Source organism: Staurois parvus, unplaced genomic scaffold (assembly GCF_062004578.1).
Source record: "Staurois parvus isolate SC_StPar_1 unplaced genomic scaffold, SC_StPar_1.0 ptg000668l, whole genome shotgun sequence".
Classification (NCBI taxonomy): Eukaryota; Metazoa; Chordata; class Amphibia; order Anura; family Ranidae; genus Staurois; species Staurois parvus.
Window position 1 is genome coordinate 1,257,496 of NW_028318464.1, and position 144,179 is coordinate 1,401,674.

General features: G+C 42.7%; 1 protein-coding gene across 1 annotated transcript; it reads right to left on the reverse strand.

Moving 5' to 3' along the window:
• Positions 1 to 8,830: 8,830 nt before the first annotated feature.
• Positions 8,831 to 87,478, reverse strand: CYSLTR1 (cysteinyl leukotriene receptor 1). The gene is made up of 3 exons (XM_089651895.1): positions 87,385 to 87,478; positions 24,333 to 24,438; positions 8,831 to 12,073 (listed from the first exon to the last, which is right to left on the reverse strand). The coding sequence occupies exons 2-3, from the start codon at positions 24,381 to 24,383 to the stop codon at positions 11,114 to 11,116; spliced, it is 1,011 nt and encodes a 336-aa protein (XP_089508021.1). The 5' UTR covers positions 24,384 to 24,438; positions 87,385 to 87,478; the 3' UTR covers positions 8,831 to 11,113.
• Between the last annotated feature and the right edge of the window lie 56,701 nt (positions 87,479 to 144,179).

Genomic DNA, 144,179 nt, shown 5'->3' on the forward strand with positions numbered 1-144,179 from the left:
CCCAGCTCCCCCCATGTTGAATGAGTATGGGGTACATAGTACCCTTACTCATTCACCAAAAAAACTAAACTAAACTAAACCAATTCTAAAATCAAATAACAAAACAAAATTAGACATAGAGATGTCTGGTGGAAACTGGGAAGTGTTCAGCTGTTCTTTGACACTGCGAGTACTGACCTGAGCTCAAGATTCTGGTAACTGTGTGCTGTTTTCAGTGATAAGTGCCAATAGTAACCTCTCCCTGAGATGGCTCTTATATGGTCTCTGTTCTGGCCATTCCCCTTTGTCCCTGGCATAAAGACTGTTCAGAGATGCCTAGCCTAGTGTCCTCTTACTAATCAGTGTTTTTGGAGCAGGGGCGGACTGACCATTTGGAAACTCGGGCACTGCCCGAGGGCCCGGGGTCAGTAGGGGGTCCCATGAGATGCCCCTGGTAACTTTTTCATAGGCTTTTTTGAGTTTGGGCAAGGACACAGGGGCTCCATGATCCCCTATTGCCTGGGGGCCCCATGAGTTGTCAGTCTGCCCATTTTGGAGTATCCCATGCCACCCTGCCCTAATCCCTCTTCTGTTACAAGTTCTTCAATAATAAATTTTAAAAAAAGACAGCCGCTAGACTCTTTACCGGAGCCAGAACGAATGGATTTGTGCTTGGATGACTGGTGGCCTCTGCGCTGTTTGGGGAAGAACCAGTTAATTTCAGCAAGCCTTGTGGGGGTAGCGGTACATATATATTTGCAGAAATAGGAATGAAAGGCTTGATATGCTGAAATATTCCCACCCATGGACTTTAAAACTCCTTTGAAAAGAGTTGCTGCTGGGAAGGAATGGACAAAGTAAAAGCAATACAGTAAACCCATGTGACATATGACACATATATAACTATGTGGCATTGTAACATTATTGTTTTAGAGTACAATTTCACTTTTCTAACAAGAATGCAAATTCTCCCTTCCTAGCCCCTTAACTAATCTAATCCAAACAACATTTCCCAGTGCCCACTTACCTTCTTATGGTGGAAATCCACAGTGTTTATATCCTAGGTGCAAAAAATCTGACACTGTTCATGCCAACGGACAGAGCCATTCTTCTTCAATATAGATGCTATGAATATGGCTCTATTCAAGTTTATAAGGAGTTTAAATGCAAGCATGACCAGCTCCAGAGGAGATTTATGCACCCAGATGACCACTGCCACCATGGAGAAGTACTGTAAGTACCCTTTGGAGGGATGGAGTTGTGGGTTAGATTGGCTTAGATGGCAATAGAAGGAGGAGATAGGGATTTTTGTTTGAAAAATGTAGTTATCCTGAGGGTCAAGAACATCATAAACATTACACAAGCAAGTGCAAGACAAAAAACACCCACCATTGTTATTTTTTTTATATACAATTTTATTCTTTAAATATCAAGCATACACTTTATATACAATAAATTAGACATTTCATACAATGACCTCAATGACAAACAACAATCTATAAAAAGGATTTAACATAAACCATCTTTATGTACATAGATATTAATTTACATTTCACAAATGAGTACAAGCTACAAGTGCAATTAATATATGCAAAGTTCCTGCATTGGTCTATCAATGGCCATGTGATCTTGTTGAAGCAATACTTGTATGACCAAATTCTAATACATTCTACATTGATACAGTCATGGCCAAAAATATTGGCACCCCTGCATTTCGGTCAGATAATGCACCACTTCGACCAGAAAATTGTTGCAATTACAAATGTTTAGGCATTCTCATATTTATTTCTTTTGTTTGTATTTGTATGACACAAACAAGTGGAGAAACAAAAAGCCAAACCTGATACATTCCACGCGAAACCCCGAAAATGGACTGGACAAAATTATTGGCACCTTCTCAAAACTGTATTAATTTAATTCCAAGTTTGTCATGCTCCTGTAATTTGTAATTAAACTCACCTGTATCAATTAACAGGTGCTGACAATATAGAAATCACACTGGCAACCAGTTAAAATGGTGAAAAATTGACTCAACCTTTCTGTTGTGTCTCTCCTTGTGCTGCATCGAGAAGCGAAAGAGCAGCAAAGAATTGTCTGAGTATTTGAGAACAAAAATTGTGGAAAAGCATGGACAATCTCAAGGTGACAAGTCCATCTCCAGAGATCTTAATGTTCCTGTGTTCACTGTGTGCAAAATTGTCAAGAAGTTAACAGCCCATGGCACTGTAGCTAATCTCTCTAGACGTGGATGAAAGAGAAAAATTGACCAAAGATTGCAACAAAGGATTGTTTGAATGGTGGCTAAAGAACCTCGATCAACATCCACACAAATTCAAGCTGAACTTCAGGCACAGGGTACAACTGTGTCAACTAGCACTATACATCGCCATCTGAATGAAAAGGGACACTATGGTAGGAGACCTAGGAGGACCCCACCGCTGACACAGAAACATAAGAAAGCCAGATTGGATTTGGATTTGCCAAAACTTACTTGAGGAAGCCAAAATCCTTTTGGGAGAATGTGCTGTGGATAGGAGAAAAAGTTAAAACTTTTTGGTAAAACCCATCTGTTTTCAGAAAAAGCAATGAGGCCTTTAATGAAAATAATTCAGTCCCTACAGTCAACAATGGTGGAGGTTCACTAATGTTTTAGGGTTGCTTTGCTGCTTCAGGCACTGGATGTCTTGACCGTGTGCATAGCATTATGAAATCTGAAGACTACCAAAGAATTCTGGGGTGCAGTGTAGGGTCCAGTGTCAGAAAGTTGCATCTCCATCAGAGGTCATGGGTCTTACAGCAGGACAATGAACCAAAGCACATGTTAAAAAGCACCCAGAAATGGTTTCAGACAAAGCTCTGAAGAGTACTGAACTGGCCCGCAATGAGTCCAGATCTCAATCCCATAGAGCACTTGTGGAGAGATCTCAAAGCAAGCAGTTGAGAAAAGGAACCCTTCCAATCTGAGAGACCTGGAGCAGTTGGTGAAAGAAGAGTGGTCCAAAATTCCAGTAGAGGTGTAAGAAACACATTGATGGTTACAGGAAGCAAATGATTTTATTATTATTATTATACAGGATTTATATAGTGCCAACAGTTTGCGCAGCACTTTACAATATAAGGGAGACAGTACAATTACAATACATTTCAGTACAGAAGGAATATGAGGGCCCTGCTCGTGGAGCTTACAATCTAAAGGAAGGGGGAGATGATACAAAAGGTGATAGCTACGTGGGATGATCTGGTGGAGGTGATTCAAGTACAGTTCTTAGGTGGAGGTGATTTCAGTTATTTTTTCCAAGGGGTGTGCTACCAAATATTAAATTGAGGGTGCCAATCATTTTGTCCAGTCCATTTTTGGAGTTTTGCATAGAATGTGTCAGATTTGGCTTTTTGTTTCTCTGTTTTTTTTGTGTCATACCAATACAAAAGAAATAAACATGAGAATGCCAAAACATTTGTGATTGCAACAATTTTCTGGGTGAAGTAGTGCATTATCTAACAGAAATGCAGGGATGCCAATATTTTTGGCCATGACTGTATCTGCAGAGAGGATGACACATGCAGCTTACTAGCTGTGTGCATCAAGCTATTTGTGTTGTGCTGATGCTAGTGAGCCCATATCAGTGCTGTACTGGACTAAAAATGAAAAGTTGCCATGACATTTACTGGCCATTACACAAGATAAGACTTTTCCTAAAGTACAAAACAATGCACATTGATCTGCCAGAAATGCAGTGAACTCAAAACTTCCTGTTTGTCTCTGCTGCACTAAAATCTTAGGCAGTGTTGTCAGTCTAGTTATGTTCTGCTGGACTACAGAATACCCTCCTTTATATTACAATGATGAGGAGAGAGGGAGGTGTTCTGTATCCAGCAGAAGACAAGTGAGCAGAGTTGACAACACTGCTTGAGAGTTCAGTGCAGCAAGGGCCCTGTGTTGTCAGCTCTATCAGGTACTTTGAAGCTCACTGGATTTCAAGCAGATCGAGAGGTATGTTAGAAGACACATACTTAATATGTTTTTCTTAAAATCTGCTAAGACATAAACATTAAAGGAAAATGTCAAAAGCAACATATATGGGCTGCCATGCTGATTTTTCCAAAATACTGGTGCAAACCTTTTGATCTGCTTATTTCCTCTAGGTCAACAATTCAAAGTTTTGAGACCAGGGGATCAGCATGATAAAAGGATCTCAACAGTGGCAGTTCATGTATTCGCTTGTGATGTTTTCTACAAGCAGTCTTCAAAAAGTTTCCGCACTTTTTTAAACTCTGTTTATTAAGATGTTAAAAAAACAATGTAATGGCTCTTATTATACTAAACTGCAAGGTCAGCCAGTTTGCCAGACAGATTAGTCACATAACTCTCTTAGATACAACCAATTACTACTCCTCCCATCCTCACTGTTTCCAATGAAAATATAAAAGTGTGGAAAATGTTTGAAGTGATTGTTATATGTTTTATAAACTGATGATCATTCCCTTTTTTTTTCCATTTAAGAATTTAACCACTTGTTCTCCAGAGGATTTACCCCTCTTCCTGACCAGGCCATTTTTTGCGTTACTGCGCTGTGTTACTTTAACTGACAATTGCGCGGTCATGCAATGTTGTCCATAAATGAGATTTATGTCCTTTTTTTCTCACAAATAGAGCTTTCTTTTGGTGGTATTTGATCACCCGTGCATTTTTAATTTTTTGTGCTATGAACAAAAAAAGGACGACAATTTAAAACAAAAAAACAGTATTTTTGACTTTTAGCTATTAAACACGTTCAATAAAAAAATTTTAAAAAATCAAATTTAGTCATAATCCCAATATGTGTAAATTAATTGGTTTACGTGAAAGTTATAGCGTCTACAAATGGTGATATAGATACTGGAGGTTTTTTTTTAAATTTTTGTTTTACTAGCAATGGCGGTGATCAGCGACTTATTGCGGGACTGTGGCTAGCATTCGGACACTGGGGGGGAACTGACTAACTGCCACTGACATCCCCAGTGACACTAATACAGCGATCAGTGCTAATAAAAAGCACTGACACTGTACTAATGGCACTGGGCAGGAAGGGGTTAACATGTGGGGTGATAAAAGAGTTAACTGTGTGCTGTGTGAGTTTTACATAGTGTGCTGTGTTTTTTACTGTGTAGACAAGCTGCTTTGTTTTGCTCTGCTGTGCAGAGCAATACAAAGCAGCCTGTTCATGCTGACAGGGAGAGATCTGTGTTGTTTACATATAGACCTCTCCCCTGTCAGCTCTGCCAACGATCACCGAGTCCAGGCCGGGACCCGGTGATTGACATGCCGAGGAGCCATTAGTGCCGCGGGTAGGGAGCGTGCATGCCCCCTACCCAGAAATACAAAATCATGTATATTGACATGATTTTGTGCATCCCTGCTGCCCTGTAGCATTACTTCTGCTATAGAGCAGCCAGGAAGCGGCATTGGGTAAATGAAATATTAATTTATATTTAGTTAAATCCCATTTCATGCCATCTCTATGTTCCCATGCAATGGGGCTGCCCCCGCACTGTAAGAGTTAAATGCTTGTTTATTTCTAGGGGGCCTCAAAAAGCACTTTGTTGACACTAGCTCTGGTCTTGAAGTGTGATCCACATTCAGATGGCTCTTCAGAAAGCATTTGACAGGCAGTAAGGTGGCAATACAACGCCTCCTCACCTCCTGCTTTAACCTCTTAAACTCCACACTAGTGTGCATTGAAGACAAGCCCCACTCACTTGTAGCTCCCTCAAAAGTGACACGGGTTATAATTCCTGCCAGAGCCTCAAAGCAAAGCATCATGGGAGCAGCATGTGTACACCTCAGGCCGGTGCTTCTGCAGCTAAAAGGGGAGCAGTTGGCCTCCCAACCTCAGGGTTTTACAGCCCCTAAATTGCTTGTATGAATAAGCCCTTACTCTCCCAGCAGCCAGCCATACCTTCTCTGCCCCTATGTTCAGGCAGTGGAATGTCCCTCAGCATCCTCACTTCCAATGCAGGGGTATGGGCCCTGCATTGGACTTGATGTCAAAGGACATCAGAGAAGCATTGGGTAGAAGAGGTTTCAAAGACTGATCTTACAACCCAGTGGATCCTGCAGGAGTAGAGAATCAGGTAAGCAAAAGTGCTTTTTTCAGTGCCTTAGACATAAACAAGCATTACCCTTGCTGTGTGGGGGCAGCCCCACAGCAAAGGAGCTTTCGTGTTTTCCCTGGAGATCAGTTTTAAAGGTCTGCATATGTGTATGGAAAATAACTCATAACCTGGTCAGAAATGTAGCCTAGTGCACAAAGCCCACTTACCCAACCTTAGCCAATCACAAAAGCTTATTTTAAACCCATCAAACAAGAAATGCTTACACATTTTATACATCTATTGCATTGTGGTTTCAAGGTATCCTGACCTTACATTATATAGTAAATTTCAGTAAACCACTGTACAATACAATTTTAGGTTTTAAATGTGATACCATTCATTTCTATGGAAGGAGCATTTTCATGAAAAATGCATCAAGAATGTAGCAAGCAAAGGTTTTATAACACAAATCGAGGTATGAAATGGCTTTTATTGTGCTAGTATGGCACCTCAAAGGGTCCATAAACCTAAAATAAAAAAGCTTTTATAATGTGGTTTCTAAGAACATTCACAAATATTGATCAACATATTCACATGTGCAGAAAAAGTAAGATTTTTGACATGTCTATCTATTTTAAAATTAACTTATATAGTATAACCCAGAGCTGTTTTAAGTCTAGGCCACTCTCTGAAATGGGTTCTGCTGAGACAAACTGGTTCTTAAAGTAGGAACTTCCATAAATACAATTGTACGTTTCTTTTTGGGAGAGACAGAGGGGACTCCCCTTCTACAGTGAGAGGTCACCGCAGCATCCCAGAGACTGATGTGAGGGCTATTCACCCATTGCTGATACTGTTAGCAGGGACTGAGCCACTGACAGCAGGACACCAAACAAACCCAATCCATACCGCATCCATACTGTACTATATACTGCCCCTAATCCTGGATATGTGCATTTTAGTTTTGTTCCAAATCGAAATTCAGACAAATTTTCCATTATTCGGAATTTTGGATGTATCCAAATTCCGAATTACAATAGTAACAAATTTAAACGAATCTGAAATAAGGAAACAAAATTTGGCCAAATTTCAAATTGATTTAATTCGAAAACACATTCGAAAACAAATTCAAAACCATTTTGAATTTGAAAACAAGAATAGAATAAAATAGAACAGAAAAGAAATACAAAAGAATAGAAGAAAAAAATAGAAAATAAAAGAATAGAACAGAATAGAGTAGAAAATAATAGAGTAAAACAGAACAAAATAGAAAAGAAAATTAAGGAATAGAAAATAATAGAATCCATTAGAATAGAATAGAAAAACAAAGAATAGAACAGAAAAGAATAGAAACAATTATAATAGAATAGAAAAGATTAGAATAGAATAGAAAATCAAAGAATTGAATAGAAAATAATAGAGTAAAACTGAACAAAATAGAACAGACACTAAAGGAATGGAATAGAATCAATTAGAATAGAAAAGATTAGAATAGAGAATCAAGGAATATAATAGAAGAGTATAGAAAAACAACAGAATAGCATAAAATAGAAAGAATATAACTGCCTTCTGAAATTCGAATTTTGAATACAATGACATTTAATTCAAACAGAATACATTAGAATAGAAAAGATTAGAATAGATTAGAAAAGACTAAAATACTTTACAAAAAATTATTGTGAGCTGCACTATGGTGACGTGAGTAGTGATCAACAAAGGCACTTTGAAAATTTTGGTTAAATCTCCAATATGGTCATGCAGCTCTTCATATAGCCCATATACCATCAAAAGGCATGGATTGTGAATTATGGATTGTACCATTAGAATTAATTTTGACTCCGTTAATTGTTTTCGAATCCGTTAGAAATGTTTTCTAATTGGTTGGAATTATTTTCAAATTCGAATAAACAAATTCTGAATGAATTAAACGAATTTAACTGATCGAACGAAAGAAATTAGTAAAATAACGAATTGAAACGAAACAAAACACATTTTTTCATTTTGCACGTCTACTTATTCAAAACCTAGACTGCACCTATGCCAACCTTATACTGCACTATACCAAACCTTTACTGCAAATGAACCAAATCTACTTTGCACCTGTTCCAAGACTATATTGTACCTATACTGCATGCAGGTTAACTTGAACTGTTGTGCACTGATGCTCCTAAAGGACCCCAAAGATAGCTGGCAGAAGAACATCTAAAAGGACTGCCCCTCCCATAATAATTATTGCACAAGCTCCTCTTGTTCCCCTGCCCCCTTCCCTAGCATCCTCATTTTCTTTTGGACAATCAGGAGCGGACTGACAACTCATGGGGCCCCCGGGCAATAGGGGATCATGGGGCCCCTGTGTCTTTGCCCAAACTCATAAAAGCCTATGAAAAAGGTACCAAGGGCATCTCATGGGGCCCCCTACTGACCCCGGGCCCTCGGGCAGTGCCCGAGTTTCCAAATGGTCAGTCCGCCCCTGTGGACAATGCATACCCAGTCAGTCTAGGACTAGCTTCACTGCCATAAATGCTCTCTGACAGGATAGTTCCAGCACTCAGTAGATTCACTTTACTATTGCTCACTGCTGCACTTGATGTGGCCTTGCCCCTGTTTATGCTGATCTGGACTTCAAGGGGTTTATTTACTAAAGCTGGAGAGTCCAAAGTCAGACTCTCTTCTGCATAGAAACCAATCAGCTTCTAACCTCAGCTTGTTCAATGAAGCTTTGGCAATGAAACCTGGAAGCTGATTGGTTTCTATGCAGAAGTGAGTCTGATTTTGCACTCTCCAGCTTTAGTAAATAAACCCCCAAGTGTCATCTTATGCCTAGTCCCTACTGTTAATCACTTTGTATGCTAAATTGTGTTATTACCATTGTTAATCCATTTTATGCTTGCTTAGTTACCAATCATATAGGGTGAAAATATATTACGTTTCCCTTTGCTACCTGGTTTGGTTTTGGTTTTATTTGATATAGCACTACTATTGGATACATGATTTTGTCTTGTATGTCTAGGCAATCACTATGGGAGAGGAGGCTGTTCATTTTTTAATGTCTTAGATCATTTTTTCTCAACCTATTTTTACTACAGAGAAAAGGCTGTCTTAGATAATGATTTCATGAGCTCCAGAAGTATCTGCACTGATGATTTAAAGTAATTTCTCAGTAGCTGTAAATATTCACTAACAGCAGCATGTAGAAGTCCACTGTTGTATTGAGCTACATTATCTACAGTGGATAGCTCTTTCAAGCTTTAAGTAGACTAAAGTAACTGAAAGACTTTCAGAGGTTTTACAAATGTAAAAAGTCTTCCACTAAGTACTTTATCCAAAACAAAAACCATTAAAGATATCAATTCACACACAAAATATTGATTTTTGCATTTTATGGTTTACCTAGAGGTCTCTTCTGAAGTTGCAGTTACTAAAATAATTGTATAAAATAAGCAAAGACATTTACCTCCTCACTGCCTGCACGGTCAAACCTCTGTAGCCAAGAGAATCTGAAAAATCTAAACTTTATGAATGGGTACTTGGTTCCCTGCTGCACTTGGGTGGTTTTACCCTTTGACCTATACATTACCAGTATGCCCTGCATTAGTGTAGAGGCCAGTGGGAGGAATCAAATCATACAGCATTGGACCAAGTAATTGACACTACTGGAAGTGTCAGATTGTTCAGCTAGAGGTTTTTCCTCACTACTTGGGTGGCACTGGCAGTGGGAGTAAGTATTTCATGTTTTCTTTACTAGGAACGTAGGCTTATTTTAGCAATAGTGCCATTTCAAGACACCTTTAGGAGCTGTAATTACAAAAAACGTGGGATTTTGATGAAAGATTCTCTTTTATGTGGGACTAATAATAGAATCCTGTGAACATAGACTTTTCCCCATTCTTGGGCCAGGTCATTGCATTGCTTCAAGAAATTAAATTTTGAAAGTGGTTATCCAGTACTGTACTTTACTTGATTACACAGAAAACGTCTAACCATAGACATTTAAAGGATAAATCCACCTTTGAAACATGTTACATTTTCCACGCATTTTTATGGTGGAACGTGTAACATGTTCCCATATCCGCACCCGCCACCCCCTCCCTTTGACAGATAGTACGGGGAGAGGTTTCCCTGTACTATCTGTCAGATTTGAAAGCAGTGTGGCCGTACGGGGCTCCACCCACACGGCCACGTCACTCATTCACAGAGTTCTGTGAATGAGTACCTACAAGTCCCGACAGCCTTAGCGGCTTGTAGTTTTCCAAGAACTAACACAGTGCTGTGGATTGCCTTGGTAGTTCATTGAAGCTTCCTGTCAGTATATCTACTTGCCCGTACATACCATACGACAAGCAGATTTTCTGATAGGTCTGCAGGAGACCTGCATGTCATCAGCGATCTACTGATCACTGGTGCAATGCTTTCCAGGCTCCTTTGGACAAAAATAATAAAAGCACATTTTTTTTACCTGCATTTATCATTTTTGTCCAAAAGGTGAACTTATCCTTTAAAGTTGACCTCCAATCAGCTAAATACACCTATATAGCACATATATATAGGAGCTGTTTATTCTGCCAAAGCATCTATTTTTCTGTCCATGCACTCCTTAAATTGACACAGCTCCACCACACCATACAGCCCTGCTTGCCAGGTTTTACTTTTCTGAAATTAAGGAACACTTATAGGTTTTGTACTTCCCTCACCCTGTGATTATACAATGAATGGACAGGTAACACTGATGAGCTTGTCTGTCACTTTTTTCTCTCCTCTTAACACATGAGAACTGCACCACTACTTGTGCTCCTCCTCCTTGTGCTTCTTCTATCTCAGAGTCCAAACTCAAATGTACAGAGATTGCAGGCTGGTACTAAGTAAAACTCAGGTACTTATACTGCTTGAATTTGAAAAATCTCATTGCATATGAATGAATAACTAGCTTCAGTAATGTGCATATTTTATATCTACATTATTTGGAGTTCAGCTTTAAAATGTAATCCCAACCTTGCCTGCATTATAGTCATGCCATTCTAGGACAGGTAGCACTGTAGATTTGCCATGCCCCTTCTTTGTTCCTTTATTCTCCTCGAGGCACACTGCTAACAGACTGCTTCCTCATGGTAGAAAGTCTTCTACGAAAATTTTCCCCTGCAAAGAAATACAGCAATGGATCAAAGCAACAATTGGAGGCAGCAAGGGCCAAGCAAATGATAACCTTCTTCTGGTGCGCTGTCATTCTAGCAGAACCATTTTTAACAGTGTGAAGGTGAAGAGTCCGCTGGATGTGATAAGGCATAAAGCTTATAAAGAAGACAATCAGAACTATGATGATCATTCGAATGGCCTTCTTCCTGGACGACTTCTGTTTGTTCAAGGAATTCTTCATCAAGGTCCTAATGATCATAGTATAACAAACCAAAATGATGATAAATGGAACGATGAAGCCAAAAGTGAGTGAGATATAGTTGAGGATGAGCACTTTTTCCACCGAAGTATTATTTTGGGAAAGCTCAAAACATTTTGTTACATTTGTATTTGAGTCAAACTCTGATCCATTCATTAAAAAAGGAGAGGTTATTAATGTGACAAATAGCCATATTCCAACACAAACCCACTTGGCTCTGGTTACTGAGATAAATCGAAGATTTTTCACAGGGTAGACTATAGCCAGAAAACGAGTGAAGCTCATAGCTGTCAGGATGAAGATACTGCAATACAAGTTGACGTAGAAGGAGTAGGAGCTAATACGACAGAAAAAGTCTCCAAAAATCCAGTTGCCTCGTTTGATATAGTAGACTACTCGGAAGGGAAGAGTGCAGATGAAAAGCAAATCAGAGATAGCAAGGTTGAGCATGTAAATGTGAAAAGCTGTTCTCTGTTTGTAGGTCTTTATCAGGACGAATAGTGCAAAACAGTTCCCTACTAGGCCAAAAACCGTAAACATTGAGTATGCAGTGGAGTAAACCTGGTTACGGAATTCATCAATATTTTCTTTTGTGTCCCACATGATTTCATTTGAAGCAGTAGTAGTTAAATTCTGGGAAAACAAAGAGCTACATTAGTGAAAAAACAGCTTTGCTTAATAAATTTCATAATATCACAGTTATATAAATTATATTTGTTTTACAAATCCATTTTTTTCAAGGTGGAAGCTGTCCTGGTTATTAAAGTGATACTAAAGGCAATGTAAAAGAAATAAAAAAAAAAAAGCAAACATGCCATACTTACCTGCTCTATGCAGGATTTTTGCACAGAGTAGCTCTGATCCTTCTCTTCTCGGGTCCCCCACCGGCACTCCTGGCCCCTCCCTCCTGCCGAGTACCCCCAGAGCAAGGCTCTTGCAGGATTGCTCTTGAGCCACTGCTCTGCATGTCCATTCAAATACAGAACTGTGGCTTTACCCCGCCACCCTCTCTCTCTCCTCATTGGCACACTGGCTGTGAATGACAGCAGTGGGAGCCAAGTCCCACTGCTGTCTCAGCCAATGAGGAGGGTGAGTCCATGGAGAGCCGAGGATTTTGTGCACATCACTGGATTGCGATAAGTCTCAGTTAAGTATTGGGGGGGAGGGGGGGGGGTTGCTGCACACAAAGTTTTTTACCTTCATGCATAGAATGCATGAAGCTAAAAAAACCTTGACCCTTAACAACCACTTTAAGGTTTCAGCTGTGATCAAAGAATACTTGTTTTTTTTGCTCTGGAACATTGGGTGAACTGTGATGCGTATATTAGCCAAAGGAAACTGTTGTTGAAAGTCTGTCATATGAATTTGTTTTAATTAGTTGGCCCATGGGATTCTGGTTCTATCATTGCACTATTAATCAATCTAAAGCCTTTATCTATATTAAATTATTTGGAACTCTTTCCAATACAAATTATACATAACAAAAACTTTAAACTTTTACATCTCAATTTGGATGGAGAAGGATGATAGCCTCTGCCATTTTTTTTTCATTTATTTATTGTTTTTGCTGCTGTCTATGTACCTTAGGGAAATTTTCCCTTAATTCCTGGCAGGACAGGGTGTGATACCATGGACAAACAATATACTTTCCTTTAACACATAATATTAATGGAAATGCTAATACTAATATAAAAAGTCTGCAGATGTAAAGAGCCAGTTGTACATCATCAGGGTATGAGAGAGTTATATTTGTGTTTTTATGTAGTTTTACTATATAAATAAATGGTACACTATTTTAATCATAAGAACACCCTGGCATTGATACATTTATGTTACATTGTTATTATATTGTGATATTGTAAAGCAGCCTTTTTCAACCAAGGTGCTCAGGCACCCTGGGGTGCCTTGAAGTTTCTTTAGGGGTGCCTTGGCACAATGCCTACAAATTGCACAAAAGTTGTATACAAGCCAGTAGGTGGATCAAGCCTGCCTTTTAGTTACACAAAGCCATAGGTTTTCATTGTGCACAATTACAACCTTCTAGCCAGAGATATCCTAGCAACCATGATGCCAAAATGTGATATGGAGGATGTAGGTCACCTGTGCGGCATTCTTGTTTGACCTTGCTCCTCTCTGTCAGTAATAGGGTCAAATTAGCTAGGTGATAGGAGAGAAACTGAGGGAGAAGAAAAATTGGAATACTATTCAGTATCTGTGTGCAAAAGTGTTTATGCTTTGGAAGAATAAATCCCCTCTATCATTGGATGGCTTACATGTGTGGATATTGCTGCGTTAGGTAAAAGTATTAGAATAGTTTTTTACATTTTAGAATGAGGTGCCTTGAGACCGTCCATAATTTTAACGGGTGCCTCTAGATTGTACATAACTTCAACGGGTGCCTTGACTGAAAACAATTTGAGAAACATTGTTGTAAAGAGTGAAACCTTTGAATGTTGAAGCCTCTTCAATGCTTTTAATGCTAGCTGGCTGATATTAGCCAGTTTTTTAGAGGTTGAATGAAGCACTAAATGGATGGATGACTGCAGTCGTTGGCTGATGAGATGTTCCTTATAGAAATTATGTGAGAAGTGTATCTTTATATCACTTTTGTGAGTACAATATATTTATTTTAACCAATTAAAGATTTTCTGAGGATGTTACACTATGCCAGTGTTCTCTCTGTTTCATTTACAGTAAGCTTGGATTTGTTGAATCAAAAGTAATCACAATCTATACTTCTAGGCTTCACTGTGTAGATTTACTTTTTTCTTCTTGTTTAAAGATCTAGATATTAAATATGGAATATTACATTTTTAGTAGAGTACAGAAGGGTTAGAACTTCAGACAAGGTTTTTATTGCTTTGACAATGGCAATACCCATCACCCTTTTCTTGCATGGGAATCCTGATAGCATCACACAGCAGGTACAGAACTAGAAGATTCTGCATCTTGAAACAAGCAAAAAACAGGTATAGGAATACAAGCCCTAGCATTCACCAGGTGGCTTTGTGTTGCTTAGGAGTTGAGTAGACTTCAGATGTTGTCCCAAGCATAGCTGCTTCTATAAATCTGCAGACAGGGCCCTATAGCTTAGGCTCATATCTGCCCCTTACAGGCAAAAGTCTGCTTGTCCTAGTATTCTGTAGCAAAGACTTTTTTCCTTTTTTATCACTGAAGCAAACTTGTATTCAGACTTATTTCCTAAGTGCAGGTCTGTTATATCATGGCTGGTGCTGGGGTGTCTGCCTATATGCTTAGGTACAGGTTAGAAAAGAAACTTTTCCAGACTCCCTGTGAGGGCACAGGGATTTATAGTTCAGTGGGGCAGATTAGTTAACTGATTTACATGTAACATGTTATATGGAGGTTATCGATTTATCTTTATGCCCAGCTAATCTATTTTACATGTACAAAATACAGTTGTATCTCAACTGGTAGTACCCAGTTTCTCTTAAACCAGCTGGGTTCCTTCTTGAGAAAAGGCAGAAACACAAAAAAACCCCCCAAAATCAATTATATCTGACATGTCACCCCTCTTTTTCTGCTATCAGCACTCCTGTCAATGTTTCTAGATGTTATAGTTGCTCATACCTCTCATTGCTCCTGGGTTCTTATGTCATATCTTTGTTGATCCTGTGTTGCGCATTACAAAAGTAAATCTGGTTTCCCATACTGCAGCTTATCCAGTACTCCCCAAGCAGACAATTCTGATGGAATTAGTTGCTCATAAGACTAATGTAGTACCCTCCTAATCAGCTCGGGGGAGCTAGACTCTAATTGTTAGATAGAAAGGCTGAGTAGCAGTCTGGGTGTGATAGCTAGCAGAGTCAAATTACGATCACAGCTGAGAAGCTCTGCAGACTAGCTCTCTGGGATTTCCCCCTGCTCTAGAACTTTGGAGAAAGACCTAGCAGCAGTTGGAAGAGGTGAGGAGTGGCTGTTCTGTACTCTTAGAGGACCTTGCCAATCCCCAACAGGAGGCTTGGAAAGGGGCCAGGACAGCCGTTAAGAGTAACTGAGCCTGCTCAGCAGCAGAAGAGGAGGAGGAGAGTTGAAGAGAGTGAGGTTGGAAGATTAGGCTGTGAAGCTGGAAAGCAGGATCCTGGAAGAGGGGCCCAGATGGGAGAGGGGCTCACCTCCAAGCAGGAGGACCTTGGAGAAAGGAAAGCCTGAGACTTCACTGGCCCCCTGAGAGAGGACCACCTGTGTGGCAAAGAAGGAGCGGCCCAGTTATAAGGCCTGGTAGCAGCCACCAACCCAGCAACAACACAGGAGAAGGACTAAGTGGGTAGACCTGCACCCCCTGGGCCAGATAGAGGAAGAAGCACTCTGGTGGGAAACCATAATAGCAACTACTCGTGACTGTCTTACTTTGCAGGGACAGGCACTGGATCCCCTGTTTAGGGATTCACCCAGAACAGCTGGATAAAGGAATATCTAGGGTCTGGGGTGGTACAACCAGAGATGCTGGCTAATTCTCCAAGATGAGGATTTTGCTGAATCTTGTATATATTTCCAGGAAGCTGGCCTTGGTTTCACAGTTCCATTGGGCATCTCGTACACCCCTAACCCCTTCCCAGTTCAAATCCCCTAATAAAACTTCAAAACAAAGCTCAAGGACTGGTTACTGTCTCCCGGATGCAAGTTGATGTGGAAATGTGTGTTGCTTAGCTGTACAGGACTATAGGGGGACCCAAATCTATAGCGACTCCTAAGGGGCTAGTGCTACACTAAGATGAATTGAAAAAAGCACCTTTCCCCTTTTGTAATATTTAAATCCAAAAGGCAAGATTTATTAAAAACTGCACTCACAATGTTAAACCTGTCTTTCTAGCATATTACATAAAAGTGTTATTGCAAAGCTCCATCCTGTGTGGGACTTCCTCCTATATTGAAGCCAATGTGTAGTCAGCAGAGGCACCCATTAAATAAAAAGGTGCTTGCAGGTGGGTTCTTCAGGAAGGTTGGCATTGATTGATCCTAAAAGCATGTTAAAACATCACCAATGTGTTTTGTGGCTCTTTAGTGACCACTTTGTCTGGAAAAGGTGTACAGAACACTTTAGTGTGTGGGATCTGTAGCTCTCTTGGGGCCTTATACTTTTTACCATTGTTCACTGGATCTGATTGCAACTTAGTGCAGTGCAAGAATTTACGGAAAATCCCGAAAAGCATGGAGTGTGACCATCCACATTCGGCATGGAGACCAATCTACATGTGTTTTAAATAGGTTGTTGGAGCTTAGTATAGATATCCAGCAACATTATGAATGTGAGTAAATGCTTACTGCATGTTTTGTCATACTTTTCAAATACAATAACTGAATACTACTTTTTATTCCTCTTTTTCTTCTTGCTTCTGCTCATCTGGAGCACCACTGACTCATTCCTCCTATAATGCCAGGACTGCTGGCTTGCACTAATTATAAAGGAATACTATGGACATAAAAACAACGCGCTCGGCTGCGGATGATGACGTCAGGTTGCAGCTGAAGTTTTGGAAAGATGGCGGCCACGGCACCAGGCCTTAATGTGATGCTCATGTATTGGCCTATACTACGGTTATCCGTGTAAGGAAGAGTGATCTGTACTGGAGGAGGCTATCAGTTATGGTCAGTGGAACCAGAGTGGCCTGGAGAGTTATTACCTGTAGGACCCAGGGAGATCCAAAAGGCGTTTTGACCCTTTTGGGTCGCATCAAGGAGGTGAGGGGGCATGCCCGCCATCTAAGGATTTATGCTCACCATTTGCACCAGCACTGAAGCATTTTTTGAAGATAAAGGCACTACTACACATTTATTGCAATTGCTACAATTTGCTGCATATCTTTCTGGACACTTTTTGATATTGTCTTATGTGTATTTATTGTATGTGGGTATTTTACACCAGTGACTTTATTTGATATATATCCCAATTTTTGGATTCACTTTATATACCACCTAGGGTTTTGGGAGTTTGGTCCCATTTGGGACTGGTTGTTGTCACTTTATAAGGGCCCCTGGATAGGACCAGCTTAATTATTTGCACTTTATGATATTGTGTTTTATCACATTTTCAGACACTTGTTTTAAGATCCAGAAGGATCTATCACATATTTTAGGATATCTGTCTATTAATGTAATTTTTTTGTATTATTTATTGTGTATTTGTACATTTAGCTTTAGCGCTACACCATTTTCTGTATATTTTTTGCCACTTGTCCACATATAGGTAGAGGATTGGGTGTTAGCAGCATATTGTAATTTAGGTTTCCATAGTAGCGCAGGGGGTTCCTTGTCAACACTTGTAACAAGAACTTATCATAAATCAACTGACTACAATGCTTTAGAGCTGAGATTTACCTTCACAAGAGATAGATTTCCAACATTCCAAAAGTACAGTATTACAGACTGAAGTACAATTGCACTGAGCTAGAGGTCTTTCATGAACAGGGGAGAGAAATGGTCAGGAAACTTTATGAAAAAGGTTAAAAAAAGGAAACGATTCAGTAGGTATATAAATTGTCTAAAGATATTAATCCCATTATTACAGATTTTGGTAAGAGAATTGAGGGAATAAATCCATTAAAAAAAAAACTGGCACATTTTAAGCTCTGGATTGAAGTGTGGCTTCCTATAGCAATGGTGCAGGCCTGCTGTACTGGCATTATAGGAGGAAGTCCCACTCAGGATGGAGTGTTTCAATAACACTTTTATGTGATATGTAGGAAAGGTAATTTTAATACTGATGGGAATGCTGAGAGCAGGAATAGTGCAGCATAATTGGTAATCTATGAGTTTTTTGTTTACAGACATTAAAGGAGAATTGTAATATCGCTCACCATCTAAAAGGGGGCTGCAATGAATTATTATGAAATACTTTTCATGAATGTAGTACATTGGTGCACATACAGGCAGGGGCAGGTGCTAAACTATTTTTTGCCCTAGGCAAGACAAGCTACTTGCACCCCCTCTCCTCTCTGGTAGGCATATTATGAATTTCCTTCTCTCCTCTCCTCTAGGTATATTATAAGTATCTCTCTCTCCTCCTCCCTGTGGCAAGTTCTTCTCCCTCTAAGTGCAGAGTTATACACAGGAGGATGCAGCCCAACTTCTCCAGGGATGAGGGGTGGATGCCACCAGCCGGGTACCTGCACTGTCAGTGCTCGCCATCCTCCTCTCCACTCCCCTCCAGTAAAGAGGCTGGGCAGATCGGCAATGCTCCTGATGAGTGTCCTGGGACTGGGGGCCAGGGAGCTCCAGGGGGCTGTGTGTTCCCTGGAGCTCTGTGTATAGCTGGCTGCTACAGGATCTGGACCATGCTCTCTTCTGTTCCCCACTTCTCTAAGCTGGTCTACCTGCTGAATGGGGGCAAGGTCAGGAGAGTCGCGGCCAGAAGGGGGCTCCAATCACATAAGGGTAGGGCGCACTGACAGGAGGTGAAAACACGATTGGGGACTGGAAAACAGACCAGGGATGGGGCGGTTCTGTGCCCAGGGTGGGATTGTTCACTAGCAGCATGATCTCCATCCTACTGAGACTAGCTGTTTGTGCAGCAGTGCATTGACCGCAGTGGGAAGCCAGTGCAGTGTTAGGAAGCCAGCAGAGAGTGGGAAAACAATGGCCATGGCTGCGAGCCCTAGGCAGCTGCCTAGTTTGCCTAGTGGTAGTGCCGACCCTGCATACTGGGGAGTCTTTGGAGTGGAGTGACCACTGCAATACAATTGTATTTTATGTTGGAGTGATGTAGTTTACACTTTTAGGAGATACAATTAAGCAATCTTCTGGAGACAATTGAAGCTGCAATACTTTTTTTTTTATTATAAACATATACAGTATATCCACATTACTGAAAAGACTATACATTCCCTTTAAGAAATGCAATGTGGTAAATGATCGACTTTGTGATTCTATGTGAACATGTTTACCAATTCTTATAATTTCATTAGATATTATTCAGCTAGATATGCTTGGCCACAGATACTTATTATATTTAGTTTGGCACAGGATACATTTATGACTTTATTTTATATATAGCAATATTTCCTTTGTACAATCAGCTTTGGATCTGGTAACTAAGGTGACAAAATCACACCCTAAAAGTGCCATTTAAGTAAATGTTTGGTGTAGTCTGTTTTTATTCCAGGTCAGTGAAGTGATGGCATAAGGAGAACGTGCCTTTACAACTGGAAATGGGGATGAAATGGTAAGGGGACCTCCTTCAGTAAATCTTTACAGGACAAATCAACTAAACAGCTGTTTTAGTGATGTTACTGGCAGTACTGTCTAAATCATATGATTGAATGGAGAGACAAAGTTTTGCTGAAAAGATTGCATAAACTTGGAGAATTGGTTATAGTATGTACAATTTTTAAAGAAAACATGAGTGAGCAGGCAAAATAAATTTATTTTATTTCTTATGGGATTCATATTTAAGTATAGGTCATAACAGATTGGCACAATCATAAAACAAAACATGGCAACAAGTAAAAAAAATATAGTGGCCCCCTGTTCAAAAGTCTGCATACACTTAGTTCTTAATGCCGTGTATTGTGCACAATTAACTACCTGCTGACCGCAGATAGCCGAATGACGGCTTCACTGCGGCCGGCCAGTTCTGAGTGGACGTCATATGACGTCCCCCCAGAACGCGCTCTCCTGCGCGCCCCAGGGGGCGCGCACTCGGCGATCTCCGTGATCGCTGTGTCCTACGGACACAGCTGATCACGTGATGTGGTAAAAGGCCAATCACAGCGGCCTTTTACCACCTGATCAGCGGTGTCCAATGCCACGCTGATCAGAGGGAAATGCAAGTGCCGGTTCTCGGCTGCACTTTCCTCACGCTGTCAGATCGTGAGGAAAGTACTGCCGAGAACCGGCAGTTGTCAGAGCGGGGATCAGCACCGATCATCAGAGCACTGATGATCAGTGCCCTGATGATCGGTGCCCAGCAGTGCCACCCGCAAGTTCCGCCCACCTGTGCCCAGCAGTGCACCCACTAGCTCCGCCCACCTGTGCCCAGCAGATCATCCACCTGTGCCCAGCAGTGCACCCACCTGTGCCACTCTGCAGTGCCACCTACCTGTGCCACTCTGCAGTGCCACCTACCTGTGCCCAGAAGTGCTACCCACCTGTGCCCAGCAGTGCCACCCACCTGTGCCCACCCACCTGTGCCCACCAGTGCCACCCACCTGTGCCACCTACCTGTGCCCACCCACCAGTGCTGCCCACCAGTGCCACCCACCAGTGCAGCCCAGCAGCGCTGCCAGTCAGTGCCACCAGTCAGTGCCCAGGGGTTGTGCCAGTCAGTGCCGCCAGTCAGTGCCGTCTATCAGTACCCATCATCAGTGTCACCTATCAGTGCCGCCTATCAGTGCTGCATATTAGTGCCGCCTATCCGTGACACCTCATTAGTGCTGTCTATCAGTGCCACCTCATTAGTACTGCCTATCAGTGCCCTTTAGTGCTGCCTATCAGTGCCCATCAGTGCTGCCTCATCAACGCACATCAGTGAAGGAGAAAAAATGCCTGTTTGAAAAATTTTATAATAGAAACAAAGAAACTTTTTTTTTTTCACATTTTTTGCACTTTTTTTATTTATAGCGCAAAAAGTAAAGCGCCTAGTGGCGATTAAATACCACCAAAAGAACGCTCTATTTGTGAGAAAAAAATGATCAAAATTTCATATGGGTACAATGTTGCATGACTGTGCAATTGTCAATCAAAGTGCGGCAGCGCTGAAAGCTGAAAATTGGCCTGGTAAAAAAGGGGGTATAAGTGCCTGGTAGGCAAGTGGTTAAAGAGTGCACTCTTTTCTAATAGTTGTCTATGAGGCCCCAAATTCTTACAGGTGGTATAGCTGCCTATTCGTCTTGAGCTAATGCCTCCAGGCCATACAAAGTCTTTGGTCATCTTGCATGAACCATGTGTTTGAGATCTCCCCAGAGCAGCCCCTATTAGGGTTAGTAGACTGTGATGGCCAGAACCTTCATCTTTTTCTGCTGTAACCACTGGAGGGTCAACTTGGCCATGTGCTTGTAGGGATAATATATACATACATATATATATATATATATATATATATATATATATATATATATATATATTTATTTATTTATTTTTTTCTAAACAGAAAATTGGATTGCTGCACACAAAACATTTTTATTGTTGAAAAATCACCATACAAAAGGGTGATCAAAAAAAATGGACAAAGCCATAACATCATAGTGTTATCAACAAATAGTTTCGGGCTATTATGTTAATGCTCATCTATATTACTGCCATATATATATATATATATATATATATATATATATATATATATATATATATAAAATATACTGTATATAGATAGATATTGAAACACATACTGTTCATTCTTGGAGAAGCCAGTGACCTGACCACTGTACACATCAAAAGAACTCTTTGCAATGTTAATTTTTTGCAAGGCCACCTTGGTATTTGGGGAATAGCCTGTTTATCTAATTAGACATTTCAAAGGTTACATGTTTAAGGATGATAAAGAATGTGACTTCACTATACAAGAAGTATTTATTGATGGTAATTAGACTGGAGGGGGTATTATATGGTGAAAAGGATGACTTGACTACCTAGTGACGTGAATTGTTATCTATAGTATTGACAAGTGAATTCTTTTCATATAAGATCAAAAGTGTTTTGTCAGAAGTTATTTTGGCTGGGAGAGGAGCTTCTTCCTTTCATTAATATGGAAGCACAGGTATAGAACATAACTCACATTATTGCATGCATGGAAACTACCTAGGTGCATATTATAGATTGGACATATGCTGGACAGTGTAGTGTCTCCATGCTTGATATGAAGTATCTTAAATGGGACTCTGAGGGCTGTTATTCATTGTAATATTTACAAGTATTCAGCTGGATTTCTGTCATCTGTTGCAAATATCTTTATCCGAATAAATGCATCACTCTGGAAAAGAACGGTTGAACTAGTTGCTACCTTACCTTGGCTTAGTATCAACAGATTCCTGAATTTTCCACTTCCTTATAAGTGATTGAACAGTACTGACTGGTGTATTCTAGACTTTGGATATCTTTTTATATCTTTTACAATCTTTATAAAGTTCCATTACCTTGTTACACAGGTCTTTTGACAGTTCTTTTCTGTTCCCCGTGGGTCCGTATCTAGCCTGCTCAGTGCATCAGTATGAGAGCTAACAAACTCATTTACTATTTATACACAGACACGAATTGTAATTTTAAAAAGCCACAGGTGTGGGAAATTACCTTGAATTGCCATTTTAACCTGTGTCACATTGTGTATCTGTATCAAGGCAAAACATTCCAGGGTATGTCAACCTTTGATCATGGCCATTTGGGTGATTTCTGTTATCATTATGATTTAAAAAAGGAGCCAAACAACTATGTGATAATAAATGGCTTCATGTGATCACTATACTTTAAAAAAAAGACAGTTTTTTGGCATGATCAGTCATATTTTCAATATCAATGCCAAAAATTCATGATTTCTCGCCAGTGTATGGAAATGTTTGAGCACAACTGTACAAATCCTTTAGCAGGTAAAACAGCTCCAGTAATTGTAGGGATATGTTCCCCATCAGCCTTGCTGTGTTTTATTATTATTTATTACAGGTACTTATATAGCGCCTTCAATTTACGCAGCGCTTTACATATATATTGTACAGTCACATCAGTCTCTAACCATCAAGGGGTGTACAATCTAAGGTCCCTAACTCACATTCATACATACACATACTAGGGAAAATTTACACAGGATCCAATGAACCTACCAGCATGTCTTTGGAGTGTTGGAGGAAACCGAATTACCCGGAGGAAACCCACGCAGGTACAGGGAGAACATGCAAACTCCAGGCAGGTGGTGCCATGGCTGGGATTCGAACCAACGACCTAGTACTGCCAGGCAGAAGTGCTAACCATTTAGCCATTGTGCTGCCCCACAGTTTTGGTTTACTTTTCTTGTACAGTATTGCACCCAGGGGGTGATCTGTATCAAATCATCTCCCAATCACTCTCTTCAGGAGGCTCCAGATTCTTATGTTAGGGGTAGATACAGAGCGTCCCATCTGTTTTGTCTGCTAGTCAACCCTTGGTGAGCTGCTCATCAGTTGGTTGGATTAGGTTTTGACAAAACAGGAAGGCAATGTTTTAGACAAGTCATTTTTTTTCCTCCTCCCTTAGGAGAACAGAGATGTCCTTGCCAAGGGGGCTTATCCTGATGAGAATGTGTCTGGTATGAAGCCCCAGGGCTGGAGCCCAAGTGTAGAGAGTATCACCATGTTGACCTAAGGATTTTCAGCTAGAGTCATTGCTGGAACAGAGATACTGTATACCCAAACTTCTTGCTTGTGGCTGTTGCTCTCTAATAGTTCTATGTGATGCTTCTGGATGCTAAGACACAACAATCTCTAGCCAAGAAGTTATAGGAGCCTCATGTGAGTTTCTGTTATTCCACCTCCATTGTCATCAAATTTTACCAAGTTCACATTATGTTTTACAAACTCTTTTCAAGTTTTGACATCTTCGTTCCAGGCTAAGTAAGCATGATCTATCCTGAGAACTAGGAATGTCCTGTGGAGAAGTCCCTCTTCTATTCAAAACCCCTATAGATGAATGCAGAAGAATGTAAGAACATAAGAACATAAGAACTGTAAACTCCCATTTCATAGTGACTTAGATCTAATGGCTGTGAGATAGGGGGTCAAATTACATGATACCCCTTCCCAGAATATTGTTACATTTCTATAGATTACATCTGGGTTTTTTTTGTCTGTTTTCTTTGAGTTCAGTTTTACAGTGTACCTACCCTTCCTTCCTAAAGCGTTCATAAGAAGTACCCAAAGGTGTCTACTGGTGTCATTGTAGTATTATGTTAATGAGTGTATATAATATTTACCTGGTTAGTCAGCTGCATCATATGATTAGGGGGTAGAGATCTGTCAAACATTAGGTCTTCTGGTTCTGTCACCAGTGTAATCCACTTCTGGTCACTAAATGGATTCCTAAAAATCAAAAACACACTTTTTTAGCTTTTCTTAAATGGATCAATACAAAACATATATTATACATTATATTATTTTACAAAAATATCATTTTCAATATCCATGTGAAATTAAACTAAATCAGTTAGGTGCAGATCTTCTGCATGGGAAAATACAGAACTGGAGGCATGTTTAAACCCCATTGTACTGGCATAGAGAGTCCAAGAAACCTGAAATCTCTCTCCAATATAAGAATATTTTTAGGCTGTGGAGTTTCTGAAATGTTTAGTTTGTGCCTGGAAACAAATTGTTTTAGCAATGTTTATTGCAAGAAAACATTATCTTGCAAAATAGCATTTATAAAATATACAGTGCCTTTATACAACTATGTTTGTTGTTCACTTAACCTTCAGCTGTGGAAAAATAATGGAAAAAAAATGTGTTATATTCCACCAAAAAATAGGAAGGTAAAAGTCAGTAATTCTAATATTTATCAAACTAAAAGTATCTACAGATCCCCCCTTGGAAACATTCAAACAGTCCAGTCAGTTATGAGAGAAAATGGAGAGAGAGGTGTTTAGCTGGAATTTTTGCCAAGTACCAACCTCCTCTTTTCATAGACACAATCACTTGTTACTTCACTAAAGGAAATATGTGGGGTCTCCCTATGTACTGTAAATACGAGTAAACAATGACCTGAAGTGTGGAAGCTGTACCCAAAAAAGTAAGCAGAAGAGAAAAAATATAAAAAATTTTTGTTGGATCATGTGATATACTGTGAACATGGTGAGCTCTTAAGGGCAACTCAGTATACCCAGCTTGGACACCATTTTGTTGAACCATGTGAGATGTTGTGGATATGTGATTGGTTGGCACTCTTGACCGCTCTCAAGACTTTTATTGGATTTTCTGTAAACCCTATCTGGGTACTTGTTGAAGGCTCTTACATACTGAACTGGTATATCTGTAACCTCGGTCCAGCTTACCTCCAGGTGTTGGTCTCTTCACGGGCTGGAAGGCCTCATTTGGGCTCGCCCTTTATTTGAATATTGCCATACATTTTGGTTGCATCTTGGTTTATTAGATCCAGCTAGGCTCAAGTGACTGTTCCAATTTCAAATTGAAATCAAAGGCCCTTAAGAATCGGCCTTTCCACAAGTGATGAGTGATCTCTGAGTACTCTACAATCTAAGTTCTCTTGCTACAAGACAAGCAGTAGCATTTGAGTCTGTTTACATATGTAATTTATGTTATATTTGTATGACTTTTTTTAATGTACAAAAATAAAGATTTTTCATTTTAAATTATTTCTTTATCACTAACCTTTAGAAGTATATTTATAGTAAAGTCCCATTTTTTTTTTTTTTTTTAAGTCCGCAAACGTGCAACTATAACGAAAAAACCCGTAAGTGTTCACAAAAAAAGTGCAAGTGCAAAACACCACACGAAAAAGTGCACTTAGGGGTGTGCTGTGTCCTACCCCTAAAGGGGCTTGGGCCGCTTACCCTGATCCCCCGGGGCACGAAGCTCCTGACGGGGACAAGGTTCCCAATTGGTCCTCCTGGCCAAAAGGCCTGGTGGACCACCGTTCCCTATGCCCAGCCGAAGCCGGTCTCGTAAGTAGATTGCACGGAGGAGTAGAGTTTGTCATTGGAATTAACTGTGAGGGACTTTTAAACCTAGGCCTGTGTATGGCCTTCAATTGAAGCTGCTTCTGCTCCGCCACTCTGCCATTGGACTCTTGATAGTCGTCGACTATCAAGAGTCCAATGGCAGAGTGGCGGAGCAGAAGCAGCTTCAATTGAAGGCCATACACAGGCCTAGGTTTAAAAGTCCCTCACAGTTAATTCCAATAACGAACTCTACTCCTCCGTGCAATCTACTTACGAGACCCTGGGCAGGTCTGGGTCCAATTTGTGGTAGAGACTGGTTTTGTTCAGCCATGCTTGAGCGAGTAATAACAGGTCTGTGCTGCCCTTTGGTGTCTGGCTTAATGCGCACAACACTGAACGTCCCAGCGTTTGTCAACGATTTGCCGTTAAGTGATGCAAACCCGCTGAACCACGTTCATGAGGAGCCGGTACAGGGGGCCATGAATCAGTATGGACCTGGCAGCAGCGTGAGCAGACGACAGAGGCACATGGCGCAGGGTGGCGGTGGATGCAGCAGTATTCGGAAGCCAAACACAGGCCTCGGTTAAAAAGCGGAAGCCGTCAGCAGCGTGAGCAGACGACAGAGGCACATGGCGCAGGGTGGCGGTGGAGGCAGCAGCAATGGAAGGCCATCCAGCACCCTATCACAAAATGGAACCCACCAACAGTGTAAGGAGACCTGAAAGTGGCACATGGCAGAGTCTGGCGATGAAGTCAGCAGCAATGGGAGGCCGTACAGGGACCCATGACACACTCTGGACCTGGCAGCAGCAAGAGGAGGCGGTACAGGGGCCCATGGCAGAGTGGCGAAGCGTAAGCAGCTTAATTGAAGGCCATACAGAGGCCTATGTTAAAAATAATAACATGTTTGGGGCATGATTCATGGCGGATTTAGTCAGTTGTGTCAGGAACTGGTGGTTTGAAATCCAGACTAATCCACGCCTGATTCATTTTCACAAACGTGAGTCTCTCCACACTTTGGGTGGACAGTCGTGTCCTCCGCGGAGTTACAATACCTCCTGCCGCACTAAACACGCGCTCCGATGCCACGCTACTGGCCGGGCATGACAGCCTTTCAAGGGCAAATTCAGCTAGTTGGGGCCAAAGGTCAAGTTTCGTTGCCCAGTAGTCAAGGGGATTGTCTACCTCGGTTGGCAGGGTGCTGTCCAAGTAGGCCCGAGCCTGTTGTTTGAGGTCCTGCTCCAGGTCCACCTGATGCTGCTGCGGCTGGTTAGTAGTTTCCTCACTGCGCTGGTGAAGAAAGCTACTCATCATCGACTGCAGACTGAGGCAGCCGCTGCTGGTGGAGCTGCCACTGCTCCTACCACCCCACCCCTCCCCTGCTGCCATGGCAGCGGAACGCGAGCGCACAGGGCCCACAGTGTCTGAGGATGGACGTTGGCGCAGAAAGGCAGAGACCAACTGACTACATAGGTGGTTTTTATAGTACTTTATTTTGGCCTCCCTCTCAGCAGGTGTGAAAAAGGCCACCATTTTTGAACGGTAGCGAGGGTCCAACAAGGTGGACAGCCAAAAGTCATCCCTCTGTCTGATGGTTATTATTCGGCTGTCGCTACGCAAGCAACCGAGCATGCTATGGGCCATTTGTGCCAAGGAATGCGAGGGACTCCCTGCCTCCATCTCCACAGCATACTGCCACGGTGCGTCTGGGTCCTCTGTCTCCTCCTCCTCCTCTACCAGATGCTCCTGCTCCTCCACTCCTGTCCGCTGAGTGGAAAAACCACCCATTTCACTCAATAATTCCTGAGCACCAATTTCCTCCTCTACCTCCTCCTCTTCTTCCTGTCCTGCCCCCACAGGGGTCATGTGGCGTTGAGATCTGTGCGCCACGTCTACCGCACCCTGACCAGCCATTGTTAACAGCATTTGTTCCAGGACGTGCAACAGAGGAATGACGTCGTTCATCCCATAGTCCTGCCGACTCACGAATAGCATGGCCTCCTCAAAGGGCCTGAGCAAGCGGCAGGTGTCACACATGAGCTGCCAATGGCTGACATCTAAGTTACACAGGGGAGTACCTTTATCCGCTTGTAACATCAGGAAATCGGTGATGGCCTTTCGCTGTTCGTAAAGGCGGTCTAACATATGTAGGGTTGAATTCCACCTTGTTGCAACGTCACAGATCAGGCGATGCTGTGGAATTCCGTTCTGCCGCTGCAACTCAAGGAGGGTGTGCTTTGCGGTGTAGGAATGGCTGAAATGCATGCAAAGTTTACGTGACATTTTAAGGATGTCTTGCAGTGGGATGGTGGATTTTAGGAACCGCTTGACAACCAGATTGAACACGTGAGCCATGCATGGCGCATGGCACAACCTTCCTTGACGCAGAGCAGACACCATGTTCTTTCCATTGTCGGTCAACATGGTTCCGATTTTCAGTTTGCGCGGAGACAGCCATCTGTCGATTTCTCTGTTCATTACACTCAGAAGTTCCTCCCCTGTGTGACTACGTTCGCCAAGGCATACCAGGTGCAGCACAGCGTGACACCGTTGCGCCCTGCACATGTGATATGCCGGTCGGGTAATGGGACTTGGCACGGGGGTGGCGGCTGAGGACACGGCGGAAGAAGAGGTGGTAGAGGCGGACATCTTTGCTGGACCAAGGACGTGCAAACGTGGAGGCAAAAGCGGCGTGACCTGTCCAAGTTGCTGGTGCGGCTGTGCCGGCACCACGTTCACCCAGTGGGCCGTAAATGACATGTACTGTCCCTGACCGTAGTTACAGCTCCACACGTCGGCGCTGCCGTGCACTTTGGCAGAGACCGACATGCTCAAAGACTGGCCCACCATCTCTTCTACATGTGAATGCAGGGCTGGCACTGCCTTTTTGGCGAAGAAATGCCGGCTTGGCACTCTCCACCGTGGCTCGGCACAAGCCATCATTTCTCGGAAAGGTGCTGAGTCCACCACTTGGAAAGGGAGGGACTGCAGCACCAGCAACTTGGACAGGAAGATGTTCAGCTTCTGCACCGTCGGGTGCGTGCTCGCAAACTGTTGTCTCTTGGAAACGGATTCCAAGAAAGACTGCTGACAGAATCCGTGAAGAGGAGTAGCAGGAGAAGGAGCATCTGAACGAGCGGAAGATGCCAACGAGCCTCAGCAGAGGTGTTGGAGCCTTGACTGGCTGATAGAGGGCGATTGACGTCGGGTGACGGAGCAAGTAATGGAGCGGGTGATGGAGCGGGGGCTGGGGCAGGCAGAACCGCCGTATCTTTATCACGGTTTTCCCAGGCCACCGAATGGCGACGCTGCATATGCTGACGCAACGCTGTAGTCCCAACATGGGCCCCCTTGCCACGCTTGACTTTCTGGCCACATAGTCGACATACGGCTACGTTTACTTCCTCGGGCGGCTTGACGAAAAATTGCCACACCGCCGAGTAGGAAACTTTGCCCCCGCTACTCCTCACTGGCTGACTGCTACTTCCTCCGTGCACACCGGCACCACTACTGGCCGTGGTGGTAGGCTGCAGTGGAGCTAGTGCTGTACTCCGTGGCCGTTTGGCTCCACTGACACTGCTACGACCCTGCTGCCTCCTGGGCAACCCACCGACTGTTTTGCTCGCTGGCAAGCTGGCACCCTCTTCTCCTGATGATGCGGAAGCAATAGCCTGATGACGACGAGGCTGCCAAGTGCGATCAGCCTCATCATCATCATCAATTAGGGTCTCCGCGTCACTACTAGCCCCCTCGGCTGCGTGTGGGTCAGGAGACAGACCTGTCTCTAGACCGTCTACCGAGCCACTCTCCTCGCCAGTACTTCTTCGCCTGGCTGCTGAAGAGGCGGATGTCTCCCCCCGTTCCTGACCGCCCTCTGTTAGCTCTTCCTCACTGTACAGTGGGGCTGAGCCCACAGCATGCGATACTTCGCTTGGTGAGGGAACACCAAAGGACAGGGGCAGGTAGAGGACACGTGATTTCAGTGGGCTTGCTCCCGGGCCATGCCAACTAACGGTTGTGTCTGACGTACCCACCGACCGTTGGCTGTAGGTGTCAGAGGTGACCTGGGAAGAGGAAGACGACCGAGTCAACCAATCGATGACGGCAGGGTTGTCGGTGGAGACACGACCGCTGGATGACACCGGGAGCACTGGCCTCTGGCTGCGACTAGTGCTGCCTTGACCCCTTCCTCTGCTGCCACGTCTGCTCACTCCTGAAACATTGCCTCCTTTGCCACTCCTCTGCGTGTTGTCTGACATACTCTTTAATTCAATAAGCACCCCAAACATAAAACAGGATTTAACTCTTTGAACGTACAATAGTGGTTGTGAAGCAGAAAGTAACGATTCTGTGTCCCTGAGTAACGATTCTGTGTCCCTGAGTAACGATTCTGTGTCCCTGAGTAACGATTCTGTGTCCCTCAGTAATGATTCTGTGTCCCTGAGTAACAATTCTGTGTCCCTGAGTAACAATTCTGTGTCCCTGAGTAACGATTCTGTGTCCCTCAGTAACGATTCTGTGTCCCTGAGTAACAATTCTGTGTCCCTGAGTAACAATTCTGTGTCCCTGAGTAACGATTCTGTGTCCCTGAGTAACAATTCTGTGTCCCTGAGTAACAATTCTGTGTCCCTGAGTAACAATTCTGTGTCCCTGAGTAACAATTCTGTGTCTGTCCCTGAGTAACAATTCTGTGTCTGTCCCTGAGTAACAATTCTGTGTCCCTGAGTAACAATTCTGTGTCCCTGAGTAACGATTCTGTGTCCCTGAGTAACGATTCTGTGTCCCTGAGTAACAATTCTGTGTCCCTGAGTAACAATTCTGTGTCCCTGAGTAAGAATTCTGTGTCCCTGAGTAACGATTCTGTGTCCCTGAGTAACAATTCTGTGTCTGTCCCTGAGTAACGATTCTGTGTCCCTGAGTAACGATTCTGTGTCCCTGAGTAACAATTCTGTGTCCCTGAGTAACGATTCTGTGTCCCTGAGTAACGATTCTGTGTCCCTGAGTAACAATTCTGTATCCCTCAGTAACGATTCTGTGTCCCTCCTTAACAATTCTGTGTCCCTGAGTAACAATTCTGTGTCCCTGAGTAACAATTCTGTGTCCCTGAGTAACAATTCTGTGTCCCTGAGTAACAATTCTGTGTCCCTCAGTAACGATTCTGTGTCCCTGAGTAACGATTCTGTGTCCCTGAGTAACAATTCTGTGTCCCTGAGTAACGATTCTGTGTCCCTGAGTAACGATTCTGTGTCCCTGAGTAACGATTCTGTGTCCCTCAGCAACAATTCTGTGTCCCTGAGTAACAATTCTGTGTCCCTGAGTAACGATTCTGTGTCCCTGAGTAATGATTCTGTGTCCCTGAGTAACGATTCTGTGTCTGTCCCTGAGTAACGATTCTGTGTCCCTGAGTAACGATTCTGTGTCCCTAAGTAACAATTTTGTGTCCCTGAGTAACAATTCTGTGTCCCTGAGTAACGATTCTGTGTCCCTGAGTAACGATTCTGTGGCCCTAAAGTCTCTGTGGCCCTAACTCTGTCCCTAATACAGACAGGTCTGTCTCTCTTGAATGACCGGAGGCTAATGGAGAATTCTAAGATGGCCGCGATTTATAGCTCCACCATTACACAGTGCTGGCTGGCTGGCTGCTGATTGGCTAATGCGATCACATGTCATGAATGAATGCATTATGGGTCAGCGCGCCTTGTCTGCGCGCCTTCCCAGAGATCCCCGCTCCGTCGCCACACATGTCGCCGCCATTTTTGGGAAAATTCGATTCGTGCATCCGAAGTTTGCTAATTTTCGGATTCGGCGCGAATCGAATTTTTCCTAATCTTCGAAACGAATTCCACTTCGTCATGTTCGATTCGCTCATCTCTAGTCACAGTATTTGCATAATAACTCTATAACATCTCCCTTTTTTACATTCAATTCAAACCTTATAAACAATTAAACTAAAACAGATCCTGAACAGTCTTGAACATGGCATACTGTGTTACTGGTAGATACACTACAGATTGAGTCTATCTGGTGGTCTTGAAACTCGACCACTACGCAAGACCACAGGGATTTTGCCTGGGGAAATCCGTTCAGCTCCAGAAGGTGTTGATAAGGAGCTACCCTCTTTCCTGGCTGGTGTGTTTGGCAAAGAAGAACTTGACGGGATATGTGGCTGCATTTTGTCATCCTCATTGTATCCCGATATGACAGCAGAGTTCTCTCTGCTTTGAGTATATGGTCCAGTAGGACTCGGGGCATTGAGCACCTCAGGAGGATCACGTGCAGGATGCTCATAGGCTTGTGTGGTGAATCGTTCTGCCTTTCGCTGGTCCACTCGATTGCGGCGGTAAAGACTGCCTTCTACATCCACAAGATATGATCAAGGAGCAACTCTCTGCACACAGGAACCTAGTCTCCAGCGACCGGTCCTGTCACCTGGAAGCGGCTTCATACGGATTGGCTCTCCAATCCTTAGTTCAGGTAAGTCTTTAGCAGACACATCGTATGACAGCTTGGCAATCTGTTTCCTCCGCTGCAGTTTCGCGGGGACACCTGTAACCACACAAGGATCAAGTAATATGTTTGCCACAGGCAATGAAGTCTTCAGTCTCCTAGACATCAAGCGCTGTGCAGGACTACTGTCCATGCCTTCACTTCAGATGGGGTGTTTGTCAGGGCAGGAGCTGAGGAACGGACAGGCAGGCCTAACAATGTAACGCACTGGCTGACGACAACCACCACCCACAGACCGAAGTCCCTCAGGGCGCGGAGTCTAAGTCCCAGGCTGCCCTTCACCAGGGCCCCTGATGGTGGGGATGGACTTGACGCAGCCAGGAACCAGGTCGCGGCCCCCAAGACACCTCAGCTGCGGTAATGGCCGCCGCCAATGGCGTGTAGCTGGTGGAAGAGACAAAAGAGTAGTCAGACAAGCCGGGGTCAACAACAACAGGACAGAACAGTACAGGACAGCAGACGAGAATCACAGGTCACGAGCCGGGTTCAGCAACAGAGGGTCAGATCAAAGGAGAATACAAAGAATAGTCAAGACAAGCCGAATCAGATACCAGGAGAGTCACGAGAGTCAGAACAGAGTAACAGCAACACAAAGACACAAGACACAAGTGCAAAGAGCATGTGCGGGCCACAGGCTTATATGTCATCAGCCACACCCCTCTGGAGGATGGACCACAGAAACCTGAAGGCATAAAAGGGCTCCCATCATGCACAGCAGAATCCAAGATGGACACCAGCACATGAAGTAACATAACCACAGGGAAAAGGTAGGACCTTGACAGTACCTCCCCCCTCAAGGGCCCCTCCCCCTCCGCGGCTCAACAAAAGGTTTCTGAGGAAAGCGGGTATGAAAAGCGCGGAGGAGGGCAGGAGCATGGACATCCGCGGAAGGAACCCAGGAACGCTCCTCGGGACCATAACCGCGCCAATGAACCAGGAACTGTAATTGACCGCGCACCAATCGAGAGTCCAGGATCCGGCTCACCTCATACTCCTCATGACCGTCAACCCGGACAGGACGGGGCCGAGGAAGAGAGGTAGTGAAGCGATTGCAGATCAGAGGTTTCAACAGGGAAACATGAAAGATATTGGAGATCCGCATCCCAGACGGAAGGGCAAGTGCATAGGCCACCGGATTCACTTTGCGGAGAATGCGGAAAGGACCGACAAAACGGGGAGCCAGTTTGGGTGTGGGCACCCGAAGATTGAGGTTGCGAGTAGACAACCACACCCGATCGCCGACCTGGTATGAAGGAGCGGGCAACCGTCTGCGATCAGCCTGGAACTTCTGGCGCTGAGCTGAGTCCCTCAAGGCCCTCTGGATCTGCCCCCAAGAAGAACGCAGGGCAGCAAGATGGTTCTCCACAGCCGGAATGTCCTGTGGTGAGAACCTCTCAGGTAATACCGCGGGTTGAAACCCATAGTTGGCCATGAAGGGAGACATCCCGGTGGAGGAGTTGACCGCCGAGTTCCTGGCAAACTCTGCCCACGGCAGGAGATCGGCCCAATCATCCTGATGGTCTGAAATATAACACCGAAGGAATTGTTCTAAGGCCTGATTGGAACGCTCCGCAGCCCCATTGGACTGCGGGTGGTAGGCTGATGAAAAGGAGAGACTAATACCCAACTGGGAGCAGAAGGCACGCCAGAATCTGGACACGAACTGACTCCCGCGGTCTGAGACAATCACCTTAGGTAACCCATGCAGGCGAAAAATCTCCCTGGAAAAGACCGTGGCCAGTTCCTGCGCTGTGGGTAATTTCCTGAGTGGAATGCAATGGCACATCTTGGAAAACCGATCGACGATCATGAGGATGACCGTATGACCCCGAGACACCGGGAGGTCTACAATAAAGTCCATCCCTAGATGTGACCAAGGACGCTCCCCATTGGGAATGGGTTGCAGAAGACCCAAAGGGAGATGCCGTGGAGACTTATTCTGGGCACAGATCGAACATGCCGCTACATAAGAGGCAATGTCGGCACGGAGGGTTGGCCACCAGAATAAGCGAGAGACGACCCAACACAGCTGGTTCTTCCCTGGATGCCCGGCAGTTTTGGCGTTATGGTAGGTACGCAGCAGGCGGGTGCGCAATCCCTCGGGTACGAAACATCTACCCTCCGGCCTCCCGGGAGGAGCATCAGTTTGAGCCGCCAAAATCTGCTCCCCAAGGGGAGAGGTCAGACTGGTGCGAATGGCAGCCAGGATCTGATCTGGAGGTATAAGTGAGATTGGCTCAGAGTCCTCCCTGGACAACTCAGAGTATTGCCGTGATAACGCATCAGCCCTGACATTCTTGGAACCAGGCAAATATGAAACCACATAGTTGAAGCGTGACAAGAACAGAGCCCATCTGGCCTGGCGGGGTGTCAATCTCTTGGCCTCCGAAAGATAAGTCAGGTTCTTGTGATCTGTAAGAATGAGGACCGGAACCGCGGAACCCTCGAGCAGGTGCCTCCATTCCTTGAGAGCCAGAATGATGACCAACAACTCCCGATCTCCAATCTGGTAGTTGCACTCAGCCGAGGAAAGCTTCCTGGAGTAGAACCCGCAGGGAAGTAGGGGTCCATCGGGTGACCGACGCTGAGACAGGAGAGCCCCTACTCCCGTCTCGGAAGCATCAACTTCGAGGACGAAGGGCAACCCAGGATTGGGATGCGAAAGAATCGGAGCCGAAGCAAAGGCAGCTTTCAGAGCCTCGAAAGCTCTGATGGCCTCGGATGGCCACTCGTGAGGGTTACTCCCCTTCTTGGTTAGGTCAGAGAGAGGCTTTGCCAATGTGGAGAAGTTCCTGATGAACTTCCGATAGTAGTTGGCAAAACCCAGAAAGCGCTGAATGGGCCGAAGACCATTGGGACGAGGCCACTGCAGAACTGCCGCAACCTTCTGAGGGTCCATGGAAAATCCCTCCGCGGAAATTATGTAGCCCAAAAAGGCAACCTGGGATCGATGGAACTCGCACTTCTCGAGTTTACAAAAGAGTCCGTTCTCACGCAATCGTTGCAGCACCTGCTTAACATCCTGGATATGGGACTCCATGGAGGTAGAGTAAACCAAGATGTCATCCAGGTAAACCACTACGCATTGCTGCAACAAATCACGAAGGACATCGTTTATGAATTCCTGAAAGACTGCGGGCGCGTTACACAATCCGAAAGGCATCACCAGGTATTCGTAGTGCCCAGTTCTGGTGTTAAACGCGGTCTTCCACTCATCCCCCTGTCTGATCCGTACGAGGTTGTACGCCGCCCTAAGGTCGAGTTTGGTAAAGACCGTTGCTCCCTTAAGGCGGTCGAATAACTCAGAAATCAAAGGAATTGGATATGCATTTTTAATGGTAATCCGATTGAGACCCCTATAATCGATGCAGGGCCTCAATTCCCCACCTTTCTTCTTTACGAAAAAAAAACCCCGCTCCTGCTGGGGAAGTAGACTTACGAATGTGCCCCCGGGAAAGCGCATCCACCACGTACTCCTCCATGGCCTTATTCTCCGCAACCGAGAGAGGGTACACCCTGCCACGTGGAGGAGTGGCCCCGGGTTGCAGGGATATGGCGCAGTCGTAAGGACGATGCGGTGGTAAGGTACCAGCGCGTACCTTATCGAACACGTCCCGGTATTCCCCATAGTCGGTGGGCAACGCAGAGTCCGAGGAGGCACACAATACCTTAACCGGCCCCCGGATGCACCCGGCCCCACACTGTGGAGACCATGAGAGAATCTCGGCTGTTTGCCAATTGAAGGTTGGATTGTGCCTCTGGAGCCAGGGATACCCCAAAACCACCGAATAGTGTGGGGAAGAAATCACCTGAAAACAGGCCAACTCCCTGTGAACAGCCCCAATGGCTACCTCTATTGGCAGGGTCTCGTGGGTAACCTGCGGCGGCTGCAGGGGCCTGCCATCTATTGCTTCGAGAACCAATGGGGCAGCACGAGCCTGCAGGGGAATGGAGTGCTGCGCAGCAAACGAGCTGTCCAAGAACAACCCACCGGCCCCAGAGTCTACCAACGCCTGGGCCGTCACCGAGCCCCCTGTCCAAGAAAGGACCACGGTGATCAGTGGCTTATCCTTGCGGAATGCCGGGGACGAGGAAACTCCACCCAAGATCTGTCCCCGACATGATCTCAGGTGCGAGCGTTTCCCGGACGGACCGGACAAGACTGCCGAAAGTGCCCACCGAGGCCACAGTACAGGCAGCGACCCTCCCGACGCCGAGCGGCCCGCTCCCCCTCGGAAAGGCGAGCAAACCCCAGCTGCATGGGTTCCCCACCAGACAAGCTATCCCCAGGAGGCGTGGGAGGAGAGGGAGGAACGGGTGGGACAGAAAACGCAGGTGCCAGTCGATTGGAAGGCCTCCGCAGGCGTTCCTTGAGTGAAGGCCTCTCCCTGAGCCTGGTGTCAATCAGGATCAGGAAAGAGATGAGCTCCTCCAACACCACAGGCAGTTCCTTAGCTGCAATCTCGTCCTTCAATGAGTCAGAAAGACCATGGGAAAACGCAGCCACCAGAGCCTCATTGTTCCAACCGACCTCTGCCGCCAGGGTACGAAACTCTATAGCGTACTCGGCCACGGTCCGTGAACCCTGATGCATGGTCATGAGCAGCTTGGCCGCCGAGGCGGAACGAGCCGGTACGTCGAATACCCTACGGAAGGCATCGACAAAACCAGAAAAATCTTGAATCACCGGGTCGTTCCTCTCCCATAAGGGATTTGACCAGGCCAAGGCCTTGTCTGAGAGTAGTGAGATGAGGAACCCCACCTTTGACCTCTCAGACGGAAAGGCGTGGGGTATTAATTCAAAATAAATACCCACCTGGTTGAGGAACCCACGACACTGACTCGGCTCACCCCCAAAGCGCTGTGGAAGAGGGGCTGAACCGGTCATACCTCTGGACACCGCGGGTACCGCATCAGCCGCGGCGGTAGGCACAGCAAGCGGAACAGCAGCGGAAGCGACCACCGGAGCGACAACCGGCCTAATAACACCAGGAGTAAGGTGCGCGGTGCGTGCAAGCAGAGTTTGCAACGCCTGAGCGAACTGATCCAACAGGTGATCCTGTTGATCGAGTCTGGCGACTAGCATTGGGAGCGAAGGCGTGCCTGCACCGTCAGGGTTCATGGCACTTGTGTAATGTCAGGGCAGGAGCTGAGGAACGGACAGGCAGGCCTAACAATGTAACGCACTGGCTGACGACAACCACCACCCACAGACCGAAGTCCCTCAGGGCGCGGAGTCTAAGTCCCAGGCTGCCCTTCACCAGGGCCCCTGATGGTGGGGATGGACTTGACGCAGCCAGGAACCAGGTCGCGGCCCCCAAGACACCTCAGCTGCGGTAATGGCCGCCGCCAATGGCGTGTAGCTGGTGGAAGAGACAAAAGAGTAGTCAGACAAGCCGGGGTCAACAACAACAGGACAGAACAGTACAGGACAGCAGACGAGAATCACAGGTCACGAGCCGGGTTCAGCAACAGAGGGTCAGATCAAAGGAGAATACAAAGAATAGTCAAGACAAGCCGAATCAGATACCAGGAGAGTCACGAGAGTCAGAACAGAGTAACAGCAACACAAAGACACAAGACACAAGTGCAAAGAGCATGTGCGGGCCACAGGCTTATATGTCATCAGCCACACCCCTCTGGAGGATGGACCACAGAAACCTGAAGGCATAAAAGGGCTCCCATCATGCACAGCAGAATCCAAGATGGACACCAGCACATGAAGTAACATAACCACAGGGAAAAGGTAGGACCTTGACAGTGTTCCTCCAATGTAGAATGGCCTTCCATGGATCAGTACCATCAAACTTGGCCTTCTTACAAAGATTCTTCACTATCTTGACAGCCGATTCCGCTTTTCCATTTGCTTGCGGGTGCCTCGGGGATGAGGTAACATGCTCTAATCCCCAATCTTTAGAGAACCGTCTGAATTGCTCACATGCAAATTGAGGTCCATTATCCGAGATTACTCTATCCGGCTGGCCATAACGTGCAAACTGTACTTTACAACGCTTGATGGTAGTATCAGCAGACAGGTCAGGAAGTAGCTCAATCTCCCAAAAGTCAGAATAGTGATCAACAATTAGTAGAAAATCCTGGCCAGCATAATTCAGCAAGTCCATGCTTACAATTTGCCAAGGCCGGGTGGGCAGCACATGCGACATCATAGGTTCTTTCTGTTGTGCCTGCGCATATTCATTGCATGCCGAGCAACAGCTAACAAAGTCTCTAATCTCATTCTGCATGTTGGGCCAGTATAGGGTATCACGTGCTTGCCTATAGCATGCTTCTCCGCCAATGTGACTGGCATGAATACGAGTCAGCATCTCTGATCTTAAAGATTTAGGAATGATGACCCTTGGCCCCTTGTACAGTATACCATCCTGAATGGCGATTTCATCTCTGAAAGTCCAATATTCTCTCACAAGTAATGGCACTTCCAACTTGGAATCAGGCCAACCATTCAGAACAACATATTTAAGAGCCTGCAAACTCTCATCAGTTTCAGTGTGCTGTTTTATCTGAAGCAATTGTTGGTCCGTGACGTTTAAATAGTCTGAATGATTAATCTGTGACAGGACCTCCAGGTCCCATTGAACATTGCAAACTGTGTGTTGTGCATACTCAGGTGTACCACCTGCTGCTGTAGCTCTGCTAAGAGTGTCACTAATGTACATTTCAGGACCAGGTTTATAGACAACATTTAGGCAATAGTTTTGTAACGTGAGCAACATGCTCTGTAGACGTTTGGGGGCACACAAAAGTGGTTTCTTGAAAATAGAAATCAGAGGTTTATGGTCAGTTTCTGCCGTGATCTCGTCGCGCCCATAGAGGTAGTAATGAAAGCGCTGGCAGGCAAACACTATACTCAGACACTCCTTTTCTATTTGTGCGTAGTTTTGTTCCGTAAGAGTCAGTGCCCTTGAAGCAAAAGCGATAGGCTGGCCAGCTTGCAATAGGCAACACCCAAGTCCAGTTTTGCTTGCATCACTTTGAATAGTTACAGGTTTTGTAACGTCATAGTACTTCAGGACAGGTGTGTCCGTGACCAAGCGTTTGATGTCCTGCACTGCATTATCATGCTTAGGAAGCCAATGCCAAACAGCGTCCTTGTCCAGAAGCCTTGTCAATGGCTCGCAGACCTCTGAGAGGTGTGGTAGGAATTTTGCTAGGTAGGTAACAAATCCAATGAAGCGTTGCAGGGATTTCACATTTGCTGGCTGCGGCATATCCTGTATGGCTCTGATTTTTTCTGGGTCAGCCTTCAAACAGGTTCAAACCAGGTTCTCCAGGTTAGAATGTGTCCATGAAAGCGGACCTCTTTGACCTTGAATTGCAGTTTTTTCATGCCAAGTCTCAATTTTACCTGCCTACAACGATTCATCAGTTCCAGCAGTTTGCCATCATGATCTTGCTCTGCTTCCTCATCTGTGTCCCCACAGCCAACCACAAGGATGTCATCAGCTATTGGTTCAATACCACAGAGTCCAGCCAATAGTTCATGTTGTTTACGTTGATACACCTCTGGTGCAACTGATACTCCAAAAGGCAGTTTGAGCCATCTTTTCCTGCCCCACGGAGTCCAGAAGGTTGTCATGTAACTACTTGCATCATCCAACTTACACTGTAAAAATGCATCCCGGGCATCAACAAGTGTGAACAGACGTGCCTTTGGCAGCTTGTACAAAACATCCTCGAGAGTTGGCATGATGTAGTGAGATCGTCTCAGTGCCATATTTAAGAATTTGGGATCTATGCATATTCGTAGCTTATTTGGCTTCCTTACAATCACCATGTTACTTATCCAGTCAGTTGGGTCACTCACTGGTGCCAAGTGTCCATTGGCCTCATACTGGTCAAGCTGTGCCTTAACTGCTTGTTTTAATGCCACCGGCACATTGCGTGGTTCACATTGGACTGGAGGGACACTCACATCAAGGTCGAAATGAACTTCTCCTGGTACAGATTCCACTGGCCCAGTAAACACATCACTAAATTCCTTTAGCAGCAGTTGTTTTGTCAAGGGCCCCTTGGATAGATTGTCCATCACATTAAGCTCTGCAGGGACGGAGAAACGTATCAGCCCTAGACGCTCACAGGTTGAGCCAGACAACAGTGGCTTTTGGCAGGCTTCCACAATTTCAAACTCCAGCTTGTGTGTTAGTCCACGTATGGCACATTCTGTCTTGAAGAGCCCTAGAGATTTCATAATCGCACCTGAGTATAACTTTAACCTGGTGTCACTTGGCAGTAGACGTGCTTCTGGTGCTAACACCATTTTGTCTCTTAAGCACATTACATCACAAGTTGCTCCTGAATCGAGCTGGCAGGATTGGGGCTTATTATTTAAATGTAAAGTGACAAACCATTTCTTTCCTCTGGATTGCACAGTGCCGATCAATTCACTGCTGTATATAACTTCCGTGGTGTGTGTCTCTTCCTCATATGTGGATGTGTTCTCCACATTGTGTAATTTGCCTATTGATGGCCATCGTTTACTTGACAAACAAACGTTAGCAAAATGGTTTGTTCTTCCACAAGACTTACAAGACTTCCCATAAGCTGGACACTGCTCTTTAATTCTTTGATGCACAGTCCCACAGTATTTGCAAGCTGTAGGGTTGGCAGTATTTGTGCTCATCAGGCGGCGTTGCTGAGGTTTGTTTATGTTGCGATGCTGCATTGCAATGTTTATGCTGTCGGTCTGCTGTCTGTCCTGTTCCATAACTTTCAGACGTCTGTCAGTGAGCTCTGCTGTACGGCACGTCTCAATGGCTGTGTTTAGAGTTAACTCATGTTCTCTTAGGAGGCGCCTGCGTGTGCTCTCGCTAGCTATACCAAGAACAAATTTGTCCCTTATCAATTCGTCTCTGAGTGTGCCATATTCACAAGTTGCTGCCTTTTCTCTCAAGCGTGTAACAAAGTTATCAAAAGATTCTCCCTCTTCTTGTTTGCAGCATCCAAACACATACCTTTCATAAATGACATTTTTAGCAGGTTTGAAATAACTTCCAGTTCATTTAGAATGGCTGTAACATTGTCCTGCTGATCTGCTGTGAGGGTCAGATTGTGTTTATACACATGCCTGCATTCACTGCCCATGACTCTTCTCAGGGTTGCTGCCTGCACTACTGCAGATTTCTCATTCAAGCCTGTAGCCAGAGAATAATCTTCAAATTCAGCTCTGAAACATTCCCAATTGCTGCTCCAATCCCCACTCATTGTCATCCCCTCTAGGGGAGGTATGCAGTTCATGGCAACCATAATGTCAGTAAGCCTCTGAGCTATCAAATATCAGAAAGTCCACAGTCTCAGGCTGTAGTTCACAAACCTGTGTTTCCCAAAGCTGCTGTGCTCCAAACAACAGGCTCAGTCCTGATTCAAGTCACTTCTGACACCATGTTTCATGTACAGGAATGCAGACAACACAAGATGCTGGTGTGAGGAATCATGTTGTACAACAGAACTACATCCAGGTCAGCATAGAACAGGAAACAGGAAGTAGAAGGCAATGCAATATTACCATATGCAAGTAGGGTCACAGTATTTGCATAATAACTCTATAACAAGTTTCTGCCATCTTGGAATATGCAGACTACATGTTTTTATATTCCTGCATACTGTAGACATATTTTTAATCTTATAAACAAATATTTGTTGAATTAATTACACTATGGGCTTAATTTTTTCCATCACATTGCCTGGAGTAAATTAAGCTGCCATTCGGAGGTAGAAGGAAGGTTCAGAATAAGAGCTTGTGGTAAATAAGATCACATGCAGTTTTGCCCTATAATATAGAGAGGGCATTTGTTTTGGTAAGAGTCCATCCATGTTTTCAGCACTGCGGTGATTTTGGATTGGTGTCCTGACATTGCCATTTTTAAAGAGAAATTACAGGAAAAAGATAAACTTTGCAGGGTACTGCTTAGGCAAAATTAACATGTTTGAGTCCAGGTCCACTTTTGGGTTTAAAATCCAAAAATAAATCCCAAACTTTCTCATTTTTAGCAGACAATGGTTAAAACGTGTCAGGTGTTACTTCTAATCAAATGTAGAACTAAGTGCCTTGTGATTGGGACAGGGCTGTAACATGGGGTCTGGAATAGAGTCTATAACCCTGTGTAAATGAGAGAGTCTGTTTAAATACAGTATATAAATGATTCCATTTTCTAACACTTTAATGACTTAACCACTTCCTGTCCGGACACTTTTACCCCCTTCCTGACCAGGGCAATTTTCAGCTTTTAGCGCTATCACACTTTGAATGACAATTGCGCGGTCATGCAACACTGTACACAAATGAATTTTTTACCATTTTTTTGAGACAGATAAAGCTTTATTTTGGTGGTATTTATTCACCACTGGGATTTGTATTTTTTTTGCTATGTAAATGAAATGTCCAAAAATTTTGAAAAAAAGTGTTTTTTTTATAAAATTTTGCAAATAAATAATATTTCATCATAAATCTTAGCCAAAATTTATTCCATTATCTTTTTAGTAAAAAAAAAAATCCAAATTAGTTTATAAGCAAAAATTATAATTTTTAAACATTTTGTTTTACATTTTTATTTTATTTTATTTTATTTTTTTTTTTACATACGGTCACCCTAGCAGTACAGTGTCACCATGGTGACACTGTACTACTTGTGGGGGGTGATGAAGATTTTTTATTTTTTTTTTACACTGATTGCTTTTACACCCATATAGGATGTAAAAGCAATCATTTCTCTTTCTCTCTGTGTGCATTCTTGCACTCATTGAGAAGTACTGAGTGAGCTGTGATTGGTCACAGCTTGTCACATGGTACAAGGCTTTTGTGAATAGCCTTGTACCATGTGACCTCTGTGATCATTCACAGATTTCACACGTAGTAAGCAATGATGTCACAAGTGACATCTTGCTTACTACTTTGCATGTGATCACTGATTGGCCAATCAGTGATCACATGATCGGGACCTCGTACAGAGGTCCCGTCCGACGATCGGTGTTTCACTGTGTCCGGAGGATACAGCAGGCACCGGATCGCGGTGCTGCGCGCTCCCAGGGAGCGCGCACAAGCAAGGTGCGGGGAGGCCGTTTATAGACGGCCAACCGACCCTGCAGTGCCACCGTCCGGCCGTTTATATACAACGGCCGGACGGGAAGTGGTTAAAGAATATGTAAACCCAACATGTCATATTCCTGATATGTGCCTGCTGTACCAAGTACTTGTATGACAAAGTATCCTGTTCTTTGTGTTGCTTCCTTTGTGTGAAAAACCTTGTGTGCTTGCCAGTCCATCTTTCCTATTAAAAAGTAACCACATTCAGTAGGAGAGCATAGCATGGCCAGTTCTCTAGATGTGCTGGGAGATAATCCTGATCTCTTCCAATGATCAGACTTGTCCTGACACACACTCCTGAACAGCTATTCACTGGGAAGGTAGTATACTTCTGTTTCTCCTCCAACAGCTCTCTAAGTTCCTTCTGCAGCTGAGAACAGAGGGAATGTGATCACATAAAAAAATTGGGAAAAAAGCTTTTTATAAGGTTATAAATTTATATTTTTATATATCTATACACAACTGTTTTGCCTTTCAATCCTATTTTAAATGAATTGGGTTGTTTTTCAAGGTAAGGATTTACAGTCACTTTAAATTACACGTCATAGATATGCAGCTACAGGCTGCTAGCGTGAATTCTTATTTTATCTATTATATTTTAAATTTAGGAATGATGCAGGGCTGTAGGATTCTAAGGTCACAGAAGGAAGGCAGAACAAAAACTAGTGCATCCTCAGGGATGAAACACATTCATCTGGGTAGGGAAGTCCCTTTGATGTTTTTTAAATTTGTCCCTTCTCTTCACCCCACCTCTTCCCATTTAGGTGATACACAATGTGTAAAATTCAGTAATACAGATACCCGGCAGCTGCTAATGTCATCTGCTGCCTGGGAAGGAAAAAGGTGGGGAAATGTCCTCTAGAGTTTAGAAACAGGATGTCTGCTAATTCCAGCGTTTTACCAGGAAACTATTATATTGTATTTTGTTTCATTGCGAACATGCATTCTACCAGGCTACCCATTTTAATGTGCTTGTCACACGCAAAGTAAGGTACACTATAGGCACATTTTTCAACTAGCACATTTCATTTGGCAGTTATGTGTGAGAGATTTACTGTATAAAGCTCACATTCTTAGTTTAGGAGCAGTTGTGCTTTATTTTCTGCAGCCCTTGAACTCTCCTTAACCCCTTCACGCCTAAGGGTAAAACAAATCTAAATGCCTAAGCACAATTCTGCAACGTTGACGTGTTAGTAAAACCGTACATATCGTCACAACTACTTTGTACATCCAGGTGGATTATACCTTGTTTTTTTCAGGACAAATTGGGCTTTCATTTGGTGGTAAATGGTCATGGATAGCTCCTAATTTTTTTTTATTATTAAAGGAAAACTGGGCCAAAATAGTAAAAAAAATCATTTTTTTAAATTTAACTGTGTGTTTCTTGTTACGACCATAACCTACCACCAAAGAACAACTCAAAATACATTCTCCAGTTCTTGACGATCGCAGCGATACCATATATGTGTATGTTATTTGTTGTTTGTACCCGTAGTACAGTCCAGAAACAACAGTGCGCATTTTGTTTTTGTCTTTTTTTTTTATATAAAACACACTGTCACTGACATTGACATTAACACTAACTGACACTGATACCAATTTTTTTTTTAAATCCTGACCTTTGACCCTGACCTTTGCCCTTGACCCTGACCTTTGACCCTGACCTTTGACCCTGACCTTGACCCAAACACTAACCCTGGTACTGAACTAGATCAAACCTTGATCTAGGTATTTTTCTTTATTTTTTCTTTTATTTTTTAATATTTATTTATCTTTTTTTTTTTTTTACAAACTTTTTTTTCTCTCTCTGTGTCAGGAGTTCGAGAGATACAATGTATCTCTCTTCTCCATTCATAGAGAGAGAGAAAATAAGGGGGCCGGGCTGCACAGTGATTGATCACTGTGATAGCCAATCAGAGGCTATCACAGCGATCACGTGACCCGGAATCGGGAGTCCCGGGTCCCGATCGTTAGAACGGGACCCGGGGCTTTCAGTGACACCGCGGTCTTGGTGCTGGGAGCGCGCCGAGCGGCGCGCTCCCAGCACAAAGACAGGTACGCAAATATGCGGCCCCACGGAAAAAAGCCCAGGTCCGTGAGGCCGCATATTTGTGTTACGTCGGCGTCAAGGGGTTAATGTTTTCCTATGTGTCCATGTCATTTACAGGAAGTTGAGGTTACAGGCATTTTTTTGAAAGCACATAAATCACGTTCAGGAGCAGAGTTTACAGGCGTTTCAAATGCCAAACACTTGTAACCACGTGTAAATGCTTGTAAATGCGTTTTTTGGGCTGGTCCATATTCAGATGCTGTCCGGTGCCTTTTTTCTAACATCATAAATGCATGCATGCACACCGTTTTCCATGTATTCAAATGGACCTGGTACACCAGTGCAGTCAGTTCCAGGTTTTGCTTGCTAGGAAAAAAATGGTATAGCGTGCTGCATTATGCTCATGATAGGATCCATAGTGAATACAACCAGAAAAGACAGGTAATCCCAAAACATACTGCTCTCTCTGCTTCCGCTCTATTTCTCACAAAATGTCTGAAATAGTTAATTATTTACTATTTTTCAGTGCATTCTGGGCATTTGGGAGGGTCTCTTGAGGTTATCTTTTAAAAACGCTTCTAAAAGCAAACACACATAAACGTGGCTAAACGCACATATACGCGGTAGGTAAACGCAGGTAAACTGACGTTTTTAACCTACGTTTTCTAGCAGTCAGTTTCCAGCGGTCATAAAAGCCCTGTGTACATGAGCCCTTTATGTAAACTTTAACATGTCAGTTCAAAAATAATCTAGAATATTTTTAAATCATTTCATATTTTTTCATTAAAAAATACCCGGTGATCTTGCCATGAATGTCCCCGTACAGGCACATTTAATAGAATGACAGTGGTCTGACTATCTCCCAGTTGTGCTCTTGTGCTGTCACTCTGTCACACGAGCTATTGAGGCAAACTATGCTTGGCTGTGGCAACACACATTGTACATGCATGCACCACTCGTCACCATCAGAAATCTCACCCTAGATAGGTCATGCATGTAGAGAGCAAGTGGCTGCAAAACAAAAGGAAGCGATCAACAGCATCAAGATACGGCAAAGGATCAACAACAAGTGAAAGCAAGTTTTACATGAAAAAAAAAAAACTATTTAGGATACAGAGTGCTTAAGCAAATTAACCACTTGCCCTCCAGAGGATTTTCCCCCCTTCCTGACCAGGGAATTTTTTGCATTACAACGCTTATTTTAACTGACAATTGCATGGTCATGCAACACTACACCCAAATGAAATTTACATCCTTTTTTCCCATGAATAGAGCTTTCTTTCAGTGGTATTAGATTGCCTGTGAGTTTTTTATTTTTTGCGCTGTAAAAAAAAAGGCCGACAATTTTGAGAAAAAAAAAACAGTATTTTTGACTTTTTGCTATTAAACATGTCTAGTAATAAAATGTAAAAAATCAAATTTTGTCATAAATTTAGGCCAAAAGGTATTCTGCTATATGTCTTTGCTAAAAAAAAATCCCAATACGTGTAAATTATTTGGTTTACGTGAAAGTTACTGCGCTTACAAATGGCAGTATATATACTGGGATTTAAAAAAATAATATTTTACTAGTAATGGCAGCGATCAGCGACTTATAGTAGGACTGCGGTGGGCATTCTGACACTGCGGGGAACTGACTTGGTGTCACTGATCCCCAGTGACATCAATACAGTGATCAGTGCTAATAAAAAGCCTGGCACTACTTGTCAGGCTCTACCCTACGGGATCTCTAGTGGTCCACGGCGCGGGGTTTCCCAGGGCGCGGAGTCTAAGTCCCAGTCTGCCTTTTCACCAGGGCCCCTGATGGTGGGGATGGACTTGGTGCAAGACTGAAACCAGGTCGCGTTCCTGGGCACCCCCGGCGGTGGCAGAGGGGTCCCGCTGGGGGTATGTGCCCGGGTTGAGCCTGCTGTGAAGGGGATGACAGATCCCGATCCGAGCGGGATGGATGGGATGACAGATCCCGATCCGAGCGGGATGGATGGGCAACTGTCAGGAGTGGACGAGGTCAGACTAGCCGGGTCGGAATTGTGCGGGCAGCGTGGTACAGGGGGAGTAAGCGGAGAATAGTCGAGGTCACAAGCCAGGTTCAACAGGTAGCGGGCAACGAGGTACCGAGGGTCAGGCAGAAGGATGGTCAGGGACGAGCCGGGGTCAGAGCAGGAGAAGGTAAGCATAGGTCAGAACAGGCAGAGTTTGGCAACTAGGAAGCGTACTTACAGGACTGGAACAAGACCTTGCGGCAACTTGGAGATGCACAGGCAGCTTTAAATAGGGCGCCCTGCTCTCCCATTGGTGCGGCCGCGATCGCTACTGTGCATGCGCGGCCGCCGCGATCGCCGAGGATTCTGCGCTCGCCGGCTGGGACGGATCGGCGGTCTGCGCATGCGCGCGCCGCCGAGGACCCGGGATCCCTGACATTGCCCCCCCCCTACGGGCAACCTCCGGATGCCCAACCGACCCCTACTCAACGGCTGGTTCCGAAAAAATTCCCGCACAAGCCTTGGGGCGTGCACATTTTGGGCCGGCTCCCATGAATTCTCCTCCGCCCCATATCCTTTCCATTTAACCAGAAACTGAGTTTGGCCTCCCCTCTTCCTGCAATCTAAGATAGCTTCAACTTCAAATTCCTCCTCCCCATCCACGTCTACTGCCTCCGGTGGCTTAGACCTTCGATCCGGGAAGGGGTCTGGAGTTGCCGGTTTCAACAGGGACACATGGAAGACCGGATGAACCTTCATAGATTCGGGCAGTGCCAGCTCGTATGCCACCTCGTTGACCTTACGTTTGACCCGGAAAGGCCCCAAGAACTTGGGAGCCAATTTCTTTGAAGGGCAGGACATTTTTAAATTTGCGGTGGACAACCAAACCTGGTCCTCTGGCCGCAAACTCAATTCCCCTCTTCTCTTCCTATCAAACGCCCTCTTGTTGTCATCCTGGGCCTTTGCCATTGCTTCCTGCAACACCTTGCTATTGGTTGACAGAAAGGTCAACATATCCTGCGTGGCTGGGACTGCGACCTCTGGGATTAGATCTGGCAGGAATACAGGGTGGAACCCATAGTTTGCGAAAAACGGGGACTGTCTAGTAGCAGAGTGACTCGCATTATTATATGCGAATTCCGCAAGCGGCAGGAGAGTAACCCAGTCATCTTGGAGGAAGGTGGTATAGCACCTGAGGTACTGCTCTAGGGTCTGGTTTGTACGCTCTGTCTGGCCATTGGTCTGTGGGTGATAAGCAGAAGAGAACGATAACTTAATCCCCAGGGTTTCACATAGAGCTTTCCAGAACCTGGACGTAAACTGAACCCCTCTGTCAGATACAATGTCCCTGGGAATTCCGTGGAGTCTTACTACTTCCTTAATAAACACACGTGCTGTTTCAAGGGCCGTAGGTGTGTCCTTTAAGGGTACAAAATGGGCCATCTTGGACAGGCGGTCCACAATCACGAAGATTGCTGTGTGGTCCTGAGAGGGTGGAAGTTCCACGATAAAATCAATGGAAATCATGGTCCATGGCCTGTCGGGTATGGGTAATGGGCGCAAGAGACCCCAAGCTTTGTTCCTGGTGGGTTTATTTCTCTGACAAACGGGACAAGTCTTTATGTAGGTTTCGCACTCTCTGGCCATATTAGGCCACCAGAAAGTACGCTGCAGCAGTTCCAAGGTCTTACGTACCCCAAAGTGCCCGGCCAGCGGGTGATCGTGGCAGTATCCTAATACCAAGGTACGGGCCTCCTCAGGGACCACAATCAGATCCTCCTTCCAGAAAAGTCCTTCCCTATTTAATAAGGGGACACCGGGTGGGCCTTGCATCCCTACGGACGCGGTCTGCAGTTGCGAATGGAGCTCTGATTGGAGGGCTAGGAAATTCCCTGGGGTCAGGATAGTGTCTGGCCTGGGATTCTCCTCGGGATCCCCAAACATGCGGGAGAGTGCGTCTGGTTTTGTGTTCTTAGACCCTGGCCGATAGGTTATGTGGAAAAAGAACCGTGAAAAGAACAGCGCCCACCTGGCTTGACGTGGCCTCAAACGTTTAGCTGTCCTCAGATATTCTAAGTTTTTATGATCCGTAAAAATCAATATTGGGTGTACCGCTCCCTCTAACAAGTATCTCCATTCCTCTAGTGCCACCTTGATTGCCAAGAGCTCCCGATCCCCGATATCATAATTCCTTTCCGCAGGAGTTAGTTTCCTGGAGAAGAAAGCCACCGGGTGCATGAGCTCTTTGATGCCCTTCCTCTGGGACAGGATCGCCCCGACCGCATTCTCGGATGCGTCCACCTCCAAGACATATGGCAAGGACGAATCAGGGTGGCTCAAAATAGGAGCTGCCGTAAACAACTCCTTTAAGGCTTCGAAAGCCCTCTGTGCCTCAGGTGTCCATTGGAAGCGAACCCCCTGCCTGGTCAGCTGGGTGATCGGGGACACTAGGCCTGAAAAGTTCTTAATGAACTTTCTGTAGAAGTTAGCAAAGCCGATGAAACGTTGGACCGCTTTCTTGTCGGTGGGCGCTGGCCAATCTAAAATGGCCGAAACCTTTTGGGGATCCATGGCTATTCCCGTGGGAGAGATGGTTAGACCCAGAAACGAAATACTACTTTGTTCAAAGCAGCATTTGTCTGCCTTGGCATATAAGCTGTGTTGGCGGAGCCGTTCCAACACGTGCCTCACGTGACCTCTATGGTCCTCCAAGGTTGGGGAAAAAACAAGGATATCGTCTAGGTATACGATGACGAAGATATCTAGGTAGTCCCTGAACACATCGTTTATGAAATGCTGGAAGGTGGCAGGGGCGTTGCATAGGCCGAAGGGCATAACCAAATATTCATAGTGCCCGAATCTGGTACGGAATGCTGTCTTCCACTCGTCCCCCTCTCTGATACGGACTAAATTATAGGCACCTCTCAAGTCTAGTTTAGTGAAGACAGATGCAGACTTCAGCCTCTGAAAAAGTTCGGGGACCAGTGGTAGCGGGTAACGGTTCTTTACTGTGACCTTATTCAAGTCCCGGTAATCTACGCAGGGCCGGAGGGACTTGTCCTTTTTCTCCACAAAGAAAATGCCCGCCCCGGCTGGCGACGTGGAGGGTCTAATAAACCCCTTATGGAGGTTTTCATCTATATATTCCTTTAGCACCCCTAACTCCCGTTCGGACAAGGGGAATATCCGCCCAAATGGGATCTCCGACCCTGGGAGGAGATCAATTGGGCAGTCATAAGCTCGGTGCGGGGGGAGAGAGTCCGCCCCCCGCTTGCTAAACACATCCAGAAAATTATGGTAGACTGAAGGAATGACTCGCGCCAGCTCCGCATCTGTCTCTAGACACAACACGGTCGGCGGTATCGGGGAGATCTTAGGGAGGCAGTGCTGCTGGCACTATGTGGAGAGGAACTGGATAGAACCCGCTTTCCAGTCCACCTGGGGATTATGGGCACGTAACCACGGGAGCCCCAAAATAATGGGAAATAATGGGGATGCTATGGCGTCCAACCGAAGGAGTTCCTCGTGATGGGTCGATACGGTAGTACGGATAGGTGGGGTCTCGTGGTCCACCACCCCTGACTTAATGCGTGACCCATCTGCTAGAAAAATATTCAATCCCACCTCCTTGGTTTGTAGAGGAATTTGTTGCTGAACTGCAAAGTCTAAATCTATGAAGCAACTACACGCCCCAGAATCCACAATAGCCGTGGTCACTACTGTTCTCCCTGGTACCGCTAGGTAACTAGTGTTGCCCACACTGTTAGAAGATACCGTAGAGAAAATAGCGGAGCACTTACCCCTCTTGGCTGGACAGGTACATACCATATGGCCTGCTCCCCCACAGTAGAGGCAGAGATGGTAGGTAAGACGCCTCTGGCGTTCCTCGGGTGTTAGTGTCGGCCGGATTCTTCCCGATGGACCGGTTTCGGGGGTATCCATAGCATCCTGATTCTGGCTTGCCGGCTGGAACAGGGTTGAAGCCTGAGGAGGTGTTCCCGTTGGGCCTCGTCCTTGGTTGCCCCTTTCCTGCCTGCGCTCCCGCAACCGGCGGTCAATTTGTATAGTCAAAGCTGTTAAGGCCTCCAAAGTGCTAGGTATGTCTATTCGGGCCAATTCGTCCTTCAGGGATTCAGCTAACCCTACGCGGAACTGGTGGTGCAGAGCCGCCTCGTTCCATTGGCAGTCACTACGCCAACGCCTGAAGTCGGCGGCATATTCCTCCACTGTCCGGTGACCCTGCCTGAGCGTATATAGGGCCCTCTCGGCCGTTGCGGTGCGCAGGGGGTCGTCATACAAGAGGGCCATAGCCTCAAAAAATACCGTTACCGACTTTAACAGGGGGTCTCGATTCTCTCGGAGCCGGTGGGCCCAGTCCTGGGGTCCTCCCTGTAGTAGGGAAATAATGAACCCTACCTTCACCGATTCGGAGGAAAAGGTCCGGGGCTGGAGGTCAAAGTATAACTGACAGGAGTTACGAAAGGCCCTGAATCTCCCTTGGTTTCCAGAAAAACGTTCCGGTGTGGGGACACGGGGTTCTGGTGCGGGTTCCCCAGGCCCCCTGGTAGAGGTAGCTAAAGTCTGCATGCGACTCTCCAATTCCGTATAACCCTCCTGTAGGCCCCTAATTCCCAGTGTAAGGGTCTCCATCCGTTGGCAGATGTCGTCCAGAGGGGAAGTTCCCCTTCCAGGCTCAGTCATGGCCGCAAGGTACTGTCAGGCTCTACCCAACGGGATCTCTAGTGGTCCACGGCGCGGGGTTTCCCAGGGCGCGGAGTCTAAGTCCCAGTCTGCCTTTTCACCAGGGCCCCTGATGGTGGGGATGGACTTGGTGCAAGACTGAAACCAGGTCGCGTTCCTGGGCACCCCCGGCGGCGGCAGAGGGGTCCCGCTGGGGGTATGTGCCCGGGTTGAGCCTGCTGTGAAGGGGATGACAGATCCCGATCCGAGCGGGATGGATGGGATGACAGATCCCGATCCGAGCGGGATGGATGGGCAACTGTCAGGAGTGGACGAGGTCAGACTAGCCGGGTCGGAATTGTGCGGGCAGCGTGGTACAGGGGGAGTAAGCGGAGAATAGTCGAGGTCACAAGCCAGGTTCAACAGGTAGCGGGCAACGAGGTACCGAGGGTCAGGCAGAAGGATGGTCAGGGACGAGCCGGGGTCAGAGCAGGAGAAGGTAAGCATAGGTCAGAACAGGCAGAGTTTGGCAACTAGGAAGCGTACTTACAGGACTGGAACAAGACCTTGCGGCAACTTGGAGATGCACAGGCAGCTTTAAATAGGGCGCCCTGCTCTCCCATTGGTGCGGCCGCGATCGCTACTGCGCATGCGCGGCCGCCGCGATCGCCGAGGATTCTGCGCTCGCCGGCTGGGACGGATCGGCGGTCTGCACATGCGCGCGCCGCCGAGGACCCGGGATCCCTGACACTACTAATGGCACTGGGCAGGAAGGGGTTAACATGTGGGGCGACCAAAGGGTTAACTGTGTGCTGTTTTACTGTTGGCTGTGTTAGTGCTTTCAACTGTAAGCACACTGCTTTGTATGGCTCTGCTATGCACAGCCATACAAAGCAGTATGCAGGAGCTGACAGGGGAGAGAACTGTATTGTTTACATACAGTTTTCTCCCTTAGTCAGTAATGCTCCAAAAAGGCAGATACTCGTCAAAATTGCCTATTATATTTTTACATTTCTTAAATACGTCATCAGTGTACCACTACTTAATTACCACACGCATTTAATTACTTATTTCTTTCTGTGAACTAAGTTTAATGCCTTTTCATGCGGCATTTACCGAGTGGTTTGCGGTAAATACAAAACAGTATAGTGAATTGACAGTTTCAGGATCACATGCAATATTTAGGCAAAATGTGTCTGGACACCTGGATACCACATTTGTTTTTGTGAATGGAGCCCAGTCTCATGCCATGCTTTACCTGTTATAAGGCACCTCTGACATGCCTCTAAAACTGGAACACACTCGCCGAAAATCTGCCACAATTCATCAAGAACCCACTGACTTTTGGTGATTGTGCACAGCTGACTGTCCTAACTTAAAGTAAATTGATACTAAGAATGTACACACTACAATAAGCAGTAAACCTTCACTTTCTCAATCAGCATTGACTATTTTTAACCCATGCTGGTATTAGTAAACAGATTGGAAAATATATTATATTTACTTATACACTTTTTTCTTTTTTACATTTCTACAGTTACTTCCTGGTTTCCAGGCCTAGGGAAATGATGTCATACATCCCAGGAGTCTTCAACAGGGAAGGAGGGGTTTTCTCAGCTAAGCACACCCTCCTGTCTGCATGCCGGAGATAAGGGCAGATGGACTCCAGGAAGTAAATTCTACAAGAATCATCTTCCCTTATTCAAGATGGCCAGAAATGCTAGAGGGTGTTTTTTAAAGTAACTCCTCAGCAAAATAAAGCATGGAGACATAGATGGATGGCGAGTTTGCTTTGAATATTAAAAATGAATTCAATAGCACTTTTGGTGCTCAGATGCAGTGTAGTTCTGCTTTAAACCCAGATTTGAACAGGACTACAAACAGCCATTTTTAAATCTAGAAAATATTACAGTGCTGATTAAAGCCACTTTGTTATCAGGACCCACATCTGGCTGCTTTTCTTAGAAAAAAAAATTTACATTTTAGTATAGTTATTTTACTTATAAAAACTCCCAAAAATATTCTAGTGAGCACAAGTCAGTTCAAAGTTAAATTGTAAGTACACAAAGAACTTAAAGTAGATGTAACCTCTAACGTAATAATATTGAGTTCGTAAAAGCATTATGGAGTTGATTTACTATAACTGGATAGTGCAGAATCTGGTGCAGCTGTGCATGGTAGCCAATCAGCTCCTAACTTCAGCTTGTTCAATTAATCTTTGACCAAAAAAAATGGAAGCTGATTGGTTCCTATGCACAGCTGCACCAAATTTTGCACTCTCCAGTTTTAGTAAATCAACCCTTTTATCAAAAAATTGTCAGTCTGTTTAGTCAAATTTACCTTTTTTTCATCCTTTGTTGCTATTATTGCTGATTTTTTGCAGCCACTTTTAATCTGCATGTACTCCAGTGATAGCTTACTTGTTTTGATGGTATCAGCAGTGGTCCATGCCTGCGTAATGCGTATTGCAATGACCACTTGTGGGTGGCAATGAAGGATCACAAATGTGATAGAGGGTAAAAGCATTGTTATATATAACAACTATATTATTATACAGGGTTTATATAGCGCCAACAGTCTACGCAGTGCATTCCAGCGTCAGTGCAATTACAATGCAAATTAATACAGGAGGATTCAGAGGGCTCTGCTCCTTAGAGCTTACAATCTAAGATATAATCAATAATAATCAATCTACAAGATATATAAAAGAACGTGCCTAAACAGACACCTTCAGAGAGGATCAGTATTATGTCAATAAAAATATTGACTTGAATAAGTTAAAGATTATATGAGATTCTAGTGAGTAAGTTTACCTATACTGTTCTTTTGGAGTTCACAATAGCTGTCATCTTTAGTTTATTTCATTTTATTTAGCGTACAGCTTGAAAGTATAGAAACATATACTGTATACATTAGACTTATCTGATACATATACTTACCACACACTGTAATCCTTCAGCATCTACAATCATTATTTTCTTTTTATGCACATAGTAGGAGTTAATTGAACCCTTGTGCCTTCTTAAATATGTCAGAACCTTGGCTGCTCAGTTTCTATAAACACTTGAGTTTCAGACCAGCAATAAATATTCATATATTAGTAAAAGTGTAGATAGCTGCCCTGTGGAACTGGATTTCTATGTCTACTTCAAAATGATTTCAATTCTGTTATTGAAACACCAAGTGCAGACATATGAATCACTCTGTGCAGTACATTCTCTTGTATCCAATATAAAAGTATCTGATAAGCTGCACAATTATGACTTTATTTGGTGGCCACTTTTACCTACACAGGCCTCACTTCATTATAAAAGAGAAATATTTAGGGTAGTTTCTACTCACATTTTTTACAATAAACATTACATTTTGTCAACAGCCAAAACAACACTCAGCTAAATAAATTCCTGGTGCAAATAAAACAAAATGTGTTTAAAGAAGTATGACCAAGGCTAGCCGCACCAGATTCTGAAAGGATCCTGACAATATTGTCAGGATGCACCCCACTGCATGATTGACAGCTGGCTCTGCCTTTCAGCTGAGAGCCTGAGCCAGCCGTGCCCAACCTCTCCCTTACTGCCACTCCAGTGAGCGCTGAAGGAGCAGAGCAGGCAGTAGGGACTGATGGACACTGCTAGCCTCTCAGAGCAGACTGAGAAATGAGCAATCAGCGGTTATGTGATTGCTCAGTTCTTGGTCTTGCAACCCAAGTGGGACAGATGCAGCATCTGTGTGAAGAACTGATCAGTCACATGACCGCTGATTGCTCATTCTTCAGTCTGCTCTGAGAGGATAGCGGTGTCAGTCATGGAGATGAGCATGTATTGTTTTTTTAAAGCCTATATTTGCTCCTTTAATGCCTTACATTTCCTTTTCTTTCCAAGGGCTCATGTACACTGCAGCTGCTAAACTGACGTTCAGGAGCTGTTCAGCGGTTTTTTCAGCAGCCCCTGAACTCTCCCTAATGTTTCCTATGTATCCATGTACACATAGTCGTTTACAGGCAGTTGAGTTTACAGTCGTTTTTTTTTAACGCACCAAAGTTGCGTTCAGGAGTAGATTTTACCAAACGCTTGTAAACACAGTTAACCTTGTTTATAAGCTTTTGCATTTAGAACTGTTCTATATCCAGATGCTGTCCAGAGACTTTTTTCATCATCAGAAATGCATTGAAAGTGTTTTCCATGTATTCAAGTGGACCCAGTACACCAGCGCAATCAGTTGCAGGTTTCGTGTGAAGGAAAAAATGGTATAACATGCCGCATTATGCTCATGATGGGATCCATAGTGAATACAACCAGAAAAGACAGGTAATCTCAACACATACTGCTCTCTCTATTTCTCTCAAAATGGCTGAAATAGTTAATTATTTACAATTTTTCAGTGCATTCTGGGCATTTGGGAGGGTCTCCTGAGGTTATCTTTTAAAAACGCTTCTGAACGCAAACGTGAATAAATGCGGTAGGTAAATGCGGCTAAACTGATGTTTTTTAACCTACGTTTTCCAGCAGTCAGTTTCCATCATTTAGAAGAGTTTTCCAAATTCCCCGTGTACATGAGCCCTAAAGCATCCGGAGTAGAAAAGCTTGTCTCCGGTTAGCAGCTGCAGTCTGGGATTTTTACTTTCCATTTGGCAGCAGCAATTTCCTTGCAGAAGTCTGACATCCCATGTTGAGTCATACTTCTAGCTTTGCAATCAATCAAAGCTCATTCTGCTTCTGAATGGAGATCCCTGACTCTATATCAGCAAGGGATGTGGTAGACCTCTGCAAAACATCACTGCTTCCCCATAGAACAGGGGTCCCACTCTGCAGCATGCTGCCAGGGGAGAGGCTTTTCTAGTTACAGGTTTCTTCGCAGGCTGTGGCTGACTCTGCACACCTTTTGTTTTCATGTACTTAGAATATATTTACCTAATTTAAACTGCAAGTTCAATTGAGCTTTACATTTAAGTAGACGTAAATCCAAACTCAATCACATTTAGTTTGTTATAGCACTGTATAGCATGTCATATGCAATTACCATTTTTAAAAGGAATACTTCTTTTCACTTTTTTCATGCTTTCTTGCATTATATCTCCTGCAGTCTTTGTAGCTCCATCCCGCTTTCATGCGTTCCTGAAATAAGTGCAAGCCATTTTTCAGGGCTTGTTTACATAGGTATGGTCCACTGTTGTCACCATCAGTAATGTGTGCTGAAACAGCCACTTGTTGGTTGCATCAGATGGTTGTGTGACAGGGTCATTACTTAGGTGCACACATAGGAGACAGTCATTTCCCCATAATGGAGGTGCCTAAACAAGGCATGGTAGGATCACCTGATTTTAATGAAACACACAGATTAACTCCTTGGCATCGGTGCCTCCCAACCCTTTTAAGGGGTTTCAGATGCTGGGAGGTGGGGGTGGGGTTTATGATCATGTGACCATCGTGATTGGCTGTCACAGTGGTCACATGATCAGAAAGCTCCCGATCGCAAGCAGAGACAGGGAACCATTAACCCCCCGGTAACTGTGCCAGGAGCATGCATGGTGCACGCTGTCAGCTCAGTTCTTTTTTTCTTTGGGCACGCATATATGCAGCCTCTTAGCATGAAGGCCCACCCACCGAGAATCTGCATATATGCATAGGGCTGATGGGAAGGAGGTAAAGTGGTTGTAAACCCTTCCAAATACCCAGTTAAGTACCTGGCCTCAGGGGATCGAGATGAAACAAATCCTCCTACATACGTTGCTCCTGTGTATCTGCAGCCCTCTCTTCTCTACATCCATTCAAAATGCTGAATTTATAAAACTTGTAGTGCTGTAAAAAAAAAAAAAAGAAGGGTACAGAGAGCTGAAGTTATACTCTGCAGAGCTCAGTGAGAAGAGGTCTGAGAGCTGATTGGAGGGAAGGGGCACACCCCCTCCATATAGCTCACAGGAACAGAGCTGAGGCTGTCAATGTGGTGGAGCACTGTCCCCATCACCATTTTTCTCTTGCTGCCCAACACTGTAGCTGGCAAGAGAAAGGCAGCTTTGCATGGTAGGATCTTTCTCTGGCTCCCAGGACTTCCCCGAAAAAAAGGACCAGCATGAGGAATGCAAAGGTAGGTGATAGTTCTTACTTAAATAGAACTTTTTAATTTTGTATAGAAAAGGGAGGGTTATAACCCCTTTCAGTTTTTCTTGCCAGCTGTGTCGCATAGCCAAAACAGGAAGTGAAAAGGAAATCCCTGCAAATTAAGGAAATCCTTTGGGTGCCCCCCAGGTCATCAGAGCTAGTGTTACCATTGGAAGATTTCTCCTCTATTACTTTTCTGGGGACAACCTAAAACTTTAGATTTTCTTTTAATTTCTCTTTTAATGATAATGGTAAACAGAACAAACAGACAGGATCAATCTCCCTAATGGGGGCACAGACAGTCACAAAAAACAAGTAGGTGTTCTAATTCCTCTCCACTCTGTCTAAAAAAAAAAACACTAGTTGTACTTTAATAAAACCTCTGTGTGCTGTAGTAACACCATATTGTAAGCAGCTCAGGAAAATATTAAAAAAGTAGTCAAATCACATACTCAAATCTTGGTAAAAAAAAAAAAAAGCTTCATAAAGTCAACTGGCTGGGCAACCTTTGCTCAAGCAAATGTGTGTTCAGTACTGTATCCCAAATGTTTGTTTACTGTTGTGTCTAACCCCCCTAAAAAGAAAAAAAACTGAAAATCTACAACCTAAAGTGACTTTTTGCTAAAGTAGAAAAAAAAAATCAACTACAATTGTCCTATAAAAGAAGATGTTTAATACCTTTCTGCTGAGCAGCACATTCAATCTTCCTTTAAAGAGCTACAGGCACTGCTGGCTCAGAACTGAATCCTTTTACAGTAGGTTTGTTCAGTCATGTTTAATGAGATGCTGTTTTGATCCTCGCAAAGCACCCCCTTAAATGAAAGTACACATACACACATTACTTGGGAGTGGAATTTCCTCATGGAGGTCTGAATATTGAATGCAGTTTTCAGCCTGAACCTGGAAATTGACTGAAAAGTGTTGAAGCATGGATGTGACATTACAGATAACACCATGCTTTTCTACATCCAGTGCCCATGGCAGTAAGCCATCAAAGACAAGAACCAAGTGATGGCAGCACCCGTTAGACTAGCAAAGCATGTATCTAACTGTAATCTAGCGCTTGAATAGCACCTTTAATAGAAGCAGATACTTAGGAGCTCATGTCTAAAAGGGACCTCACCACTACAGGGAACAATGAAGTGCATCACGTAGAAGTAATACTAGCACAAGGGTTCAAATTCGGACAATCAATTGCTACTACAAATAACAGCATATGTAGTGATTGCTAGTGGTTATTTGCTAGGAAATCACGGGCCTGAGTGCCCAGTCTTAAACATAAAAAAAGGTGCAACAAACAAGGGTATTGCTGTGTTACAGAAAGGATTCAGAAAAATCCAAAGAACAATACTGTAACTTCTAACTACCTGAGATAGGACCTTTTTCTTGCTTTTTTAATAAAAGTTACTCCTGCCACACACCTGGTTATACCAACCCTAACCTAACACCCCTTCAGTATTACACAAAATTGTTGTTGTCTGTAAACACATAAAAACACAAGGCTTCTGCTCTCAATTAGCAGAGAAATCTGTGGTAACAATTATGGATGACATTGCTGCCCTTGGCTGCTGGATGAGAATTAGTTTGTGGTGGCAGGGTCAGGATTCAGTTGTTTTGTTTTGCTACTTGGAGTACCTGATTTAAAGGACAAGATGTTTGAGGATATTTTTTTCTAACTAAACTCTTTTGCTTTTGGTTTGCTCTTGGATCAGAATCTGTAGCATGCTGTGCATTTCCGTCTATGCCATTTCAGGAAATTCAGAAAATGATTCATTGTGCTTGGAATCCCACTGCTTTAAAAATGTATGACATGTAGAAGTACCAGACTGAGTGAAGACATCCAGATACAACTTTAAGACTTGGATTGTTGAAATGTTTCTTGAATCCTGTTCATCAGTTATAAAACTAGCAAATATGCTGGTCTCAGTCACTTGAATTTCATCATCCATTTAATACACCCAACACATCACTTAGCCTTGTCCTTTAAAGCAGAATCAATGCCTTCCTGTTTTTTTTAAATATTTCCATAAGTTCGGTTGACACATTGTTTATAATACTGTCAGTAAGTTATTTTAAAATATTACTTTTGTCTCTAATAATGTTTGCTTGTTACATATACATATTGTGATTCATATGTGTAACCCACAGAAAAGTGGCTTAGCTAGTTCCTTATAGTAAAGCAAGTCTTTATATAGGCCAGACTCTAGAGTTTAACCACTTGCCGGATTTACCCCCCCTTCTGACCAGGCCATTTTTCCACAATACGGCACTGTGTTACTTTAACTGACAATTGAGCGGTCATGCAACACTGCACCCAAATTAAATTTGTCATTTTTTTCTACAAATGGAGCATTCCTTCAGTGGTATTTGATCGCCTGTGCATTTTTTTTATTTTTTGCACTATAAACACTGACAATTTTGAGAAAAAAACAATATTTTTACTTTTTTCTATTAAACATGTTCAGTAAAAAAAATTGAAAAATCAAATTTTGTCATAAATTTAGGCCAAAATGTATTCTGCTACTTGTCTTTGCTAAAAAAAAAAAACCCAACATGCGTAAATTAATTGGTTTATGTGAAAGTTATAGCGTCTACAAATGGCGGTATATACAGTATACTGGAATTTTATTTATTTTATACTAGTAATGGCGGCGATCACCGACTTACTGTGGGACTGCAGCGGGCATTCTGACAGTGTGGGGGAACTGACTGTCACTGACATCCCCAGTGACACTAATACAGTGATCAGTGCTAATAAAAAGCACTGACACTGTACTAATGACACTGGGCAGGAAAGGGTTAACATCTGGGGCTATCAAAGGGTTAACTGTGGGCTGTGTGTATGTTTAACTGTGTCAGCACATTGCTTTGTAGGTGCCTTAATGCTTATTGTCCAATTATGCATACATTTAAATGGCTGTATTGTCACTATGCAGAAATATATTGTAAATGCATTTCCTAATCATCAAATACATTTTAGAAAGGATGTTCTGTACAGGAAATTTACAACATGCAGGAATAGTTTAATCAACAATGGCATGGCGTGATGAGACTGCAAGTTTAAATACAAAGCCATTATCAACATTTAACCCCTTCCACTGTTCCTTCATAAACAAAATCTAGACCTTAATCTCATAGTCTTTAGGAATAGGAATGGCAGTCTGACCATTCGGAAACAATGGTGTCACAGAAAACCATTGTATTTAAAAGAGTCAAGCTGTATTAGTGGATTTCATCTTCATACAGTACAGTGGATATCTGAAATTTCTGGTTCTGGTTGAATCAGTGAGCCACATGATGTGGAGTGGAAAGGGAGCTGCCCTCTGTAACCACCAGATATGAGTTTAAATCTGAACCAGATATGAGATTTTAAAGCTGAGTTCCACCCTAAAGGGGAAGCTTGTCTGCCTCATTCCCCCCTCCACTGCCACATTTGGCACTTTTTTGGGGGTGAGCGGGTACGTGGTTTTGGCAGATACCCGCTCCCACTTTCGTCTCATTTCGCAGTGGTGAACTGAGCCAGAAGTTTGGCCCCCCTCCTTCACCCCCTTTTTCTTTTGGGACACTTCACAGGTCCCAGAAGATTGCCGGACCATTCAGGAGGTGCTGGCCGACTCGCACATGCACAGTGGGCATCCAGTTGTGAAGCCACAAGCTATCACAGCCAGTTGCCCACGGTTGAAATGCCCGCGCCCGGGGGAGGAGAGGGAGAGAAGGGAAAGCGTGGGTGAGCACACCACTGGATCCTGGGACAGGTGAGTGTGTGTTTATTAAAAGTTTAATAAACTTTTATTAAAAACACAAAAATGATTGGAATTACACTTTAATTTATATGTGACATATTTCCTAAAGGAACTATATTTAAATAGTCATGGTGTACTACTAGATTTCCTTAGAAGTTGGTGCTGCAGCTGTTGTCTGAAATTTTAGATTCCAGTTCTGGTAGCTGCAAAATAGGAAGTGAAAAGAAAGATCTAAAAGGAAGGCAAATCTGGCCAATTATTACCAGCCAATTTATTTGTATCCAGGCCATGTAATAAATCTGACCACCCTAGATGGTGGTCAGGAGTAATGGTTCAAATCAGGGGCGGACTGACAACTCATGGGGCCCCCATCAATAGGGTATCATGGGACCAATGTGTCCTTGCCCACACTCAAAGCACACCCAAAAAAGCCTATAAAAAAAAAAAGGTACCAGGGGCATTTCATGGGGCCCCCTACTGACCTCAGGCAGTGCACGAGTGCTCGAATAGTCAGTCTGCCCCTGGTTCAAATACCCTACCATGATACTCCCTGCATGTTCCCCCTGTGCTTGTGAGGGTTTCATCCCACACTCCATAGACATACTGAAAGATAACATTGACCTAGTAAATGTGTGCATGTGAGGTAGCGTAAATTGTAAGCCCTTTTTAGGGCAGGGATTGATATGAATATGCAATATATGGGAAGCCCTGCATAATTTGTTGGTGCCAATTAAATGCCTGTAGTAAATGCACATAGCTCACTAAGCATCCCGTCCAAGTTTCATCTTAGATGGGACACTGTCAAACAATCCCATGATGATGTAAAGGCTTCAGCTTTTCTAATTACTGTATTAATAGTGATCATGTTTATATAGTGAGGTTTGCAGTTACTTTTAAAGAGCTTGTAGGCAGGGGGTAAGTTAGAATTCCCCTTTAAGGTTGACCCCTCCCCTTTGAAGGTATGCCTTTCAGGGTTGGTCCAGCTCTCTTCCTATATTAGGTACGAGAGGAGCCAATCCAGCGGTCTTTGGGAAGTTGGCAGCAGGAGGAGACCCTCATTCCCCTAAGCAAGAGAGCTCCCCCTGGAGCTTGGGGGGAAGCTATGGGGACCATTGGAGATGGCCCATATAACATAGTGAATCATCAGTGCTTGCAAATTGACAATGCCTACATCAATATCAGGTATGAATCTGTAAACCAAGAGTTTTCAACTGCTCAAATCAATTCTATGTGTACACCTAATATAATACCAAACCCATGCCTAAACAAACTTTTTTTTTTTTTTAAGTATTTGATGGGAAGCTCATATAGGCCTTTAAATTTAAAGTGGTTCTAAAGTTTTTTGTTTTTTTTTAGCTTAATGCATCCCTGTATAAAGGTAATGCATCCCTGTTTTTACCACTTGTTGTGCCCCTCCCTCAGATACTTACCTGAGTCCTCTATCAATCCAGCGCTGTGCCCGGCAGCAGATTTTCTCTCTTCACTCCCTTCTCTCACAGGAGACCCAGGTACCAGCAAGGTCATTGGTTTCTGCTACTGTCAGTCAAGTCCTGTGAAAAGGACTATGGACACATGCAGTGTGGTTAGGGAGCACACCTGCAGGTGCCCCCATACCACATAGTTTGCTATGGGGGCACATGCAGGAGAGAAGGAGTGGAGAGGGACCCCAGAAGAGGAGTTTCTGGGCTGCTCTGTGCAATAGCATTGCACAGAGCAGGTAACTATAACATCTTTACAGTATGATTGTAAATTAAAAGAGATGTGAATATTTTTTTTCCAAAATTATACTTACCTGGGTGGATGCAGCATCGGTCAGATGTGGCTTCTGTCCCCCGCTGGCTCCAAGTGTGAGAACTCAGTGATCACATGACAGCTGATTGCTGAGTTCTCACAGCCACTCTGAGTGGCTCTGCTCCCCCCTTTCTCCCACTGGAGTGCTAGGCTGTGGAGGGAGAGGGAGCTGCTGGCTCAGGCTCTAAGCCAAGTGCCGCTCCATACTCTCCAAACATAACGTTAATGCACAGTGCTGAGAATGGGCCATTATTAATCAGGAACAAGTGTGTTCAGTGAGGTTTCAGAGTGAAGTAATTTCTCCTGAACTGTATACTTTGCATGGCAGGTTCTCACAAAGTACTGAAGCCATTGGATCAGTATGACAGCCAGGTTACTGGCATTTTTAAAAGGAGAGGTTTCACTCAGTAGAGGCTTACCCAAAAGGACAAAATGCTGTCAGAGTAAAAGGGCATTTTTTGCTAATATAAAGTGTCTGGAATAGCAGGGTGTCTTACATAGAGACATAAACAGTCTAGTTTTAGAAATAAATAATACAGATTGAACAGCTCTGAATTCTATATTGTGGTTTTGTTTTGAAGCTCTATCTTTAATGATGCGCCAAGTTGAAAATTATAAAGCTGAACCTTGGATCACTTAATTATATTTTAGATGGCACATAATCAACTATTTAAAACAAAAACCTCATAACTGCTTTTATTTGCTTCATGCTAGTCAATAGTTAAATACACACTTCAATTACACCTATGAACTATCTTATCTGTCAGAGTAATTCTATCCAAGCCATATATGTGGTTCATACACCTCAGCCAGACAGCACAGTCAGGATTGCTATCTGCAAGGCTCACTTCACAGTAGTGTACCTGTAAGAAAGCAAAGAAAATATTCCCCTGCTCCTACAGCATTGTTTCCTTGCTGAACCAGTGTCACTGTTCTCCCATTTGCCACTCAGATTCTGCAACTTTTCTGCCAGCACTGTCATAGGAACAAGTGATTGGTCTGTTAAGGCCAGGTTCTTTGTGTTGCGCTGCAGCAATGCGCATGTTAAGTCACCAGCTCTGTTCATTCCTTTACCTTCTTGTGTGTGCATACTTACGGTATATGCAACAGAACCTAATTGGCATATCCTGCTGCCCCTCCTTCCCCTCGTCTGAGTTCTGTGCAATGTAATACAAAAATCTGATAGGACATATTCAGGTACTCAAAGCAGTATTAAACCCAAAAGCAAACATTATATTGCATCTTCCCAATTCTTAGATGTGATGGCTGTATTAGTTTCTTTTTTAGGCTTCCTTTATTCTGTTTTAATTTGGTGATTCAGCCAGCAGGTCTGATGTTTTTCATTAGCTCAAGCTGTCCAGCAGAATGCATCAGTTTACATGGATGAGACAATCCATTTAACACTGACAAGGGTGATTAAAATGATCAACTTTTATTTATTTATTAAAAACCTTTATTCCAAAATGGAACAAAAACCTGCTGTAACTGATTAGAAAATGTTAGTTGGAGTTTGGCATCAATTTTAAATTCTTTTCAGATCTGCTAATACATTTAACACTTTCAACCCGCCAGACTGACAAAGTTGCTGTCTTCTGTGTCCTGTGCTCATTCCTCCAGAATGGTGTCTCACTAATACAGGAGGTAGGTTACTGGTCAGATCACCAGGCAAGGGAAAAAGCCTAAAAAAGAAAACTGATGCAGCTGCCACATCCAATAAATGGTAAGCTGCAATATATTACATTTTTAGTTTGGGGTTTAATTCAGCTTTAACTTAGCTGAATGTGAAATACATTTGCTTTTTAAAAATAAATATACAGCTTCATTGAATTGTCTCTATTATATCTGGCTTGAGATCAACTTTAATGAATATTCATCACAGTTCTACATCCTAATCTACGGTGAATTCCCACGAAATACACAGCAAAAACAAATGCACCTGACTCTCAAATAGTGAGCAATTATGGATAGCATTGCAGGTTACAGGTTCAATTGACAAAACACATGAACATAGTTGGGGAAAAGTGCCATGCTTACTGAAGGGGCATATACTGTATATTTTAGTTAGGAATGATGGCAGTCAGTAGAATGCCCCAATTCATATTAGCAGTACATTTTACACATTTCTTTTGTTAATGTGCAATATACTAAAATAACTGTAATATTATGAAATGGCGCAGTCAACATAGCCAAAGACATCATAAATGGACATCCAAATTGTATTTTTACAGCAAATGTGTGCACTTTTGCAAGATTTAGTTTTTTTTTTTTTTTTGTAGAAAATGTATGTAAAAGTACTGTACATCTAAACCCAAGAATGAAAACAATATACAGTATATTGTAGCTTACCAATCCTTAAATGCGATGATGTGATTCGTTTTCTAATTTTAAACACTTTCAGCAAAGTACAGAAAAATACCTGGTAATCGTGCCAGAAATCCTGCATCCTTGTCATGACCTGTGTACTAAACTGAAATTTCAAACAATGTCAGCCTTCTCGGTTCTCTTGTGGATTACAGAACACCTCCCATTTAGTAGAGATGCGGAGAGGAAGAGGTGTTCTCTAAACCTATTCCTGTCCTAGAATAACAACACTACTCTTTCTAGGTACAATAAAGTGAGTTATCCTTGTTAATGGCAGAATCTTCAGAATAAAGAGAAATAGCCATGAGAACCAATTCAGCCCACCACATCTAAGGACCGGTAAGCTGCAATATATGACCTGTTTTTAGTTGTTTAAGTATGCTTTGACTGATGTTAAAATATGTAAGAGTATGCAAATGTATCTATTGTATCCTTAGCCATCCCTATTTTTAATGGTGAAATGATGACACCTGCCAAGTATGTATTGATGTCTGTGTTCTCACTGGGGCAACTAACTTTTTCCACTTGTCCTGGTTTAGCAAGTCAAACACTTTTTAAGAAAGTCAACATTATACTACAGTTGCTGAAAAAGACAGAGGGGATACCTGTTTCAGTGACAACAAAGACTAGCCATACAAGCCATACAAGTGTAGCACTACCCCCTATAGTCCTGCACAGCCAGTCATTCCACATTTTCCACACAAACTTCTGTTCGGAGACAGAAACCAGTCCTTGAGCTTTGCTTTTGTTATTTATTGAGAGGATTAGAATTTGGATAGGGTAAGGGAGGTATAGGATGCACAAGGGAACTGATGTCTGAGGACAACTTCATGAACTATTGACAAGCTTTTTTTCTATGATGCAGTCTCTGTTGGAGTGCTAGCCAGCATCTCCTAGTTGTACCACCCCAGACCCTAGATAAACTCTGCTTCACCCAGCAATCTGGAAACTCTTCCTGAGCAGGGGATCGGGATCTTGTTCCTTTACATGTGATGAGCAGTCACTAGCAGGGGGCTAATCTGGTTTCCCACCACAGCACTCCTCCTCCTATCTGCCCAGGTGGTGTAGATGTTCTCACTCAGAAGCCAAGTGGTACAGGAAAGGATCTGCTACCAGGCCTATCAGCTGTGCTGCTCCTTACCTGCCATACAGGTGGTCCTCGCTCAGGAGGCCAGTGAGTCTCAAGTTTTCCAATACAGATCTTGGCAGGTTTTATTTATGTCTATGTCCATACTGAGGATATTTTTCTTCCTGTCTAAGTGATGGGCAACACAGAACAACAGTAGAAAGAGTATAAAAAGCAAAAACCTAGGCTAGAGTTGGGATTTACATCAAGTTTAGTAATATATGTTAATTACTTAAAGTTGTTGTAAAGGGTGAAAGGTTATTACCTTCATGCATTCAATGCATGAAAGATAAATAAAAAAAACTTCAGGAGTACAGCTCCCCACCTCAGCCCCCCTAATACTTACTGGAGCCCCATCTTGATCCAGAGATGTGCACAAGAGCAGAAACTCTCCCAAGTCTCTCTATTCTTGGCCATTGGCAGCAGCCATCCTGCTGCTGTCAATCACAGCCAGAGAGGAGGGAGCGGCGGCAGGACTGAGCCATGCTGTGTGTGTCCCATTGACACAGCAGGGTTGATTTACTAAAACTGGAGAGTGTAAAATCTGGTGCAGTTGTGCATGGTAGCCAATCCGCTTCTAACTTCAGCTTGTTCAATTAAGACTTGACAATAAAATCTGGAAGCTGATTGATTTCTATGCAGAGCTGCTTCAGATTTTGCACTCTCCAGTTTTAGTAAACTAACCCCACAGAGCCAGCTTGCGAGCGAGTATGCACAAGTATCCCCTGTTTGCTATGGGGGCACTAAGTAAGGGGGAGGGCCCAGAAGCACCGGAGGAGGATCAGGGCTGATCTGAGCAAAACCATTGCACAGAGAAGGTAAGTATGACATGTTTGTTATTTTAAAGAAAAAAAAACCTTTAGAACCATTTTAAGTTTCCTTTGTTTATGGATCTCACCTTCAGTTTCCACATGATAATATCTCTATGTAAGAAGGAAGTATTTGCTGCGTTGCAAGCAGGCAGCATTAAGCAGCATTTGTACATGTCCTGTACTTATGATCAAATGTCATTGCTGCAATTTTTCTGCTGATTATGATTCTTAGAAAGGTTACAATAAACAGTTCATTGCAGTTTTTTCCTGGCTTTCAGATCATATTGTAAATATTAGGAATATGCTGAAAGTTGGATTTGCATTATAGGCAAAGGCTAAAAATCAACTCCATTATTTTGATAAGAAAAATTAAATTTACACAAGATATTTATAACTTCTCAAGAAAAAAGTACACATTTATAACGTATACTTTTTATAATGCCTGCATGCGTTTCCTTTCTTAGCTAAAGTCATCAAAAAGCATAGCTTTGAGCATACAGATATATGCTGTTTGGATTGGATACACCAAAAACAGGTCATTTGTACACAGTATTTTAGCACTGTAAAACTACAGTAAATTAGCATGATTTTTAGTGTATTTATAAATCGTTTACATATTGTACAAATGTGAACTTTTAAACCAAAAAAAAGAATGGTTTATGAGTTTTAAAGTGGATGTAAGAAAAAAAAAATCTCCCTGCAAGGTAATATAGAAGCTGACAGGGCTTTAATCTTCATCCAGTCTTCCTTCCAAGTTTATGGAGTCCGCCCGTTTAAATGGCCGAGCAGTGACAATATCATCTCCTGGTGTCCATTTTGGAGATATTCCTTGTACCTACATGTAAATGTTATGATAAGCTTACCTGTAGGTACAAGTGTCTAAGCGGTGTTTATCATCACTTTATGAGAAGATTCTTAAAAGCATTCAAGGGTCAGATCTCTAAGATCCATGATGTATTTTAATGGCTGTTTTTCCATAGGTAAAAATGAAAGCCTCACTTTCTCGTGAATCAGTGTTCTGTCCCATGAATCAATAGCTGATTTCTTTCTGAAAGGATACTTTTTCCTGTTGTTCTCAATACACACCTTGCTGCTATTGCTAGTCCAAAGCTTTCTATGTTCAGTCTGACTATTAAGATTGTCAGGCACTAGTCAGCCATGCTGTAAGTACATCAATTAACAGTTGAACAACTGTGATCTGATCCTGCTGTCTGTGACAGCTCCAGGTCTTCCCCTAGTGATCAAGAATCAGAGTGGTTGCCCATTATGTGGTCACTATGACAGCCAATCAAGGTGATCACACACAGACTAGAGATAGCTGTGTGCTACTGTTAAGTACTGTAATTGTAAGACAATTATAGTTTTAAACAATAAATTGTTTATTATTTTTTTAAAATGCATTTTTAACAATTTGTCATCTCTTACATTAAATTAATAAATTTAGGGCAGTGTTGTTGTCTGTCAGTGAGTTACCAAGCCAGTGTCAGTTGTTTTGAGGACTATAAAGCCACAATTTGAAAAATCCTGTTGCAGTTTCTTGATATTAAACTAGAGCCCTTAAGGTGACCTTGCCTCTAAAACCCTAAAAAAATGAAAAGACAACCTGTACAAGAAGAGAAATAACACTTGCTGGTTCTTCAGTCACCAACATCAATCTTTGCATTATACCAGCCAAATAATTTTCAGCATCCTTCTGCTGTATGCTGTGATTCCACAATGGTTGCTACATCACTACTGTGTTCCTGCAGTGATATAGTGGCCAAGTATGGAATCTCAGCCGGCAGTAGGGGCACAGGCTTGCAACACACCTGGAAATGTCAGATGCTGAAGATTTAGCAACAGAGCTACTCTAAACTGTTTGTTCATGCACTTAATTTAGCATGGAAGCTATGCATGTTGCTTAGCATAAATATATGTGACGCACTATATGTGCAATGTCTCTGATATTAATTATACTACTTTAAAAATTATTTCCACACAGGGAACACTGTTGATGTCATCCACCCCTGTCATCCATCCTATAGTATTCATCCACCCCTGTCATCAATCCTATAGTATTCATCCACCCCTGTCATCAATCCTATAGTATTCATCCACCCCTGTCATCCATCCTATAGTATTCATCCACCCCTGTCATCCATCCTATAGTATTCATCCACCCCTGTCATCCATCCTATAGTATTCATCCACCCCTGTCATCCATCCTATAGTATTCATCCACCCCTGTCATCAATCCTATAGTATTCATCCACCCCTGTCATCCATCCTATAGTATTCATCCACCCCTGTCATCCATCCTATAGTATTCATCCACCCCTGTCATCAACCCTTTAGTATTCATCCACCCCTGTCAGCAATCCTATAGTATTCATCCACCGCTGTCATCAATCCTATAGTATTCATCCACCCCTGTCATCCATCCTATAGTATTCATCCACCCCTGTCATCCATCCTATAGTATTCATCCACCCCTGTCATCCATCCTATAGTATTCATCCACCCCTGTCATCAATCCTATAGTATTCATCCAGCCCTGTCATCCATCCTATAGTATTCATCCACCCCTGTCATCCATCCTATAGTATTCATCCACCCCTGTCATCAACCCTTTAGTATTCATCCACCCCTGTCAGCAATCCTATAGTATTCATCCACCGCTGTCATCAATCCTATAGTATTCATCCACCCCTGTCATCAATCCTATAGTATTCATCCACCCCTGTCATCCATCCTATAGTATTCATCCACCCCTGTCATCCATCCTATAGTATTCATCCACCCCTGTCATCAACCCTTTAGTATTCATCCACCCCTGTCAGCAATCCTATAGTATTCATCCACCGCTGTCATCAATCCTATAGTATTCATCCACCCCTGTCATCAATCCTATAGTATTTATAAGCAATAGAAGGAAAATAACATTGTCTTAAAAAATAATAAAGAAATTGTAAACTATTATACTGGTCTATGGTGTGTTTCTTCATAAAGTTACTTATTCTGAATAGAGGAAAATGGCAAGTAAATAAGGAAGAAAGAAAATAGAAGAGAAGAAGAAGCAGAGAGCAAAACACGCAAGTGAGAATGTTACAGCACATACAAACTCTAACAAGATAATACTGTGTTTAGTTTCCTATTGCACTGCATACGTATCAAACAATAACCATGGCTTTTTCATTTAGAAAATAAAATTTTCTTATTTTTCTATTCCTATTTGCCTTTTTGCACTGATGATCCCTTCCAGATTCTTTGTTACCACTTCCTGTCAGGAAGAATATCCTTGGGCAACTTCATGCAGCTGCCACTGGGTTACATGAATGCAGATAGTGACAATGGAGGAACTTGCCCATAAAAAGAAGCAAAGGCTGCGTATAGGAGGTGATTTACTAAAGGAATAAAAGACTGTTCAAACTGAATGTTCACTTAGCAACTTAGTAAAGGAGGTGAAGCCATATTCACATTGAAGAATGTCTATAATTTTGTTCTTTTTTTCTGTTCTATCTCCTTTGGGACAAAGTATATGTAGTTGCTAAGTCTAGTTATGAGGTCAGACCTGCCTCCTTTCCCCTCCCCTCCTGCCACGGCAGATCAGACAACAGCTAGGAAGGAGGCAGCTGATTCAGAATGGCAGTTTGTCTCAGCTCTTATGGCTGGGTGTCAGTCTCTGCATCCTATTAATACTGCACAAGCCTATGTGCCATAGTAACAAAGAATGTGGAAAGATATACTGAACATTTTATATAGATAGATGTCTAAAAAAAAAACCCAGCAGAACTAAAATGTGTCTTCCTTCCTTGCCTCAAGAGTGACCTTTTTCTTAAAGTGATCAAAAGTTGGGGCTCAGTGTACAAGCTTTAGCATTTTTATTTCAAAAGTGTCAAAACTTATCCAAAAAAATCTCTCTTTGCCATTGCACCCAAGGTCCATCTTTTTTAAAAATGTTGCTGAGGGTTCAAGGTTGGAAAACTATCACCTTTACAGTAGGAATTCCAGTCATTCTAATAGCAAATTAGCATTGCAGTTAAAGGATAAGTACACCTTTAATAGAAAAAATAAAAATAACCACAAATTTTTTTGCAGGTAAAAAAAATGTTCATGTACTATTTTTTTTGTCTTAGTTGTCTGTAAAGCATTGCACTTACGTTCAGCAGATTGCAGGAGAAATGTCAGTGTAGCTGAACTACGCAAATGCTTGCCAGCGCTCTTGCAGTTCATTAAGAACTAAAAGCCATCAGCCGCAAAGGCTGTTTGTATTTGTAGTCTATTTATGCACAAAACTCTGTGAATGAATGATGCGGGTGCGTAGGTGGAGCGGTCTTTTCAAAATTGTTACAGTTGGTGGGACACTGACCTGTTGTCACAGGGAAGGGGGGATGCAGGGGGTTTTGGAGGGACAGCTGCAGGAGAGTGAACATGTCACATGTTCCACCCTTAAAAACAGGTGGAAAATGTAACATGTTCTCGGAGGTGAACTTATCCTTTAATTACGCACAGAATTCTGGGAAATTTGCAAAGTCCAGTTACAATGGTATCAAAGTTCACTATTTGATTAATTCATTAGGATTCTGTATTTAAAAATGCTCACCATCTTAATAGTTGTCTGTCCCAATCAGCTGATTAAAAATTGTTTTCCCTTCACTGAAATTAAAGAATATGTGAACCTTTGCCTTGTAAAAAAATTCATTCAGTTTCAGCTGCATGAGGAGCTTGGAGAGTTGGGGTGCAGATACAACTGTACACTGATCTCAGTGAATGGTTGTGTATGGGGGCATGTCAGCACAGGTCTTGGCCATTGAAAGACAGGCAGACTGTGCTCCCAGTACAGGTAGAAAACTGACCACACTGGGATGGATGTGCTCTCATTCCTAGTGTGGTCAGTTTGAAATAGGAAAGCAGGGGGACTGGCAGGATCATCAGGTATTTCACAAAAAGGAAGCAATACAAAGAGAACAGGATTTTTTTTAACAAGTACATGGTATAACAAACACATATCAGGAATATGAAATGTTGAGGTAACATATTCTGTACAGTGTTTTTTGGTGGCCGCAACGGGCCTTAAATGGCTCCTGATGGTTACAGAAGCTCAATTAAACTTAACTACTCCATATTTGTTTTGTGCAAAAAAATGCCCATCTTTAGCTGGGAGGGTTAATGACATTTCCTGTTCAAGAAATATAGCCACATTGCTGTACAATTTATCAATGTCCAATATGCTTAAATGAAAGACATTAATAGATTATACAGCGATGTGGCTATATCTCAGCACCTCTAACACAAAAATACACTTAAAGAGGAGCTCCAGGCTCCCCCCAAAAAACTAAAATTAAAAAAGTCAGCAACTACAAATAACCTCATTTCTAAAAAAAAAGTGTCAGTATAAAAGCGTGCATAGCAGAAGTAAAGTCAATGGGGTTGATTTACTAAAGGAAAATAGGCTGTGCACTACAAGTCTAGTACAAATGCACTTGGAAGTGCATTGAAAGTGCAGTTGCTCTAGATCTGGGGGGAACATACAAGGAAAATAAAAACAACTGCATTTTTGCTTGCACATGATTGGATGAAAGAAATGAGCAGAGCTTCTCCTCATTTCAGAGCTTCCCCTTGGATCTACTTGCAGTGCAGAGTATATTTACCTATAGTAAATCAACTCCAATGTCTTTTAGAATCAGCTGCTAAGTTTCAAATATGCTCATTTGCTTCAGAGGAAGAGTGTTTTGTGCAGCTATCAAAGGAGAAGCAGCAATCTTGCCACACTGTTGTTGCCACACTGTTTGTGGGGCACTCGTTCTTAGAACAAATAGTTTCAAAATTGCAGTATTAAAGAGTAAGTTCACTTTTTAAAAAAGAAACAATTTCCTCTGGGTGATCAATGTACCTGTCATGTATTTTAACAAAGTTTGTTGCAGATTCCTACCTTTTTTCTGCTCTGAAGAAAATGCTGTTTGTTCCACTAGGCCAGTGGTGGGCAACCTTTTTTTTCAACTGAGCCAAATCTCGCCAAAACCACGATTGAAATTTATTTTGAGAGCCACATTTTTAAAACTGAAAATACATCTCCCATATAGTAATTCATCCCCCATAGTAATTCATCCCCCATATAGTAATTCATCCCCCATATAGTAATTCATCCCCCATAGTAATTCATCCCCCATATAGCAATTCATCCCCCATATAGCAATTCATCCCCCATAGCAATTCATCCCCCATATAGTAATTCATCCCCATAGTAATTCATCCCCATATAGTAATTCATCCCCCATATAGTAATTCATCCCCCATAGTAATTCATCCCCCATATAGTAATTCATCCCCCATAGTAATTCATCCCCCATATAGTAATTCATCCCCTATATAGTAATTCATCCCCCATAGTAATTCATCCCCCATATTAATTCATCCCCCATATTAATTCATCCCCCATAGTAATTCATCCCCCATATAGTAATTCATCCTCCATAGTAATTCATCCCCCCATAGTAATTCATCCCCCATAGTAATTCATCCCCCATATAGTAATTCATCCCCCCCATAGTAATTCATCCCCCATATAGTAATTCATCCCCCATAGTAATTCATCCCCCATATAGTAATTCATCCCCCATATAGTAATTCATCCCCCATAGTAATTCATCCCCCATATAGTAATTCATCCCCCATAGTAATTCATCCCCCATAGTAATTCATCCCCCCCATAGTAATTCAACTCCCATATAGTAATTCATCTCCCATATAGTAATTCATCCCCCATATAGTAAGTCCCCCTTATAGTAAGTCCCCCATATAGTAAGTCCCCCATATAGTAAGTCCCCCCCCATATAGTAAGTCCCCCATATAGTAATTCATCCCCCATATAGTAAGTCCCCCCCCATATAGTAAGTCCCCCCCATATAGTAAGTCCCCCATAAAGTAATTCATCCCCCATATAGTAAGTCCCCCCCCATATAGTAAGTCCCCCCCCATATAGTAAGTCCCCCATATAGTAAGTCCCCCCCATATAGTAAGTCCCCCCCATATAGTAAGTCCCCCATATAGTAATTCATCCCCCATATAGTAAGTCCCCCCTGTGTCAATTCACTTACCTTTGCTCCGCGCGTTCCTCTCGTCGTGCTTCCCGCGCCGTTCTGGTCTTCAGGGCGGACTGTGAGAGGAGAGGAGTTCGTCACGCTGCCCCGCCTACATCCTGGCTGCCCCGCCTACATCCTGACAGCTGCAGAGTCCTGACTTTTGGGGCGGCCGCCCGAGAGGAGGGAGGGGAGCGGGCGGCCGTCCGAGAGGAGGGAGGGGAGGGGAGGGGAGGTGAGGGGGCGGCCGCCCGGCACACGCCCGTCCGAGAGGAGGGAGGGGAGGGAGAGGAGGGAGGGGGCGCCCGGCACACAGAAGAGCCGCATTTAAGCTTGTAAAGAGCCGCATGTGGCTCGCGAGCCGCGGCTTGCCAACCACTGCACTAGGCCAGTGTTTCTCAACTCCAGTCCTCATGGACCCCCAACAGGTCATGTTTTCAGGATTTCCATTATTTTGCACAGGTGATTTGATCAGTTTCACTGCCTTAGTAATTAGCACAGCTGTTTCATCTGAGGGAAATCCTGAAAACATGACCTGTTGGGGGTCCATGAGGACTGGAGTTGAGAAACACTGCACTAGGCCCTTTGGATACTGATTCTAAATGGGAGTGACTGGTTCGGTAGAATCAGGTGGTGCAATTTCTGTGTCCTGATGAGAATAGCTGCAGAGTCTGCATCCCTTTGGAAGCATTTAACCCTTGTAGAGTAACTTACCAAAAGTAAAATTTCCATTGCAGAGAATGCCTAAAATTTGACTTATATCTTAGTGCAGACTTCTAGGAAATTCAGTGAACCAATCACATAAGCAGGATATTACATTTTTGGAGGTGTTCTGCAGACCAAATGTGTACAGAATGCCTCCAGGTTGCCATATTGCATTGAATTTTACAGAAAAACTGTAGACTGAAAAGGAAAAGTAATTTTTTATAACATCAAAAATAGTACTTTTTTAGCAACTGCAGATGCTATATTATTATTTTGTTTTTTTATTTGCTATATTTTTTTCACAACAGGGGAACTACCCTTTAAACATGACTGATTAAAGACATGCAGATGTTCTGTTGAAAGTAATCAATCAGATCAATATGGATAAGAAGGATTGTAAACAGGATCTGTTTAGCAGCTTTAACTTAGTAGTGATTATATTGAAACATGTATAAAACACCATAAGCAATGCTGCCAGGAATGCGTTGGGCTTCTGTTTACTTAGCCAGTAGATGTAAGGGGCAGGCTTATGGTGACATTTTAATTTCCATGTCTCTGCTAAAAAAGGAAGCAAAAGTTGCAGTTTTTCAATAACATGGAAAAAGCATGTAAAATAACAAATACTGTACTAAACTACATTTTAAAGCATTCAGTTTTACCTTAAGACAAAGCCATCAAGCAAAAGTGTCAGTGACAAGGATTGGGAGAAACTAACATTGTCAAGGGATGCCTACACTGGCTTAAATCTAGGATATTAAATATGATCTGTGTACAAGGCTGCATGACCATCACCCCTATAGGGTAGCACAGTGGCTAAATGGTTAGCACTTCCACCTGGCAGTACTAGGGTTGCTGGTTCAAATCCTAACCCTGGCACAACCTGCCTGGAGTTTGCATGTTCTCCCTGTGACTGTGTGGGTTTCCTCCGGGTACTCAAGTTTCCTTCCACACTCCAAAGACATGCTGGTAGGTTAATTGGCTCCTGTCTAAATTGGCCCTAGTATGTGTATGTATGGATGTGAGTTAGGGACTTTAGATTGTACGCTCCTTGAGGGTTAGGGACTGATGTGAATGTACAATATATGTATGTAAAGCGCTATGTAAATTGACAGCGCTATATAAGTAGCTGAAATAATAAATATCTGTGTCAATGGCTGCTAATACTGACAGATGTGTTCTGGCAGGTGGCACTCCCCCCCTCCCCAGCAGAACACAATGGCTCAGCAGGGAGATTGCTGTACTAAAATTGCATCTTTAGTAGAGTGACCTCCTGACCACCTCCTCAGTTTTTTTTTTCACTCAGCCAGTTAGGCTGAAGGGAAAAAAAGTTACCATGTGTACCAGGCTGTAGACTTGCATGGGGAGGGAAGCAGTTCTGAGTCCTGTCCACATTGACCTATACCAACAAACTAGAATTGACTAGAATATCCACAGATGACACAAGAATACAGTTTATTGACTACAGCAATCTTTCAATACCAAAAACTGTATAAATAACAAAATACAGATCAAACGCAATTTTAATTAAATTGAGCCCAAGGTCCTTTGAAGGCGCTTTACATAAAACTGCTTAGACTTGTAAAGAATGCACAATTAGCCACACATACAACCATGAATAAACAACATGTTCACTGGCAGTAAACCATTCATAATTGGGTGCCAAACTTAAAAAAGGGTCCTTACCAAGTTTATATTTTGACCAGAATGACCCTCTTCAATCTCACATTAATTAGCAGTGGGGCCAGTTATAAAGAGTTATTTAAACAAAAAGTGAACCTGTACTTTGCTAATGCAACAGGTTGACTTTAACCACTTGCCCTCCAGAGGATTCACCCCCCTTCCTGACCAGGCCATTTTTTGCGATATGGCGCTGTGTTTCTTTAACTGACAATGCAACTGATCATGCAACGCTGCACCCAAATGAAATTTACATCCTTTTGTTCCCCACAAATAGAGCTTTCTTTCGGTGGTATTTGATCACCTGTGCGGTTTTATTTTTTGTGCTATACACAAAAAAACCCCAACAATTTTGAGAGAAAAAAAAAAAAACAATATTTTCGACTTTTATGCTATTAAACATGTCCAGTAAAAATAAAAAAAAATAAATAAAAATGTATTCTGCTACATGTCTTTGCTAAAAAAAAAATCCCAATACGTGGAAATTGGTTTACGTGACAGTTATAGCATTTACAAATGTCGGTATAGACACTGGAATTTTATTTATTTTTTTTACTAGTAATGGCGGCAATCAGCTACTTATAGTGGGACTGCGGCGACCATTATGACACTGGGAGAAACTGACTTGGTGTCACTGACATCCCCAGTGACACCAATACAGTGATCAGTGCTAATAAAAAGCACTGACACTGTACTAATGGAAGTGAGCAGGAAAGGGTTAACATCTGGGGTGATCAAAGGGTTAACTGTGTGCTGTTTCACTATGCTGTCTGTGTGTGTGCTTCGCTGTAAGCGCACTGCTTTATATGGCTCTGCATACAAAGCAGTGAGCAGGAGCTGACAGGGGAAAAATCTGTGTTGTTTATACACAGGTCTGTCCCCATCAGAGATACTTGGTGATCACCAGCTGGGACCTGGTGATTGACAGCTGAGGTCACAAATGGCGGCACGGCTATCACGTATCTATATGGCACCCGTGCCACCCTGTAGCAGTATTTCTGCTATAGGGCAGTGCGGAATCAGTTAAGGCTCCATTCACACCTATGCAGTTAGCTTTTTGTCCATTTTCCAGTGCTTTTCGCAGTTTGTTTTGTGTTTCTCTACACTCTTTTTTGCAGTGATTGTGCCACAACTTTGCGTTTTGTTCAGCTTTTTTTTTTTTTGTTTATCAGATTGGCCATATTCAAATACTAATAAATTACACAAAAATGGATTAAAGAAACCACACACTATTAGTACATTAGTAATTCACCACTTTCATGATTCCTTTTATTACTGCATTTCTAAACAGTTGTAAGATTGTACTTACGTAGATGAAGTGTTTCAGGTCCTTTCTTCCAATACATTGAAGTGCAGCACTCACTGCTCTGAATAGCTCATTTGCTTAAAACATCATTTTAATAATATAAGAACTGAAATTTCAGTCCCTGGATTGATGGTTATCATAACTAGTTATGATTGTCTTCTCACCACTGTTGCTCTACCTAAATGTTATGTAAACCCTAACAATGATTTTGTTAAAAAGAAAATGATTTCCTCCACTACATCATTAGTACAGATATGCTGCAATATATATTTTAATTTAGTTTTTGAATTTAGACACCCTGTGAATGTATTTTGAACTTATGCAAGTGCTTACAATTGTTTAGACAGCTCCAAAGGTTGCTGTGCTGTGGACTCCTACCTTAGGCTTTTAGGTATAAAGCTGGGCATAGAATATATGTTTGAAATTCTATTGGATGCTTGTTATAAAAGGCAACTTTTAAAGCTGTACTCAAGGCAGATATAAAAAGACACAATTAATAAAGCTCTATAATCATTAACACATCTCTAAATGTATTTCTTAGTGAAGTGCTAAACCCAAAATGTAAAATATATTGCCGCTTCCTAATCCTTAGATGTGGTGGCTGCATTTGTTTTCTTTTTTAGGATTTTTCCCTTCGGTTTTCACCTGTTGATCTGGCCCGTAACACACATCCTGTATTAAGTGACACCACTAAGGATGAGAGAGTACAGGGGGCACCTTTGGACAGCAGCATTGTCAGTCTGGGGGAGGAGTGTGTTATATATACTAGCAGATTTAGGTGTACTAACAAATTGAAGCAAAACCTCCAGCTCATGCATTTACACAAGCAGGTGTAGCAAACATTTTTCTCTTTTGTGATAAAGGTTTTATGTAAACGCTGATTGTAAGCATTGTGAGCACCCCTGCCAGTGGTTAATGGTTTGTTTCTACACTTTAAACTGCTACATCTGCAGGACAGCTTGTTCTGTTGAAAAACAACAGACTTACTGGAAGAATCACCTGCTGAATGTAAAAGAAAGAAAGTCTAAAAATAAATAATGCAACCACCTCATCTATGAATTGTCAAGCTGCAATATAATCGATGTTTGCTTTTGGGTTTAATACCACTTTAAATGCAAGCAGTCTATGTACCTGAATTTGATCTTTTGTCAGACTCTTTAAAATGGTAGTAAACTTGTTTACAAAAAAGAAAAACAAAAAGTTTCCTTGTGCAAGGTAGTATCATAATGTGCTAGAATGCACCTTATATCAAAGCCATCCAGCAGCTGTCAAGGCTGCAGAAGGCTTTCATCTTCACCCGGTCTTCCATTTGGGTTCATGGCCTGTGGTTGCTTGAAAGGCTGAGCCGTCAATGACGTCACTCCCGTGTATGCGTGCGGGAGTTCCATGGCAAGCAGCTCTGAAGGAACACCACGGGTACGTCGTTCCTTTAGAGCAGTGGTTCTCAACCTTTCTAATGCCGCGACCCCTTAATACAGTTCCTCATGTTGTGGTGACCCCCAACCATAAAATTATTTTCGTTGCTACTTCATAACTGTAATTTTGCAGTGGGAGGAATAGTGCCTCATCATTGGTGTCAGTGGGAGGAATAGTGCCCCATCACTGATGTCAATGGGAGGAATAGTGCCCCATCACTGGTATCAGTGGTAGGAATAGTGCCCCATCATTGGTGTCAGTGGTAGGAATAGTGCCCCATCATAGGTGTCAGTGGGGGGAATAGTGCCCCATCATAGGTGTCAGTGGGGGGAATAGTGCCCCATCATTGGTGTCAGTGGGAGGAATAGTGCCCCATCACTGGTGTCAGTGGGAGGAATAGCGTCCCATCACTGGTGTCAGTGGGAGGAAAAGTGCCCCATCATTGGTGTCAGTGGGAGGAATAGTGCCCCATCATTGGTGTCAGTGGGGGGAATACGGCCCCATTATTGGTGTCAGTGGGAGGAATAGTGCCCCATCATTGGTGTCAGTGGAAGGAATAGTGCCCCATCATTGGTATCAGTGGGAGGAATAGTGCCCCCATCGTTGGTGTCAGTGGGAGGAATAGTGCCCCATCGTTGGCATCAGGGGGAGCAATAGTGCCCCAACATTGGTGTCAGTGGGAGGAATAGTGCCCCATCGTTGGTATCAGAGGGAAGTATAGTGCCCCATCGTTGGTGTCAGTGGGAGGAATAGTGCCCCATCGTTGGTGTCAGTGGGAGGAATAGTGCCCCATCGTTGGTGTCAGTGGGGGGAGGAATAGTGCCCCATCGTTGGTGTCAGTGGGGGGAGGAATAGTGCCCCATCGTTGGTGTCAATGGGAGGAATAGTGCCCCATCATAGGTGTCAGTGGGGGGAATAGTGCCCCATCATTGGTGTCAGTGGGGGGAATAGTGCCCCATCATTGGTGTCAGTGGGGGGAATAGTGCCCCATCATTGGTGTCAGTGGGGGGAATAGTGCCCCATCATTGGTGTCAGTGGGGGGAATAGTGCCCCATCATTGGTGTCAGTGGGGGGAATAGTGCCCCATCATTGGTGTCAGTGGGGGGAATAGTGCCCCATCATTGGTGTCAGTGGGGGGAATAGTGCCCCATCATTGGTGTCAGTGGGGGGAATAGTGCCCCATCATTGGTGTCAGTGGGGGGAATAGTGCCCCATCATTGGTGTCAGTGGGGGGAATAGTGCCCCATCATTGGTGTCAGTGGGAGGAATAGTGCCCCATCACTGGTGTCAGTGGGAGGAATAGTGTCCCATCACTGGTGTCAGTGGGAGGAATAGTGTCCCATCACTGGTGTCAGTGGGAGGAAAAGTGCCCCATCACTGGTGTCAGTGGGAGGAATAGTGCCCCATCGTTGGCATCAGGGGGAGCAATAGTGCCCCAACATTGGTGTCAGTGGGAGGAATAGTGCCCCATCGTTGGTATCAGAGGGAAGTATAGTGCCCCATCGTTGGTGTCAGTGGGAGGAATAGTGCCCCATCGTTGGTGTCAGTGGGAGGAATAGTGCCCCATTGTTGGTGTCAGTGGGAGGAATAGTGCCCCATCGTTGGTGTCAGTGGGAGGAATAGTGCCCCATCGTTGGGGCACTATTCCTCCCACTGACACCAACGATGGGGCACTATTCCTCCCACTGACACCATCGTTGGTGTCAGTGGGAGGAATAGTGCCCCATCATTGGTGTCAGTGGGAGGAATAGTGCCCCATCGTTGGTGTCAGTGGGGGGAGGAATAGTGCCCCATCGTTGGTGTCAATGGGAGGAATAGTGCCCCATCATAGGTGTCAGTGGGGGGAATAGTGCCCCATCATTGGTGTCAGTGGGGGGAATAGTGCCCCATCATTGGTGTCAGTGGGGGGAATAGTGCCCCATCATTGGTGTCAGTGGGAGGAATAGTGCCCCATCACTGGTGTCAGTGGGAGGAATAGTGTCCCATCACTGGTGTCAGTGGGAGGAAAAGTGCCCCATCATTGGTGTCAGTGGGAGGAATAGTGCCCCATCACTGGTGTCAGTGGGAGGAATAGTGCCCCATCATTGGTGTCAGTGGGGGGAATACGGCGCCATCATTGGTGTCAGTGGGAGGAATAGTGCCCCATCATTGGTGTCAGTGGGAGGAATAGTGCCCCCATCATTGGTGTCAGTGGGAGGAATAGTGCCCCATCGTTGGCATCAGGGGGAGCAATAGTGCCCCAACATTGGTGTCAGTGGGAGGAATAGTGCCCCATCGTTGGTGTCAGTGGGAGGAATAGTGCCCCATCGTTGGTGTCAGTGGGAGGAATAGTGCCCCATCGTTGGTGTCAGTGGGGGGAGGAATAGTGCCCCATCATTGGTAATAGTGACACCAATGATTGGGCACTATTCCTCCCACTGACACCAATGATACTTACCTTGCTGACCCCTGCTCCAGCCTGGGCTCGCTCGCTCCCTCCCTCTCCCATGGTACAAACACTTACCGGTCAGATGGCTTCCTTCTCCGGCCGCTTTCCTCCTCTTCACTCGCTCGTGCTTCGCGGTGCCGCTCGGCTCCTCCTTTCCAAGCTCCACCTCCTCGCCGGTGATTGGCCGCCTGTGTGCCTCTCTTGAGCTACAGTTCCGGTGGCCAATCACCGACGAGGAAGGATTGATCCCGGGGGTGTGTCCAGATGACAGGGACGGCATGTCATCCCGCCCACACCTGCAGACGGATCAAGGAGCGGTGTCTCGGTTCCTAAGGCCATCGGAAATAATTGTTTTCCGATGGTCTTAGGCGACCCCTGGGAAAGTGTCGTTCGACCCCCAAAGGGGTCGCGACCCCCAGGTTGAGAACCGCTGCTTTAGAGCGTATGCGCTAGTATTGTCACCGGCTGCTGCTCTGTAGAGCATCTCCTAATCAGTGAATGTTTAGGAGATATTTATTTTACCTACAGGTGAGTTTTATTATAAGCTTACATGTAGGTAAAATTCTAAAACGTGACTTTACTACTACTTACGTTCAGGGGCAGACTAACCATTCGAACACTCGGGCACTACCCGAGGGCCCAGGGTCAGTAGGGGGCCCCATGAAATGCCCCATGATTTTTATAGGCTTTTTTGGGGTGTGCTTTGAGTGTGGGAAAGGACACAGGGGCCCCATGATCCCCTATTGCCCGGGGGCCCCATGAGTTATCAGTCCGTCCCTGCGCAGCATACTGAGGAGGGGAGAAACAGCTCCCATGTATGCATTTCACTTCTGTATTTAGCCGTTTGCCTGAAGTTTAGCAGTAAAAATGATTGTTTGTTTAAGAAAGTCTGATACCCAATGCTTTGAGTATTGAAATAGCTTATCACACCCTCTTTCTACTCTAAATTGCCTAATCCTTGGTTGTATTACACTTTTTGGATTAGATAGGGGATCAGGTAGTCCACAGCTACCCCAACAGACAAAGCACTATTTTACTGCCCATATCTTTGCTCACAGCCTTGCCTATGGACTCGATGATGCTTGAGTAATTTAAAATCACTGTGAGGTAGGTTAAAAGACAGAATAAGGTCAATTGCAATTTTCAGTGGTTGCATCCTGTGTATGCATATAGTAACATGTACTAACATAAATATGATCTTATCTGTTTGTATTGTAATATTACCATGCTCTTCTAGTGCCAAGACCAGCTATATACAGATACATTGCAATACAACAGAATAGCACAGTGAGCTCATATATTGGATGGCGGATTTGTTTTCATTATATACACAACATTCCTGTGCCCTGAAACTGTACAGACACAAAACCTGCAAAACCTGCAAGCCATCAGTCAACAACATTACAGTTACTCCTTGCCATAAGCTCGGTTTTTATAGCACAAGTCAACTCCCTATACATGCAATTCAATATTAATTAAAAGATGTGCAGACACGTTTTAAAGTCTTGCACAGATTTGGGCAATGTACCAACTTCAACCCCAATACATTAATATAATGTAACAGCCTATTAGTAATTTTCAAGCACCGTTACCCAGAGCCCTGCTAAGGACAATAAAAAGGTCTATTTGCACCTCCATAATCACCTTTGAGACAACTAAGCCCATTTACAGAAGTTCTGTTTCTTCTCTTCCCTATACAAGTCAATGTATTTGAGAAAGCAACTCAATGCAACCTAAAACAATTCAGAACTGGCTTGATGCAGGACAGCTACGTAAAGGTAAATGGCACCAACTCAAAAGCAAACCACAGCAACTACAGTAAGTAGCACCTTACTCTATTTGACTTGCTAATTGCTGTCTACATGAGCCATTACATTGTATCTAAAGAGCTCTGCCCCAAAATCTCTGCACATTGTGGTTTAGATGTAGTTTTGTAAATCTTCTGTAGGAGGTACGTAGATGGTGCTTCTGCTTTGTCTTCACATGGTACAATGCGACTTTACAGTCCATTACATTTAATTAGAATTGAAGTTTTATGAAGCAGAGATTAGGTGAATTAGAAACATCTGAGAAGAATATAAAGCTGCTGGCAGGTCTTATAAATTCATATACTCAATTTGCACGCTAAGATTGTGATATATGTGACCATTTAAAGACCACCTTGCCAATAACACTGCCTATTTCTATCTTCCAGGTTGCTGGTCTGAGGTGTTAGCACACAATTTGGGGAACAGACACTGTAAATACAGTGTAGAAAATACTTGCACACAATTTGGGGAACAGACACTGAATACACAGTAGAAAGTACTTGCACACAATTTGGGGAACAGACACTGAATACACAGTAGAAAGTACTTGCACACAATTTGGTCAACAGACACTGAATACACTGTAGAACGTACTTGCACATAACTGGGGGAACAGACACTGAATACAATGTAGAACGTACTTGCACATAATTTGGGGAACAGACACTGAATACACTGTAGAACGTACTTGCACATAATTTGGGGAACAGACACTGAATACAATGTAGAACGTACTTGCACATAATTTGGGGAACAGACACTGAATACACTGTAGAACGTACTTGCACATAATTTGGGGAACAGACACTGAATACAATCTAGAACGTACTTGCACATAATTTGGGGAACAGACACTGAATACAATGTAGAACGTACTTGCACATAATTTGGGGAACAGACACTGAATACAATGTAGAACGTACTTGCACATAATTTGGGGAACAGACACTGAATACACTGTAGAACGTACTTGCACATAATTTGGGGAACAGACACTGAATACAATGTAGAACGTACTTGCACATAATTTGGGCAACAGACACTGAATACACTGTAGAACGTACTTGCACATAATTTGGGGAACAGACACTGAATACAATGTAGAACGTACTTGCACATAATTTGGGGAACAGACACTGAATACACTGTAGAACGTACTTGCACATAATTTGGGGAACAGACACTGAATACAATCTAGAATGTACTTGCACATAATTTGGGGAACAGACACTGAATACAATGTAGAACGTACTTGCACATAATTTGGGGAACAGACACTGAATACAATGTAGAAAGTCCTTGCACACAATTTGGTCAACAGACACTGAATACACTGTAGAAAGTACGTGTTGAGAAATGTTGATTTTAAATAGTTCTGTTCTTGTTTTAAATTCAAGAATGTGTCTATTTTCTAAACTAAGCCTAGGGCAAGTAAGTAAATCTATTATCTAGTGAGAGATTTAACTAATTGTTACCCATCACCTATACAACAATTTGATTTTATTAAGATAATGAATCTTTTGCATTTGTAAATGGAATTACTTTTGGGTAAATACCATAAAAAAATGACCATAAATCAGAAAACATAGCTTGCACATTATAAAATGATTAAACAGTTTGGGGAACAGACACAGAATACACTGTAGAAAGTACTTGCACACACTTTGGGGAACAAACATTGAATACATTGTAGAAAGTACTTGCACACACTTTGGGGAACAAACATTGAATACATTGTAGAAAGTACTTGCACACAGTTTGGGGTACAAACACTGAATACATTGTAGAAAGTACTTGCACACAATTTGGGGAACAGATACAGAATACACTGTAGAAAGTACTTGCGCACAATTTGGGGAACAGACACCGAATACACTGTAGAAAGTACTTGCACACAATTTGGGGAACAGACACTGTGTGCAAGTACTTTCTACAGTGTATTCAGTGTCTGTTCCCCAAATTGTGTGCAAGTACTTTCTACAGTGTATTCAGTTTGGGGAACAGACACAGAATACACTGTGTAAAGTACTTGTACACAATTTGGGGAAAAAACACTGAATACACAGTAGTAAGTACTTGCACACAATTTGGGGAACAGAGAATGAATACACAGTAGAAAGTACTTGCACACAGTTTGGGGAACAGACACTGAATACACAGTAGTAAGTGCTTGCACACAATTTGGGGAACAGAGACTGAATACACAGTAGAAAGTACTTGCACACAATTTGGGGAACAGAGAATGAATACACAGTAGAAAGTACTTGCACACAGTTTGGGGAACAGACACTGAATACACAGTAGTAAGTACTTGCACACAATTTGGGGAACAGAGACAGAATACACAGTAGAAATTACTTGCACACAGTTTGGGGAACAGACACTGAATACACTGTAGTAAGTACTTGAACAGAACTATTTAAAATCAACATTTCTCAACTTGTTTTAACTTCAAGAATGTGTCTATTTTCTAAACCAAGCCTAGGGCAAGTAAGTAAATCTATTATCTAGTTAGAGATTAAACTAATTGTTACCCATCACCTATACAACAATTTGATTTTATTAAGATAATGAATCTTTTGCATTTGTAAATGGAATTACTTTTGGGTAAATGCCATAAAAAATGACCATAAATCAGAAAACATAGCTTGCACAATATAACATGATTAAACAGTTTTGGTAAAGTACTTATATTAAAGACTCACCCGTGAAAAGTCCTGTCCTTGTGAAGTGCTTACAGCATAGTATTCTCAATGATAAAAGTGGAAGTCTCACAAGTTGTGTCTGTGCTCAGTGCTCAGCAACAGATGTGAGCGTTTCTCTTCTGGGGAATAAATAGCATGCCTTTTATGTGCACCACCCCACTGAGCACACACACAATTCCTGGCTAGAAACTGCAGATCTAACTTCTACACTCAATACTTCAGCAGCATCTTTACTATTCATGAGCAGACTTACCACAACCTACAGAGCCAGAGTGAACATAATCACTTATCACAGAAGGAAAATTCTAAGTTGTATTACATAAGATGCTTATGATTTATAACTCTTCAGTATAGCACTGGAATGGAAAGTGGTAGCATCACTGGACCCTGCACCCAAGGCATATGCCCCAGGTTTTCTACATAGCACCCCACATCTTCTTTGTAGTTGCTGAAATCACTGCTGAAATAATTTTTGTATCCTGTATAACTATTCTACGTGCCATACATTTTTGAGATATCATGCAGCTTATTTACTTTTTTTTTTTTTTTCTTTTAGCCAATTATGAAACATTTGACTTTTTAATTTCAGTCATGGCAACACATACTGTATATAAAATTGTTATGACTTTTTAAAACCAATGAAATCCAATTTTGAGTCTTAGACCTTGTTTATATGGGTATACTATAGTGTGCACTGATGTGAGGGCTGTGTTTGCCCACACAGGGATGCACAGGTGTTCCATGCATACCTGTGCAGGCAGCTGCACTAATCCTCTGCCACATTGGGAGCACCAGCTGTGTCCATGCCAACGACATTGCCCCCTGGTTCACACTGATGCGTTTTACACCGCAGTAATTCACATGACATGGAAAATAAAATGAATTCCTATGGTGGTCATTCACATCTATGCAGTCTACACAAACAGTGGGGCTTATTTGCTAAAGTCAGTTCACTCAGAATCTCATGCACATCAGTTGAAGTCAGGAAGTGACGAAACGCGTCAGTAAGTGACGTTGGACGTCGACAGGAAGTCATGAAGTGGCCATCTTGGAAGAGGTTTTGTCCATAGGAAATTGCCAATACTTCTAATACTGGTTTTTCACTCTGTTCATGTGAGCATATTTTAGGAGATTAAAGGTTTTTGCTTATGGTACATACTACACTATATTTGGTTATGTTTTACACGTGTGATGATGCTGATACAATCTGGAAATGACATGGAATTAAGAAACATCTTTATACGCCATTCACTTTCAACCATCTGGTAAGGTGCATATATAGAAAAGGTGAAGGCAAGGGGGTCAACTTGCACAGTGTGAGCATTTGATAAGTGGAGGGCGCACATAATTGTTCGGAAGATTCCTCCCTTGTATAAATACACATTTATAAATCGCTTATCATCTAGTAAGGTTTATAAGCCGAATTGGTGGTGGTTTATTATTCATCTGTCATAATTGTGATTTGGAAAGCACGTTATTTTATGGGGAAGTTATAGTTACACCCTCACTAGATGGAGTGTGTGACACATTTGTGCACTTTATTTTGAAGTGGTTTTTGAAGTGTTTTTCATGTATTTCCACATTTATTGAGAATGTGTTTTTGAAAGTTATCATGCGTTTTTGATAATTCACTATTTGTGATTTTGCTTTTTTTTCTTCTTTAGGGAATTTCACAGAAAAAGAGGAGTTCAAAAAATGATTTTCCTTTTAAAGAAGGAGGATTCCTGTTCATTTGGAAGATCATTTTGTGGGGTTTCACGTGTTTCTATAGAGATGCTGAACTCCTGGACTTTGTTTATTTTCTAAAGTCAGTTCACTCAGAATCTCATGCACTTCTGCATAGAAACCAATCAGCTTCTAGGTTTTATTGCTAAAGCTTAATTTAACCTCTTCACTCCGGCGCCTCCCGGACCTTTAAGGGGTACAGACGCCGGGAGGCAGGGCGGGTTTTAGGGTCATGTGACTGCCATGATTCGCTGTCATGGCGGTCGCATGATCAAAAAAGGTCCTGATCGCAAGGAAAGATCGGGACCTTTCCGCGAGACACCGAGATATGTGCTGGGAGTGTGCTCTCAGCACATATGTGTTTTCAAATGGTACACAAATATACGGCTGCTCAGCATCAAGGCCCAGCCGCCGAGAGGCCACATATTTGCGTACGGTCGGCGTCAAGGGGTTAACAAGCTGAGATTAGAAGCTGATTGGCTACCATGCACAGATGTACGAGACTCTGAGTGAATGAGCTTTAGTAAATAAACCCCAGGGTGTGTTAAAAAAAGGGTCGGGTGTGTGTTTAAAAAAGGGTCGGGTGTGTGTTTGGAATGGTGTAATGTAATTTTGAGGTCCATAGATTTAAATGTAAAGCATATGTGAAATGCTTATCTGTTCACATCAGATGTGATTCCAGTGGGTTTTTGCCATGTCTTGTGTTTCTGAGCTGCTAGAGAGAGTGACCCCTAGGGCATTAACCCAAAATCACAACTGTATGAAATCGCAGCAAAAATGCACTGCTATCTAAGCTGAACCGCAGGTGAATTGCACCACAGGTACTCCTTGAATTGAAAACTAAAGGAATTTGCATCGCTTCAGTGTGAACCCAGCCTGCTAGATACTTCTGGGTATCCTTATGAGTGCACTGTTTTGGTTTTTTTTTTACCTGGGACTGCTGCCAGGAAATACAGGAGAAAAAAGGAAAAAAAGTCTGAAGAGGGGAAGGATGCAAAGATAAAGTTTAAGGCAGAATGCTGCAATTGTTCAATGGTATACTCCAGGGCTTTAAAGCTGAACTCCAGGAAACGTGAAAACTCTCCCTTGCAGTGGGGCTGTGCCTGCTCTTAAAGGGTTAACTACTTATTTAGGTCTTGGAGGCATGGAAAACTAGATTTACTGACCTGATCCTCCACTCCTCTGAGCTGCTTAACTGATCCTTGCAACATCTTTTCCCCCATGTTTATCCGGTCTAAGGTCCTGTCATCATCAAGACTGATGTAGGGTACATAGTCCTGCACTGAACGCTAGGACAGGGAGGCACAGTCCACTGCAAGAGCATGGGGGAGTACCATCTGCCAAGAGAGCAGAGCATCAGCTAAGTAAAAGTGCTTTTTGCAGCCCCTAGGTTAAGTGAGCAGCTAAACTTTGTAGTGCAGGTGCAACCCCACTGCAAGGGGGGGGGGGGGAATTTTCAGGTTTCCCAGAGTTGGCTGTGTTGTAAGCAGTCCCCATAGTGTCTTCCCTGTGGCAACCCTTAGTCAGTTTTTTCGTTCAACCAGCTTTCCCATCCACATACTCGATATAGATGGGGGAACCCTCTCCGCTGAGCTATCATATTCTGACAGCGGGGAGACTTCAGTAGATCATCTTCTGTACAACCTCCTTGCACATACATAGATCAAAATTCAGCCAGTGCCTGCTGAACTGGCCAAATATTGTTCCATGTATGGAATGCTGGTGGTAGCAAGCACTCTGACATCATCCAATACAATGGAGGACCAACAGCCCTGAATTGTATGTGAGGGCACCGAGGAACTGCCCACAAGCTGCAGTACAAGGGAGAAGAGGAAAGTGTCGAAGGGTTAAGTAAGGGTCCCTGTTACTGGTGCCCTAGGCATACAAAACCATTTAACCTTTGAAGTGCATAGGAGCCCCACTTCATACGATGATTTTTCTTTCCTGAAGTTTAGGGTTAAATCTGATCTTCATTTAAACAACTAAATGCACAGATTAAATAATGAAATACTGCACATGCTGTATAAGGGAGCGGTTTTATCTGCCCAAACATTTGTGTTTCCATTCATCCAGTCCTGAAATTTACACAGCTCTTCCACACAGCAGAGCCCGGACTAGGGGAGACCTGAACTTTTTTCTGTTGCATTTTCACTTTCATTCACAGGTCCTCTTCCCACCCCCTGTAATGGGATATTTAAAAGAGAAGCAGGAAAGAGATGATCTCATCTCTCTGTTAGTCTGCTTTCTCCTCCTAACAGCATTCTCTTGCACTGCAGCACACCTTATTTGCTCACTGTGCTGCTTCTCTCCCCACCACGCTTTGCTGTATAGACTGTGCAGTAGACTGAGAGCAGCTGATATCAAGTTACTGTATATCCAGGTACTCACACTGCTTACATTTAAAAATATTACATTACACACTATTTTTTATTTCAGGCACTCATATAGCGCCATCAATTTATGCAGCGCTTTGCATACACATATTGTACATTCACATCAGTCCCTAACCCTCAAGGGGTGTACAATCTAAGGTCCCTAACTCACACTCATACATACACATACTAGGGCCAATTTAGACAAGATCCAATTTACCTACCAGCATGTTTTTGGAGTGTGGGAGGAAACTGGAGTACTCGGAGGAAACCCACGCAGGCACAGGGAGAACATGCAAACTCCAGGCAGGTGGTTCCGTGGTTCGGATTCAAACCAATGACCCTAGTACTGCCAGGCAGAAGTGCTAACCATTTAGCCACTGTGCTGCCCATACTAAATGACCTATTAATGTGTATGGAGCTGCATTAATGTAGACAGTTTTTTTTATGTCAGAAGGTCTGCTTTAAGCTACTGTACATGTTCTGGGAATACCCCATATATGTGCTTTACTTGCTATATGGGCATCACCCACATGCAGGTTGTTGGAGGATGAGTAGATGCGTTACGGTGTTCTTAGTAAGATAACCTGTCCATAACCACCGTAAAATAAGAGCTCAAAATGAAAAAAAAAGTATTACTTAGAACCCTGAAATCATGGAGAACTTGCTGGGATGTTGTTGAAGAAAGCCTGTAGTAAGAATATGAAGGCTTACATTCCTGGAATCTTTTTGAAATATCAGTCTGGGTGTCTCTTGACTTGAATGGCAAAAAAACCCCCCAAAAAACCTCAGCAGTTCATCTCTGCAATATATGCACATTACCTCTCGTCTCATATTTTATCCTTTTAATGACCCTGAAGGTACAGAAAAATACCTGCTTATAGGGGATTGCAGAGCACTTCCTTATTGGGCCACTAGGCGGCGCCCCGGTAGAGTATGCAAACTACTATGAGTGAGCATGGAAGAGGAGAAAGCAGTGAGCATAAGGCGAAATAGCAGCTGCTGGCTGCGTTGGCCCCTGGTTAGGTCCTTCTTATTCAGCTTGTAGCCTCACCTGTGAGGTATTCTCCAGTGAGAAATACCCTGCTAAGGTTCTGTGGCCTCTATGGGAAGAATAGGGACAGATAACTTCCTCAAGAAGTGCTGAAGAGCCCTCCATGAAATCAACTATTGCCTCTAACATGCGAGGAGTTATGTATTACTTCAATTACTTTTAAAGTTGTTGTAAAGGCTTGTGTTTTTCCTAAAATAATAAAATCTTACACTTACCTGCTCTGTGCAATGATATTGCACAGAGCAGCCCCGAACCTCTCCTGGGGTCCCCAGCCAGTGCTCTAGGCTCCTCCTGTTCTAAAAGTATGAGTATCCTCATACTCTCCACCATAGGAAGCCGCTTTCTATGGGGGTGTACCTGTAGACTTACTCCCTAGCCATGCTATGTATGTCCATAGATACACACAGCAAAGCTCACTCCCACTTCACGCTCATAGGATTTGATTGACAGCAGCAGGAGCCAATGGCCCCCATTGCTCTCACTGAGTCCTGTGAGGAGAGATATAGAGGCCAGCGCCTCTGTAGATGGGCACAGCACTGGATAGAAAGAGGGCTCAGGTAAGTAGGAAGGAGGTGAGTAGTTGATGCAAGAACTGGGACATATTTTACCTTAATGCAGGGAATACATTAAGGTAAAAAAATCTTGTTCTTTTAGAACGGCTTTAATTAAGCAAAATGTCTCAAAACACCCTGGACTGGTTTCTCCTTTAAGGCCTAACAAAGAACCGGGGTTCTACTAGGAGGACAATGGGCGAGCAGGCTATGTGATGGAAACCATACAAGAAACTGTAAGTTAATGTGCTTCCTATGGGAGCGGGAAATCACAAAGAAGAAGGAATCTTAAGCCCAGGTGAATCTTTGGCACCCAGAAAGTTCACGCTGTACCCATATCAGGTTTCACCTGCTAACATGCTGATCTGCTTGAAATGCACTCAGCTCTTAACTTCCTGTTCCTGACTGACAACTTGCAGCATTTATGTGGACTGAGTGGTGTCAGTCCTGCCAAGTTGCCATTTGTGGAAGTTTTTAAACCCTCCCACTAGAACTAGGAGCAGTGGTAGAACTACCGGGGTTGCAAAGGTTGCACTTGTGACTGGGCCATGGTGTTCCACCACCGTGGGGGGCTGGAGCCAGGGCCAATGCCAGCATAAGTTCATTGAGCTCTGGTATCTTTCCTAACAGCGGTGTGCTAGCATGGGCACCCGGGACACCTGCCCCGCATCTCTTAGTGGGTACTCGGTGTCCCAGACGTGGCTATTGCCCCTATGTGGCAGCCGCCATCTCTCATTGCCAACTGCCTGCACACATCATGGCAGAGCTCACTGAAGCTGCCTCCTCCTCGGCTCCAATGTTCTCATGTACACAGAGAGGAGGAAGAGGAACTGAGGAGAAGGGACATTGCCCTGCAAGAACGGCGCTGCTGATCTGAGGCCTGCGTTTGATTTATGGATGTATATAGAGGAAGGTGCACAGTAACTGGGAAGGGAGTCAGGTATCAAGAATGTACACCTGAAGGAGAGATAGGGGGGTTGTAAGAGGATATATGCTGGGCAGGTGCTTTGGGAGGGGAGAGGACTTGTTCTGGGGGGAGGTCGGATTTGAAATCCCCCCACCCCTCCTCTCACCTCCCAAAGTACCCCCCAGCACATATCCTCTTACCCCCTTTCCCCAAATCAAAATGATGCTGCCTGCCACAGAGGAGGCAATCACGGCATCTGGGACTCCGGTCCCCCGTAAGAGAGAAGGACCCTGGGCTCGGATGAGGGGCCCCAGAACCAATGTAAAAGGCTAATTAGACTCTTCAAGATAACACAGGAAGTATGTACAAAACACAAGACAGCTCGGAATTACTGGCATGTTAACGTATTTGTTTTACACTTATCAAACAGATGAACTAAAATTATTTCAAATGTATATTTAAAAAACTAAAAGGAAGCAAATAAGAGAAGTTAATTGTTAGTGTCTGCATACACTTTAGGTTGGTTTGAAAGTAAACTAGAGATAATCATGTAGTTTGGAAGAAGTCAGCAACTGAAGCCCCAGTATTTCTCGCAGTGCACATCTCTAATTTTAAATTTAGAAATAAAACTTTTAGACCCCTTTCACAAGGGCAGTCAACTCAGATCCACCCATCAGTTTTCCTGGACCTGATCGGAAGCTTCAAGAGAGTCTGTGGGTGCTTGGATGTCAGACAATCAGACATAAATGGTCACAAGTATAACTCTGAATTCATCTATAAAAAATTAAGATATGCATCCTTTTCTGTTTTTTCAGATCTAAATAAGACAGATCTGAGGTAATTGAAAATAACCTGATGCAACTCTGTTTACATCCAGCAACCCACAATCTAATATGGGTCTGAAAAGCTCCATATCCCCTGCTGATCGGACCGTACATAGCCCATGTGAAAGGGCCCTGATTGTCCAGACAGAGCTCCAGCTCTGTATCCCGCGGGCACTCCGCTGTGTCATCCAGCTTCAGTCCTCTTCATGGTTAAATGATGCCAGTAGTCATTTAACCCACTTGCTACAAGCCCAGGGTGCCATGGACATACATCTGGGTTTGCTTCTGCAAAGCAGCCTGGGCTTGCAGTTGTAGTGGGGCCATTGCTGTTTCCCTTTTAAAGAACTGTTTCCCTTTTAAGACTGCATGCTGTCAGAAGGGGCTTGATTGGCTCAGCTCTCAGCAGTGCTGGAGTGATTGTGGGAGTTGCAGTTCCATCACAGAGGCAGACATTGTAACCTTATGCTGCAGAGGACTACAATGACCAGGATGTTTTGCAAGAAGGAGGGTTGTAAAGCCACGTGGGCCTTTGGAGAGGACATGTGGGAGCTAGTCTGCAGTCCCTACTGTTAAAGTACACTGACACTATTTTCAGATCGGCAGTGGTTTCTAAGGACAACGGTTATCTACAGCAGCTGAAGTCAGCGGCAACTGTGATCATTGGTACCAGTCACCAGCGATGGCAGTTACCGACAGCAACAACATCTCCCACCACAGAGAGAGAGGTCAGAGTGTTGGAAATCACAGAGGAGGCATGTGACCATCCCAGGTGAGGCACCTCAGAGATTGTGCAGCACCGACAATAGGACAACAGAAAACACTAGCCAGAGAGGGAGAGCTCCATTCATCATCCCTTCAAGGAGTGAACCCTGGAGACTGTTCTTCTTGGATGTGGTGAGCAACTGCTAACCAGTGACATGTCAGTCCTTAAGAGCGCTCCACTAACTCACTAACACAGGCCTGTGCGACACAGACTTACACAGTGTTACAATCCCACAGCATACAAGTGAATTTGGAATTGAGCTTAGAGAGATGTCAGTTTAGCTGGGGACATATTGCTGCTGTAGTTGCAGGGGGTTAATACTGATCTATACCAGTATATACATATATACATTAATATTGTGATTATTGATGTTATTGTGCCAATTCTAGAAGGTTTGTGTATTCAGTGCATTTAACTGCTATTTTCCAAGTTAATTTGCAGTCTATTTGCAGTTTTACCTGACTTATTAAACCTGTTATAAAACTTTCCACAAGGTGTACTGGTGTGCTGTGGATCCAGTATATATGGTTTATCACTGAAGTAGGACAGAAGTGCCCGTTAATTCCAGCAGCTCCTTTGGGGGTGAGCGCTACACAGTACATTTCTACAGAGAATGGTGCTCAGTACACAAGCTCTGTTTTCTTTAGCATTCAGGTCAGACCACCCTAGAAGGAGAGAAGAATGACTGCAGGAAGTCATATGAAGAAAGCGGAATAAATGGTATGGTATGTATATGGAAAATGCTTTAAAAATAAATGCACTGGATGGGTACAGAGGATAGGATTGGTACCCAACCTGTAGCATGGCTTAATTTACTACAGCCTGGATAGGAATTGGTTACAAAATAATCAGTTCTAGCATCAAGATAGGAAGGGGGTATTTACTGTAAGGTAAGAATGTAGACTAATTACTTTTCTTACAGATATTACTCCAACTGTAATTAGTAGGATTCATTATCAGACCCAGCAAGCACCACAGAGTGCATTGTATTTCTTTGCAGCTTTGAAAAGGGCTTACATTTTTACATTTGCAGAAAGACAAAACAATGAAGAAAGTGTAGAAAACCACAATGGCATGTACAGAACCATCAATGCAAACAATAAAGAATGTATAAATGTTGAATGCGTATTTAGAGTCCATGAAGGTTTACAGTGCTCAGTAAGATCAGGAACTGAATATAGCCTCAGGAAGCTCTGTAGTGACCTCTTATCTGGGGTGACTGTGTCTCCATCTCTAAAACATCCAGCAAGGAAAGAATGCACTTATCCCATCAGTAGTAAATAAAAGAACCTTTAATAAGACATACTATAGATTCACTTGCATGAAAGACAGTGTCTATGAACACCAGGACACCATCAGAGTTATGATAGAGTGATGGTTCTGCACATGCCATTGGTTGTATGCTCATTCTCCATTGTTTTGTCTTTCTGCAAATCATCATCAGACTCTCTCTGGTATACTGTATATTTTTAGCAGTAGTATTCCAGTTTTGGCATAGTTAGGTTTTATTATTAACGGCATCAGGATATATGATACCGTTATTTTTACATTTACTATTGTTAACTAGAATATTGGCTCCAATTGTAGACCCTGAAAGGCATTTTGTGAGAGTCTGTTTCATAATCTGATGCAGTATTTTCCTCATTAACAATGAGGTGTAGCACACAATGACACAAAGCCTCTTATGTAATTCAGCAGTAAGAAATGTTACATATATGGATAACAGCCAGCAATCAGCTTTAAGTTTTTAGATTCACGTTTTTAACGTGGTCAGTGAAGGGTTCAAATATTAATGTGACTATGGTGCAGTTCGTACGATTAGCTCATGAAGCCTTATATACATTTCTGTCTGGGGGAATAACAGATTTAAAGGACAACCCCTCCATGCAGAGCTGCAAAATGTAAATACCTCCATCCCTACTCCCAAGTTGCTTACCATTTAGCTAGGGCTGTTTTTAATATTGATTGGACCCTGGGCAAACATTTTCCTGGACCCCCCCCCCCCCCCATGCAATTTAGCTCTCTACCTGCTCTGAGACATACAATAAATAGCAGCTAGACTCAAAATCGTACTGCAGCAGATCAGGCAGGGATTGCGATTGGTTGCCAGAGATGATGGCATATCATTACCGCTCACTGACTAGTTGCTGGAGATTACAGCACACATTACGGTCTACTGATTAGTTGCTAGAGGTTACAGCACTTGATTCCTGCTTGTTTATTGGTTGCTCGGGATTAGTGCACATCCTTACCATTCACTGATTGGTTGCTAGAGGTTACTGTGCATCATTACTGGTCACTGATTAGTTGCTAGAGGCTATTGCACATTATTAATGCTCAATGATTGGTTGCTAGAGGTTGCTGTACATCATTACCGCTCATCCACTGATTGCTAGAGGTTAGTGCACATCATTACCACTCTCCCATTGGTTGCTAGAGATTACTGCACATCCTTACCACTCACTGTGTGCTAGAGGTTACTGCACATTCTTACCACTCACTGTGTGCTAGAGGTTACTGCACATTCTTACCACTCACTGATTGACTGCTAGAGGTTACTACACATCATTATTGTTCACTGATTGGTTGCTAGAGTCTACAGAAGATAAATACTGTTCACTGATTGGTTGCTAGAGGTTACTGCACACCATTCGTGCTCACTGATTGATTTCTAGAGGTTACTGCACATTATTACTGCTCATTGGTTGCTATTGGTTACTGTGCATCATTACTGCTTTCTTATTGATTGCTAGAGGTTACAGCACATCATTACAGTTCACTGATTGATTGCTAGAGGCTACAGCACTTAATTACATCTCACTGATTGGTTGCTGAAGAATATAGCACATCATCTCCACACTGCCTGCACACCATGGACTGAGAAAATGAGGGGGCCCACCAATGGACGGAAAACTCCTAGGGGTCCTAGCACTCCTGGGATCAGTGGCAGTGGTGGGGGGTGGGATAAGTGGCAGTGGTGGGGGGGATGGGATAAGTGGCAGTGGTGGGGGGGGATGGGATGAGTAACCATGCTGGTGGGGGCATGGGATCAGTGGCAGTAATTGGGGTGGATGGGATCAGTGGTAGTAATTGGGGTGGATGGGATCAGTGGCATTGCTACATGGAGGTGGGAGGTGACATTTCTACACTGACCACCAATGTTAGGGGAGATTTACACTGATGACAAATGTAAGGGGAGATTTACACTGACCACCAGTGTAATGGCGAATTTGCACTGACAACCAATGTAAGGGGGATTTTACACCAACAACCAATACATTTCTACAATGGTCACCAATGTAAGGTGGAATTTACACTGGCCAGCTGTTTAAGGGGGGCTTCTACGTGGACCACCATTGTAAGAGAGGATTCATCATTGACCACAAATGCAAGAGAGGATTCATCATTGACCACAAATGCAAGAGAGGATTTTTTTACCTACTACCAATATAAAGAGGAGTTTCTACACTGGCCACCAATGTAAATGGGATTTACACTGACCACCTCAAGCATGTGTCTACTTGTGAATTCCGCCATTATTTACATATGAATACCACATTGCTGCTGCTATTTTCATATGAATCGTGCTGCTATTTACATATGAATGGTGCCATAGTCTGCACAGGAGTCATCTGTACACAGCAATAGGGCAGAGCTGGGCACCAAGTGATAGCACTTCACACTTAGGTATTGGGACATAGTGCTGGACTAAGACTTCAAGAGACGAGAGAAAATACACCTGGACAGTTGGCAAATATAGGGCAGTTGCTTTGGGACCCAAAGCAATGACTGAGCCCAGGGAAACTGCCCCTTTTGCCCCTCCTTAAAGACGGCCCTGCATTTAGTTCTGACTGGCACCCCACAGCTTTTATATCCAAAACATCTTTCTATTACGCACACAGGCTACAGCCCCATTTATTCTCAAGAATGGTCTGGGAGACACCATGAGTATGGACCATACATCGGATGAATGAGGCCAAAATGCATGTGCTCTTTAGGCAGAGGCAGGCCTGTCTGAGATGGTTTAGATGCAAAGCCTATAGGATGCTGGGCTGGCTACACAGTGAAGAACTCTGGAGTGGTAGTCAAGGCACGTATTTAACTATACTGGCTACACTCATGAGGGTGGTTTATTTAAGGACAAGCTCACTAAAAGGCTCAATTTACTATAATACATGTTATTTGGCATGATTTTCCATTCTTTAATCATGGAGAGCTGAAAATAAAAAGGTATTTGCCTGAAAATAACAATTAACAAATGGTGCTACAACTTAGTGAACTGAGTCTTTGGTATGTTATATAAAATGAACCTAGACTCAAAAAAATAAACATTTTCTAAGGTATAGTGAACATTTAGAAATGTTAATTGTGCTTAAGCAGTACTATGAAAAATTTACCTTTTGTTTTGAATTGCTCCTAAAAAGTAGAAGTATACTTTCATCTAGTGTGAGATCTAAGGCACTGCTACCTCTGACTACCAGGGATTGATTTACTAAAGAGATTAAAGTGGACCTTCACTGTAAAGAATCCGTTTTTATCCCAGCAACCTCCCAATTTTCCACATTACATTTTTTTACCATGGTCCCTCTGCCATTTTGGACTAGCATATTCAAACATCTCAAGTGGCTGCAGGAGCAGGGACTCACAATGGCCTGCAGAACCTGGGAGAGAGCCAGCTCCTGATGACATCCAAGTAGAAGACAGCAGTGTGAGACCTGAGCTATGGTGCCTGGATTCACTGTCAGGTGAGTATGTAGCCATGTGCTGACTATATCATTATGCCATACAGGGACATTTACAGATGGGACTATGGTTAATATTTTTCCCCCTAGTTCCCAGTACTGGGATTGCTATATAACTTCCTGTTAGCAGAGTTGATCAAGTTCTTCTGAAAGCAGAGAATCCTGGGATGGTGTTCTCCTCCAGAAATAGATTGCTGGCTACTATTGCAGGAGTCTGCATACCAGTTCAGCATAGCAGTGATGTCAATGGCCACACCAGGATCACATCAGCTTCTCTGCATAGGGACTGTCACTATCCAATCTTCAGCCAGTCATCTCTGCTTGCCAAGCAGATAGGCTTTCAGGCAGCAACTCTGCACTTCTCTACGAACAGCCATGAGCCTGGGCAAGAATCCTGTTCCTAGGAGGCTGTGCTATCAATGGATTTGGTGAGTGGGCGAATGCCCAACCTCCTTCTGACAACACATTACTGTAGAGACACTGCATACAGACACCTTTACATCTCAGTATTAGGAGATCTTTGCCTATTATCTTCATTGAATTACCATTACTCACTACTGTATATGGGCCCCACCATTGCTATCAGAAGACAACAGCTACTACCACATCAGGAACTTTAAACATCTCAGGAATCAAGTTGCTATTTCTAGTTAAAAGGACATCTTCACATCTAAGCCATTGTTATTCAAATTTATACTTGAATAAATTTTATATATATATATATATATATATATATATATATATTGTGGCAGTGCGGTATCCTGCCACGGTGGAAATCATCATGGAGACCCAGGATTCTCAACTATACAGGTTGAGGGGCTCCAGGCAGTTCTCACAATGCAGAGGAAACTGATTTATAAGTTTCCTCTTTGGTTTGTAAAGCCTGTTTTGGGACCTGTAGCCTGGAGATTTCTTAGAGATTTGGGAGGGATGAAATCTCCAATCCTGGGCCCATATTTTGGGAGCAGCCAGCGTGCTGATTGCACAGGTGTGTGCAGGCCTTTTAGGGGAAGCCAGGCCATGATTCTGGGCTCCACCCCGGCAGTTAGGAGGACTCCACCCAGGCAGACGGGAGGTCTCTGCCGTGGAGTCAGGTGGGCTACACCTAGGAGAGGTGGAAGCCAGACTAGCTGTGTGCTAGTGCCATACTTTGGGGAAGAGTCTGCAGGAGGCAGACTTAAAACTGCGTACAAGCCAGGAGGCTGAATACTGTTTATTTGAATTCGTGTGATGGTGGATACCCCTGCGTGGGAAGAATTTTGGTTGTTTGAACTTTCTTAAATAAAAGTGGGCAAACAGGCCCTTAAAAAATAAGCGAGTTGCTGTGTGCTTTGAAGAAGCTCTACCACTTGAAGCGAGTTACCACAATATATATATAAATAAAACGCCCTCCAGGTTCAGGTTAGATAGGTTTTGTTTTGTTTAGGACGAGGCTGAGTAGCAGCTTCGCAGGAGTCAGCCTGCGAGAGAGGGAGGAGTTCACCTCAGGACAGGCTAGGGAGGTTCTACAGGTCAGGGCCTCTGGAGCCCTCCCACCCTTCCAGAAACGTGTAGAACTTTCTGGAAGAGGGGCGGAGAAGGGGAGAAGGCTCAGATCTGCATGTTTGAGGGACCTTGGTCAATCCCCTGGCAGGAGGCTGGACATAGTGACTAAGTCAACGCACAAATATCACAGAGCCTGGGGAGCAGGATCAGAGAGTGTCAGGTGGAAGATGAAGTGAAGGCTGGAGTGTGGAGTCTGGGACTAGACCCCAAGGAGGGGGCCTACCTACAAGTCAAGTGCTGAAAAAGAGGATCTCCACTGCACCACCATCTTCTAGGAAGAACATCCTGAGCAGGAGGGAAGGAGCCAGCCCAGCAAAAGGTCTGAAGGCAGCCACCAACCCACCAAGCTGACAGGAAAGGACAGTGTGAGTACTCTTACACTCTCTGGACTGGATAAAAGGGTGAGTGCAGTTAGGTGGAAAGCCTAACTAGCTTCTCATCTGGGACTGTTCTAAATTGGCAGCTTCTGTGTCCCCTTGACCAGGGTTACCGTCAGGCTGCTGGGTAAAGAGCATTTCATTTGGGGTCTGAGCAGGTCCACCAGAGAGCCTTTTGTGCTATCAAAGGAGAAACTGTTCCTACCTCCACGTTTTTTTACATAGTTGCTAAGGAGTTTGCCCTCAAAGTTCTGCAGTTCCCTTGGGCATCCCATACACCCCTCGGCCCCATCCAAGTTGTTAACCCCTATTGTGACGCCAGTGGCCCACAGGTAGCTGGTAAGTCAACAAGCCTTTTCTTCCCCCTACTGCTGCTGGTCTTGCAGTTACATAGCTACAGCTTACCATTTGTGACCGTATAATCTGTTAACCACTGCTAATTGGTTATTCCCATTTTATCATTGTTTTTCTTTTATGTGTTAACTGGGGATGTACATCCTAAATCTTCATTCTGTGGTCTACTCTTTTTGAACAAGCCTAAAATAGAGGTGTTACTAAAGAATCATGTCTCATATTGTTGTCGTATATCATACTGTTGAAATATGTCTGAACCCAGAGTGTCAGAGGTGTAGGGAGGCTTACAAGGTCAGAGCAACCATTGGGGACAACCATTATCAAGCGGCCCCCCTAGGGGTAGCGCTACAAGTATATGAATTGAAGATAACAGGTAACAGGAGAAGATGCAAATTCCTGTTTCCTTATTTTATCTGTAAAATTTGTTGTGTGAAGATTCTCAAATGCTTTTGTAAATCTTAGTCCCAGGAAATTTGGAGTGGGATTTGATAATACCATTGTCGTGCTGTTCATTGTTCCTCTTTGCTGTTGGCACTGACATAACCACTTTAAGACCAAGCCTTTTGTGACACTTTGTTTTCTATGCAGAGCTGCACCAGATTTTGCACTCTTTAGTTTTAGTAAATAACCCCCAATCAGCTTCCAGGTTTTATTGCCAAAGCTTAATTGACAAGCTGAAGTTAGACGCTGATTGGCTACAATGAACAGCTGCACCAGACTCTGAGTGCTCCAGTTTTAGTAAATCTATCCCGCTTTACATTTGAAAAATCTGTATTTTTTGCTAGAAATTACTTAGAACCCCCCAAACATTATATACCTATTTTTTTTTTAAGTAAAGGCCCTAAAGATTAAAATTGTGGGTGTTGCAATTATTTATGTCACATGCTATTTGTGCAGGAGTTTTTGAAACGCAATTTATGGGGAAAAATATACTTTCATTTTAGTGCACAAACACACAATATAATACCCAATTGTTTGGTAAAACATAAAAGTTGATGTTACGTAGAGTAAATAGATACCAATTGTGATGCTGTATAACTGTGCACACTCGTGCAACTGCGACAAAGTACATTTTATTATCCATAAGCGACGCTTTAAAAGACTTTACAGTTTACCACTTTAGACTTACACAGGATAAGAATGCTAGAATTGTTGCTCTCAATCTTACATTCGCAGTGATACCTCACATATGTGGTGCGATTGCTGTTTATGTATGTGTGGGGGACCAAGGTGTGTGTTCACCTTTGAGTGCAAGCACGGGGGGACGGGGGGGCGCTTTATTTTAATATTTTTTGTTACACTGTCCCATTTTTTTTTTTTAATAAAATTTTTATTATTATCACAGGGAATGTAAATATCCTCTATAACAACAATGACAGGTCCTCTTTACTGAGAGATCTGGGGTCTATTAGACTCCATATCTCTCCTCAGCTCTTAAAGCTTCAAATCAAGATTTATATGATCTGATGCTTTTTTCAAACCATTAAGGATTTGTTTAAAACCAGTGAAACCGGAAGTGATGAAATACATGTTGGTTCTGGTTTCTCAAACCAGTGGTCTCCAAACTGTGGCCATTATCTGGCTCTTGGGGTTCTTTTCCTCAAAATGATATGAGGCAGTATTCCTACCACTGCCACCAACAGTGGGGACTAACTCCTCCCACTGACACCAATGATGGAGCATTTTCCTCCCACTGACACCAATGGTCGGGCACTATTCCTCCCACTGATTCCAATGATGGGGCATTATTCCTCCCACTGATGCCAATAATGGGGCATTATTCCTCCAACTGATACCAATGATGGGGCATTATTCCTCCCACTCACATCAATGATGGGGCACTATTCCTTCCACTGACACCAATGATGGGGCACTATTCCTCCCACTGATGCCAATAATGGGGCATTATTCCTCCAACTGATACCAATGATGGGGCGTTATTCCTCTCACTCACACCAATGATGGGGCACTATTCCTTCCACTGACACCAATGATGGGGCACTATTCCTGCCAGTTATGCCAATGATGGGGCACTATTCCTCCCACTGACACCAATGATGGGGCACTATTCCCCCCACTGACACTACTGATGGGGCACTATTCCCCCCACTGACACCAATGATGGGGCACTACTCCTCATTCTTCTGACCACCAACCCTGAGGCCATGTTTATTCTCACATTTGTTGGGCCCGGGACATTTAATAACCCCTCACTGGACACAATCCAGCCCCCCTAAAGTCTGAAGGACAGTAAACTGGCCCTTTGCTTGAAAAGTTTGGAGACCCCTATCTTAGACCATAGAGATGATTGGAGCCATTCTGATCCCCAATCAGCTCTATGATCAGCTGGCGGATGAGCCTGCTGCACACTCGGGTCTCCCGGTGTGACAGGAGTGTCAAGGAGAACCACGGGGGGGGACGGGGGACAAATCCCCTCCTGCACTTGTAAAAGCAATCCAGCGGCTAATTATCCACTAGGATTGCTTCTACAAGAAAGCCAACCATCAACTGAAAAAAACATTACTGTAGCTGCAGGCATCATCCTGGTATAACCAAAGTCCAGCGACATACTGGTACTTAGCTGGACCGGAGAAGAAAGGACCTAAAGCTGGCCATACAAGCTGGCCATACATGTATTGAAATTTGTCCTGTTTGGCAGGGAAAAGACAAATTTTGATCCATATATGGGCAATTTGGTTGTAACATGATATTGAAAGGGAAGGTTCCCCACCAGCAGAATGCAATAGTACTGCGGGAGGGATTCCCCCATCAACACTTACTGTGTTGATGAAAGAACCAAGCATTTTCCCTTTCTTTCACTCATGATGGAATGAAAGAAAACTGCATAACCTATGGCCTGTATAACTCTGTCTCTCTATATAGGATGCCATCTTCATAAAGTGCAAAACAAAGCATGGTAAGTGTCAGTGTACTAGTGTAGAGAGTGGCGCTGACAACATCACACATCTACATCAGTGGAGGACCATCCAGATTAAAGATTGAAGAAGTTGTATTAAAGCCAAAAACAAAAATGTATTAAATTGCAGCTCACCAATTCATAGATGTGATGGCTGCATTTGTTTTCTTTTTTTCCTTTATTTTCTCCTGGTGATCTAGGCCAGTAAGTCTGTTATTTTTCTTCTGACTTAAACAGACCAAGCCGTCCAGAAAAAGTAGCAGTTAGACTGTCAAGGCAAACCATTTAACACCGATAGGGGTGCTTACAATAGTTAAGTTATTTCAAACCTTTGTCCCAAAAGGAAAAAAAAGTCCACCTAACACTACCCCCTCCCCAGACTGACAATGCTCCTGTCCAAAGGAGTCTGTTTTACTACTTCATCCAGAATGCAAACACCCTAAGATAGGAAGTGTGTTATTGGTGGGATCACCAAGTGAAATAAAGTTTGCCCTTTAAAAGCCTAAAAACAGAAACCTAGTTTAGCCACCACAGCTAGGGATCGGTAAACTGCAATATATTATATTTTTTTGGGGGGTGTAAGACTGTTTTAAGATGAAGAGGACTTTGCACATCACAAGATCTGCCTAAAAATTTCAGGAAAGGTTTGAAGGAGGAGTATGGAACCTGGAGTTAGGCTATTATAATTTTAATACTATAAAAAACAGATCTGCTAATAAACTGAGATATGCTGATAGTATTTACCCGATGTAGGTTTATACTTGAGGATGTAGTTAGAAGGGGTATATATGGGAGGTGCAACTTAGCTGGCCCTGGTTTCCTTTAAAGTTTTCATATAACTTCTTGTAGTGTTCAAAAGCAAAATGATGTATTTATTATTTATTTACATATGAATTCGGGATCAAGTTTAAACCAATATCTGTAAAATCTCAATATATAACTTTCTACCGACATGCTAAATATACTTTCTTCACGATATGCTTGTATTATCTATCTCTGTTTTGGGAAGACGTAGTAAGTTTAAATAGGGTTGTTATGGGTGTGCTTGTTAAAAGAAATTGTCTTTTTATCACTACGACTATCTGATGAGATCATTAAAAATATAAGTGGGGAAGTAGAGCGGAAGGAAAGAGTTGTAGTTATATGTCACTCTCATGCATGTGAAGAACAGATCTGTTGATGAGCTGAGATCTGCTAATAGATAACATGTAAACAAGTAAAGGTTTGTGGGTTTTGTGCAATATAAAGATCAAATATTAGGTTCCTGTAGTAACACTGGATATATAGCTACCAATGATCACTTAAACCTATAAAAAATAATCACTTTTTAGTTGTAGCATCATCCTCTTCCTCCCAGCACTGTAATGTTGGTGTGGGGGGTTTAATAGAACTGAGGGGCTGTGACAGGCACTCATCAAGAGTGCCTGACTGTGCCCGCCCTTTCATCCTATTTTCTCCATTCATAGAATATGGTACTACAGCTTTCATGAATGAAAGGCAATCTGTTAATGGAGGGCTGGGGTTCTCCTATGGGGGTTACAATTTCGACCTGGTCCTATGCGCCAAGTGGCCCATGCAGTCCCCTGTACCTGGATAGGAGGGGTGGCATATAAAAGGAAATGATGTCCTCCTTTTTCATTCTTCAGTTGCTTAAAGCCCACTTCTCTTCCTCTCCCTCCAGCAGATATTCAGCGGCAGAAGGAGGAAAATGGATGGCATTGGTTCCTCTATATGCTGCTGTCCCTGCTATCCAGATCCTGTTGCCAGGTCTGTGTGCGGAGGGGCAACAAATTAGTAATTACACCCAACCACCTACTATGACTGACCTCTAGGGGAGCAACAGTGTATATATATATACATACATACATACATACACACACATATATATACATACATGTATTATTATGACCCCTCCCCCTGTACACCTGGAGGGAAGTTGGGGGCAGCATATAGAGCAACCAATGCCTTCCATTTTCCTCCTGCATCTGCTGAAAGCCTTTTTCTTCTCCTTTCCTCTTGAATCTGCTGAAAGCCTGTCTCTTCAACTGTCCCTCCCACGGTCATTCAACAGCTGCAGGAGGAAAATGGAGGACATCGGTTCTTCTACTGTATATGCCTATCCCACCGCCCTACCTATCAATGTCCTGCTGCCTCCTAGATAAAACAAATAAAAACTACTGACACCAGTGGCAGAACTACAAGGGTAACAAAGGATGCACTAGCTGGGGGTCAGAGGAGCCTTTCATAGTTCCTTGCACCAGGACCCTGAAGGTTCTAGTTATGCCCCTCTGGAGGAGACAGACCTATCAATCATCTGCTCTTTCTCCATTGATAGACTGTGTTTCTATGAATGGAGAGGCTGGGTGGAAAGGGCAGGCATAGTCAGGCACTCTTATGAGCGCCTGTCATAACCCCCTAGTTCTATTAACCCCTGATGCAAAAGAAGACTATGGGGTTGATTTACTAAAGGCAAATAGACTGTGAACTTTGCAAGTGCAGTTGCGTCTGAGTAAATGAGGGGAAGCTCTGCTGGCTTCCATCATCCAATTATGTGTAAGAAAAAATGCTGTTTTTTTTTGTTTTTGCATGTGATTGGGTATTCTTTGCAAAGTGAGGCTTCACATAATTTACTAATCTCTGGAGCAACTGCACTTGCAAAGTGCACAGTTTATTTGCCTTTAGTAAATCGACCCCTATGGCTGCAGGGGGCAATGAAGGTGGAAGATTTTAATGAAAGGAGAACACGGCAGCTCTTTAGGTAAGTATTGTCAATTATTCTGATTTGTTTTATTTAAAAGGTAATCTTAGCCTTTAAAGTCCTGCCCAAAAAAGTGTAAGAAACCTCCTGCATGCAACATAGGTTAAAGTTATACAGCACTTTCTGTTCTGGGCAGTGTTTCTGGATAAAATTAGCATTTCACTAATTAACTTTACATATACATATATATATATATATATATATATATATATATATATATATATATATATATATATACACACACACACACACACACACACACAATACATCACAACTGTCAAACACCTCTCCTGCAGCAGCTGCAGCAGCATGCCCTTTATCTCCACCACCACCTTGTCTCAGAAGCTGGCAGCAGAGAGAACAGAATTCCTCCTCAAGATTCCGTGCAGCCACAAAGAAGCTTATTTCTGCCCCCTAATTCAGCAGTTGGCAGCAGAGAGGAGGACAGAATGCCTCTGACAGATCCTGCGCCTCTTAGTGCAGTTGTCACATCCCCGCTCCACTTTCCCTGGTCTCAGCATTCAGCAGACTCTGGCAGCTGACTCCAGCCCTCCTCTGGTCCTCCTCCAGACCCTGAACTTTCTACTCTCCAGCTCTGCCCCAGCTTCTTCCTGGCAGCAGAACAAGGTAAGGGGGGTGCACGGTGATGTAATGGAGGGTGGGGGACCCTTGACTTCTGATGGTGGAGGAGGGGGGCTCTTGACATCTAGTCAAACTACAATAGACCCTTTTGAGGGCAACTATAGTGTGGATGTGGCCCGCAATGTAATTAAAATTGACATCCCTGCACTCCATGTTAATTTCAAATTTGTGGTTATATAGGTTGTGTTACAAAGAACAGCTGCACTCTGTAAGAGAATGTGTGAAACTCAGATATTTTTGGGTTTTTTTGTGGCTTATTAAACACAGACGTTAGCAACACAATGACATTTTTTTTTCTGTAAAAGTTCCGCTGGACTTCTCTGGTCTTGTCAGCTTAGAAAAGAGCATTAGATAAGGCACTGTTGGAATTACCAGGCAGCAATCTCTTCTCATTAAATTTATCCTGGAAAGCAGAGGCGTAACTAGGACCTTCAGGGCCCTGGTGCAAGAAACCATGAAGTGCCCACCTGACCCCCCTTTCCCTGAGTCTGGGGCCCTTCCAATTGATTGCGGGGCCCTTTATTACACATGTTCTGAATTGGGCCCCTTTTCTACTGTCATGTGTAGGGTTGTTACATTTTCTTCAAACCAAACCCAAACACTTTACCGGCACACAGCACATTTTTATTTTGTAGTATACTTTATACATATATTTTGTGATTAAATAACATTTCAAATCATATGGATTGATTCAGAAGAGTTCCCCCTTTACATCTAAATTTTCAGCATTTCAACTTACATCTGAATTTGCATAGTTCCCCTTTACATTTATTTTATTTATTTATTTCAGGTACTTATATAGCGCTGTCAATTTATGCAGTGCTTTACATATATTGTACATTCACATTAGTTCCTAACCCTCAAGGGGCGTACAATCTAAGCTCCCCAACTCTCATACATACACATACTAGGGCCAATTTAGACAGGATCCAATTAACCTACCAGCATGTCTTTGGAGTGTGGGAGGAATCCAGAGTACCATGAGGAAATCCACGCAGTCACAGGGAGAACATGTAAACTCCAGACAGGTGGTGCCATGGTTGGGATTTGAGAGTTTTCACTTTACATCTGAATCCGCAGAGTTTTCACTTTACATCTGAATCTGCACTTTTCTCTTACATCTGAATCCACAGAGTTCCCCTTTACGTCTGAATCCACAGAATTATCCTACACTGTAAGGGGCAACTCTGCAGACTCTGATGTAAGAGAGAACTCTGGGGACTATAATTTAAGGGAGAACACTGAGAACTCCGATGTATGGAGAGAAGTCTGATGTAAAAAGGAATGCTGCAGACTCTGGTGTAAAGGGGGACTGTGATTTAAGTGGTTACCAGAGACCTCTTTTTAACAAAGTTCCCAGCATTCCCCTTTAATCGAGGTTCCCAGAGCCCCCCCTTACATCAGAGTCTGCAAGCTCCCCTTACATGGTAGTCCACAAAGCCTCCCTTTCAACAGAGTCCACAGAGCCCTCCTTTCATCAGAGTCCACAGAATTTCCACGTATACTGTAAGGGGGAGCTATGTGGACTCTAGAATATACAGAGAAATCCTGATTTAAGGGGGGCTCTGATGTAAGGGGGAATTCTGTTGACTCTGGTGTAAAGGAGAACTTTAATGTAAAGGTGTCTCTGCTCATCAAAGCCCCCCCCCCCCCCCATATCAGAGTCCATAGAACACCCCTTACATATGATTCCCTCCTACATTAGTGTACAGGAGAGTGAAGGGAGGGAGGGGGAGACTTCAATCACAGTGGGTGGATGGATGGATCGGCAGTTTGCATCTCTCATCTGGCTGCTAGACTTCAAACTTCCTGTCCACACATCCCCTTCTCTGAGGCAAGGCACTGCTGGGGATTGTGGTAAGGGCAAACACAGAAGGAGAGGAGGAAGCAGAGCAGCACTTTCTCTTCTCTCCCATCCGTGCGGAGGGGGGGGAGGAGGGAACTGTCAGCACTGGCTCTGAGCTGTGTGAGAGAGACTCTCTCAGCTCAGAGCCCCGCAGCTACTGGAGAGCACCAAGCTCTTGCCCCCCCCCCCCCCCCGTGGTGGAAATCTAGGGCCAAGCAAGTGCAACCATTGCAACTCTAGTAGTTCCATCAGAAGGTGTTATTTTACTGAAAGGTTATGCTTGGAATAGACTTCCAGCAGAGGTAGTGAGTCAGCCAACAGTAAATGGCTTCAGACATACTTGAGAAAAACAGATCTATACTCAGACAAAAGAGCTACCAAAAAAATTACAAACGCACACAAAAACCCCACCATGTATAAATTAAAAAAGAGGGCAGACTCGATGAACCACTTGGTCTTTTTTTGCTGTCACTTTTCTATGTTTCTCTCATAGACAATGTGGAATATGAATCTTGGTATCCTGCTTGGGGCTCATGGAGTTATAGAATGTGCATGAGATATTTCCAGCTGCATAACTGAAAAGAATACTTGGTTTCTGGGAAGAGGCATACAGACATTAATTTATATAAGTAAATGTCAATAGCCTGTGTTCTTCACTCCAAAATGGTTTGACCTTGGGGTCTGTACAAGACTTTGGAGCCCATGACAGAAGGAGGATAGAGGGGTGGGGAAGAAAACTGGAATTTGAGAAGTAATTTCCTGAACACTCATCCACTATGGAGAGTATAGTTCAGTTGGCCATTGCAAAATTACAACTACTGTGAGAGTACAATAGACCTTCAAAAAAATATTTAAAAATCATACAGGAAATTTATATTTACTTTTCATGCTACAGTTCATCCGTTATAAATAGAATGCAAAAACATGCCAGGTCAATTACCCAGGGAATAAAAGAAACAATCTGTACATATGAGAATTAATACAAAATGAGGAAATGGAGAATACATTGATATTTTAAGGTTATTTTGTTGACTTTATCTCTATTGAATTTTGTTAATTATGCAGAATTGAATAGGAAGTGGTGGAACACATGAATAGAGTCGGGAATAGTGCCAGAAAGATCTCCCTGTTGGAGGTTTCAGGATTTATGAAATCCAAGAGTTAGGGCACATGTACACAGGGCGTTTGAAAAACTATTCTGACTGCTGGAAACTGCTAAAAAATGTAGGTTAAAAATGTCAGTTTAGCCATGTTTCTGCACGTTTGCGTTTAGAAGTGTTTTTAAAAGATAACCTCAGGAGACCCTCCCAAATGCCAGGAATGCACTGAAAAATAGTAAATTCACTAAAAAAGGCTACTAAAATATTGCATGAGTTATTTTATCAAGTCATGCGGTATTTTAGTAGTGAAAACCATGCGGTAATGTTTCATCTGTCAGTGGGATTCCCCACTGACAGCTGAATGTAAGAATTGCCGGCAATTAAAAAATAATAAAAAAAACGGTGTGGGGTCTCCCCTCCCATCCATACCAAGCCCTTCGGGTCTGGTATGGATTTTGAGGGGAAGCCCCATGCCAAAATTTAAAAAAAAAAATGGCATGGGGTTCCCCCCCCCCAAAATCCATAGCAGACCCTTATCCGAGCATGCATCCCGGCAGATCAGGAAGGGGGGGTGAGTGATAACAGGCCACATGCCGTCATACCAGCTCAGAGACAGATGGCCGGGGGCCAGCGTTAGGAGTGGAGCCTTTTTTTTTTCTTTGTAGCAGTGGCGGCGGGCATCGCGATTGACGTTGGATCTACTTCAGGTGACATTATTTTATTTTCCTTATTTTAATAAAGGACTTGTTAAAGAATGTCTCCTGTCTTTTTTCAAGCTACAGCTTTATGTGAATGGTACCATGTACCCCATATTCATTCATGTGGGGGGGGGGCAGGATCTGGGGGCTAAAGGAGGCTTCCAGATTCTGATAAGCCCCCTGCCCGCAGACCCCCACAACCACAGCCCAGGGTTGTGGGGAAGAGGCCCTTGTCCCCATAAACAATGTGCTTTGGGGGGGAGCTCCCTCTATCCCAAAGCCCCCCTCCATGTTGAGGGCATGTGACCTGGTATGGTTCAGGAGGGGGGGGTGCTTATGCTTGCTCGCTCCCCCTCTTTCCTGACCTGCCAGGCTGCATGCTTGGACAAGGGTCTGGTATGGATTTTGGAGGGGACCCCCGTGCCATTTTTTAAAAAAATGTTGGTGTGGGGCTTCCCCTCAAAATCCATACCAGCTTGGTATGGATGGGAGGGGGAACCCCACGCCGTTTTGTAAAATTATTTTTTAAATGCCGGCAATTCTGTCTTTTATATTCAGCTGTCAGTGGGAACCCTGACAGCAAACGCTTCTAAATGCAAATGCTTCTAAACGCGGTTAATCGTGTTTATAAGCATTTGGTGTTTGAAACTCAGGTAAAGTCTACTCCTGAACGCAATTTTGCTGCATTCAAAAAAAATGACTGTAAATTCAACTGCCTGTAAACGACTATGTGTACATGGACACATAGGAAAACATTAGGGAGAGTTCAGGGGCTGCTTAAAAAAAGAGCAGAAAAGCTCTTGAACATGAATTTAGCAGCTGCAATGTACATGAACCCTAATGCACAATTACTGTGCAGGCCCACTAAGCAGTAACCAAAGCCTGCTTACAAATGAGCAAATGTGGCTATCTCTATATTCATGTACTTTTCCAAACTCTGAATAGAAACAATGACTATAAACTGATATCTTCTACATTTTGTTGATCACATTCAAATAGGATTTAGGCCTCATGCACACTGAACATTTTTAAAGCTGCTTCTAGGGACATCATGCGTTTATTTTTCCTGCCTCTAAACTCCGTTGCATCTAAGTCTTTGTGGTTATAATCCTACACCCACAGTTGATGCAGAGGAAGGCAAAAAAACCAGCAAAACACATGATCCAACTTGCACCTGCAGTGGAAAAAATTCCTTCCTGATCCCTCGAGAGGCAATCAGATATTCCCTGAAGTTAGAAGCTGATTGGCTACCATGCACAGCTGCACCAGATTTTGCACTCTCCAGTTTTAATAAATCAACCCCTATGTGTCCATGCACACACTTTTAGAGGAATTTAGTGGCAGGAAAAAAACCCCACTGCCAATGCATCCAGGAGCAGCAGAGGTCTGGAAGAAAAAACACTTGACACTTCTAAACACGTGTAGACATGCATAAACGCTAGGTGTGTTTAATGCTTACCCAATAGCAAATTATTTATTCTAACCAATGAAATTAATTAACACCCAAACACTTGAGACAGCTAAATGTGTCTAAACACATTACACACCTTTACAAGTGTCAAGCGTTTTTTTTTCTGCCAAAACACTACAGCCATGAAGAAAGACTTCTAGGAGAATCAGCCTAGGTTCACACCTAAGCTTTGTCTGCAACGTTTTGCAGAAACGCAGTACAATCCATTTAACAAGATTTCTTATGAGACGTGTTCACACCTGTGCATTTTCACCCAGTGTATTTTTTGGAAAAAGTCAGGGACTTTTTTGAAACCAAAAAGTTGCCTTTTGTTTCTATAGACTTCAACGGAAACACTGAAAAAAAGCATGTATTGCATTTTTGCCGCATTTTTGATGCGTTTTGCATTTTAAATCTGCCTAGCAACAAGAAAAATTGTAAAAAATTACCCCCCCCCCCCGCAAAACGCAATGCAGAAACGGCTCAAATGCAACCTGCATAGGTGTAAACCGAGCCTTAGGAAAATATTCAGTGTGCATGAGGCCTTAAAACTACAGAACTGCATTTAAAAATTGAGAGACTATCCATGGTGCTGAAGTATGAGATACTCTGCAGTGTTCAGTATGTATAATTGCAAGTATGCCGTATGTTAAAGCAGTCCATAGATGACAATTTGAATAGAACAACACTTTGGCAATAATAAATTGTACGGTCACTGTTATAATAACATAGTACTGTATATTCAGTCTTCTTTTTTTTATTATAGCAGTGTTGAAAACCTTTGTAATTGAATATGTCACAAAGGATAATGGCAGAGGATATTGTACAAAGCAAACTTGTATGGACTTTAAAGACAAGAACATAAAATAGATGACCAGTACTATTTGCAATATGATTTAGCGGTCTCTATTTTAATAAAAAATGAAATGAAAGACATTCATATTTTAGATAACCTGAAATAAAACTTTAGTCTTCTGAATATCTTAAATTGGAAGAAAAGCCTAACAATAACTGTTCCTAAAATGTTCCTTCCACTTTCCTCCACTATATAGAAAGATATGTGCACTTACCTATTTGTCTGCTCCTGTCCAGTCCAGTGATCTTGCAGCTATGGTTTCATTGTGTAAGGGAAAGCTCAACAAGAGCTTTGAATTCCAGGAGCCATGACATCATCTATAGACTCCCATGGGACAGCTGTTGTTGGCATGTCAACCTCTCCTCTGCAGCAGCCACTCGCTGTACTAGGAAAGATGGCGCTGTGGGACCATGTGACTGGACTGGAGTGGATCCTTTTTATACAGGGTAGGCAGGGTGGGGGGCATTTTGAGGAACAGTTATAGTTAGGCATTTCATCCACTTTAATGATTTAGGGCTACATTTCATCCACTTTAATGATTTAGGGCTACATTTATATCTCTTAAAATGGTCCCGCAAGCAAAAAAAAAAAAAAAGCTAAAGCTGCATAATACTCATTTGATACAGGGCTGTCCCCATGCAGTACTTCTTTTTTGGGCAAAAAGTCTTCAGTCATCTCTGTTAAATGAGGCCTAACATCACTCAAGCCAGATGATTGAGCACAGAGTGCAAAATATGATGCAGCTCTGCTTAGAAACCAATCAGCTTCCAGGTTTTATTGCCAAAGCTTAATTGAGCAAGCTGAAGTTAGAAGCTGATTGGCTACCATGAACAGCTGCACCAGATTCTGAGTGCACCAGTTTTAGTAAATCTCCCCCATAGTGTGAGTGCAGGTCATCACTGACTGAATTCATTGATAGTGTACTGGTGCAGTGTACTTTCTAAGAACTTCCCAGCCCAGAGAAGAGGGGAATAAGAAGAGAACCATTCAGCATCATGGGGCTGACTTGAAAACCTCAGGAAAGGTGAGTAGCAAAACACAGAGGCATAAAGCTAATAGGGTTGAAGAATGGTTGATTTGGACTGGGTGACATGAAGCCTGGAGCTGGGCTTTATGTACCACCATACCCCATCATGTGAAAATGGTATTATCTACTGGAATGGAGTCCAATCTGCATTTTGTTCTGTCATAAAGGATCTGTCTATAAATGCTGCAGTTATGCAAATGAAACCAAGTCCTTGGATTGCCAGTCTCATTCTACTTCCAGGACAGTGATGTTACTGGAAGTTGGACTAATTTCTTTTATCTTTGTACTCCCCAGCCTCCGCCACATGGCTGACTCTTTTTCAAGTCTGCCATATTTGGTTTGGACTGAACTGCAAATACTATGAATCTCAATGTATGTAAAGAAAATGCTTGTTTAAACATAGAAGCTCAGCAAAAGATTTTTTATTAGTGAAGTTACTTCATACAATAGCTTAGCTTATGTACTTTGCTGTTTCATTTGGGTACAAGTATGAGGAAATTAAACCAAATGATAACATAAACTTACATGTCTTGAATTATTTATTCTGTAAAGGTGTGCCTCAATTGCCACATAAACCGGTTTCAGAAAAGTAAACATTAACGTTGGGACTCCTATCTGCATCTTTAGTTTTATTCTCAAAAAGTGAAAGAAAAATTTAGATAATGTTAACTGTTCAAACCAGTCCTGGTAATTATTCACATGGCATTCTCATACAAATGTAAGAGCAGTAGAGTATCTCTATAATCAGACTTACACTCCCGTTGTGTTCTTACCAAAGGCATACCTTGTTGGTGAGTCCACTACTCTGTTACATTTTGAAACTTTCAACCACATAAAAGTTTGTTGCGAGATGTAAGGGTGTGGAGACTTCTGTAATGTTACCAAGAACTGACCTGCTACCATTGCCCCCCAGTAAAGTTTGCTTCTTGCCCTTGGAAAACATCATCGTACATACACACAGAGTATGGAAAGCACTAGCTAAGACATTTAGTTTGCAAACGCTGTCAGTGTCTAGCCTGCAGTGCAATTTTTATTCCTTTGCTACAGTGGGTCTGCTAGATCTGTGATTCTATTCACATGTGCTGCTGGCTTCTTTGTTCACCTATGGGTGTCACCTGCTCTACTGTAGATCCTTTTCCTTTTAATACTTAATGGGTTGCCTCCCAGTAAATACAGGCACAGGATATAGCTGGTTCTTCCCTCTCTGGAACCATTTTGTTCCAGAGAGAGAAGAAAGACAATACACATGAGTAAAAGCAGCACACTGCACCCACACTCATTAGATAGACATTTTAGCCCTTTGATTGCCCCCTGCCAGTGCCATTAGCACAGTGTCAGTGTACAGTATTTTTCACTGATCACTGTATTAGTGCCACTAGCGATATCAGCTAGCATCAGGGTCAGTTAGCGTCCCTCCCAGCTAGGGTCAGCTAGCGTCAGATTGCCCACACACTATCGCACTCATGCTATAGGTCGCTGATCACCACCATTAATAGTATAGTGTTTGTATGGATCAATATATTGATCATAAACAAAACTATACCAGTGACCCTTAGTATTATTGTCCCCAAAAACGCAGTGTTAGCAGGATCATCCCCATTCGCTGCCAGCACTAGCATTTAGCCCCTCCACTCCCCCACCCCTAACAAGAAGTGCAGTGTTAGTATAATTTCTGAGCACTGTCACCTGTAATACATTGGACATAGAACCGTGGTGTTCACAGAATCAAGCCTGATCTGTCAGCATTAGCAGGTGAATTATATTGGTAGCGGTTCAAGCAGTCCCTGACAGCCAGGTGCTCTTTTTCCCATGAGTCGCACTAGGTACCTATAAATTTTCAGCCCAAAATGTCCAACCAAAGGTACACTAGTGAAGAGGCCTACAGGATTCTGAGCATGTCAGGTGAGAGCGAAGGGGAAGACTCCCTGACACAATCCGCCTCACAATACAAACCTGTAGACAGCAGCAGCACCCTGACAGATAGCTTGGACGATGGAGAAGAGGTCCCTGTTAAGATCAGGTGTACCCAACTCCATGATGCTGAAGTGCTTAGATCTTGGAGAGTGCCAGTACTAGTGCTGCACTACCTTTTGGTGAACTGGCGAGCACCAGTGGCCTAGTATATCCTGGTCATTTTTTTTTTTATACCAGCACTGCAGTATCACTTGGTGACATGGCGAGTCACATAAGTGCAGTACAAGCTGGTGTGGTGACAAGTAGTGTCCCGCAGCCACCAAGAATTCGCACACAGGCCCGTAGAGCTCTTAGTGTCTTTCTGGACGTGCTTGCAAATACTGATTGGCAGCCCACAGATTCTGCAGCACCCGTACTTCCCCCCCATTCACTGCCAAACCCAGAATGCAGGTGGAAACAGCAAATTTAAATACTCCTTGAATTTTTGGAGCTGTTTTTCACTGAAGATTTGTACAATTTTGTACCCAAAGTCAAACCTTGCCAGACCATTTGCATAGAAACCTATTACAGTTTCTGAATTTAAAACTTTTTTGGGCCTAACCCTCAACATGGGTATTACAAAAAAGAATGATTTGCGGTCGTATTGGTCCACAGACTCGATTCATCATATGCCTGTGTTCTCTGTTGCCATGGCCAGGCATAGATATGAGACGATAATGCACTTCATGCATTTCAGTGATAACACACTGTCATCCTCGGGGTGACCCTGAACATGACAGGATCTACAAAATTCGGCCCATCATAAACCACCTCACTGAGAAATTTGCAGACGTGTATACGCCCCAGCACAACATATGCTTGGATGAGTTCCTCATTCACTTTACTGGCCGCCTTGCATTCAAACAGTACATTCTCAGCAAGTGTGCCAGATATGGGGTCAAATTATATAAGCTCTGTGACAGGGCCACAGTCTATATGTACAAATTTAGGGTTTATGAGGGAAGAGACTGAAGTAGAGCCCCCCGACTGCTCAGACTACATGGGGAGCAGTGGCAAGATAGTTTGGGACTTAGTGTTGTCTTTGTTCCACAAGGGGTATCACTTACAGTCATGGCCGAAATTGTTGGCACCCTTGATATTTTTCCTGAAAATCAAGTATTTCACACAAAAAAGGTATTGCATTAACACATGTTTTGCTATACACATGTTTATTCCCTTTGTATGTATTGGAACAAATATAAAACAGAGGCAGAAAAGCAAATATGACATAATGTCACACAAAACCCCAAAAATGGGCTGGACAAAAGTATTGGCACCCTTAACTTAATATTTGGTTGCACACCCTTTGGAAAACATAACTGAAATCAGTCGCTTCCTATAACCATCAATAAGCTTCTGACACCTCTCACCCGGAATTTTGGACCACTCTTCCTTTGCAAACAGCTCCAGGTCTCTCTTATTGGAAGGACACCTTTTCCCAACAGCAATTTTAAGATCTCTCCACAGGTGTTCAATGGGATTTAGATCTGGGCTCATTGCTGGCCACTTCAGAACTCTCCAGCGCTTCTTTGCCATCCATTTCTGAGTGCTTTTTGACGTATGTTTGGGGTCATTGTCCTGCTGGAAGACCCAGGATCTTGGACGCAAACCCAGCTTTCTGACACTGGGCCCTACAGTGCGACCCAAAATCCTTTGGTAATCCTCAGATTTCATGATGCCTTGCACACAGTCAAGGCACCCAGTGCCAGAGGCAGCAAAACAACCCCAAAACATCATTGAACCTCCACCATATTTTACCGTAGGTACTGTGTTTTGTTCTTTGTAGGCCTCATTCCGTTTTCGGTAAACAGTAGAATGATGTGCTTTACCGAAAAGCTCTATCTTGGTCTCATCTGTCCACAAGACGTTTTCCCAGAAGGCTTTTGGCTTACTCAAGTACATTTTGGCAAACTGTAGTCTTGCTTTTTTATGTCTCTGTGTCAGCAGTGGGGTCCTCCTGGGTCTCCTGCCATAGCGTTTCATTTCATTTAAATGTCGACGGATAGTTCGCGCTGACACTGATGCTCCCTGAGCCTGCAGGACAGCTTGAATGTCTTTGGAACATGTTTGGGGCTGCTTATCCACCATCCGGACTATTCTGCGTTGCAATCTTTCATCAATTTTCCTCATCCGTCCACGACCAGGGAGATTAGCTACAGTGCCATGGGTTGCAAACTTCTTGATAATGTTGCGCACTGTGGACAAAGGCAAATCTAGTTCTCTGGAGATGGACTTGTAACCTTGAGATTGTTGATATTTTGCCACAATTTTGGTTCTCAGGTCCTCAGACAGTTCTCGTCTCCTCTTTCTGTTGTCCATGCTTAGTGTGGCACAGACAGACACACAATGCAAAGGTTAAGTGAACGTCTCTCCTTTTTATCTGCTTTCAGGTGTGATTTCTATATTGCCCACACCTGTTACTTGCCCCAGGTGAGTTTACAGGAGCATCACATGCTTGTAACATTCTTATTTATCCGCAGTTGTGAAAGGGTGCCAATACTTTTGTCCAGCCCATTTTTGGAGGTTTGTGTGACATTATGTCGAATTTGCTTTCTTTCCTCCCTTTTTTTGTTTTGTCCCAATACACACAAAGGGAATAAACATGTGTATAGCAAAACATGTGTTAATGCAATACGTTTCGTGAGAAATACATGATTTCCTGGAGAAATATCAAGGGTGCCAACAATTTCGGCCATGACTGTATACATGGACAATCTATACAAGCGTGCCACTATTTAGACATCTGTACAATCTTGGAAGTGGCTCATGTGGCACCGTGCAACCTAATCACTGGGGCTTCCCCCAAAAGCTTGTAAATACCGAACTTAGAAAGAGGGAGAAAGCCTGCTTGAGGAATTGCTCGCAGTGAAGTGGAAGGACAAATGGGATGTTTTCGTCCAGTCTTCCATTCACACAGATGCGACAGTCCAAATTAACACAGTATTTGGCATTGTTGAGAAACCCCTCTGTGTCCACGACTATAACCTTAACATGAGAGGGGTGGACTTCAACGACCAAATGATGACCGTACCTGGTTTCCCGGAAAGCAACTGGATGAAATGGATCCTTCCTAAAATTTCAGGAAGAGATCATCATGGCCCTTTTGTATCCAGAAGGTGCTGTGGCCCAATCCTCAAATCCAGATGCAGTTAGCCAGTTGCATGAGATGCATTTTCCGGATGTCCTCTCTGGTACCCCAACCCAAAGGTCACCCGAAAGATGATGTTGTGTCTGTAGCATAAATAAGATGCGACACCTGCTTTTTGGTCCCTCCTGTCCTGGCCAACCTGGTCTCTGCCTCAAGGACTGCTTCCGTCGCTATCATACACTAGTGGAATATTAGTATAGGGTACAGCACAGCTCAGGGCACATAGTCACCATTTTCACAAAGGGTCTCAAAAGATAGTCAGGAAACTGTCCATCACATTTTGAGAGACCCGAAACTCAGAGGTTGTTACAAAAAAGTTTAACATTTTTTTTTTTTTACAGTTTTTATTGAGTTGAGTTCTATTGTTACTTTGTTGAATATACATAAGTAGGTGTGTGCAGTGCTGTTGGATGAGACTTTTTATCCGCAGTTAAAAAAAGAACATACAGTATATGCCAAAGCATGGGGGTCTGGGGTGGCCAGTGGGTGGATGGCCCCTATGCTTTGGCATATATATTTTATAATTTTTGTTGGCCCATTTCATGTGTGCCCACCATTAGAAATGGGGGGATGCAGGGAGGTATATTCTAATGGTTGGCATACCCCACAATTTTTCTGGCAGAGATTTCTTCTCTTTTTTTAATCAGCCCACAGGCTGCATAAAAAAACAAACAAAAAAAAAACAAAACATGGCATATACACCCAACAAGGACCAACGATGTACTGGTACATCACTGGACTTTGAGTGGTTATACCAGGATGATACCTGCAGCTGGTATCGTTTTTTTCAGCCGGCAAGCGGATTTCATGTAAAAGCACCCTCGCCGCCCACCCCCCCGCGTGCGCACCTGTGTGTGCAAGTGCATACCCCGTGCCAGTATGTAAACAGCGATTGCACCATGCATGTGAGGTATTGCCGCAAACACCAGATCAAGGGCAGTAATTCTAGCACTAGACCTCCTTTGTAGCTTATAAAGGCTTTTAAAGTGTTGCCTATGGATATTAAAACTGTATGCAGTTTGTAGCCATTGCATGGGGCATGCGCAGTTTTAAAGCATGTCATATCTGGTATATTTTTACTTGGCATAGCATCATCTTTTATATTTTACCAAATAATTGGCCAATATATTGTGCTTTTGTGCATTAAAAGAAAAAAAAATGTTTTCCACAAATTCGCGTTTGAAAAAAAATTGCTGCGCAAGCACTATGTAACATAACAAATTGCAGCACCCACCATCTTATTCACTAGGGTGTATTCTTTAAAAAAATATATAATGTTTGGGGGTTCAAAGTAATTTCCTAGCAAAAAATACAGATTTTTTCATGTGAACAAAAAAGTGTCAGAAAAGGCTTGGTCTTCAGGTGGTTAGAAGAGTGAGTGATGTGTGGCATAAACCTCTAATGCTGGGCATAAAATACCCCCACCACCCAAAATGACCCCTTTTTGGAAAGTAGACGCCCCAAAATATTTTCTGACAGGCATGTTGAGTCAATAGATGATAAATTTATTTTTTTACCACAAGTTTTGGGAAAATGACAAAAATCTAAATTGTCAGTTAAATGATTTATTGCTCACACATGCCATGGGTATATGTGGAATTACATCCCAAAATACATTCTGCTACTTCTCCCGAGTATGGGGGTACCACATGTGAGAGACTTTTTGGCACTCTAGCCAAGTACAGGATCCCAAAATCCAATAAGCACCTTCAGGCTTTTAAAGGGCTTTATTCCCTCATTACACTTCCTGACTACGTATCACAGTTTCGGAGGCCCTGAAATGCCAAGATAGCGCCAAACCCCCCCAAATGACCCCTTTTTGGAAAGTAGATCCCCAAGAAATTTGATAAGAAGCATGGTGAGTATTTTGCAGATCTCGTTTGTTGCCACAAGTTTTTGGAAAATGATGAATGAAAACAAAAACATGTTTTTTCTTTTCTTTTTTATATTTCTTGGGGTCTACTTTCCAAAAAGGGGTCATTGGAGGGGGGGTTGGTGCTCTCCTGGCATTACAGGGCCTCTGAAACTGTGGTAGGCAGTGAGGAAGTAAAATGAGGAAGATACGCACCTTCAGGCTTTCAAAGTGGTCATTGGGTTTCAGGCTCCTGTATATGGCTAGGCTCCCAAAAAGTCTTACACATGTGGTATCCTTATACTCAGAAGTAGCAGAATGTATTTTGGGGTGTAATTCCACATGTACCCATGGTTTGTTTGACCAATTATCTTTTAAGTGACAACTTTGTTAAAAAAAAAAAAGTTTTTGTCAAATTCCAAAAAAAAAAAAAATCTTCCATGAACTCAATATGCCTCTCAACAGATAGCTTAGGGTGTCTACTTTCCGATAAAGGGTCATTTGGGGGTGTTTGTACTGTCCTGTTATTTTAGCACCTTAAGAAACGTGATAGGCAGTCAGAAAGTTAAAAGCTGTGTGAATTCCATTATCTATACCATAGTTTGTAGATGCTATAACTTCACACAAACCAATTAATATGCAGTTATTGGGATTTTTTTACCAAAGACATGAAGCAAAATACATTTTGGCTTAAATTTATGACGAAATTTGAGTTTTTTGGATATTTTTTATGACAGAAATGGAAAAATATTGGGGGGGTTTTCAAAATTGTTTCTAGTGCAAAAAAACTCCCAAAAACCCAGAGGTGATAAAATACCACCAAAAGAAAGCTCTATTTGTGTGAAAAAAGGACATACATTTCATTTATGTACAGCATTTCATGACTGCACAATTGTCAGTTAAACTAGCGCAGTGCTGTTTAGCATAAAATGGTGTAAATTGCAGTATCTATACCAGGGGTGGGCAAACTTTTTGACTTGAGGGCCGCAATGGGTTCATATATTGGACCCGGGGGCCGGACCAAGAGTAGATGGATGATGTGTATGTGTCATCCATAGTAAGTATAGTAATATTCCCCCATAGTAAGCATAGTAATTAATCCCCCATATAGTAATTCATCCCCCATATAGTAATTCATCCCCCATATAGTAATTCATCCCCCATAGTAATTCATCCCCCATAGTAATTCATCCCCCATATAGTAATTCATCCCCCCTATAGTAATTCATCCCGCCTATAGTAATTCATCCCCCCTATAGTAATTCATTCCCCATATTAATTCATCCCCCATAGTACTATTCCCCCCCAAGTAGTAAGCCAAGTCCCCCCTGTGTCAATTTACTTACCTTTGCTCCGCGTGTTCCTCTCGCCGTGTTCCCGTGCCGTTCCGGTCTTCAGGGCGGACTGTGAGAGGAGCCTAGCTTCCCTCACGTTCGTCACGTTGCCCCGCCTACACACATCCTGACAGCCAATGTATCCCGCGCCGTTCCGGTCTTCAGGGCGGACTGTGAGAGGAGCCTAGCTCCCCTCACGTTCGTCACGCTGCCCCGCTTACACACATCCTGACAGCCAATGTATCACGCTCCGTGGGCCGGATTAAAAGGTCCGCCGGGCCGTATACGGCCCGCAGGCCGTAGTTTGCCCATTGCTGATCTATACCATAGTTTGTAGATGCAATAACTTAACACAAAGCAATCAAAATACACTTATTGGGATTTTATTTATCAAAGACATGTAGCAAAATACATTTTGGCCTAAATTTATGTTTACTATACATTTTTTTTATAGCCGAAATAAAAAAATATTTTTTATTCAAAATGTTCAGTCTTTTTTTTTACCACCGAAAGAAATCTTTATTTGTGTGAAAGAAAAGACATACATTTTGTTTGGGTACAGCATTGCATGACCGCGCAATTGTCAGTTAAACTAGCGCAGCACTGCATAGCAAAAAATGGCATAAATTGCAGTATCTATACCATAGTTTACTTTTTGTGAAAGTTATAGCATCTACAAACTTTGGTATAGATACTGCAATTTATGCCATTTTTTGCTATGCAGTGCTGCGCTAGTTTAACTGACAATTGCGCGGTCATGCAATGCTGTACCCAAACAAAATGTATGTCTATTCTTTCACACAAATAGAGCTTTCTTTCGGTGGTATTTGATCACCTGTGTGCTTTTAATTTTTTGCGCTATAAAACAAAAGACCGAAAATTTTGAAAAAAAAAAAAACAATATTTTTTACTTTCGGTTATAAAAAATGTAGTAAAGTCAAAGTTATTAATTTAGGATAATGTATTCTGCTACATGTTTTTGGTAAAAAAAAATCCCAATACATGTATATTGATTGCTTTGTGTGAAGTTATAGCATCTACAATCAATATACACTTATTGGGATTTTTTTTACCAAAAACATGCAGCAGAATACATTTTGGCTTACATTTATGACTAACTTTAAGTTTACTACATATTTTTTATAGCCGAAAGTAAAAAATATTGTTTTTTCATAATTTTCAGTCTCTGTTTATGGAAAAATAAAAAGTGCATAGGTGATCAAATACCACCAAAAGAAAGCTCTATTTGTGTAAAAAAAAGGACATCAATTTCATCTATGTACAGTATTGCATGACCGTGCAATTGTCAGTTAAAGTAACACAGCGCAGAATAGCAAAAAGAGGCCTGATCAGGAAGGGGGGTAAATCCTCAGGAGTGCAAGTGGTTATGCGAGTGGCTGTGACTTGAAAGCACTACCCTTTGAAGTTGGTTCCACAGTATATACAGACTACAATAAAAACTTAGCTGTGGGTCTATTACTTTCCTATGCTATTCAAAGCTATAAATAGAAACTTGGCTTTACAAACACTTTAAACGAACATATCTTTAATATACTGCAGTTTAATTATGATTTTTCTCCCACATGCCAAGGAAGGCAGGACTCCAAAAAAAAAAAAAAAGATGTATTTTAAAAGACGTTTTTTTGGGCCTGGAAACTCTTTCAGACTAACACATTAATCCAAACCCTAACTGGAGGATATTTTATTTTCTAAAGCACAATGCACTAAACAATGATACATGCCAGTTTTTTTTTATTTTAAAATATATTGTTTTGACCTTTCTAATCCTATTTTGCAACTCTGTGCTGCTGTGTTGTAGCCACTTGGCAGGTCATTTCAGTCTACATGCCCTCACTCCTGCTGCACCTCGCTGCCCTGGATTATCTTCCTTTTGCCAATAATGGTGCCAAATGAATGAGTATCTACATGGCAGTTTATGGTCTCCAGAGAATGTACATGTGACAAAGTGACAATGCACTGGGATAATTAGGAGACAGGGGTAGACCACAGTCACTCTATAGAGGAACGTAAATAAGGACCTTTGTGGCAGGATCACCAGGTAATAATTTCATTGAAGCTTTAGAAATGCGAAGATTGAAATTAACTTTTGAGATTGCAGTATACTAAAGCAGTAAAAAACCCAAGAGCTGTACAAAAAGGGATTCACAGACAAGGAAATTTCTGCTACTAAGATTGCACCTAAATCAACCATATATCGGATCATCACAAACTTCAAGGAGAGAGGTTCAATTGTTGTGTTTTATATATTGTAGCTTACCAATACTTAGATGTGACTGCATTAGATTCCTTTTTTGGGCTTTCTTATATTTTCATCTGGTGATTCAGCCAGCAGCTCTGCTGTCTTTCAGAAGTTCAAACTGTCCAGCAGCATGTATCACCTTACATGGATGAGACCATCCATTTACCACTGGCAGAGGTGATTAAAATTATCAGTTTTTATTTATTCATGTAAAATCTTTAACCAAAAAAGGAAAAAGGTTTGCTGGTAATGATTGTCAAGTGTTAGCTGGAGTATATGTCACGTACCTGGTAGGAGACTGAATTGTCAAGGTTCTTCAGCCCAGGCCCCACTGAAGGTGGAATAGGTGGTGCCGAGGGACAAGGGGACCATAACCCAAATATCGGTGCCACATAGCACCCATCCAGGACCCATCCTTGGTGTCCTGTACAAAAAAAAAAAAAACTATATATATATATATATATATATATATATATATATATATATATATACTGTATATATATATATATATAGTAAAGAGCTGCGTAAATTGACGGAGCTATTTAAGTACCTGTAATAAATAAACATACAATGCACAAGATTGCCATATTTTCGAATGTTAGCTGTATACATCTGGTGCAATCTGACACCCTTTTAATGTGGGTGTGTTTTTACTTGTTTTTTTATAAAGGATAAAAGACTATTTTCAAAGTTTCTATTTACATGATATGGAGCTGAGGTAAAGGAACAGATGGTTACAAAGTTCTGGAGCTTTACACCGGAAGTATCCAGGAATCATGGTCCATCTTAAGAGCAAAAGCGCACTTTGACCAAACTGTACTCTGAGGTAAAAAAGGAAGGTACAAGTACATCAGATGGTGGCTTTATGGTGCAGCAAAATTGAATTTGAATCTGAGCACTGAAGGTGGCATATATTTAAAGGCAAAGGTCATTGATTAACTATTGTGGAAGACTTTTGGTTATTGGCTTTTACATAATTTTTGTCATAGATTTTTGGTTATAGACATACGGTTTTGATATAAGACATAATACTATTTGATGCTAGTGCTGCACTATTTTATAAATTTTTAAATTAAAAATAGGTGCCTATGCTGTTTAAAATCCAGTAGCACACTATCACCCTGCTCTGCACATGCTCAGTTGCTTTTTTTTTTTTTGGCACTCTGCCAAAAATGTAGATGCCGTTCTGCTGACAGCCTAAAGATTTACTGCTGCTCAGTGGCGCTGGTGTTTAGTAAATTGGCAACCTCCACCAACAAGAAACCAGAACAATGCTAGAAGTAATTTACAGCACACACTAATTTTGGTAGCATAATTATTAATGTGGAGTGTATGTTCCTTGCTTATGAACATTATTGTTTAACAAGTTATTATGGATACGTTCTGCTTTAAGTCTGTAAATATCCCTTAGTGTCTGCTGCTGCCTCTGTAGCCCCTAATACATGCCATCAGCCTAAAACGCATCACTAAAACACAAATTATACTTAGACATTCAATCAATATACTATGTGTCTGTACCCATTGAGCCATGAGTCCTGTAACCTACTAAGTCATTTTACACATAGGATGTATTCCTTATATAGCTGAGAACAGGGGCGGACTGACAACTCATGGGGCCCCCGGGCAATAGGGGATCATGGGGCCCCTGTGTCCTTGTCCAAACTCAAAAAAGCCTATGAAAAAAAGGTACCAGGGGCATCTCATGGGGCCCCCTACTGACCCCGGGCCCTCGGGCAGTGCCTCTGTAGCCCCTAATACATGCCATCAGCCTAAAACGCATCACTAAAACACAAATTATACTTAGACATTCAATCAATATACTATGTGTCTGTACCCATTGAGCCATGAGTCCTGTAACCTACTAAGTCATTTTACACATAGGATGTATTCCTTATATAGCTGAGAACAGGGGCGGACTGACAACTCATGGGGCCCCCGGGCAATAGGGGATCATGGGGCCCCTGTGTCCTTGTCCAAACTCAAAAAAGCCTATGAAAAAAAGGTACCAGGGGCATCTCATGGGGCCTTCAAAAAAGGGGGGGTTTGTGAAAAGAGATTCACAGAAAAGCGGCTACATTGTGAACAGACCGTGACACTCAGAAAATTTTCCAAAAATTATGCTTTATTACACAGATATAAATATGACATATGGGCATTCGCCCTGGTTTACCATCACCTCAGTATATGACAATAACACACAGACCTAAAACCATATAAAATGACATCAAGACCGGTCTAAATGTATGTGCAACAGAAAAAGTGACTGCAAGAGTCTAATATCTCTGTAGTACAAACACATAGGTAAACACTTCCCTAAAGAGGTGTATCCAAAAATTATACCATAGGTATACCATAATATTAAATAATGAATTTACACCAATATCATAATGGTGAATCCCGAACAGGGAATCCAAAAATTATACTATGGATATACGTATATCACATGTATGAAATGCAGTAAGCACAATAAGCGTAAAGAGGGGAACAGTAAGCCTCAGGCCTGTTTGGAAAAAGACATAAATGTCAAATATATGATGCAATACATTCCTGTGCCGGCACACGTGGTTGGGGCCCGTTCATCTGTTATGTGAACAGCTGTATCATAAAGCTCTTGAATGGAAATAAGCCCCATTTATTCCCAGGATGGGAGAAAAGGTGCAGATTGCAGCACTCTGCTTGAAATGGTGTCTTCACCACTGTATGTGGACTACACACCACCCTTTGTAGGAAAAGCAAGACATATCCCAAGGAATCTTCTGCCTGTTGAGCTATATGCGGTATGTCCTGTATCCTACACAAAGCACCATAATGTCCCCATCCTGTAGTGAAACAAATAATGTGGGAAGTCACTGACAGAGCTTGCACTCAATAAGATATGTAGGTCATATTGATCACAGAGGACCGTATATCTAATGTCCTGTAACAATCCACTCACCACCTGTGCCGTGAATAAAGGGAATGAAAGAAATGTCCTTCATGGATATTGCCAAACACGGCCACAGAGGCCCAGGAACCACCGCTGACATCCGCCGATATACCGCGGGTTCCAGCCCCCTCTCAGCGCCTGTGCTGCTCACGCTTGCCTCATGGCATGTGAAGATGGCTTCCTCCTTATGGGTCAGCGTGCGTTCCACCTAGTGCGCATGACCGGAAGACACAAGATGGCAATATAATCTGAAAATTCACATGAGGGTCATTATAACAAAAATACCCCAGTTTTTTACATCCATCCTATGGTATGGTTATTGTTCAGAGACGAAAGGTATTAAGGGACATATAACCAGACAGTGAGTCCTTTTGCATTATTTAGAGCTATATAAAAAACTCATATCGTAATGTCATCCATATTTACGTTAATATTCCCAATATACACAGGTTTATCGCAATTCCAGCCATTAAGAAAAACTGAGAAATGCCATCAACTGACCGCCACATGGCAGTAAATCAGAGAATCAACAGTTCCATCTACTGAATCGGGTTTTTTGGGGGAGACAATATCAATTATCAGAAAATATCAACAAATACCACAAGATGGCAATATAATCTGAAAATTCACATGAGGGTCGTAATAACAGAAATACCCCAGTTTTTTAACATCCATCCTATGGTATGGTCATTGTTCAGAGACAGAAGGTATTAAGGGACATTTAACCAGATAGTAAGTCCTTTTGCATTGTTTAGAGCTATATAAAAAACTCATATCGTAAGATCATCCATATTTTCATTAATATTCCCAACACCGGTACATAGTCCCATAAACCTATTTTTCCAAAAACACTTGGAGATCACATTCCACATTTAACCCCTTAGGGTACAGTGTATCAAGTTTATATATCCAATGTTTCTCCTTTTTAAGCAGTTCTCTATCAAAATCACCTCTCCTCTGTGGGAAGTGCAGTGCATAGAAACCTTTTACTTTAGTGCCGTCCAGTTTACCTCCATGATATTTAGCGTAATGTTGGGCAAGGTTACTATCAGGATCATTTGATCTAATATCTCTAAAGTGTTCACCAATTCTTACTTTAAAGTTGTCTTTTAGTCTTACCTACATACATCTTTTTACAGGGACAGGTTAAGATATATAATACCCTTACTGTGGAACAGTTTATAAGACTCTGAATTTTATAGTGAGTGTTATTTCCTGAATCATAAAAGGAATCCGTGCGATCCACATATTTGCAGATTTGACATTTTCCACATTTAAACATCCCCTTGGTACGTGATTTTAACCATGTTGTTCGTTTTAATGGTTGATAATCTGAATGAATAAGGAGGTCACCAAGATTTGGTGCTCTTCTTGCTACCATCTGGGGACGTTCACCTACAATCTTGCTCAACCTGGGGCATTGAGTAAGAATCTTCCAGTGTTTTTCCAATATTAATTTAAGCCGCCTGCCTTTTTAATTTTAATTAAGACCAGTAGCTGTGCTAAGTATTTAGCCCCCCCCCTTGTTTTCTTCCATTAGGAACAACTGCAGGTCACCTCTTTTGCATAAATGGGTGGGTCTTTACCCACTATAAATAGGATATTGAAATGCAGCTGTCCCATTGGTCCTGACGAAGCTGAGTGAGATACGCCCATCGGCGAAACGCGTTGACGTCATACGTCAGATACGTCACTTCCGGTCATGCGCACTAGGTGGAACGCACGCTGACCCATAAGGAGGAAGCCATCTTCACATGCCATGAGGCAAGCGTGAGCAGCACAGGCGCTGAGAGGGGGCTGGAACCCGCGGTATATCGGCGGATGTCAGCGGTGGTTCCTGGGCCTCTGTGGCCGTGTTTGGCAATATCCATGAAGGACATTTCTTTCATTCCCTTTATTCACGGCACAGGTGGTGAGTGGATTGTTACAGGACATTAGATATACGGTCCTCTGTGATCAATATGACCTACATATCTTATTGAGTGCAAGCTCTGTCAGTGACTTCCCACATTATTTGTTTCACTACAGGATGGGGACATTATGGTGCTTTGTGTAGGATACAGGACATACCGCATATAGCTCAACAGGCAGAAGATTCCTTGGGATATGTCTTGCTTTTCCTACAAAGGGTGGTGTGTAGTCCACATACAGTGGTGAAGACACCATTTCAAGCAGAGTGCTGCAATCTGCACCTTTTCTCCCATCCTGGGAATAAATGGGGCTTATTTCCATTCAAGAGCTTTATGATACAGCTGTTCACATAACAGATGAACGGGCCCCAACCACGTGTGCCGGCACAGGAATGTATTGCATCATATATTTGACATTTATGTCTTTTTCCAAACAGGCCTGAGGCTTACTGTTCCCCTCTTTACGCTTATTGTGCTTACTGCATTTCATACATGTGATATACGTATATCCATAGTATAATTTTTGGATTCCCTGTTCGGGATTCACCATTATGATATTGGTGTAAATTCATTATTTAATATTATGGTATACCTATGGTATAATTTTTGGATACACCTCTTTAGGGAAGTGTTTACCTATGTGTTTGTACTACAGAGATATTAGACTCTTGCAGTCACTTTTTCTGTTGCACATACATTTAGACCGGTCTTGATGTCATTTTATATGGTTTTAGGTCTGTGTGTTATTGTCATATACTGAGGTGATGGTAAACCAGGGCGAATGCCCATATGTCATATTTATATCTGTGTAATAAAGCATAATTTTTGGAAAATTTTCTGAGTGTCACGGTCTGTTCACAATGTAGCCGCTTTTCTGTGAATCTCTTTTCACAAACCCCCCCTTTTTTGAATGCCTTTTTTGGCTACTGAATGGAAACCAAACATTGGGTGACACGACAACTTAATTAACAACCTCTCAATAACTACCTATAATATATATGCGTCTTTTGGGTTCCTATGGACCTGTTCTTCTAGAGGTTATTTGACTTTGGTAATTTGGTTTGCCATCACCCCAGTTTATGAGTGTTTTATTTTTATAGACGGCTGGAGCACATTGAGCGGAGGGGCTTGTATTCATGGCATTCATACCAGGAGAGGAGGTAGAGTTGGAAATGCATCAAGCCTTTGTAGCAGAAGGCCCAAATCTATCTACTGAAGATGAGGATATTAAGATTAAATTTCGGGAACATAAAAAGCTTGTTATCAAACGTCTCAATCGAAAGTGGGATGTATGTTTCTTGGAAGCGTATATTAGACAGAGCATTATGCCACGTGGATTGAGATGTAAGGTAGTTCCAGCTGAACATCTACATAATGAAAGGTTTTTGGAAAAATGGAAAGTGCTGTGTATAGAACATGGGATTAATGGTATGAAACTTATTGTAGAGGAGGAAAAATTACAACTTGAAGAATTGGATCAGGCCATCAGTAAAAGTGCATTAGATTTAGATCCCTTTAAAAATCAGGAGAATTTTGAAAAATATAATGAACAACTGAAAAAGGAAGTGGAAAAAGTACAAAAAAGTCTTAGAACTACTAAACAAACCAAATTTAGACGTGATTTAAAAGACTGGGAAACAGGTGAGATATTTGATCTCACTACAAAAAGAAGTAGAAGTCGATCTAAACGAAGAGGTTTTCGTTCACATTCTAGATCAATGGGAGAAACCATGTCTAGTGAAAGTGAGTCTGAAAACCTTGGAAAATCTGTTTCTTTTTTAGACCAACAAAATGGAGAACCTCCTCATATCCATCAATCACAGATGGGAAGAGGATCCAAAAAGAAAGTAGAGGAATCCTTAAAAAACAAACATCAGGAGGACAAGGGCAGAACAAGAAGTCAGAGGAGGTAGTAGAAGAGAGTATTCATGACAAAAAGGTAATTAATTTGGCCAATTTTCCACTCAAAAGGGAACATATCTCTCTATTAAACAAAGGTATGTCCTTCTCACCAGTGACCCCCATGGACGAGTTCGAGGTATTTAAGGATGTGAACTTATTTCTAAGAAAAGTCTTCTTGAGAATGATACATGGTAATCCTACCATTTTGGAGGATATGGCCTCCGACTCGTCCATGGAGGACCGCAAGATACTGGATATGTTGATATCTCTCATAGAGGAAAATGAGGATGGTGATGAAAATATAACAGACTTGGATAATTCCAACAATATAATTAGAAAAGTTGATCTAAATATTAGATCGACAAAAATGCCGAAAATTCGTTCCAATATGAGGATCTCGACATTTCTAGATTTTGTTGCTGATGACCTTAAAAATCTTGAGTGGAAAATGCCAATTGGCGATAACCTTACCAAAAAAGAAAGAAAAGCTCTTAAAGAACTAAAAGAGACCAAAGATATTGTCATTAAGAGAAGTGATAAAGGGGGCAATGTAGTGATTTTGAATGAACAAGACTATGTCAGGGAGGTGAAGCGCTTATTGAGTGACTCATCCACATATAGGAAAGTGACTGCGAATCCTTTCCATCTGGTGGTTAAAAAATTAAATTCCATTTTGACACTAGGAAAAGAAGTGGGTTTGTTAACTAAGAAAGAATATGACTATTTGAGAACTGAAGAATTCAATCACCCTACGTTTTACATTATCCCTAAAATACATAAAAACCAAGAAAACCCTCCAGGTAGACCTATTGTTTCAGCCATTAATGGTCCCCTAGATAAAACAGGGAAATATATAGATTTGTTTCTTAAGGATATGGTTCCGAATCTCCCCTCCTATGTGAGGGACACTAAGGATGTGTTGGCTAAGATTGAAAATATGACCATTAAGGATAACTCCATTCTAGTGGGAATAGATGTGGAATCACTTTACACCTCTATCCCACATGAATGTGGCGTGAGATCAGTTTCCTATTTTCTTGAAAAAACATATCCTACTTTGGGAGGACAGAATGAATTCATTAGTGAGTTATTGGAGTTTGCTTTAAAACATAACTTTTTTCAATTTAATAATACCTTCTATCAACAAACTAGAGGTACTAGTATGGGAGCACCGTGGGCTCCGGCCTACGCATGTCTCCATTTGGGGTTTTGGGAGGAACAGGTTGTCTTTAAATCATCAAGATTTCTTGCTAATGTCCAGATCTGGTTAAGATATATAGATGATGTGTTCCTTGTGTGGCAAGGAACATCTGAGGAATTAAAATCATTTTTGGGAGAGTTAAATCAGAACTCCTTCAATATTGGACTTACATATATATGTGACGAAAGATGTATTTCTTTTCTGGATCTGGAGATTAGACTTGAGAATGGAAAACTCCTCACTAAGACATATAGGAAACCTACTGCTGCCAATACCCTATTAGAGGCAAGAAGCTACCATCCACGTTCACTGATCTCAGGGATTCCAGTGGGACAGTTTTTGAGATGTCGGAGAAACTGCTCAAACATCAATGACTTTAAAATGGAAGCTCAGGATCTCTATAGAAGATTTAGGGAAAGGGGGTATTCCCACTCCCAAATTAGAAATGCTCGGAGACGGGCATATCAAACTGATCGTGAGGATTTATTATCTACCAAAAAGGAAGTGAAGGCTAGATTGAGTGATCAGCCTGTGAGAATGATTACCCAATTTGGAGCTCAATGGCAAGATGTTAAATTAATATTGGAAAAACACTGGAAGATTCTTACTCAATGCCCCAGGTTGAGCAAGATTGTAGGTGAACGTCCCCAGATGGTAGCAAGAAGAGCACCAAATCTTGGTGACCTCCTTATTCATTCAGATTATCAACCATTAAAACGAACAACATGGTTAAAATCACGTACCAAGGGGATGTTTAAATGTGGAAAATGTCAAATCTGCAAATATGTGGATCGCACGGATTCCTTTTATGATTCAGGAAATAACACTCACTATAAAATTCAGAGTCTTATAAACTGTTCCACAGTAAGGGTATTATATATCTTAACCTGTCCCTGTAAAAAGATGTATGTAGGTAAGACTAAAAGACAACTTAAAGTAAGAATTGGTGAACACTTTAGAGATATTAGATCAAATGATCCTGATAGTAACCTTGCCCAACATTACGCTAAATATCATGGAGGTAAACTGGACGGCACTAAAGTAAAAGGTTTCTATGCACTGCACTTCCCACAGAGGAGAGGTGATTTTGATAGAGAACTGCTTAAAAAGGAGAAACATTGGATATATAAACTTGATACACTGTACCCTAAGGGGTTAAATGTGGAATGTGATCTCCAAGTGTTTTTGGAAAAATAGGTTTATGGGACTATGTACCGGTGTTGGGAATATTAATGAAAATATGGATGATCTTACGATATGAGTTTTTTATATAGCTCTAAACAATGCAAAAGGACTTACTATCTGGTTAAATGTCCCTTAATACCTTCTGTCTCTGAACAATGACCATACCATAGGATGGATGTTAAAAAACTGGGGTATTTCTGTTATTACGACCCTCATGTGAATTTTCAGATTATATTGCCATCTTGTGGTATTTGTTGATATTTTCTGATAATTGATATTGTCTCCCCCAAAAAACCCGATTCAGTAGATGGAACTGTTGATTCTCTGATTTACTGCCATGTGGCGGTCAGTTGATGGCATTTCTCAGTTTTTCTTAATGGCTGGAATTGCGATAAACCTGTGTATATTGGGAATATTAACGTAAATATGGATGACATTACGATATGAGTTTTTTATATAGCTCTAAATAATGCAAAAGGACTCACTGTCTGGTTATATGTCCCTTAATACCTTTCGTCTCTGAACAATAACCATACCATAGGATGGATGTAAAAAACTGGGGTATTTTTGTTATAATGACCCTCATGTGAATTTTCAGATTATATTGCCATCTTGTGGTATTTGTTGGTATCTTTTGATAATTGATATTGTTTCCCCAAGAACCCGATTCAGTGGATGGAGTTTATGATTTTTTGATTTATATCGCCATCTCCTGGTTAAAGTGTGATAAAAGCCCCAACAGACTGGTATATGTAATTTATGACCTTTGATTAATATATGTTTTGGTTAAAATATTAAGCCTCTCCCCTCTCTGTGGACTCCAGCCGCCTGCCTTTTTAATTTTAATTAAGACCAGTAGCTGTGCTAAGTATTTAGCCCCCCCCCTTGTTTTCTTCCATTAGGAACAACTGCAGGTCACCTCTTTTGCATAAATGGGTGGGTCTTTACCCACTATAAATAGGATATTGAAATGCAGCTGTCCCATTGGTCCTGACGAAGCTGAGTGAGATACGCCCATCGGCGAAACGCGTTGACGTCATACGTCAGATACGTCACTTCCGGTCATGCGCACTAGGTGGAACGCACGCTGACCCATAAGGAGGAAGCCATCTTCACATGCCATGAGGCAAGCGTGAGCAGCACAGGCGCTGAGAGGGGGCTGGAACCCGCGGTATATCGGCGGATGTCAGCGGTGGTTCCTGGGCCTCTGTGGCCGTGTTTGGCAATATCCATGAAGGACATTTCTTTCATTCCCTTTATTCACGGCACAGGTGGTGAGTGGATTGTTACAGGACATTAGATATACGGTCCTCTGTGATCAATATGACCTACATATCTTATTGAGTGCAAGCTCTGTCAGTGACTTCCCACATTATTTGTTTCACTACAGGATGGGGACATTATGGTGCTTTGTGTAGGATACAGGACATACCGCATATAGCTCAACAGGCAGAAGATTCCTTGGGATATGTCTTGCTTTTCCTACAAAGGGTGGTGTGTAGTCCACATACAGTGGTGAAGACACCATTTCAAGCAGAGTGCTGCAATCTGCACCTTTTCTCCCATCCTGGGAATAAATGGGGCTTATTTCCATTCAAGAGCTTTATGATACAGCTGTTCACATAACAGATGAACGGGCCCCAACCACGTGTGCCGGCACAGGAATGTATTGCATCATATATTTGACATTTATGTCTTTTTCCAAACAGGCCTGAGGCTTACTGTTCCCCTCTTTACGCTTATTGTGCTTACTGCATTTCATACATGTGATATACGTATATCCATAGTATAATTTTTGGATTCCCTGTTCGGGATTCACCATTATGATATTGGTGTAAATTCATTATTTAATATTATGGTATACCTATGGTATAATTTTTGGATACACCTCTTTAGGGAAGTGTTTACCTATGTGTTTGTACTACAGAGATATTAGACTCTTGCAGTCACTTTTTCTGTTGCACATACATTTAGACCGGTCTTGATGTCATTTTATATGGTTTTAGGTCTGTGTGTTATTGTCATATACTGAGGTGATGGTAAACCAGGGCGAATGCCCATATGTCATATTTATATCTGTGTAATAAAGCATAATTTTTGGAAAATTTTCTGAGTGTCACGGTCTGTTCACAATGTAGCCGCTTTTCTGTGAATCTCTTTTCACAAACCCCCCCTTTTTTGAATGCCTTTTTTGGCTACTGAATGGAAACCAAACATTGGGTGACACGACAACTTAATTAACAACCTCTCAATAACTACCTATAATATATATGCATCTCATGGGGCCCCCTACTGACCCCGGGCCCTCGGGCAGTGCCCGAGTTTCCAAATGGTCAGTCCGCCCCTGGCTGAGAATTGAGGAATGTAGTATTCTCCTGTAAAATGTTTAACGGCAATAGAAAACTTGTTTTAAAAATGAAACTTTATATAACTAGGGAAATTTCACTTTGTAAGACAAGTGTGGAAGTGGCTGTGACAAATTGCATGATTGTTCGTCTTTCTAAACTTTCCTGTTTAACTGACTTGTAGATAACAATCATGTTTCTTTATTTACTATACTTTCAAGTGTGAAAATATTAAGCGAACAAAACATCAATAGCTGTCATTTCTGAGCTTAAAAAATTAACCACTTCCCCCGGCAGCAGGTTTAGACCCTTCAAAATGAACATAGATTTCAGGATTTAGAGATCTCATGGTTAATCTGGAAACTGTTTATGTAATGTGGAGAAAACCCCCAAGGGGCTGCTGAAAATATACAGAACTCTTACCTGTTCAGAGGCTGCCAGCCCTGTCACTAGCTCCAGAAGAAGACTAACAAAATACAGGCTCAGTCTAGGGGTATCTTATGAAGATTTATTACAGATCATGAACATAAGCAGGAAGGAGGGATGAGGATGCAGGATACTAAAAAGCACATGCATGTCTTGGAGGACAGATAGCTAGAAAAAGTCCTGTTTCAGCAGTATTGGACACTGTAGTAGTGGCCTCAAAAATAATGACAGCCAGTCAATCTGGGAGCCTAAGCAAGCAGCCCCGATCTCACACTACTAGAATCCGATACCTGTATTATCACTACTCTTGAACAACTATATGATGAAAGTCCCCATGAGGACCTCATGACCTTTACTCAGCACTTGTCCACTCAACATTAAAACCTAAACCAACTTTTTTTTCCCTATCATGCTAAGGGCCCTTTCCTGGAGACTATTTACAATATGGTATATTCGGAATTTTAAAAATTATGTGATAGCTCAATTAATCAGTACCATAACGTGGGCTACCTCATGCCCAAGGAGAAAAAAGCACTTAAAAATGTAATCAATATTAAAAAGATCATCATAAAAACCACCGACAAGGGTGGTGGTATAGTTATACTTGACAGACAGAACTATATAAAAGAAGCAAACAGACTCTTGTCTGACAAAATTACATACAAAAAAATTGTCTGCAGATCCCTTGCCCATGTTCAAACTTGAAGCTAACCAGCTAGTGGCTCAGGCAGTTGATAACGGGGTCCTTAGTAAAACTGAAATGGCCTTTTTTCACAAAAACTTTTATCTGACCCCTTACTTTTATCATATTCCAAAGATCCATAAAGACCAAAATGACCACCCTAGGCCACCCTATCATTGCAGCCATGGAGAGCATTACAACAAGTTTTTCATTATTCTTAGATGAATTTCTACAACCACTAGCCAGAGGATTACAATCTTACATTAGAGATGGTACTTACTTACTTGTGTTGCTTCAACCATACTCATGGGAACCCAATTATATCTGGTTATCCTTAGATGTGAACTCACTGTACACTATTCCCCATACTTCCCCATTCTTTTGTTCTTTCAGCTCTCAACCATTTTATGTCCAGTGCACCACTTATTAACAAGAGACAGACTGATTTCATTCTGCTAGCGACCAAATTTTGTTTATCACATAACTATTTTAGTTTTAATGATGAGTTTTATTTACAAATCCAGGGTACAGCCATGGGCGCCAATTTTACGCCTTCTTATGCCAACTTCTCTATGGGACTGTGGGAATCAAGGTACATTTGGCATAATAATCCTTTTGTGAAACATCTGCTGCTCTTCGGTAGATACATAGACAATATTATCATCATGTGGAGTGGCCCTGCTGATATTATACCCGAAATTCACAAATCATTGTAATAACAATCCCTTTGGTCTCTCTTTTACCCATGAGTATAACAGGAACCAATTAGCTTTTTTAGACCTTGAACTATACCATGAGAATTAAATCATCCAAGCTAAAAATTATAACAAACCCACTGCAGGCAATTCGTTATTACATTATACCAGTTGCCATTATCTGAAGGGCAATTCTGTCGACTCAGACAAAATTGTACAAAAATTTCAGGACTACATAGAACAAAGCTCTACCCTGAAAAATAAATTTTCAGATAAAGGATACTTTATTGAAGAATCATACAACCACTACCTTGTTGGTATCCCTGCAAAAAAAGATAAGAACCCTTTTGATCAGTCTATGAGATTCATTACTAGATGATATCATGGTCAATACAAAAAAATGGAGAAGATTCTTGACCAACACTGGAAAATCTTGCTAGAGGATCCAGTTCTGGCCCCTTTACTCCAAACCAAACCTTGGGTAATGTATAGACGTGCTCCTAATCTTAAAAATAAAGTTGCCCCTAGCAAACTCATGCCCAAGCTACTCCAACCCACCTCCTCTGATTATCTCATACCTTTGGTTGGCATGTACCAATGTAAAAAAGCGTTATGTAAGACATTCTCCTTTATTAGACATGGGAAAAAAAGAGTTTACAACTAAAGGGAAACTGTACAAATTAGAAGAATTTTACAATTGTTCCTCTAACTTTGTCACTTACTGCATGTCTCGCCCATGCAATCTTCTATATGTAGGCCGCACCATCCGACCTTTCAAAACACGGTTTGGCGAACATCTTAGGTTGATAGAAGGTAAAGACAAGCACAGTGTTCCTTGACATTTTCCCCGAGTACCACAATAGATCTACGGTAGGCCTAGAAGCCTGGATTATTGAATAGATTCCTAAATGTCTCCCGGAAGTGGTATGCTTCCATAAGCTCTGTGAACGGGAGACTTTTTGGCTTTATATCTTAGATGCCTTATCACCTGGTGGGTTAAATAAAGAATTGGAGATATCCACTGTTTTATAGAGATTTTTATAAATTGACTACCCCCTCCTCCGAATCTTGATCCAGTATCTTTAGTGTACGTTTAGTTGTTTTACATATATGCTATTTTTTAACATAATTTTTCTCTCATTTCTGGTGGGGTGGAGATCTATATCAGGAGTGGTGGGTAGTCTCCCTCTTAAAAAAGCAAGTAAAACACTTGTGCTTATATGTGTCCATACATCGCATGTATATGTATATGCATCGGTATATATATATTTATTATGTGTGGGTTCTTATATGTATATGCCTCTATATACTATTTATTATACACCACTCAGTTTTTATTCTATAATATCAGCCTAGAGAATTTTATCTTACACCAATCATTCCTTAACATTTTTTAATTAATTATTTTTTATAATTTCAGTATTAACATTAAACACATGTTCTTAACATCCTGTAAACTGTTCTAGAGGCAAATGCTATTTCCTCTTACTCAATTCATATTCTATTTATCATTTTTTTTATACAACTCCTGTTTTTAGATGATATTCTTTGTGAGTTTGTCTGTAGATTTTATATCTATGTATCATGTTAACATAGTATGTGTTCATTGAAGTTATCCATTTAACCACTAGATGGTGTTTATGTAATCATTGTCCCGCACATTTATTCTATAGTACCAATTGTTCTCAGTCCTCTGGGGGGCGGTCTATCCGTCCCTCAGACAAAAAATGCCAGCACATCCTCTAATTCAACCAGCTTGATAAAAAGAGCACGCCCTCTGGTCAGTGCGCATGCTCCAAAACGCCATTGCTTCACTTACTGCGCTCCACAGCAGTACACAGTGGTTTTCTGGTCCCATCTTCTGACAGCCAGCCTCTGGACCTAAGAACTGGACGCCAATCATCTGCAGCACATGCTAACCACTCCCGGATACCCTTGATTTGGACTACAGATGTGCCTTAATCTATCTTTTAAAATGTGAGTGTTCATTTACCCCATTGTTTACCATTAAATATTAATGGTCTGCACTCAGTGGCACCTTTCATTCCTTTTTTACAGTCCTTGCAACAACCTTTAATGTCTAATACTCAAACACTTCCCCACCAGGCAAATGGTCCTACTCACAATGTCCAGGGGCAGCTTTGCCCAGTTCCCTGCAACACACTTTGATGAAAGGATTCTCTCTCCATCCCAGTTTCTACAGGTAGTATCCTCCAGCAAGTTTTCTCAAGTCCAGCTTCCCTCAGGTCCTCAGCCATAGCACCTGCTGAGGCTTAACAGCAGTATTTCTTCCTGTATCACACATTTACAGATTCCTAGGGGGTAAACCCCAATAGCGTACTACCGAGACCCCTGATCAGACCATCCCAAGCATTTATCTTCTTCTCAAACACACATTCTGGGTAAGTCTCCCAGGAATTGGCTAGGGTTCAATTAATATTCATAATCCAATGACTGATCCTCCCTCACTATTTTTGGAACATTCTTCTAGAGGCAGGCAGATGCAGTCAGTTACCAGGTTTAGGAATAAACCGGACCAGACCTAATGAGTAATCTGCAGCCATACACTAAATTTAGCCAGCCCAGGGCAAGGGCATTACAGTTATTTTTCTTCATAAATCAGAGGTTTTTCAGAGCTTTACTGAGGAATCTGATAAGGTGCACTGTTAAATAATCAAAAATAGTAAAGGCTAAATCAAGTCTCGTAAGCATTTGTTTGTAGGAGGGAAGAGGAATGAGCCACCCTTAGGACACAAGCTGGCACCAGTGAGGTCTAAGAAATAAAAGTGATTGTTAAAAATGTAACCTGCCCAACTTTTATCTCTACCAGTAGCACTTGGTTAGAGATGTCCACATTGTTTGCATAACCAAAAACAGCTCCTGGACTCCACTGTGCTTATGAATTTAGCCCATTTATGCAAATATGTTTCAGACATATAGCCTTTTTCAGGTGCTGTCTCCCATAAACCCAAGATTTTTCTTTGATGTGGTTAAAATATGCTTAATTTGGCAACATGGGGTGATGTCACAATCCTTATGGCAAGATCCTTGGAATGCTGAAAATATGGAGAGCACACATATAAGAATTTTCTACTGAGATTTTAGAGTCTTAATGTTCCTCAGGTTTTTGCTGGAAGGATCATGACCCCTTCACCCTCGTCTAGGCACTAGGGTGGAAGCAGTCATTGTTTTTGAAAGCTGACATGTTATAAACCAGTATATCATCTATAAATTATTTGCATAACATTTTTCTTTTAGAGATACTGTATTCACTCAGTTTCTGTCTGCATGACAATGTGTCATCAAGGCAGGAAGTGAGAGACATCATAAAAACCTGAATCTTATTCTTTAACACTCTAAGGCAGCCTTTCTCAACCTTTTCAACACAGAGGAACCCGCAAAATAACTTTCCAGTCTCAGGGAACCACTGCTAAAAATTACATCTACAACTCCTGATACATTGGTGTGATGGGTAGTGGGAAGAATGCTCCTTACACTTGTGGTCACTGGGAAGAATTACACCCTTATAGATAGCTAAAAAGATCAGTGGTGTTAGTGAGAGGCAGAAATTGCTCAAAAGACCCCCAGTAACTTCTGAAGGAACACTAGGGTTCCATGAAACCCTGGTTGAGAAACCCTGCAGTCATACCTCTGAGAATAATTGGAATATGATCCGGTTGTATAAATAGAGAAATGGTCCAGTTAGTAAACTTGGTACAACATTGTTTACTTTAAGGTAAATGAAAATTAATAAGGAGTCCTCTTTGCGCCTGGATGAAACAAGGTTTGACCTCTGCTTAGGAAAAGGCTTGTTTTCCATAAGAGCCATGAAAATGAAACTGAAAATGAAGAATAGATGTCCCCAGGAGCTAGTTCTAGCCAATTCTGCAAGCTGTTAACAAAAAAAATGGAGAATTTGAAAGCGTGCTTGAAGATTTGTGCAGAATTTTAAAAAGGTGCCTTGACTGAAAAAGGGTTAAGAGACACTGGTCTAAATCTTGGTGCCATCCCATCCATAACATACGCTCCTTCATAACCAATGACACCACCAAGCTACTAATTTACTCCTTTATTATCTCTGACCTCAACAATTGCAACCTCTTCATTAATGGTGGACTGCTACAAAAACTACCCCCCCAGTCTATCAGGAATGCTGCTGCCAGACTCAGACACCTTACCAACCTCTCAGTGACTGCCACCTCTCTCTGCTAGTCCCTCCGCTGGCTTCTGATCACCCAAGAATAAAATTTATAATAGTAACAGCAACATACAAAGCCATTCAAAACTCTACCCCAGCTACATCAGCAAACCTCATCTCAAAATATCACCCAGACAGCCCTCTTCTTCCTCCCAAGAGCTCCTGCTCTCTACCTCCCTCATTGACCCATGCTTTCATTCAGGACATCTCCAGAGTCTCTCTCATCCTCTTGAACTCTCTACCCCAATCCGTATAGCTACTACTCTGTAT

What these genes read in the sequence shown, in the direction of transcription:
- CYSLTR1 (XM_089651895.1), bottom strand. Translation starts at nt 24,383, where the DNA reads ATGTTTGACAGATCTCTACCCCCTAATCATATGATGCAGCTGACTAAC. An exon ending in TGATGCAGCTGACTAACCAG is followed by an intron (nt 12,074 to 24,332) that starts GTAAATATTATA and finishes TTGTTTTCCCAG; the next exon opens with AATTTAACTACTACTGCTTC.